This window comes from Rosa rugosa, chromosome 1 (genome assembly GCF_958449725.1).
Source record: "Rosa rugosa chromosome 1, drRosRugo1.1, whole genome shotgun sequence".
Classification (NCBI taxonomy): Eukaryota; Viridiplantae; Streptophyta; class Magnoliopsida; order Rosales; family Rosaceae; genus Rosa; species Rosa rugosa.
This window is the reverse complement of record NC_084820.1, coordinates 17,838,361-17,953,722: the sequence shown is the minus strand read 5'-3', so window position 1 is coordinate 17,953,722 and position 115,362 is coordinate 17,838,361. Positions and strand designations below refer to the sequence as shown.

The 115,362-nt window shown below is 39.5% G+C and overlaps 9 protein-coding genes and 3 pseudogenes across 18 annotated transcripts; 8 read left to right on the top strand and 4 right to left on the bottom strand.

The window, feature by feature from the left end:
* Window positions 1–19,522: 19,522 nt before the first annotated feature.
* Window positions 19,523–34,656, top strand: LOC133722096 (uncharacterized). 3 transcript variants are annotated; one of them, XM_062148924.1, is made up of 10 exons: window positions 19,523–19,640; window positions 31,063–31,276; window positions 31,724–31,881; window positions 31,968–32,113; window positions 32,281–32,343; window positions 32,425–32,517; window positions 33,380–33,541; window positions 33,632–33,864; window positions 33,970–34,148; window positions 34,239–34,656. In XM_062148924.1, exons 1-10 carry the CDS (start codon window positions 19,535–19,537, stop codon window positions 34,481–34,483), a joined length of 1,599 nt encoding a protein of 532 aa, XP_062004908.1. In that variant the 5' UTR covers window positions 19,523–19,534; the 3' UTR covers window positions 34,484–34,656. The 3 variants fall into 3 exon arrangements, with proteins under 3 accessions (XP_062004908.1, XP_062004912.1, XP_062004901.1); XM_062148928.1 differs by lacking the exon at window positions 19,523–19,640 and adding an exon at window positions 30,538–30,690 and having other exon boundaries at window positions 33,970–34,130; XM_062148917.1 differs by lacking the exon at window positions 19,523–19,640 and adding an exon at window positions 30,539–30,690.
* Window positions 34,657–35,674: 1,018 nt separating this feature from the next.
* On the top strand, window positions 35,675–36,938 carry LOC133722088 (cysteine-rich and transmembrane domain-containing protein WIH2). Its single transcript, XM_062148910.1, has 3 exons — window positions 35,675–36,049; window positions 36,137–36,317; window positions 36,601–36,938. Exons 1-3 carry the CDS (start codon window positions 35,998–36,000, stop codon window positions 36,644–36,646), a joined length of 279 nt encoding a protein of 92 aa, XP_062004894.1. The 5' UTR covers window positions 35,675–35,997; the 3' UTR covers window positions 36,647–36,938.
* A 4,562-nt stretch (window positions 36,939–41,500) lies between these two features.
* On the top strand, window positions 41,501–49,928 carry LOC133722063 (probable amino-acid acetyltransferase NAGS1, chloroplastic). 5 transcript variants are annotated; one of them, XM_062148874.1, is made up of 10 exons: window positions 41,501–42,083; window positions 45,648–45,735; window positions 45,904–46,112; window positions 46,224–46,375; window positions 46,476–46,920; window positions 47,262–47,359; window positions 47,995–48,106; window positions 48,250–48,409; window positions 49,060–49,132; window positions 49,555–49,928. In XM_062148874.1, the coding sequence occupies exons 1-10, from the start codon at window positions 41,712–41,714 to the stop codon at window positions 49,703–49,705; spliced, it is 1,860 nt and encodes a 619-aa protein (XP_062004858.1). In that variant the 5' UTR covers window positions 41,501–41,711; the 3' UTR covers window positions 49,706–49,928. The 5 variants fall into 5 exon arrangements, with proteins under 5 accessions (XP_062004858.1, XP_062004870.1, XP_062004884.1 ...); XM_062148886.1 differs by having other exon boundaries at window positions 41,507–42,083; window positions 46,527–46,920; XM_062148893.1 differs by lacking the exon at window positions 41,501–42,083 and adding an exon at window positions 44,996–45,518 and having other exon boundaries at window positions 46,527–46,920.
* A 152-nt stretch (window positions 49,929–50,080) lies between these two features.
* Window positions 50,081–55,158, top strand: LOC133717127 (telomere repeat-binding factor 4-like). The gene is made up of 2 exons (XM_062143814.1): window positions 50,081–51,260; window positions 53,941–55,158. Exons 1-2 carry the CDS (start codon window positions 50,863–50,865, stop codon window positions 55,085–55,087), a joined length of 1,545 nt encoding a protein of 514 aa, XP_061999798.1. The 5' UTR covers window positions 50,081–50,862; the 3' UTR covers window positions 55,088–55,158.
* Window positions 55,159–55,477: 319 nt separating this feature from the next.
* On the bottom strand, window positions 55,478–57,801 carry LOC133727450 (NADH dehydrogenase [ubiquinone] iron-sulfur protein 4, mitochondrial). Its single transcript, XM_062155030.1, has 5 exons — window positions 57,530–57,801; window positions 57,238–57,326; window positions 56,560–56,689; window positions 56,306–56,335; window positions 55,478–55,722 (listed from the first exon to the last, which is right to left on the bottom strand). The coding sequence occupies exons 1-5, from the start codon at window positions 57,686–57,688 to the stop codon at window positions 55,666–55,668; spliced, it is 465 nt and encodes a 154-aa protein (XP_062011014.1). The 5' UTR covers window positions 57,689–57,801; the 3' UTR covers window positions 55,478–55,665.
* Window positions 57,802–61,946: 4,145 nt separating this feature from the next.
* Window positions 61,947–66,284, top strand: LOC133722041 (telomere repeat-binding factor 2). Of its 3 annotated transcripts, none has more exons than XM_062148857.1 (8): window positions 61,947–62,134; window positions 62,291–62,340; window positions 62,772–62,960; window positions 63,175–63,389; window positions 64,531–64,615; window positions 65,028–65,111; window positions 65,455–65,797; window positions 66,010–66,284. In XM_062148857.1, exons 3-8 carry the CDS (start codon window positions 62,811–62,813, stop codon window positions 66,036–66,038), a joined length of 906 nt encoding a protein of 301 aa, XP_062004841.1. In that variant the 5' UTR covers window positions 61,947–62,134; window positions 62,291–62,340; window positions 62,772–62,810; the 3' UTR covers window positions 66,039–66,284. The 3 variants fall into 3 exon arrangements, with proteins under 3 accessions (XP_062004841.1, XP_062004830.1, XP_062004838.1); XM_062148846.1 differs by having other exon boundaries at window positions 62,291–62,353; window positions 62,779–62,960; XM_062148854.1 differs by having other exon boundaries at window positions 62,291–62,353.
* On the bottom strand, window positions 66,140–71,334 carry LOC133722028 (pentatricopeptide repeat-containing protein At5g67570, chloroplastic). Of its 2 annotated transcripts, none has more exons than XM_062148830.1 (9): window positions 70,652–71,334; window positions 70,369–70,560; window positions 69,712–69,793; window positions 69,431–69,619; window positions 69,221–69,334; window positions 68,930–69,023; window positions 68,696–68,853; window positions 67,810–68,247; window positions 66,140–67,416 (listed from the first exon to the last, which is right to left on the bottom strand). In XM_062148830.1, exons 1-9 carry the CDS (start codon window positions 71,221–71,223, stop codon window positions 66,688–66,690), a joined length of 2,568 nt encoding a protein of 855 aa, XP_062004814.1. In that variant the 5' UTR covers window positions 71,224–71,334; the 3' UTR covers window positions 66,140–66,687. The 2 variants fall into 2 exon arrangements, with proteins under 2 accessions (XP_062004814.1, XP_062004820.1); XM_062148836.1 differs by having other exon boundaries at window positions 68,930–69,011.
* Window positions 71,335–75,286: 3,952 nt separating this feature from the next.
* On the top strand, window positions 75,287–79,684 carry LOC133717059 (L-type lectin-domain containing receptor kinase IX.1-like; annotated as a pseudogene).
* A 4,269-nt stretch (window positions 79,685–83,953) lies between these two features.
* On the top strand, window positions 83,954–85,976 carry LOC133716982 (L-type lectin-domain containing receptor kinase IX.1-like; annotated as a pseudogene).
* Window positions 85,977–86,549: 573 nt separating this feature from the next.
* On the bottom strand, window positions 86,550–88,952 carry LOC133722057 (pentatricopeptide repeat-containing protein At5g67570, chloroplastic-like). Its single transcript, XM_062148867.1, has 3 exons — window positions 88,262–88,952; window positions 87,981–88,170; window positions 86,550–87,123 (listed from the first exon to the last, which is right to left on the bottom strand). The coding sequence occupies exons 1-2, from the start codon at window positions 88,831–88,833 to the stop codon at window positions 88,095–88,097; spliced, it is 648 nt and encodes a 215-aa protein (XP_062004851.1). The 5' UTR covers window positions 88,834–88,952; the 3' UTR covers window positions 86,550–87,123; window positions 87,981–88,094.
* LOC133716898 (ADP-ribosylation factor-like protein 8b) lies at window positions 86,697–88,071 on the bottom strand. Its single transcript, XM_062143560.1, has 3 exons — window positions 88,040–88,071; window positions 86,947–87,123; window positions 86,697–86,814 (listed from the first exon to the last, which is right to left on the bottom strand). The coding sequence occupies exons 1-3, from the start codon at window positions 88,069–88,071 to the stop codon at window positions 86,697–86,699; spliced, it is 327 nt and encodes a 108-aa protein (XP_061999544.1).
* Window positions 88,953–94,238: 5,286 nt separating the features above from the next.
* On the top strand, window positions 94,239–96,246 carry LOC133716821 (L-type lectin-domain containing receptor kinase IX.1-like; annotated as a pseudogene).
* The last annotated feature ends 19,116 nt before the right edge of the window (window positions 96,247–115,362 follow it).

The window sequence follows — 115,362 nt, the reverse complement described above, 5'->3', positions numbered from 1 at the left end:
CTACTGCCATGGGTGTCCACCATTCTGGGTTACTTGGCTTTTGGGCTGTATTGAGGCCAATTTCACTGATTTGGTGGGTCAGCTCTATCCATGGGTCTAGATTTGGGACCCAGGAGACCTTTTACAGAGTCTTTTGCTCAATTGTGCTATTTTCATTCCCCTGGATGTGTTGTTTTTACTCGCCGGTAGACTGCTCATTCCTAAATTCTAAAGAAGTCTCAGTGTGATTACATTGTGAGTACCACAATTACGTGCCTTGGCGAGCAATGTTCTTTATACTGGGATGAGTCTAGTTTTGATTGGTTTGCCGATCCTTTGCATAACCAGATTGCGGATTCTGATGGTTGGATCTACAAATCTCAAGGTCGTGACTTTATTTCTATTGTTGGTAATTATCTTGAGGAGGCTGGGGATTTACTTTAAGTTTCTGCTAGTTTCTCTAGAAAAGTTTCAGAGCATTGTTTTATTGTACAAGGACAATTAGTTGGTGTAGTACACTTTCTGATTTGTCTTTACCTTAGCTCTAGGTCAAAGCTATTTCTGGCCTTTGTATGCTCCCTATTGGGATGCCCTTATGAGCGATTTCAATTGCTAACTCAATGAACTTTTCTTTTCAAAAAAAAATTAGGGTCCTTTATATAGAGGGGTAAAAGTATAATCTTTATACTAATATTCCAAGAATCCGGCCTATTCCAAAAAGATGTAGGAAATTTATGTTTAAATCTACTCTCCCTATTACATAAGAAAACATAATCATGTTTGGACCAGTCACACCAAAACTAGATTAATTGCAATAGATTACAATTTTTTGTAACAAATATGCAACTATTAACTAGGAAGAATTCTTTTTGCTAAAAAAGAAGAAGAAAAAACTATATATATGAAGAATTCTATCTCAAACAGGCACTGTTGAACTCCATATGAGTAAATAGACCTTATTAAATGTCATTATTATTATTTATAGAGATCCACCACAAAGGCAAAGTTTTCCTTAATGCAAGTTCATATTAGGCGATCTATCATTTTCATTTTTGTACACCTAAAGAAGAATGTATAGGTGTGTTTTGTTGGGGAACCAAAACCTTCGTTTCACCTTGATTGGAAAATTAAAGTTTAATTAGCCAGTGGAATTGTCTTTTTTGATAATTCAAATAATTTCCATTTTCATTACAAATCCGTTACATATCCTGATGTTTCTAACCATGGACTATCATTTCTTTACGGAATATAAGTTGGAAACCAATTTAGTAATGGAGGAAAGGTCACTTACTACTACATTGTTGATCTGGCTTGTCATTATAGAGAGCCTCTAAAAATATTCAATGTTTCAGTTCTGAAGGACTTCAACTTTTCATATTCAGTAGAAAAGTATGTAATTGGGATAAGCAAACAATATGAAACATGAGAATTCAGTAGTCAAGGGACAACAGTTGGAAATGAGGCATTAATTAAGTGTGCCATTTCTATGTAAAATGCCAATCTGATTGCAGATAAATCTGCAGCTAGGAATAGCGATCTAATTGATTACAAGAACATCCACTATTATTCTGTTTCTTTCTTTTTGGAGGCTATAGACCCAGACATTCAGACCACAATTTATTCATGAATTTTCTTCTAACACAACCCTTCGCCTAAAACCAATCAATCTGTAAACGGATCTATCAAAAGACTCAGTGAACAATGTATGAAACAAATCATAAGGACCATCATCATGACCAGTAGCTGGAAAACCCAATCGATATAGAGGCAGAAATTGAAACAGAAAGACAATCTATTGATTAAGATTTAAGACCAAAGTTACATTAAAAAAAAAAAAGTTAGTACAACAATAACAACCGTAAACGACCACTCATTGTTGCGTCTTACTCGTCTTCTTCCTCCTCATCCAATGGAAAGAACTTAAGTGGCACAGGCTCTTTACAACGGAAAAGACAAAGTCTGCATAACCCAAATCGGTTGTGGAGAACTCATCTGCAGGATATTCCATCTGCAGGATATTCTTAACACGGTTAGTGTAAGTTTTTGGGAAGCTTTGATCTTCAACGTTATAAACACCAAAATCATATTCGTCACCACCGCCCACATAATCACAATGATGGTTGAAGTATATGCAATTTGACTGAAATCCGGAAACTTTTGAAGCCAACACGCATATTGAAGAGTTATCTCCGACAAAGAGAGTAACTCCACCCAAGGTGTTCTTCTCAGTCCATTCACCCGTTTGAAAATTCAACTCAAAAACTCTAAATTTCTTTGTCACTCGTTTGTCTTCGCTATACTCCATGTACCTTTGGACCATCAACAATTTATTGTCTTCTCCTTCAAAGATATATCTCTTGGTAGCATGAGAATCTGGAAAAGCGCCGCGTCCAACCAACTTTACATCTGAGTATGTCCGAGTAGTAACATCAAAAGATGAAACTTCTCTCCAAAGATTCACAGCATAAACTTTATTTCCAACGTTGACAACTTCTTCAATCATCTGGCAGCCTACAAGGGCATTATCAACACTTACATCCACATAAGTCCATGTCGTATCTTTAACCAATCTACTGAAAGCCAACGTTTTTTTTTTTTCAAATGTATGACTGTAACAATGCAGTCGTTTGCATTTGATATTGGGTCTGCTGAAATTGTGGCCTTGGAGACATAACGCTCACAATGTGCATACCATTCTTCCCAACCCGGAGGAGTTAGTGGAGGCAGGCGAATGAGCGAATTTTCTTTCTTTTTCCTCCCTTTAATCCTGAAGAAAGGATTTACTAAAGTTACACCAAAATTTTTATCCTCAGCATTCCTATGCACAAATACTAGCCATCCTTTTGAAGATCCAACAAGTGGCTTCCATGGCACTTTTGCTTGGAACTTAAGGACCTTCTTATTAATGACATCGTAGAAATTCCAATAGTGTTTTCTCCCTGAATAAAACAACAGCATTGGACCTGTCATCCTAGCATGTTTGCTTTTATTATCCTTTGCTACAGAATACCATGATTTACAAACCAAGCTGAAACCCAACTAGTCTAATGGTTTCAATAGTTTTTCTGCAACTGAATCCAAAAGATGCTTTGGCAAATTTTTGCCAATCTGATAAAGACGAAAGACTTTGATTAGAATGATAGACCAAAGAAGAACCTCGAGTTTTTTGACAACCGCTGGTAATGATCATTGGCCCACACCCACGAGCTTATCAAGGCTCAAGAGAAATGAAAAAGAGAGAGAGACTAAAACAAACTTAATTTTATGGAAGACGTTAATTGATATATTATATGCAGCACGTAACTACCTTCATCCGGAATCATTTAGTTAATTGGTATCTACCGCCAAAAATTCTGATAGCATGAAGAGAAAACATACCTTGCTCCATAAAGACTCTCCAGCCAAGTAGAATATAAGGTTGACGTTGCAACAAAACGCAGATCGAAGAAGAAGGTAGAAGGTGTCAAGGTGATCGAAGACTTCGAGCTGTATATTTATAGTTTCTGCCTTGGAGTCTTGGACCACAACTAGCTAGCTTAGCTCCTCTCAGCATGCACAGATCTGTGTTTCCTTGGTTTTCTGGTTTGTCTGGAGATCTGAGCTCAATTTCTTCAGTTAGATTCTAAAGTTGGCAAGCTGGATCTACCTTTGGCTCTTTATTTTTCTGGGTTTAATAGTTAGCTAGAAAAGGTTTCTGTAAGAAACTTGAAGGTAAAATTCTGATGAAGGTCCGATAGGTAGGTGTAAACTCTCTCTCTCTCTCTCTCTCTCTCTCTCTCTCTCTCTCTCTCTCTCTCTCTCTCTCTCTCTCTCTCTATAGCTCGTCTTAGGGTAACTACTAACTAGTTGGGGAGGTGTTTAGTGTTTAAATTCTGTTGGTGTCGAAAAATTCCGTAGAGGAGTTTGACTCACCAATGAATGCGGACTGGAGCAGGAGCTGACCGGGAACAATCTAGAAGCTTCCTTCGAGCGTTGACCTGGAGTTTGACCGTCAGCTGGAGGAGAAGGGAGGGTACCTGCAGAAAACCCTCCGATGCCTAAGTCAGTATTTTTATGAGTCAAGTATAGAAGTCTCAACTAGAGTTCGATGCCATACCTGGTGGTTCTGCTTTCCTTTTATAGGCGACTTACAACTTGGGCCTTGCCCGGCAAGCTACCAATAACTTGACTGGCAAGTCACCATTAAGGCTGCACTTACTCCTGCAATAACCGTCATTCATTGGCGGCCATGATTGCCACACTGAATGTCGCGTCGAAAAATTCCGTAGAGTAGTTTGACTCACCAATGAATGCAGACTGGAGCGGGAGCTGACCAGGATTGACCGAGAAGCTTCCCTCGAGCGTTGACTCGAAGTTTGACCGTCGGCTCGAGGAGGAGGGGGGGTACCTGCAGAAAACCCTCCGATGCCTAAGTCAGTACGTTTCTTAGTAGTGGAGTAGAGAGAATTGGAATTCGATGGATTACCTGGACGTCGAGCCTCCTTTATATAGGCGATGACTTACTTAGGGAGCAAGCCGTCATTATTCCGGCTTTTATGGCTGCATTTATTTACACACTTTATGATGACAATTATTGTTGCACTAATAACAGTTAATCATTGCGTACTTATGACCGTCATTCATGACTGAAATTTAACGCCATACTAACTACGGAATTAATCGTTTTAATTGCGGGCCCAGCAGAATTTGACCACTCCCACAATGCCCCCAAATTTTCTCTTTGGACACTCGTCCTAAGAGGAAATTTTCATTCTCTGGCTGTTTCGAATCTTGCCTCGATTATTTCATCGAGCCCTGGCAGTCCCGATTCTTTCCTCGAGCGGCCCCGATTCTTTCCTCGGGCCTTGGCCGTCCTGGCCGCCCCGAATCTTTCCTCAGGCCTTGGCCGCCATGAATCTTTCCTCGGGCCCTGGCCGCCTCGATTCTTTCCTAGGGCCCTAGCTGCCTCGATTCTTTCCTCAAGGCGAAGATTCATTTTCAGCATGAGATATGGAATTGCCCCCATTTCCCTTTGAATCTGATCAACAACATGTTATTCTCCTTGGCCACCGGCCTTACACATACATTTCAACAACACTAACCACAAATATATTTCAAATATAAAAGGAAAAAATCATAATATGATTACTAAATGAAAGAACGCTAGTTTACATTACCCAGACTTTTATCACTTCGGGGCTTGTATTCCATCATTCCCAGTCCTTAGTGACAGAAATGGGATCCCGTCAGGGCCAGCTCCCGCCACACTTTTTAGGGAAAAATGTTTCCCACAGACGGCGCCACTTGTTGGTGTCGAAAAATTCCGTAGAGGAGTTTGACTCACCAATGAATGCGGACTGGAGCGGGAGCTGACCGGGAACAATCTAGAAGCTTCCTTCGAGCGTTGACCTGGAGTTTGACCGTCAGCTGGAGGAGAAGGGGGGGTACCTGCAGAAAACCCTTCGATGCCTAAGTCAGTATTTTTCTGAGTCAAGTATAGAAGTCTCAACTAGAGTTCGATGCCATACCTGGTGGTCTGCTTTCCTTTTATAGGCGACTTACAACTTGGGCGGCAAGTAAACTTGCCCAGCAAGCTACCAATAACTTGACTGGCAAGTCACCATTAAGGCTGCACTTACTCCTACAATAACCGTCATTCATTGTCGGCCATGATTGCCACACTGAATGTCGCATTTACGCTGCGTTAACTGTCGCATTTATTACTGTCGTTAATTCTCTTTAATTGCCTTGATTGTAGGGTCAATTTGTTGACCACCCCCACAAATTCTTTGACCGACAAAGAGACTATTGTCCTCGATCAAGGAAAAAATTGTACTTTTCTTTTCGACTATAGTTTATTTGGTTCGGATTTATTTCCACTGCGCTTTGCTTTCGGATTCTTATGTCCAGAATTAGGTAACTTAACCTATTTGCGTAAGAAAAATCACTTAGGAATTCATACACAACTATTGTATCCAACAAGAACTAGGTAAACTGACCTGTTCAAGTTAGGAAACCGGAAGCTCCACCACTTTTTTTTTTTTTTTTTTTTTGAACTTGGGATATGTCATGTATCGATTCTGTTAAACAAAGACTTGATGCATTAAACGTTAGCTTTTATTTTTTTCATCTAATTATTATGATGGAATGATCTCCTTCTTCTATGATGTATTTTAAGGCTTAGGGTTAATTAATATAAAGGTTCCTTAGGTTAATTAGTTAATTAATGATTTGGCTATTAATTAGTATATACATTTGGTTATAAAGCCAGAGCAAGAAAGACCAGTAGTGACCTAGAGTAAAAGAGGATTAGGATTCCAAAGTAATAACAAAAGAGTTGCACATCATCTTTCTCGATCATGAACCCCAAAATCCCCAATGTACTTGGTCACAGTGTACCCATCGGTTTCTTTATTGCTCGAACCATGGTACGTACGCACCTGTGAAACTATAACCTACTGTTAATTACACGATAAATCACTTTGATTTTATGAAATGGTACGTTATCATTCTTAAAAAAAAAAAATACCACTTAAAATAGAGAAAAATTCAGGTACCGTTTCCAAACTATTCTGCTAAGGCCAATTTGATACCCGATCTCTCAAAAGTATCAATGTGATACCCAAAGACCTATATTGGCATCAACTTCCGTCAAAAATTTCTAACGGCTCCGTCGGTTAGAAGATTTCTACGAGAATATTGATTTGCATGTTTGTGTCTGGCAAGGATTTCAATCTGGACATGACGATCTTCTTCATCTTAATAGGTATCAACTTGATTTTTGCAAAAAATTTATTTAGGATCAATGTGTTGGAAAATTTGGTCGATGGATGCTACTTCCGTCACTAGATTTCACCTTCTACAAGATCTCAAAAATACAATAGATTAATAACAAATAATAATCATAATATTATTGTCATAATAGATTAAATAACAAGGATTATAGAACTTATCTCTTAGATTTATAGGCTTCCGAAGGACACATTACTCGAAAAGAGTTTAAGGTTGAGGCGTGTAAACATTGCCCTTAAGAGTAGATTTCGCCCCTCGGAGACAATGTCTCGGTGTAGCAGGTTTGTGGCGCCCTACCCTCCAGGGTACAACAACCTCGATCCTTGTAGGTGTACACTCACAATACTCGGATCGTATCGAATAGCTTGAAACTTTCTTTTGGTGGAATAGATAAATTAAAGGAAACACATGAATACTTTGAGCTCGGAAATGAAACAAAGGAGATTGAATTTCTTGTTGAATATTTTGATTTGGAAAGCTAGAGATTATATAGGGCAAGGATGATTAATGCAATAACAATTTGCCAATAGCAATTAAGCTTTGTAACTTATGTAACAGAAATGAATATAATGACATTGATTAGGAAAAATCAAAACTGAAGGTATCAAATAAGGAATGAACTAATATAATTGCAGAGTTAACCAAATGAATAATCCAAACTGATGAAATCTTTGTAATAATCACAATCAAAGAGAGTTAATGACACAAAAAGAATTAATGACTATTACTATATGCAAATAACGGTTCAAAGGAGGTTTCAAAAATAGTAGGTATTTTAAAATATTCTAATTAAATTCCAACACAGTGTCAATCTTCTTATGTGAATAATTTGGGGTTTGGGCTTTGCGATTGCTTTTATCGGTGATAAAGACCTTGCTGAGCAAATAAATATTTCCTACGTTATTGAGTTTGGCAAATAAATTGGGTATATGACAATGTGTCTTTTTTAATGTTTTGTTGGCAAGGTTTTCTGATTTCGTTTTTTTTTGTGTGGCTATTTTGGATTTGTAGGCTTGCACTTGGTAATGGCTGCTATTGTGGTGATTGAGCTCTGGGTAGGTGGAGATCTTCTCCTTGCAAGAATAAAAACAAAATGCTTTTACTTTCTCTGTGAGTAAGTTTCAGAATTTTGGAGTCCAATTCTGAGTTTTATTGAAGCTTTCTGTGTAAGTGAGAGATAAGTTTATAATTTTATATGGAAAACTTGCAAAGAGGGCTGTGGAGACTGATATGCTAGTCGTGGTTCAGGTATTGAGGCCAAAACTCCCACTGGATTTTTGTTAAAGTTTCTGAATTTAATATGTATTGAGGTTCAATTGCATGTGGTGTGAGTTTTAATAAGTTTGCCAAGCGTTCAATCATAGTGTTATGATTTAGAATATGCCATGCATAAATCAAATGATAATCCATGCTCAAGAATAAAATAAAATAAACGTTAAGTTATGTCATGCTTTGGGGATATGGCGTATGGGGGAACACAATGTGGGTGAGGTGTTTTCATTTTGACTCTCTCTTTGCAAAAACGGGTGTGCAGGAAATTCCACTGTGAATTTGCTGGAGCTAAAGATGTAAATCTGCAAACAATAATTTGTTACTGCAAGGCCCTCTTAGTCATTTTTTGTGCAAACTTTATCTTTACCGTTCTTGATAATAAATTAGTTAAAAGATAGTGTTTTACTGAGAGTTGTGCATTTTGATGTGCTTTGACCTGTCATCTCTTCTTTTTTGAAAGCTCCTTTTCAATGTCATATTTAATTATTTATGATTTGAAGATCTAACAATTTTGCTTCTGTATGGACATTCAAGATTTCAATTGAGACCTCTTATGATTATGATGCTTCTCTTGATGACTATGGCCTTTTGAATCAACCAAAATGGAGGCATCTAATTAAAAGAGCTTCATGTGGTTTTGAAATACATGGAAATATATCTTATCTATAACAACATTACCACCACAGAATTGGTAACCCTGTCTCGGTAAGTAAATAAACCATAATCACACAACTTATGATGAATTTATAAACCGACACAATTTAACTACTGTTGTTACCTTTAGTCTTCAAACCACTGTGCTTGCAACAAATGAGTCAAGTAGTTGCTTTCGAGGGAATGCAAATAACAGTGCAGATGCTGCAATCACTTGCCAAGGAAACACACAATTTCTGGTTAGTCTGTTTAGTATTACAAGCAGTAGTTAGAGCAAAACATGCAATACATTTAGGAACCGGCAACTGTGGAGAAATGCAGCGAGCTGTCAAAGAAATTGTTTTACACTCAACTTGCTAGGTTATACTTCTGAGATTTTTGTCTAAGTGTCAATTTTGTTTTAACTTATCCACCTGGTAGGAAGCCTAGAGTAGATACCACGAAAGAAGTTTCAAATTTCAACCAATTTTTTTTAAGGTCATAGCTGTGCTTTTGAGTTGCGCCATTCATTTACAATCAAAATGATTCAATATATGTCAGAACATGCATAGTAGGTTTTTAAACATTTGCTTACCTTCTTATCTCCTAGAGAACTTAAATAGATTAGTTAGTTAAGAAGCCACTGAGTACATAATACATTTTCCACAGTTTCTTTTCACTTTTGATCAATGACGATTGTGCATTTTGTCTCAAATTTCATTGTATTCCTATAGGATAAATAAACACCTTCATTTTTGTAAGTTCAAGGTTTCAGCCATGTGCAAAACATTTTTGTTGGATGGCCCTCTCATCACAGACTCACTCATTCTGTTTGGGGCAATTCTTGAGCCACTTCATTTAATGGTGAGCTCTAAATTTACTTAATCATACATATGACTAATGACATTTACATTAACTACTAATGTTTGAAAATTCTGGATCAACATTTGATTCCTTAATTCTTGCATCATTAATATGTTGACATTTACCAAGAAATGCAACATAAGGTAGAACTCAGCTGAGTAGTCTGCATGTGCATATTGTACATACATTTTCTAGCAGCTAAGTTAGACTTGGATAACTATCAATGAATTGGATTCAGACCAGTGAGTGATGAAATGTTTTGTCCTGCAGGATGCAGATACTCTGAAGCAGAAGCTCTTGAGGAGAAGTTAATGTCGTTGCTCAGTCAGCTCTGAGCTGAGTGTGCCATTCTTGAAAGAGTGGTCTGCAAGAACAAGAACCAGCATAGACGTTCCTCTTACTTCCAGTACCTATTGAAGGTCTACAACTTCTACACCCTGTTTATGATTGTGAATTATTTATGTAGAATTTTGCATAGAAAACTGAGAAGTGAAAAGGACAAACAAGTCTGAAACAACTAGATACAATCTCTTCTAAAAGACTAACAAAAGTAAATAAAACAGTGAATGACTAAAGAGTTAAACGCATCCAGTGCCAAACAAGCCGAAATTAAAAGGTGAGAGAGCAGTTAGGGGAACGCCTTTTGCGAAATTTGAGCATCTCCGAGCGAATGGCCATGATTTGCCAAATTGTATTAGAATGAGTTAGATTTCAAATTTAGCTGTCTTTGTAGTTCGCCTAACCATTTTCAGACATAAGATGAGGAGAATTTTAATTTTGATTTTTTTTTTCACACCTTGCCTATTAATTCTAACTTCTAAGGTTATTACTCTGTTGTTTGGTAGCTGAGAAAATTGATGGAACACAACGAAGGAAAAGATTTCAATATACATCAAGTAATCCAAATAGCAGCAATTGGATAATTTTAGGTTGCTAAGCTTATTACAATATTAGTTTTAAAAAAAAAAAAATTTATATGTATGCATTTAAATCAAGTAAGACGGGATTTGAGGCTTTTACAATCAACTAATCAGAATCGCATTGCTTGACTGGTTCTATTGCTATCCAAACAAAGAAATGTGTTACATGGATGGCAACTTTGGTCAATAATGTAGCGTCTCTAATGCATTTAAGAGGAAAAAAATAAAAAAATTTTGCTTCCATCTTCTTGATTTAATTTTCATGTTTGCTTATTCTGGCTTTGCAGACATCCATCTTATGGGGGGGGTTTTCAGATTGTGAGCACCTTCAGAAGAGGTAAGGCAAGAAATTTAAGCATATAGACTTCAAAAGAGTCCACCGATTCTAGAAGAATATTGGGCTCCGTTTCAAGACCCCTCAGGATGCCATTGAAGGTATTCCACTCTCAATTTGTTTGTGTTGTGAATTGAAGCATTGTCAGTGTGAACATAGTATTTTGTTTTATTTGTTTGTGCCCTTTGATCGATCTGTTTCGATGTGGGTGTCAATATTTGCATTGAAAGATCAGTTCTTGATCTAATTGTTGGTGATTTCTTACTAATATGGCTTATGTAATTATGTACACACTGTTTGATCTGTTTGTTTGTCTGCATGAAGTTTTGTTCTTTGTTATTGGGTGGGTTGAATTCTCATGAGCATAGAGCTTGATTGTTGTTCTTGCTATTTTGCGATTCATAGTGTATGTATATGCTCATCTCTTTGTCGAAATGTTTGTTTCATGCAAAAGCTATTTGTGACTTCTTCATGTAACTTTTGGAGGGGCCAAATTCTTTGATTCAAAATTTCCTTCAATTGTTGGGGAAGTTTGTGCTATGGCTGTTGTTAATTGAACCTTGTGTACTCATGCAGAGGTTCAAAAATTTGGTGAGATTGGGAAACCTATATCACGAGGTGATAATTCAATGAAGCATGTTGAGTTCTGAAAACATTGGATCGACAAACTTTTTCGAATTCCTTGGAAGCACAGATATTGAGTTTGAAACAGCATGTGAAACTTATGGAAGGAAAGCTGGATGAGACTAGGGCTAGGCTTGAGGTGAAGGAGTCCAGGGTTGCTGAAGTGGAAGATATTGGTAACGTTAGCAACTCTTCTAAAGAATAAGAATCAGGCTAAAGGCTTTGTAAACTCAAAACAATTTTGGAGGCAGGAAACTTTATCTCTTATATTCAGCATTATTGTTTGTTGCACTATTCCAATTAAATGTGTGATTATCATGTTTTATCACGTTGATAAAAAAATCAAGTATTATTCAGTTATATCATACATTATTGTAAATTGTTAGCAACAACAAATCCGGCGGCAAAGCGCTGGTACCATTGCTAGTTAGAACTAATTTTTCTCCTTAAGTTTAATGCATCCCTGCCTAATTAAGCTACCTCTTTGATTCTCTTTCATTTCCAACATATCTAACTCTGTCTAGCTCATATCACATCATACATCATCATCATCTTAATGCATGGGATGAGCAATTGATGTACATTGGTTCTCTTTCATTTCCAACATATCTAACTTTGTCTAGCTCACATCACGTCATACATCATCATCATCTCAATGAATGTGATGAGCAATTGATGTACATTGGCATGTGGTCACTATAGCTTGCAGATGAACATTAATTAATGTGCATATTGTACATCTTTGTACCTAAAGTATGAACCTTTTAGAAATAATCAATATTTTTTTTTTTTTTTTTGATCGGGTTAGTTGTTAGTAACTCACACACCCATGCAGTGGTATCCCAGCGCCAGGACACCTGCATCGACATTGCAGCGAAAGCCTGGCAAAGCCAGACTAATCCACTGCACCGCAGACGCACGAACCCAAAGGGTCCCTCAAATCTGCTGGCCACGGGATGGAGCTGGGATTCGAACGCTAGACCTGGGGGTTCCAGACTAGGCCATTCGACCAACACACCACACCACGTGGTTAAATAATCAATATTTTAGATTTCAATTTTGAAAGCCAAAATAAAAATAATGCATTTGGAATGAGCAATTAATATATGAATTATATATCGCTTCCATTTCCATGTTGTTATCTGTCATTTCCCAACTGTGAACGAACTAGTCTGTAGTTAGCTACCTTGAACTTAATGCATGCTGAGGAACTAATTTATAATTTGAATTTTGAATTTAAAGAAAGAGAAACTGATGTAGCTACAAGCCAAAACAATACCGGAGGTTTCCTCATTTAGTCTCTAGCTAGCATTATATCTTTCTCTGCACTTCCAACATTTCTAGCTATCTTTTGATACATAATGATGAATTGACATGCATGCCAAGTTAAGCGCCCTTTAAAACAAGTATGGTCCTTTAAAGTTTCTCTTGTTATGATCTAATAGTTGTGTTCGAAATAAATTACTGTATATGGACTACTTTTTAATCTTCATGGTGTTGTTGGTCAACAACATGCTGTCCTGATGACATGTGTCCATTTCAAGTTTTTTTTTTTTTTTTTTTTTATGTTTCTGCTCTAAGTACATATGGATGTAATAGGTGTCAAACAAGGAAAAGCTTAGCCAATGTCATGTCTTTACAGAACATAAGCTGGAAACCAGTTTACTAATAGAGTAAAGTTCATTTACTTCTGCATTGTTGATCTGGTTTGTCATTATAAGGTATTCAATGTTTCACTTCTGAATGACTTCATCTTTTCAAATTCTTACAACAAAGTATGTAATTGGGAATTTGGGATGAGCAAATAACAATCTGAAACTTGAGACTTCAGTAGTCAAGGGATGGCAGTTTGGAAATGAGGGCCTTAAGTGTCATTTCTTTGTAAAAAACCAATCTGATTACAGAGAAATTTGCAGCTAGGATTAACAATCAAATTAATTGATTACAGAAACATCCACTTATTTATGTTTCTTTGTTTTTGGAGGGCTATACCGTCCACATTAAATCCACTTGATTTATGAATTTTCTCCCAACACAACCCATCACATAAAACCAGTTAATCTATATATGGAACTATCAAAGGACTCGGTGAACAATGTACAAAATAAAATAACCTTAGTTGGAAAACCGAAATAGAGGCATAAATTGAAAGAGAAAGGCAATCTATTGATATGAAAGAGAAAGACAATCTATTGATTGAGACCAAGTTTAGATTAAAGAAAAACTAGTTACGTACTACAATAATTGTTTGACCCCAAAAGTAATAGAAGCATAAAATGCGACAAATATTATGTGCAATCCTTACATTTTTCTTAGCTATTTCCTTTAAAAAGTCAGTTTTAACTTTGTTATCTTTTAATGACAACTGAATATTCAACACAAAACTCTAAGAGGCCTCTGAGCAATACGGAGCGACCTCGAGAGGGCGAAACCTAGGGTTCCGTGTGGCGACGGCGATCGTGCGGTGTCCAGACCAGGGCGACGGCGAGAATACGAAGCAGATCCTTTCTTGGCGACGTCGGATTCTAGGGATTGTTTCGAAGGCCCATTTCGAGGCGGTGCGGCTCCGATTCGCGGCGGCTTTCGGCTGAAGCTTTCAAGGGTGAGGTGTGTTTCGATCCAGTGGTGACGGGCTCCGATCGCTGCAGCTTACGGTTGTGGCGGTGAGGGTGGTGGATTAAGGCTTCGGGTTCGATTTTCTTCTCAGATCCGTGGTGGTGCAGGGCTTTATTCTCGTAGGTTCACTGATTTCCGGTGGAGGCTCGACACCACATGTTGCTTTCAGATCGGAGGTCGAGGTCTCGGCTCTTGGGCGGAGCGGGTGCCTCTATTGATCGCTCTTTGCTTTTGGGTTAGACTTAAGGAGGACCCAGCGATGGTGGAGGAGCGCGATGGAGGCCGCCGGAATGGTGAAAGGCGGGGTTGCCTTCCGAGAAGGCTGGGCTGGCCTGTGCAGTGTGAGAAAGTTGGATTTTGGCAGTGGGCTTGGGCCTCTGCCTTGCTGGGTTGTGTTGTGCAGCCTAGTGAACTGGGTCTAGTTGTGGGCCCAGTTCTCCTCTTTTTTTTCACCTGGTTTGGGCTGGTCTAGGCTTTTGGGGAGGTAGTCTAACCCTATTTTGTCTCTTGGATGTTACCGTGTGACTGTGTTGATTTGTTGCGACGTACACCATATGGGTCTTAGGCGTCAAAATGCTCAAGACAGTGGTTCCATCTTCGGGATAGGGTGGGGTTAGGGATTTATTTTCTTGTTTTATTTTCTGCAGTTCCTTTAGGTTTCAGTTTTGTTGGCTAGTAATAATTTGGCTGCTTTGGGCAGTTTGTATTCTGCTTTGTGCAGACCTGATCATCGCTTTGTATTATGAGGGTTTTTTGATTCCCTCTAGATTGATGCAGTGACGTCGTTGAAATATATGGAGCCTGATTCCGTTTCCCTAAAAAAAAAAAAGTTTTGGTATCTTTTTAGGTACTTTGTGATGCAATTCAAGATAAATAGGAGCCTAAATGAAGCAAAGAAGCCGTGAACCATGAAATACTGATGTAGGACTCAAATTGATCATTCATATGGCCGGAAATAACAAGGGAAATCCATGGAAATCGTTTTGCAAAACAGTTGCTATAAAGCAAGAAACTGCAGTTTCAGAATCAGCTTCTCAAGAACAGTTTTGGGGAGCGTTTCTTGAATCCTTCCAACTGTACTTTTGCAGAAAGAGCCAAAAATACTGGAAGATATGATGTTGTACTACAACAAGAGCCAAAGAACTGGTCAGAATCATCAACGAGGCAGCAGGAAATCAAGCTCAAAATAGGCTTCTTGATAAGGTAGAAACTGTAAGCTTTTCACGAAGCATTTTGGGAGATCCTTTCCGGCGATTTACTTGGTGTTTTTCTAGAAGATTATTGATCATTCTAGAAGATATGATGTACCATCCAGAAACACGGCAATATCAAGTCAATCCTTGTCCAAGAAGAAAGGTTCAGAGATAGAAAACGAGTCCTAGTCAAAACAGGGCAGATTGGCCGAGATTCTTCTTTGGACGGATTTCATGTGTATTTTTGGTAGGTTATTAATGCTGCAATTATCAAGGAGAGTCCTAAAAGAATTCTACAAGATTATAGGAAGATTACAAAGGCTTGAAGACAATTAAATTGTGCACCAATCAAAGGAAACCTCAAGCAACTAAGGAAGGTTTGTAAAGCAAAATTGGAGAAGGAAACTAGGGTTGTGTATCTCCTATATAAAGAGCCTCTGCAATACATTCAAGATGACCACACCCTTCACCTTCTCTTCTATCTTTCTTTCTTATTCATCCGTCCACCATCTTTTTCTCTATTTTAGATGACAATGTATAACTAAACTTCTTAGTTAAGGGCAAGGTTTGAAGCCCCTAGACATGTCTTTGACATTGTTTTGATTCTTAGTTTCAAAACTACTTTGTTGTGAAATTGTTTATTTGATTTTGGTTTATGGATATCTCTTACTTGTTTATGTTCATGAACGCGTGCATAGAATATTATGAACTTGTGAGTGGGGCTAGAAATAGTGTTTTAATCTCCTAAATGGTTAATAATTCTTATTTCAATGGTAGTAAAACCTATAGGACAATAGGTGAAACCAAAGAAAAAGGATTGCTTTCTAGGTAGGCGTTCCACACTAGTTTTGCATGCTTGTTTCGATCAAACTTCCACATGTGCCTAATGCTTAGAATAAATTGTTGATAGGATAGCGTTCTATACCTTGATTGTTTGTTCTAAAGGTTTAGTAATGGAGCGTTCATCTTGCTTAAGTAATTTAGGGAAGTAAAAAGAACTTACGCATGCGTTCATGGTTTGTTCTTTGTTGAAACCTTTTTCATGACTTAGTAATTGAAACTAGGATAAATAAACTTGTCTTGAGCATGTTTTGGTGGTAAATTTCTGAGTCTCTAATATCTTCATTCATATAATTGTAAATCCCGCATTATTTATATGTTTTACTTTATTTTTCTGCGTTACAAAACCAAAAACCCCCATTTTTACGATTTCATGTTCATACATTCGTTCATTATTTTCGTACATACTTATATTCATACTTCGATTCTTTATCCGGAAGGTAAGAGAAGAACCTTGTGATGAGGTTGGTGCTCATCTCGTCCACAAGATTGTGAAGAAGTCAGGTCAGGGTCATCCCAGACAACTCACACCCCATAATGTTGGCACGCCGTGCACATAGCTAAAAGAGACTGTTTGCATAGCCTCCTTAGGCCAGCCAAACAATAACAACCGTAAACAGCCACGAGGCACTAATTCTTGAGTCCTACTCGTCTTCCTCCTCCTCTTAGGCAGAAAATGAAAGAGAAAGGCAATCTATTGATTGAGATCAAACTTAGTTTAAAGAAAAACTGTACAACCATAAACACCGAAAACAGCCACTAATTCATGCGTCTTACTCGTCTTCCTCCTCCTCCTCCCCCTCCTCATCCTCTTTCTCTTGCTGCTTGCTGCCACTTGAGTAAACGCAGATGTCCTTGCTTCCACTTTGGAAAATCCGAGCCAAACACTTCTTCTTGTTGCAGAAACTAAATCCTTTGTGCTTGCTGTTTTTGTACATTTTGAAATGAGCCTTCAAAGCATTTCCATATTTATCTCACGTGAAGCAGTCATTGCACACAATGCAAACTAGTTTCTTATGCTCATCCTTCTTATGCACATGATGCACTCGGATTGAGTTCTCAAAATTAACCCTGTTGACAATTGTTAGTATAAAACAAATATGGATCATTTAGTCCGGAGATTGAGAGTGCTCCTGTCATTTAAACGTCAAAAAAAGAAATATTAATTACAAATATACAATATATATAAAAAAATTACAAAGAAAAGGGGGGGGGGGGGGGGGGGGTTTAAGAATGTTTATATTCTAATATTAAACTAACTACATTGATCGATTCAAACCATGAATTAAGATAGATAAGAAGGAACGAAATATGCATGACGAAATTAACAATCATTAACACAAAAACATTTATTCTAATCATGAATCACGGATCAAAACATGTGAATGAAGAAATCAATCAAGAACAAAGATGAACGCATACAAAGTTCTTTTTACTTTCCTTAGTTAAATCAACTAGATGAACGCACCATAGTTAACCTTATTAAACATGCAATGCTAGTGAGAGATCAAGTCATCAACAAAACACATTTAACGCATTAAACACTTAGAAAGTTTAATTGATTTAAGCCAAGAACACAAATTGGAACGCCGTACAAGCATGCAAGACTCTTCATTGATTTACCTAAGTGTTTATAGGTTTTCCACTTAACAATTAAGGCATAGGAAGCTAGCAATCTTAATTTGAATTCAATTACTTGCTCAATATTCTAAGTTGGCCATCAAAGAACACAAAACACATAAAACATGGGTTATTCGCACAAAATCAATTAACTTAAATCATCACATATCAAAATCGCAATTCATGTCTTCTAGAAGCCTAAAACGTTTTCATGCTTCATGATTATTTGAAACTAAACATCTAAACATAAACTCAATCATATCAAAGCATCGAAATTTCCATTTAAACAAACAAAACATACGAATTGTTTTACAAGAACTAGAAACTGAAAACAAAGAGTTCATGGTCATGGTTACACTTTTAAAGAAGCTTCAAGGACGCAAGAAGATCTTCAAAGGTGGTGGATGATGATGAGGCTCACGGCAAGGATGGATGGAGAATGATGGAACTTGCTTCATGACTTCAAGTCTTGAGCAATGGAAGAAGGCTAAAACTTTGGGGGAGAGAGAGGGGAGGTTTATGATTTTAATTTTGGGTTTTGAATGATGATTTTCACGTCCTCTACTCCCCTCCTTATATACTACATGACTAGGGCTAGTATTTGGGACTTTCTCTGATTCTTCTGCATCATTCGACCAATCAAAATATTGCATGAGAAGTAAAAATCAAATCTTCCTCTTGATTGCCAAAATCACCAATGAACCTATACCCTATTTCGGCCAACTTGCATGTAAAACGTAATCAGGAAACCTAAATTGATAACTATTCTCTTTTATTTTCTTTTCCTGATTTCACACGAAGTACATTTTCTCCTAAACTCTCCCAAATTGACTCATTGTAGAAATCTTCTTGAATCTTCTTTACTTTGCATGGCAAAAGGAATTATTTTTGAAACCAAACTCCTTTGAGACGTCAAGAATAGTCTAGAAGGTCACATGGAAGTCACATGCTTCACTTTTTGGGTCAGGCTTCTTCAATTGGACAATTTCAAAGCTCATCTTCATGTATGAAACCATTTTTGATTCTCTAGAACATTCTTGAACAATCTTGAGTCATCTTGAAGCCACATCATCTCCTAGCCTTCCCAGATATCTTAATATCATCAGGACTCCTAATGTGATCAGGTTTCCTAGTCCAATTAAGACTCTTCATTTTCAAAATGTTCTGGAACCTTCCTGAGCTCTCCTTGTTCAATAGGGACTCCTGGTCGTGTTAGGTTTCCTTTTCTGGCAGGAATGGGTTTCCTTGTCTGACTGGGATTCTGTCATTTCTCATTTCTGCATTCATTTCCACGAGCTCTCTCCTAGTTGACCTATGATTCCTACTTCAATTGTGATTCCTTTTCCTAGTCGGATTGGGGAAACTTCATTTCTCCATTTCTTTATCATTTATGCACTTCATTTCTTCCTTGCCTTCATTTCTTTCATTTCTAGCTCTTGATAGCTCATTACCTGCGTTTGGAGCTCAAATATACCTAAATACATGCAATAAAGTAAGTTAAAAATGATAATGTTAAGAAAATAACTAAGTAAAATGTAGAGAGAATGACATTAAAAAAGTCACAAATATTGCTCCTATCAACACATAATTTTTCCATGATTATGCTAAGAAAATATTACCACGTTTAGATTTGTCATGCCTTTGGGCCAATAAGTGGATCAACCAAAATTACTAGTGTATTTTCTTAGCATAAACTCGGCCCAAATATCAAACATGTCTAAGCCGTGGATCGGGTCTCTTCGAGGCCTTATAAAATTTTGAAATCCATACCAAAATATCGAAACTACCCTGACCAATGTCGTGTATTTTCAATGCGCGCGTTTCTTCTACCTCACTCTTTCTCTCTGTGACTCCAAACCCAGAAAACTATGGCTTCTTCTAAGCCGGTTTGGGTTGTTGCGTGCATTCTATGGCTTCTGTTCCTCATGCTTCCCTCTTCTTCTTCCTCTGAATCGCCGGCTGAGTATTCTCTAGGTAACTTTCTCTTCCATTTACTCTCTCAATTTTGTCGCGCTAAGAAATTGTACCAAGTACAATACAAGTGTAATTTTGTAGTTAGTAGTTACATTTAGTTGTAGAGTACCTATCCCAAATGCAAGAACACATAGTAGAGCAAAAGGGCCACTAGTGATGCATAGCAAAAGAGAATCATCCCTAGAACTTTGAAGTAATGAACTAGTAACAAAAGAGATGCACATCATCTTTCTCAGGAACCCTTGAATCTCCAATGTACTTGATTGCAATATCGCCATTAAACATATAATTCCAACATTGTAAAGGTCATATGTTCGATTCTCACTAGCATATGTAAGGATGGGGTGGGCTAAATTTATATATATATATATATATATTAATTAATGTCACTATTAAACATATCACAATCAAACAATTGGAGAGCAATGTGCATATATAAATGCATCAATTGAAGTAGTTTAGTGATTATTATAGTAGTAGTTACTCAAAATAATAGATATAATTTTTTTGGCTTATTAGGGAGTTGAGCACAATCTTAAATCTTAGATATGATTACTTTTTCTAAAGTGCCAGTTTTTTTATTGCCCAAACCATTTTCAAAAAATTGTATTTAAAAATATGATGTTGCATCTTCAATCCTTAACGTAAGATGTACCAAACTATGACAATGATGTACCAAACCAGCTAACATGTATGTTGATTTTCAACATAAGTGAAAACTGTTACAGTGATGACTCTGTTAATTATGATCAGTTGCAACCTAGCTATCTATCTTACCCAACGTGATGACTCTGTTACTTATTTCAACTTTTAAGGGTATACTTGCAGAAAAAATTAATTCTTTTTCAAATAAGCATGTAGATTTTGTTAAACGTATTGTGCTTCAGGTAACGTTTGAAAATAGTATCTGCAAACTAATTAAGAAAAAAAGTGGTGCTATTCACACACTCATTTTCTCTATTCACACACCCTCTCTGTTTTTCTAATATTTTAATTCAATTCTTTTTTACAAATTACCCTAACTATATATCATTCCTTATAATTCTGTTTCTTTTTCTCTTTTCTTTTATCTGTTTGGCAAGTCAATCATGAATCAAACATCATTATGCAATAAATCAATTTTCGTTTACCTATAAATGAAGGAAAAATAATACGTTCATTAAGTGGAATGACCTGTATTATTAGACGAGGAATATGTTTCCTAGGTAATTACTTTCATCCAACTGAATCTAAATTGCAAAGTTTGTCCTCATACAAGTAGGAGGTGTAAGACGCATGCTTTACTCCCTTGTTGTCTCGGGTTCCAATATTGCACCTACACCTAGCTTACTAGAGTTTCTTATCTATTATAGATTGACAATAATCCATTTGAATTCAAACGCAGTTTGAAATTTGAGAAATTTGTAGGTACAAAAAAAAAAAGGAGTATAATTCAAAAGTAATTGTTTGAATAAGACTAACCTGAGGGACTAGACAAATGTAGACACACGCATAATCAATAGTATGAACTCTTAATATAATGTATTTTAGATAACTGTATTGAAAGAACACTCACCCATAAATAATAAGAATGTATTATGCAAGGCTGAGGACAAACTTTGCAATTTAGATTTAGTTGGATGAACGTAATTACCTGTGAAGCATATTCCTTGTCTAATAATATAGTGCACGTAAAAATGGCAAAAGAACAAACAATAGTTTTTGAACACTGATGTCTAGAAGAGTATCAGACATCATTTTTGAAATTGTAATCGATTTAAATGTTCACTTAGGTATTGTTGGACATATACTTTATTAAGCATAAAATGTGAAAATATGAAGAATTAAACTTAGTTAACATATAAAATTATGATGATTATAACAATTATACATCGATTTGTGTTTTAGAAGCGATGTTGGTTGTTATCCGGGACATCGGTTTTTGACCAATGTCTGATTTTCTCGATCTTTTATATCACCTACTAAGACATTGGTCGGATTTTAGTTTTACATCGGTTCTGAACTGATGTCTATTAACATAATTCTAGTAGTGAACATTTCTTCTTGTTACAAAAGTTGAAGCCACAATGCTTCACACTATTATAGTGATACTCCAGAGTTTCACCGTGCTCCTTATAGGGAAAACTTTCATTGCACACAGTACACAGAAGCTTCCGATGCTGAAACTGCAAGTGTTGAAAACTTGAAATGTGGTTTTCTCATCATCTGCACTGAAGATGAACTCACGAAACTTACACTTCCAGTCCATCACTGCAAAAAAAAATAAAGATAAATGTCAAATGTTGCATTGAACCAAACATGTCAACATGATCAATGTTTTTTTAGTCGCAGCTCTACGGCTTTAAATTGTTGTGTGTGTGTGTGTGTGAGAGAGAGAGAGAGAGAGAGAGAGAACCTTTACATAGATGAGAGATAGGACAGAGGAACTGTACAAGGACTTAGAAACTAAGAGTCTAAGACCCTGCTTTTATAATGAGAGTACTCAATCGGACACAGAGCAAGTACTGGTAGGTTAATTACCATTTTCAAAAAATTATTTAAAAATATGATGTTCCATCCTCGATCCTCAACGTAAGATGTACCAAACTTTGACAGTGATGTACCAAACAAGCTACCATGTATGTTGATTTTCAACATAAGTGAAAACTGTGACAGTGATGAACGTTAATTATGATCAGCTGCAACCTAGCAATCTATCTTACCCAAAGTGATGACTCTGTTACTTTTTTTTTTTTTTTTTTTTTTTGAGAAGGATGACTCTGTTACTTATTTCAACTTTTAAGGGTATACTTGCAGAAAAAATTAATTCTTTTTCAAATAAGCATGTAGATTTTGTTAAACGTATAGTGCTTCATGTAACGTTCGAAAACACTTAATCACTAATCTACAAACTAATTAAGAAAAAAATACATTATTTTTTGTTTTTGTCAAACGCTATTAAAAAATAGTTCGAATTGAAGTACTTGAAAATTCTTTCAACACTACCAAAGGCGAATGGCTTAAACTAATTTATAGCTTGCAAGTTGAACATATGGCAGAACGAATATGTTGTTGCTCTAGTAGTGAACTTGCCAATTCTCACCTTTCAAGTTACAAATTTAGGTTAAGTTTGATGAGGTTGCAGTACTATGTTTGCACTTCGTTTAGAAGAAAGGGTGTTAATTGAGCCAGTATTTAAAGCCTTACTTCATGGACTTTTACCAACATTTGCTATATATACTTATACTCATTGTGCTACAGCTAATTGATAGTAACTTCTTCTGATTATCTAATGTTGAAGCTGCTTCATTTAATAACTTTGTAATACATTATGGTAATTAAGGTCTTACTCCAATAAATTGCGATTATGCACAATTTACTTTGTGTGGAGTCATTTTCGTTTCATGCTATACATAATTTTTGGCGAAAGTATTGTTCACAAGTTTACTTTGTAGTTGCAGCATGGTGATGAAAGGATGGAATTGACAACTATTAGTGAACTTGCCAATTCTCAATGATGTTGTTGCTCTAGCTAGTATTGAACCTGCCAATTCTCACCTTTCAAGTTACCAATCTAGGTTAAGTTTGATGAGGTTGCAGTACTATGTTTGCACTTCGTTTAGAAGAAAGGGTGTTAATTGAGTCAGTTTTTAAAGCCTTGCTTCATAGACTTTTACTGACATTTGCTGTATATACTTATACTCATTGTGCTATAGCTAATTGATAGTGACTTCTTCTGATTATCTAATGTCAAAGCTGCTTCATTCAATAACTTTGTATACATTACGGTAATTAAGGTCTTAGTACTCTAATAAATTGCGATTATACACAGTTTACTTTGTGTGGAGTCATTTTCGTTTCGTGCTATACATAATTTTTGGTGAAAGTACTGTTCACAAGTTTACTCTATAGTTGCAGCATGGTGATGAAAGGATGCAGTTGACAACTACTAGTGAACCTGCCAATTCTCAATGATGTTATTGCTCTAGTAGTGAACCTGCCAATTCTCAACTTTCAAGTTGCCAATCTAGGTTAAGTTTGATGAGGTTGCAGTACTATGTTTGCACTTCATTTAGAAGAAAGGGTGTTAATTGAGCCAGTTTTTAAAGCCTTGCTTTAGGGACTTTTACGGACATTTGCTATATATACTTATACTTATTGGGCTACAGCTAATTGATAGTGACTTCTTCTAATTATCTAATGTTAAAGATGTTTCATTCAATAACTTTGTATACATTATGGTAATTAAGGTCTTACTCCAATAAATTGCGATTATGCACAGTTTACTTTGTGTGGATTCATTTTCGTTTCGTGCTATACATAATTTTTTGCGAAAGTACTGTTCACAAGTTTACTTTGTAGTTGCAGCATGGTGATGAAAGGATGGAATTGACTGCTACTAGTGAACCTGCCGATTCTCAATGATGTTGTTGCTCTAGTAGTGAACCTGCCAATTCTCACATTTTAAGTTACCAATCTAGGTTAAGTTTGATGAGGTTGCAGTACAATGTTTGCACTTTGTTTAGAAGAAAAGGTGTTATTTGAGCCAGCTTTTAAAGCCTTGCTTCGTGGACTTTTACTGACATTTTCTATATATACTTATACTCATTGTGCTAAGCTAATTGATAATGACTTCTTCTGATTATCTAATGTTAAAGATGCTTCATTCAATAACTTTGTATACATTATGGTAATTAAGGTCCTACTCCAATAAATTGCGATCATGCACAATTTACTTTGTGTGGAGTCATTTTCGTTTCATGCTATACATAATTTTTTGCAAATGTACAGTTCACAAGTTTACTCTGTTGTTGCAGCATGGTGATGAAAGGATGGAATTGACAACCAGCCCTCTTATACATCATGATACCTAGCTACCCATTGCCACATTGAACCACAAGAAAGAGGCTTATGAAGGATATACTAAAATTAAGAAAAATATTTTGGATACAATTTTTACCATGAGGTGCATGAAACAACTTGAGGATCATATATCAAACGAATCTGCTATATATCAAATCTTATAATGTTGTCTTCTTGCATTGAAGGTCTGCTCCCACATGAGAAATTCGTCAAACTTTATCAAATCGTATTAGCTTAGATAAATAAGTTTGAACGATTATGTTTCGGATGATAAAAATGATTACAAGTTCTAAAAAGATTAAAACTGATTTACAAGAAAAGAAGAATAGCTTAATTTCCTGTAATTGAATCATGTTCCTAAACAAGAACGTTTAGGTATGTCTGTTGGGACACCAGGATTTTGGATTTCACATTGATTGGAAAATAAAAGTTTCGTAAGTCAGTACAATAGAAGTTTAATTTTGTAGTCACATTTGGTAAGTAGAGTACCTATCTCAAAATCAAGTTCATATAGAGTAGAGCAAAGAGGGTCAATAGTGAGCCCGAGCAAGAGAGAATCATCCCTAGGATTCCAAAAATAATAACAAAAGAGCTTCATATCATCTTTCTCATGAAACCCAATTTACTTGATCACCAGTGGCAGAGAGGATTAGATTTTAAGTGGGGCACACAAAATATCAAAACTCCATATTAAGAAGAAAAAAAACACATTCACAAAATATCAAAACTTCATAAAAGAAAAAAAAATACTCAAAATGATATTTTGTAAATTGTCAAATGCAATTTGTCAATAACTATATTAAAGTTTTTGAAAAATAATTAAAGAGTATATTAAAAATAGTGCTAATGTCCAAAACATAATATATATTATATATAAACTTAAAATATTCAGACCAACAAAAAATAAAAACTTGGTTGTTAGTCTCGAACCCATGACCTTCATGTTGCTATCTCATCAACCATCCACTACACTAAACTAGCATACTGTGTAATAAACAAACCAAATTGTATATAATATAACTGGGGCACGAGACCCACTGGGCCCCAATGTGGCTCCGCCCCTGTTGATCACAATGTGCCCATCAACATCGCCATGAAATGTATCAAAATCAAATCACTAGAATGCAATGGCATAAAATGCATTAATTGAAGTAGTTTAGTAATTGTTATAGTATCAGTTACTGAAAATAATAAATACTGTTTTTAGCTTCTTCGGGATTGATAGGAGCATTTTATGCGACGGTTATAATGTTGATCCTTATATTAATCTTGATAGTTTATTGTATTTTCCCTTCATATATTAATGGGTAAATTCCTCCTATGGTACCTGAGGTATTGCTACTTAGACAGTTTGATACCCGATGTATTAAAGGGGACAGTTTGATACCTGAAGTTAGACTTTGTTTGACACTTTGGTACTTCTGTTAATTTTTCTGTTAAATGTAAGGATAAAATTGACATTTAGAATATATGTATAAAAACATAATAAAAAAACATGAGTTTGTGGGTTGATTGCCGTTCTTCATAATTTTATAGGTATGAATTAATGTTTATGAGTTATGTTGAAGGTGAAATATTCGAATTTTATGTTAAAGAAATATAATAATCAGATATTTTTTTGGTACTATTCTCTATGAATCCACTGATTTTTCCTCCTCTTCATAAACACAATGCGATGATATTATTTGATATTATTTTAGGTCTTCATCATTTTTTGGGTCATTTAGGAGAAAATGAAAATGAATTAATGCTTTTGGGTTATGTTAAAGTTGTTTGGCTCCAATTTTGCTGCAGCTGGTCAACAGTCTCTTTTCTTGCGCGGGCGTGCCAGCACCGTTCGGGTGCGGTCGTCGGGGGTGTCCCTTGACCTGACTTCTATCAAGCGATTGTAGACGAGGAGAGCACCAACCTCGTCGTGGGATTCTTTCTGCCTCGTGGTGAGGACTTTGCTGAAGTTTCTTCTTGTTAACACAATCGATACTCAATATTGTAGATCGAGCAGAGCGACATCACCGGGAAATGTTGAGATCTTGCTAAAGCGTGACTTTAGCTTGGCTGGGTTGCTAGGGCGTTACCCTTGCTTGGCTGGTTCTGTAACCGTTGTGGTCGCGGCACTATCGTCGGCTCCCGAGGAGACTAGGACCGAAGCACGTTGACAGAGGGTTTGGTGGCACTGAAAGTCGGCTTCTGAGAAGACTAGGACTAGGAGTGTGATCACCGCTAAGAGAAAGAGAATGAGAAGAGTTGCTCTTAGAGAGGTTTGCTCTAGAGAGAACTTAGATCATCTTAGAGATATTGTTGTTGTATGTGAATGTGTCTGTTAGAATGAGAGGAGAAGGTGTTTATATAGGGAAGAAAAAGAAGAGTGAAATGATGAGTGGAAGAAAAATAATGAAAGTAGATCTAAGTTCACTTGTAAAATATGGAAAAGATAGAGAAAAGATGAAATGAAAGCAAAGCATGAAGGTGCAGCAACATGGAAGTGGTGATGATCTATTAAAGAGATTGTAGAAGAAAAATATATCCAAGGAAAAAGAGAAAAGCATCTAGCTTTCTTCATGTGGGTAGGAAACATGAACATGTGAATATTGAGTTGGTTTTAGGTCAGTTTCTGCCCCTTTATTCCTTCAATTATTTCTCCAACAAGACTTCATTATATGCCTTCGACTTCTTCATATGAAATGTTCCACTATGAGTGTACATCATCTTGACAAATTTTCAGATTTTTATTCCATGTGGTTGGGCCGAAAATTCTGCTGGACCTCTTACAGGTCCAGTTTTCCAGTTTTGCTTCTGTAGAAAATTGGGCTGATTGTTTGAAGGCCTTCCACTCAAAAAAAGCTCTTGCACTCTTCATAAGAAATGATTCTTGGGATGTCTAGAATGGATCTGGAAAGTTTCAGCACATTTCGATTTCATTTGGTTAGTCTGCCACCCCTCCTTCCTTGTTTAGCTCGGTTTCTCCTAGCCGAAGTAGGAAAATATGCTAAAGTTGACTTGTCATACTTCCATAGTAGGCTTTATTTAGCCTCTAAATATATATTTCGAGCTTGTCGACAATATATAGCTTGAGCCACTGATATTGGCTCAATTTCTCCAAGACGTGCCTTGTCAGGCCAAAATGCTTATTTTGGGTCCAAACAAAAGTTGACATAATTGAATTTTATGTTTAAAAAAAATTAGTTGTACGAGACTAGTTTCAATGGAGTACTCTCATGGGTGTTCACTATATGATTACTATATTTCTTAAACATAAAATTCGAATATTTCACCTTCAACATAACCCATAAGCATTAATTCATACCTATAAAATTATGAAGAAAATCAACCCACAAACTCATGTTTTTTTATTATGTTTTTATACATATATTCTAAATGTCATTTTTATCCTTACATTTAACAGAAAAATTAACAGAAGTACCAAAGTGTCAAATGAAGTCTAACTTCAAGTACCAAACTGTCCCCTTTAATACATCAGGTATCAAACTGTCCAAGTAGCAATACCTCAGGTACCATAGGAGGAATTTACCCTATATTAACTTACTTTTGTGTTTATTAGGTTTTTAGGAGCAAATATACAAAAAGAGAGTGATATGGAGGAAATATGCGCAAATAAAGAAAAGCTTGAAGTCCTGGCCCAAGCAGGAGACCTTGATGGATCGAGAAGCCTTACTTATGGAGATGACGCAGCAAATATGGAGGCTATTCACATTTATCACATTGATGAAATGACCAGCTTTTATTGGAAAGATGATGTGGAGAATCCTAAATCAAATAGAAAATCAAGAAGATGGCTTTCTCTATAATTCAAGGAATCTCAAACCAAAAAGCAATGCAAAAGAACTCAAGGAGGAATATAAAAGGGTTGCCGTGACAGTTTGATGTGATAGTGAAAGTATGTAATGTTATTTGCATATAATAAAAATTCATTGAACAAAGTTCTGCAAGACCACTATGATAGGAGCGTAATTGTACATTATTTATATCAAATTCCTTTATATTTTCATTGTTAGTTCTTGATATTTTCTAGTTATTTATTTTGTTTATATGTTTTGTAGGTATTTTAGAGCAAAGAAGAAGAAAAGAAGCAAAAGAGGGATTGAAAGACAAAATCAGTAAATCTGTCTGTGCAAATCAGTCAACTTTGACAGAGTACTGAGAGCAGTTCAGGATGATCCAGATAATGATCTTTATATTGATAGAAAGCTAGCCTCGGATGTCTAGTTTCCAAACCTTTTTACGGTTTGTGAATATCATTTTTCTAGAAAAAATTATGACCGATTTAGTACAAGGAGGTCAGGCTGCACGCGAATCTGAGTTCAAAGAAGGAAATATTGTCTCCTAGAGCTATAAGGGAAGAAGAATTAAAAGTCCTCCTTTAATTAGAGATCAAATTCCTTAGTTCTTGGAGGAGAAGAAGTCATGACGCAATAACTATATAAAAAAGAGTCTAGGGCATCATTGTAGACATCTTTGGACGCATAACATCAGCCCATTGCCGCCATCCTCTCCTTCCTGTCTTTTCTTGTTTTATTTTATTTCTTTTATGTCTTGCTAATAGTTTTCCATAGTTAGGGGCTGCTTTCAGCCCTAGACATGATGTAATTTATGATATTGGTATTTATTAATATGTTTCTTGAATTTTGGTTGTTTGTTGGTTCATTGGTTTATCATTGATTAATCTTGTATGTTTGTTAGTGGTGGCCAACATTAGTAAGCATGCTAGGTTATATTGCTATGAATGTGTGTATGATCGTCCATGTCTATATGCATTCTAGAGTAGCGATTGAATGACTTGAGACCCATTCTTATGAACCAATATCTAGATAGATTAGGACAACATCAGTACCTAAATTGCCTAGCTTTATTCATAATCTTTTTGACCTTAATGACTTCTAGGTGAGAGCTATGCGAGAACATCACTCTAGGTTTGATTCTAGAAGCTAAGTTAAGTTGAAGACATCATTCTCTTAACATACCAAGTAAGAAAGATTGATAGGTTAAGATCAACACATCATTGGCTTAGCTTGGGTAAGGATATCCGAATGAATTGAAACAAGTTGGAACATATCACATGCGTAATCATGATCTAGTGGTGAGAAGTAGTTCCTAGCTAGCCTTTTATCATTTATTTCAAAACCCTAAAATAAAAACTCAAAAACAATTCTTTTATTTTCGTCACCTTTCTGTTCTTCGTTTGCTTTTATTTATTTGACATACCAAATAAACCCCAAAAATTCTGAAACCTTGTCAGCCTTTAGTTTAGTGTGTCTAGGTTGTCTCTGTAAATTTTCGTTGCATTTAGAGTAGTTTAGAGTCGTCTGCCAGTCAGTTCTTTTGGATTGGATAGATAAGGTTTTTAGTTTTAAATCGAGTCATAGATTAGTGATTTAAATACAATCCTCTGCGGGAGACCCCTTCTTTCCTATACTACGATTGACTAATATTTGTGATTGCAGGGTTAAATTATTACGCCTATTTTAGGTGTATCACACTATGAATTTTTTCTAGGCATGCAATGCTCCATATATATGTTGCCAGAAGTTATTCTAAAAAAATATATAAAAAAATATATGTTGCCAGAAGCATAAGGATTACCAGACCATGGATACATACATTGATAGAGAAATTAGACACTATAACATGGAGTCACGAACCACTGATTGTTGCAGCACACTATACCCGACCACTAATTGTTATTAATGAGTGGAGACATTTGTGCTTGCTTCCAATCTGAAAGATTCTATCTGTTCAAGCACTTCTTCTTGCTTCACACATGAGTTTCATAACACTCGTTGCAGACACAACACATAATTTTCCCATGATTATGCTAAGAAAATACACCAGTAATTTAGATTTGTCGTGCCTTTAAACCAATAAGTGGATCAATCGAAATTTCAATTTTGGTAACGACTCGTAAACTCGGCCCAAATATCAAACACGTCCAAGCCGCGGATCGGCCCAAATATAAAATTTCGAAATCCATACACCAAAATATCGAAACTAACCTCACCAACGTTGCGTATTTTCAACGCGCGCCTTTCTTCTACCTATATATCCTCTCACTCTTTCTCTCTGTGACTCCAAACCCAGAAAACTATGGCTTCTTCTAAGCCGGTTTGGGTCGCTGCGTGCATTATATGGCTTCTGTTCCTCACGCTGCCCTCTTCTTCTTATTCCTCTGAATCGCCGACTGGGTATTCTTTAGGTAACTTTCTCTTCCATTTACTCTTTCAATTTCGTCGCGCCGTGAAATTGTAAAATCTTAGGGTTTTTGATGCTGTGGTTCAGTAATTTGAATCACCTATTGTTTTTGGTTCTCTTCTTTGGTGAACATTGTGAGGAACAAAGAAAAAAGACTGAAACTTTGTGTCTTTTGGTACGAGATTTTGAAAAATTCTATAACTCAATTTAGGGTTGTACTTGTTAGGCATCAATAAAGATTGAAGAAATGAAACTTCTATTGTAATCAAGTGTTTGTTTTTGGATTTAATAGGCAGATGTAGGGGGCCTAATTCGTAGGGATGGTGAGAGGTTTGCATTTTAGGGTTCTCATGGCTCTGTGCTTTTGGTTTTGCAGTTATTGGTGAGAATGCTACTTTGCAATTATCGAATGGTGTGCTGGTGCAAAATTCTCCTGGTGCTAAGCCTGGAACTTCAGTGTTGTGTGGAAGAGTTCATGTATGTGGATTGTCAAGGCTTAAATATCTGGAGAAGTTTGCCGACACGGTGAAGGTGAAGATATCAACAAATTCGAGCTTTCGGATACGGCCTTTTGAGGTTTGCTTCCACAGGTGAGTGTTTGATAGTATGGTTCTAGGTATTGTTTGTATGCAACTGAATATGAATGAATTATGGTAATCCATTGTGTTTGATAGTTTATTTGCTGTTGCTTTGAAGAGTTCTTTGTGCATGGGAATGGTTATATTTGTTTTGTTTGAGTGGAATATTTCAAATGTTTTGTGAAGATTTTTGTGGGCTCTAGTAATGAAATTGGGTAAATCCTGTTGAAAGATTTGCACTTGTATTTGATTACCTGTGCATTTTTTACCTCTATTTTCAACTTTTGAGCAAAGTGCACTGTTGTGCTTATTAATGTGCTCATATGTCTTAGCTGTCAACCGAGTAATGCCCTCTACCATAATGTAATTCGAAGTGCTTGGAGTGAAGATTTAGTTTTGTGTGACGACAAAAGTGATGAAGCTTATGGAACCAACTTAAGAGTGTTACGTTTCTTGCAGAAATACTTCTCGTGGGATAGGAATGTGCCCTCACAGCCAGTGGGAGAAAGTTTCCAAGGGGTCCTGGTCTGGATCCATGTCACCTTATGAGCGCAAACTCTTAGATATACGGACAGTGGGTTCATCCTTAGAGAGTTTTGAGGTGTCCCTTGAAGAAGGTAACTTCTCAGTCTCACATGCAAATACTTTAACTCTGACCCTTATTTTAGTTCCTGGTTCACTAATCTGTGTTTTTGTTTTGCAGAATTTTTTATATCTCGCCTGGTATTTTTTGTGTCTGGTGTAATCTTGATGAGTTTGGCGCCTTCTCTGAGCAATTCATTGGTATTCTATTACGGCAGTGGAATGGCAATAGGGGTGGTCCTTGTACTATTGATCGTCCTTTTTCAGGTAATGTAATCTTCCTTTCCTGTACATATGTAATTTATGTATCCTTTTTAAGCTATGCATGTGATATAGATCCTTTTTAAAATATGTAAATCAATCAAAAGTCCTTATAGTTATCCAACAGATTAGAACTGATTATAATGGCATTCTGTTCTTCTGGTTGTTTACAGGGGATGAAGCTTCTCCCAACAGGTCGGAAGAGTTCGCTCGGAATTTTTTTGTTTTCATCTGTGGTATGTGTCCAGCTTAAGTTAATTCACCTTTTTACCTGTTCATTTTCATGACTGATCCATTTAAGTTTATTTTTATATCAGGTTGGTTTGGGATCTTTTCTCCTCAGCTACATCCCAGGGCTATTGCGTTCAGTACTAACAGAGCTTGGAATTAGCGAAGAGATGTATAATCCTGTATGTTATCATTATTTTGATAATTGCCCTAGTATCTCTTCCATAAAACCACAATTAGCAAAGAGATGTATAATTCTGTATGTTAGTTATGCTTAAAGAATTATCTTCATCCCAGATTATCCCATTGTGTGTCTTGGTCTTTGATTGTTGGAAATTACCTGCAAAATGACTAATATATTTCTATGCTGCTAGTTGTAGAAAGCTATCATATTCGTCATTTAATATTTTCATCTCTGGTTTGCTGAGCAAGCCAACTTAAGTCGAGCAAATTGAAGCCATCTTTAGATTTAGTTTTGTGATAAATTTGTAGGTGGTTTCTAACGATATGCATAGATCTGTTGATAACAGCCTTCTTTTAGGGGAAAGAGGTTCATTATATCTGCATCAATATTGCACATAGTTGTATGCTTTAATAAAATATGAACCAATTAGAGAATCTTCTTCCAATGAAATATGATTTGTTAATCTGTTCTCGTAAAATATAAACCCTTTCAAGTCTTTTCCTCTGGGTGTTGATTCTGAATATATTCTCTTTCAGGTGTGTAATGATTGATGCATGCAGATTCAAGTTTTGAATGTCATGATACCTTAGAAGCTTAGAAAATCACACTGCAAGCCTTACATGGGTCATTTGATATTTATGTTTTCTGTTTGTTTTTGAGATTTGCGTTTTTTAATTATTTTTTATTTTTAATAATTATCAATATTACATTCTTCTTTCATTAGACTCTGACCTATATGTTTTGCTTATCCTGATCACTTGACTCAATGGAAATGTATCTCTGTAGCTTTGTTGCCACCATATTCTGAAGATTATGGTAACTGCTTGTACTAACTGGAAAGTGCTCTCAATAATTTGCAGTTGGCTATATTTCTTCTGGCTTTTATTTTTCTGGCTGGAGCATGGTTGGGATTCTGGACAGTTCGTAAAATGGCCCTGAGAGAAGATGGATCAATTGATTCTAGCACATCTCTGTTTGTTTTGTGGACCATCCGGTTTGTAGCTCTTCTTCTGCTTTCACAGGTAAGTTATATTAGATCTATATTTAACCATGATTTGGTAAATGTCTAATTTTCTATTTGGTGATTTGAATATTCCTTGGTTTGGTTTCAGAGTTCTGGTGATCCGCTACTGGCAGCAGGAGCCATAACGGTCCCCTTGCTCCCTTTTATAGTGAGGAAAATTGCTATAATGTTTGGAGTTATACTCTCTTTTATGAGGAAAATAACCATAGCATTTGGAACAATAGTCTCTTTTATAGCGAGGACAATCGCTATAATATTTGGAGGTGTAATCTCTTCAGTGCAGGAAATCTTCAGATGGATTCATCACCGTCGCATGTACAGGTATCTGGTATCATGTCTCAAATGATCTGGAGAATTACATCCATGTTTCTTTTGACTTTTGTAATGGTTTTAAGCCATTCATGAAATTTCGGATTTTTTTTGCAGGAAATTGTTGAAATCACCCAAAAAGAAGAAGAGCAGAAGATCAGAGATTCCTGATTCTCCACCTTCTGAATATGCACCTGATGAGGTCATCAACGAGTTTCAAAGCGATGACGACTATAAGTTCCCAAGGCCCGGATCCAGAAACTCTACCCTGGCTTCATGTATTTCATCTGGCCTAGGTTTGCTTATTTCCTGTATATTTTATTTTCTATTTGCATATATTCTTTCTGCTACATGAGTGAACCATTATATACTAATTTTTGTTACAGGTTCTAGAAGTGCATCACCATCAGAAAGGTTATACCCTTCTTATATCCACACTACACCTGAGAGGAGAGCGGTGCCAAGACATGAGTGGGAAAGTATCACCAGACACACGACGGAGAAAGCCCTGGAAGAACTTGCTTCTTCACCTGATTTCGGCAAGTGGGTAGTTGCAAATGCTGATAGAATCAGTATCACCCCACTCAGCAGCAGAAAGACTGATGAGCAGCGCCGTAGCTGGTTCTTCTAGTGTCAAGTGTTGACACTTGTTGTAAATTCCGTAGATAGTTTTTGTTGTGTAACGTTAACCTGTACGAGCAATCTGAGCAAACCTGATGATTTTTTGTAACTCAACAGTGTAATTCAACAACAGGCCATCAGTTTAGGCATCTGTTTTGGTATATTATACACTGCATTTTGATAGTACTTGGACCACATTTAGTTCGAATCAAGCCCAATCTATTTGATGTGGACTACTAGATTTGTAACAATTGAAGTTCCTGAGTTTGAAGCTTTGTTCAGGTGTTTTGCTTGGGCCTTGGGGTCTCCAGGCGATGTAACCAAATCATCACATTAGTATTCAGCCATATGCTTAAGATGAATTAGTAAAGAAATAATACCAAGAAAATTCTAATTGGCGTAATTGGCTGCAAGCGGAACGTAGGCGCTTTAGGTGTGTGTTGACCATGCACTCTCGCGTCATGTTTTCTCTTCGTCAATAGTTGCGACTTCAAATCCAATTAGGTTTTCTGGACGAGATAGGGACACTCAACTATGAGGTAGCTTTTGTCCCAAGGCAGGCAAAGATTGGATGGAATGTGATTAGAATGACGGGGTGGATGTCTATTAGGTTTGGCTTTGCTGATATTGGTGGCAGAGCATACCTTTTTTTTTTTGATGGCGGCAGAGCATAATTTGAACCGTGTATTTTAGCATTTTAGTGTGTTCTTTGTTGGTAACTCTTTTATTTCGTGTCTTTAATATTTTTATTTTTATTTTTATTTTTCGTAAACTTCCTCGTACTTGAACCACATTAAAAGGGGTACAAAATATCTTCCATAGAAAATCAATTTCACTATTTTTATTTCTCATGTGAATAGTGAATGCTGTTCTATCATGTGAAGCTTATGTAACTGGCCTTTGCAAGCCCCCAAAGTCAAAATCTTAATCTTAAGCAAAAGAAAATTCCTCTAATCAGTAACTTCGTGTCGTGTTTCCAATATTATTAATTATATTTCTTTTGTAAATTTCCTCGTACCACATTCAGCCGATAGAAAAAAGGTACAAAAATAATCAATTTTACTAATGTTTTTCTCATGTGGACACCATTCTATGATTTGAACCTTGCAATTTCCCTATTGCAAAGTCAAACCTTAAGCAGAAGCACATTTCTCTAAATAATACCAGAAGACAAATATTACCTCCCTTGGCAAAAAATTGTCCATCCCCTACCTCTTCACATGTATGTACAGAATATTCGTTCTACTCCAGAGTAAGTAATCGACATGGGTAATAGAAATTCACGTCACGATGATCATCTCATGTGCGAGGCAGCTCGTTAGTCTCAACCTACTTTCTCTTTAAGAGTCTAGTGTGTAGATAAAGCTCCGTGTCAAAACCGTGTCTTCCCCACCCCAAAATATTCGGCTTCCGGTTTCTTCTTCAAAATCCTCGAGCTTTAGCCGACTCTCCAAACCCTATATAAAAAAAAAAAAACCCTTCACCCTTCACCCAAAACCCAAGTCTTCGTTTTGCTCTGAAGATATGAGTTACTACAATCAGCAGCAGGCTCCAGTTGGTGTTCCTCCTCCACAGGGTATGTGGGTTTTTGGTCTTTTGCATGTTGGGTTTGCTTTGTTATTTGTTGGATTTGGGTTTGATTTTGATTTTTTTGTTGAAATAGGTTATCCTCCAAAGGATGCTTACCCTCCACCTGGATACCCTCAACAAGGATACCCTCCTCAACAGGGGTACCCTCCACAAGGGTATCCTCAGCAGGGCTACCCACAACAAGGGTATCCACCACAACAGGGCTATGCTCAGCCTCCTCCTCACCAGAGCAGCTCTGGTTGCCTTGAAGGATGGTAAGCCCATTAGATCATGATTTTGAGATTGCAAGGTTTTGGTGGTTCAATTTTTATTTTTCTTTTCCTTGATTTGATTTCTGATTTCATGAGTAACAGTTGCTTAATTGGTTCACAGATTCAGTAGGTGGTGATTATTTGTGTGCAATTGTAATATGCTGATTATCTTTATTACGAGTGATTTATATATGAACTTTGAGATTGGCCCAATATCTTTGAGGATTGCGATGATTGAGAGAATATTTATTTATGTAATTTTTTTTTTTTCTTTCTGACTTTTCAGTCTAGCGGCGCTTTGCTGTTGTTGCATGTTGGATGCTTGCTTCTGAGAAGATTTGATGCTTCTTCAATGAACATTGCTTGATTGATCAACATTGCTTCATCGCGGGGTAACATGTCATTGAAGTTTACATTTAGGATCAAGTAATACTGTCTGATGTTTGGTGGTGCTGTTTAGTTATGGGATTATGTAATGCAGACTCACTAGGTGAACATTTTTTCTCTTTCAATTGAATAATAGTAGGTCATGTTTATTTTGGATATTGTGATTAATCAAATTTGTAGTCGACTATTGTTCTATCAGCTAAACGAATCTAATTACATTGTCCTTTAATTTTCTTACTTGGGAGAGAGTATATGCATGATGTCTCTGTATACTCTTGGGATGTTCTGATGGGATGCTCTTTGCGTATGGGGTTGATTATCTTTGAAAATCACATGGTGTTTTCCCTTGAATTTTTCTCGTGTTTGTTTTATTTTCTTGTTGGATTTTATGATTTGCTGTGCAAGATAGGGTGGCATTGTTCATCCCTTTAATTCCTTTCCACTCATAGAGGTTCAACTATCCATTAAATGACCCCAGCACTAGTGCTAGTGGCTTACAGCTCATAGTAGACAAGCATTTTGCTTTTGCTATTGCTAATGTTTCGTGGTGTTATTTACAATGGCATGTTAAAGTGTATCTTTAATGTGCTCCAAGTTGATTGAATCACTCTATTGATAATTTTATAGTGACTTGGTCAGCATTTTCTATGTGCTTTGTTAGTCTATTTCCAGATTTTTAGTCTAAAAAATTGTCGGTGACTTGAGTTCCCCTATGGAATTTTCGTGGGCTGTGGTAGTGGGGGCCTAAACAGAAATAGAAGTGAGGACTGGATCTAGGGTCTTGTTTTGCAAGGTGGTTTGTGGACTTTGGACAAGATATATTCGAGGCTTAGCCATAAGTCCAAGCCAACCTATATTCTTGCCAACACAGCTGCAGTAATCAGCTGGCTACAGAAGGAAGGATATTCACGCCTTATTCCTTCTCTTCCGTTGATTTACTGTGACAAGTTTTCCTCCATTTCTCTTGGATCAAAAGCTGTCTTCCTGAAAGAGTTCATAATGGCAGTTTGTATTTTCAGTTAATCAATGACACAGCTGAACGAAGGTCTTCATGGACCTCAGGTTGTTAACATGTTACCATCAGACTAGGAAAAGCCGCTGGGTGGGTGGAGGGAATCACAGTGATGGAGGACAAGGTGTCTGAATCCTAGTGGTTCTTATCAGAAGAGTTGCTTAGGAGGTGATTATGATTATAAATAAATAGGACTGTCTTGATAGGATAGCTTTGTTTGAACCAGAAATCGCTGTCAACTTTTCTCATCTTGTTTCATATCTTTTCAATTCAGTGTATGAATTATATGGGGAATATTGTTACCTATTGGGGCCGTAAGTCCTACCTACCAACCATATGTTTGGTTAATTGTCTATCTATATACTAAAGCTTGGTTGCCCGGTTTCCTGTTCATCACTGTGCAAAGTAAGTGGAGTGACGGTTTTGCCCTTGTAATAGCTGAAGTCTACATCAGTACATCCTCCTAGAAGCACTGATGCAGGACACAGTGGAAAACTTCTAATTTTAGCCACCGGAATTTTTTTATCTCTCTGTACCGCTATCTCTTTACTCTATTATTATTATGAAGAATGTCATACGTCATGGTAGTTTATTCATTCTTTGGGATGATTTAACCGCTACGCACTGCATTTTGGATTAATTGGTTCGATCCGTGTCCTTGGGTCCTTCTCTGAAGAAGACATCTAGGAGTGGCATTGTGAGGTGTTCGGTCCAGGAAATTGATTGGAAAAATTTCCCGTTGTTTCCCAAAAAAGAAAAAAGAATGAGCCGAATCCTTTCTATGTATATTCACGGCAATAATGGAAATGCTTGGCCAGAGAGATCAAAATTTAGGGGGTGTATTTAATTCAGATTTTAAAAGACTTTGTTTGAATTTTTATAATTCATGGATTTACTTAATCCACGGATTGTTTAAATTCTATATGGACTCTGATTAATTCTAATGGATGGATTTATTAGTATTTGTTTAGATTTTATAAATCCTTATGATGTTTTTGGTAGGTTAATTTTTTTTTTTGTTCTTCTTCTTCTTCTTTAATTAAGCAATGGATGTATGGATCCAACTATAATGCTATATCAATGACAAGAAAGTATGGCAATCTACCATTCTTTATGTTGTGTATAATGATATATGAACAATAAGAGAAAACTAACCAGCCAAAATGTTACACAAAAAATAAAGTAGTAAACTAATGACATAATTTATTTCATATTTAATTTACAAAAGAATCATGTTTATATGTATCATCTTAATAATACCATTGAAAGTGAGCTTAATTAGCTAGAAGGATTAAGGCTTCTAGAGCTATAGTGAGAGTAGAGGCAAAGGAAGATGGTGGGAAAATAGATCTAAGACAAAATTGATGAGTGTCACCTATTGAGACCTGCTTTTTATTTATTTATTTATTTATTTTGAAAGGGTTTTTTTTGAAGAATATCATGTCGATATATAATAATACTCAGGCCAGAAAGGACCATTACATATCCTCCCTCTACCATCTCTGGGTAGATAAAGAGTTTGTGGAAAACCACAGCGATACATAGATTAGGTCCGATCATTTGACGGTACTCATGCTCACTTATTCAAGCAAGCCTATAGACTATGAAGTAACATAGTAAATAAGCAAGCCTAAAGATAAAAACTTATAGCTACCCTAAAAACAAAGGAAATAGAGTTCCCTAAACAAAAGGAAAATTGAACAAAAGACAAACTAAAAGTAGCCAGCCCAAAATCGCAGCCCCACAGCCCCAAGAAAGATCCAACTCAAGCCCAACAAAGAAAGCTTGACCCAAGCCCAAAGTCTATCTTCATCACACTGGTCGTCGACCACCGCCCCCAGCGCCAGATCTTGCTGCCGAAACCCATCGCCGGATCTCGTCGCCAAAACTCATCACCGGATTTCGCGCCCCAAGTTAACGCCAGACCACACCGCCAATCCAAACGCCGACCTTGCCTTCACAAGCCCACGTCGGACCAGACCACCGCAATCCATCGTCAAGGCACGACTGAGCCACGCCGCGTCGAAACTAGCCTCCCAAGATGCAGCCGATCCAGCCCCCGCTATCACGTCGCCGATCTTAAAGGTGCCTCGACGAAGCGCGACTAGCGTTGAACCACCGTCCACTGTGCTAAAGACTTCGTTCGGAGCTCTTGTCAAACCATCCAGCCAAACCGTAAGCCAAAACCAAGAGACTGTCAGGCAACTAGTGTTCAAACACCCGTCCGGCAGCAATCCATTGACGACGAGGCAGACCCACGCCGAATAGGAGCGCCGCCGGACGAGGAGGAATTTGCAAACCCTAGACCCAAGCTGTCCGAGTTTTTTGGAGCTCTGTGACAAAAGCGCTGCATTTTGAAAGGGGTTTGAGTGAGAAAGAATCCATCAAAATCTTTTGGGAAGTGGTTGGATTGTTTTTGAGTTTTGATATGTATAAAAAACACTATAAAATCCTCCAAAATCTAGCATTTAATGAAATCCTTAAAAATCCGTATACTTTTGAATATCAGCAAATTTGAATGGATAATTTTAAATCTTAATTGAATACATCAAGATTTTAAAGGAATGTTTAAAATCTCAGTTGAATACCCATAGACTTCTAAAATACAAAAAAATCTTGTAGACTCTTAAATGAATACACCCCCCTTAGTACAATGACTACAATCCACTATCCCAATTTCTCCGTCTCTCTCTCCCTATCTCCCACTAGTGTATTGACACATGTACTACCACGTCACCACACTTACCAGTCACTTAAGCATTTGAGAAAATCTATTATTTTTTTATAATAATTAATTAAAATATAAACTAATATTACTTTTTGATATGCAGTGTACATACTTGATCCTACCTAGTCTCATACGAGGTATACATAATATTCTATGGATGCCAGTGGGCTGACATACCGACATATATGAATGTTTAAGCTTAGCATTCAAAAAAAAAAAAAAAGAACTTTCTAAACAATCTTGTTTTTTCTGCTGGAATCCAATGTAAGTTTATTAATTTTGATAGATATAGAACTGATAGAAATACAAAGCATGAGAGCCTAGAAAGTAGAACATCTGACTCAAAGCTAACTAATAGAGTAATAAGTGAAGAGATCAAAGCTTTAGATTTCACATAACATGCACCATAAGTAGTACATTAAAGTATTCAACTTGGAGTTAATTGGAATATGTAGATTTTTTTTTTTTAAGCCAAAGATGTTGAATGTTTCATAAGTTAAATTACACTTTAACTACTCATTGTCAAAGACACGATAAAAAGAACTACTGCCCTGAATTTTATTTCCTCTACCACATATTTTACCTACTCTACCACGTCCACATGTATGGAACCAGTCAAAGTTTTAGTCAAGAACTCATTTTCGTCTAATGTCACAAAAAAGCCACTGATGGAACCGGATGCGGCTGCATGTAGCTTCTTGGAACTCGTTTAGCTGCTTGCTCACTATGATAATCGCTTCAATGCTACATTTTCCCCAGTTTTTGCTCATGAATTTGTTTTATCAAAACTAAATAGTCAAATGATTTTTAAGGCAAAAGAAAAATTTGATCAATCTCATACGTACAAATATAATTTTTTAAGGGAAAACCTCATGAATACGTACACAGCAGATTCTAGATTATATGATACAGTTTCGTGTTATGAATATAAATATAGAGCGGTATTATTCTGACTATTCTGAGGACTGAGAATATATATAACCTATGAAAAATAAGGAGTCACATCGATATGGGGCAGAGAAGCAAAAGAAAAAGACGTATATGATGGAGAATTGAAGAATGAGTTCCTTCCTCAAAGCCATACTGTTCTTCACCACTCACCAGCAAGGCCTCTGCTAGCTCTATAAAAGGGACAAGTGTCCTGCACGTTTCCAAATCCCGACTCAACCCTTCTCTCAACTCTATCGTTTTGCCGCGTTTCTGCTGCTAGGCTATATATCTCTTAAACCCCCAACAAAAACAAATATTTTTCTTCAAAACTTTTGCAACAATGGCTACTCTAAGATCAAGGCCGTGGAGTGATTACAACACAAGCCATGGCCACGAAGCTTGGTCTTCTTCATGTCCCTGCAAACCCGGAATTCCCAATTACAGTTTGAACTTGAAGAATCTGAGATTTGGGACAACCGGGTTGGCTCATCTGTGGCAGAAAATGGGAAAGAAATCAAGAGAAAAGTACTTGGTAGCTCAAGGGTACGGTTCAGAAAGTCGTGAAGCTTATGTTATTTCCGACCAAGACAAGAGATTTGTGAACGCTCTCCGGGAAGTTCAGCCGTATATTTTCCTCAACAGAGGCCGGACATTTGTCGTGGTGGTCTCCGGCGAGATTGTTGCTAGTCCTTACTTCGATGCCATACTTCAGGTGAACATTTTTCTCCTAATTACACGTTTTGTTACACTAATTAATTAAATTAACACGAGTAGTTTTGGTGTAAACGGGAGTTAAGTAGGGCTCACCAATAGGGAACAAGCTACTTTATGAGAGCTGCCTTTTGATTAGTGCCTTCATGAAATGACCGTACACGGGAAAAGAATCCCAGCACAGTGAGACTACGTGAGCTAGCTGCCAACAGATATTTCGATCTATCAGTACTGTCCCACGGTCACATCTACATGATTTTTCCTTTACTGCGCCAATCTCTTTATCTTTTTAGGACCTTCTTGACTGTAGAAAGTCATTGACGAAAAACTAAGAAAAATAGGAGAAAATTTAAAGTGGGGTGTCCATCCGCTCGATCCACTAATTATATATATTTTTAATATACATTCAACTTTTTTTTCTAATTTTAGAAAGAAAACACAGAATTTATCTCCTTTTTTTTTGTGATTGGTCGATTGTACTATTCATGTGGGTCTACGATTCCATTAAAGACCTACTCACTTCCATGACATATTATATTATAGGGCGGATATAATATAAATATAAACACATCCTTAGTCAAACTAAATAGCGGTATGTAATGTCCTTACATACCATCCGTTGATTTACCATTTATAATTGACAAAATTATGCACTAACAACTTACTAGGTACCAAAAATGTAATCGTAAGAAATGATGGAGTTAGAATTTTATATCTAAAAAAACAAAAGGTGGCATATAACTTGTTCCATCCAGTGCTAACAAAGAGTCACTACTTGACCCTTGGTGATATTTGTAACCATCATCCCACTTGAAACTTCATCATTTTAATTAGATTACTTCAACCTGTAATAAAAATGAGAGTACACTATAGAAATTAGAAGTGTGAAAAAAATTAGGGTAAATGCTCGTTTACCCAATTTTAGGCTAAAAATTGCCCACTTGCTCCACCAACTGTTTTTTAACCCCATTTACCCAAAACACTCTAAGGGATTATTTCCCCTTTACCCAATTAATTCTTTTTTCTTTTTTTTTGAGACTTTTTTGCCCTCTCCTTCTTTCTCACTTAGAGAGAGAAGTCACCCTCCACCTTGCTGTGCTCCAGTGACCAGTGGCCGGCGCGGTCTCCGGCGACCGGTGACCGGACTCCGGCGACCGGTGACCGGACTCCGGCGAACGGTGACCGGATTCCAGAATCCGGCTATTATTGCCCCCCAGTAATCATATTACTACCCCCCAGTAATCATATTATTGCCTCCCAAAAATCATATTATTGACGTCCAGTGAATTGTATGAACTCCCAAAACCAAAATGAATACACTACAGGAACAATTGATCAATTTATAATCATATTACTGCCATCCAGTAATCATATTATTGCCCCCCAATACAAAGTCTAATGTTTCTACTGCCTCCCAATAGACCACCAAAAATGCACATTTTTGTAGGATTCACAGATAATTTGACTTTAATACACAGAAAACAACAGGTAACTTATCAAAACACCACACTATAGTGATCCCTGTCCATCGTATCAAAGTCTACTGGGGGCCAATAATGTGTCTACTGCCCCCCAGTAGACCATCAAACAAACCCCACAGTTACATTGCAATGTCAGATTACTCATATTGTTGAACATATAGTAGATCATTGGCCTCCAATCCAATAGACATTCAAAAAAAAAAAAAAAATTGCTATTCGTTGCCAAAAAAAAGAACTGAACAACAATTCTTAAAAAAAAAAAAAAAAAAACACGCAGCAACCGGATAAATCAGAAAAAAAAAAAAAACCGTCAAAATTTTTCTCCGGCCACCCATGCTTCCCCTTTAGACACCCATGCTCCTTCAGCTCGATTCCGGTACGATTCCGACCGGCTGCCTTCGTCTTCTCCAGTCGATCTAAAGAGGCTCCGGGGATTTAAGGGGCGAAACTGAGACCAACTCCAGAAGCAAAGCAACTCCAGATCAGTGAGCCTCCAGAAGCAAAGAGGCTCCGGGAGCAAAGAAGCAAAGAAACTTTTGTCACCGGTCCCTAAATCACATCAGAAAGTGCGAGCTTTTGATCATCAGAGTTACCAGGAGTCCAGATCGGTGTTCGGCGATTGACGGTGGGCTTGAGGTCGACGAAGATGGGGCTTGGGATGTGCTAGCCGGCGCCGGGCTCGAGGTCGACGATGAAGGTGTTGAAGGCGTGGTCGGCACTGCCGGCTAGAGAGAGAGAGAGAGACACTCTGGGAGGAGAGAAAGTTTGAGAGGAGAGAGAGATCGATGAGTTTTAGGTGAATTGATAGGGCAAAATTGTCAATAGATATTAAATTGGGTAAGTGGGGTTAAAAATCTCTTAGTGGAGTAAGTGGGCAATTTTGTTGTTGAAATTGGGTAAGTGGTCACGGTCCCAAAAAATTACTTAATTACAATTTTTTTTATTGAAAAACTAATTTTTTTTTTAATAAACAACAAATTTTTTTTGAAAATGCAGAAAATTACAATTTAATAAACCTTAAAATGAGGAATAGTTGAGGACTTTCTAATAAATTATTTGGCATACAAACTTTTTTATTACATTACGACAAATCAACCGTTAGATATTTACGTATGAATGAGTATATTACTTCCATTTTTTTTTCTAAATTGTTAATAGATCAAATCAATAGATGAACTAAATCTGTCAAATATAAGACGTTCATGAATGTATTAACGATTTTCAATTTGGTTGAAAAATTACATAAATGATCTACACATAAATATCCAAACTGATTTGCGAAAATATAATTGAAAAGTGAGTTTAACTGAAAAATTCTCAATTAGTCATCACTTTAGTTGATGATGAAGGACTCCTGTACCATAATATATATACCTTTTTTTTTTTTTGTCTGAAAATTTGGAAATATTTATTTAGGATCGGGGAATCTTTCAAACCCGGACGAACCAAATATTCTGAAGCGGGTGCGCGGGTAGGTTGACACTTGGTCCGGGGCCCACAGCCGCCGTGGCGGCTTCCATGCTTCACCTCAGCCGCTCCTCTATTCTCTTTCCAATCCAATTAGTGCCTTTCTCTCTCTTCCAATTCCCGCCATGGCCGCCACCTTCCTCTCCACCCACTGCCACGTCACTTCCACCGCCGCCGCCCACTCGCCCTCGCTCCGCCGCTTTTCCCTCACCGCAACCGCTAATCCCTCCCGGCTGGCGATGCTAAATAGTCGGCCGGCGAAGGGCAGAATTGGAATGTCGCACAAGGCCAATGCTGCTGCGTTCGGGCCGGTGATGGAGGACTGCGAGAGCGACGGCGAGAACTATAACTCGATGGAGGACGAGCTGTTCGTGCGGTGGTTCCGGGAGGCTTGGCCGTACCTCTGGGCCCACCGCGGCGCCACTTTCGTCGTGATCATCTCCGGCGAAATTGTGAACAGCTCTCATCACTTGGACCCTATTCTAAAGGCCAGTCCTTTATTTCTCTGAAGCTCAGAAAATGGAGAAAGAATTATTATTATTATTATTTTGTTTTTCTTTTCTGTGTTGGAGTTTGTGGTTACATTATTTGTTTCTGCATTGACTATGTTAATTCAGGATATTGCTTTTCTTCATCACCTGGGGATCAAGTTTGTTCTTGTTCCAGGGACCCATGTCGAAATCGATACCCTTTTGGCTCAGAGAAGTGAGTATTGTGTTGTATGTTTCATAGTTTTTTTTTTTTTTTTTTTTTTATGTAAAAGAATATTGAAGTTTATGGAAGATGGAATATTTAGTTTAGTTGGGGTGGTGATTTTTATGTATTCGAATTTTCTAGTTGGAATATTGATCCTTAGAGAGTTACTTGCTGCAGGCAAGAGTCCAAAGTTTGCTGGTCAGTATAGAGTGACTGACTCAGATTCTCTAACAGCAGCAAAGGAAGCTGCTGGGAAGATTTCTATGGATATAGAGGCAAAGCTTTCGCCCGGACCCTCCATATGCAATATTCGTCGGCATGGTGACAGTAGTCGTTGGCATGAAGTTGGCGTCAGTGTAGCTAGTGGTAACTTTCTTGCAGCCAAGGTAAGAATGTTGTACTTTCAACTGTAGTATTCAATGTTGAGCTGTTTGCTTAGTTTGTCAAGTTTCTGGTACTGTTACCTAGTTTTAAAAGAGTTCATATGATATTTGTAGAGGAGAGGAGTCGTTGCTGGTGTTGATTATGGGGCAACAGGTGAAGTTAAGAAAGTGGATGTGGTTCGCATGCGGGAGAGGCTTGATGCGGGTTGTATTGTGCTATTGAGCAACCTTGGTTATTCGAGCTCTGGAGAAGTTTTAAATTGCAAGTATGCTATATTGACATAGCTTCTGATAGTTTTGTTTCTATTAAAGAATATGTCACATGATGCTTAATGTTTATTTGGTTCATTATTTCTTGCTTCCAAGGTATGGTAGTGGTGCCCGGTCGATGATGTTTTATGCTTTTATAAATTTCAGCACGTATGAAGTTGCAACAGCTTGTTCCTTGGCTATTGGAGCAGATAAGCTTATCTGCATAATGGATGGCCCAATTCTTGATGAGAGTGGACGTCTGATTCGTTTCTTGACTCTTGAAGAAGCAGACAAGTTGATTCGTCAGCGGGCTAAGCAAAGTGAAATAGCCGCCAGCTATGTGAAAGCTGTTGATGAAGAAAATCTCCATTATCTTGGACATGATAGTGGGAATTTTCTTAACAAAAAGCTTATTCCAAGGTTTAACAATGGTGTTGGTTTTGAGAATGGCAATGGATTGTGGTATGGTGAACAAGGTTTTGCAATAGGGGGTCATGAGCGCCAAAGTCGATTAAGCGGTTACCTTTCAGAATTGGCTGCTGCAGCCTTTGTTTGCAGGGTAAGACCATAATACTCCCCGTTTCTTATATGTATGCAGAAACATGAGCTTATATGTATGCTTTTGCATAATAACTTCAATAAATGTGAACACTTTCATTTCACTTGATCACGGTGGATTTTGGAATTGTGCCCATTTTGTACTAAAAGGCTAAATACTTGAGTCTCACACCAGTTCTCAGCTTGAATAGTCGAATATCAGAATGCTAGCTTTTGTGTCTGGCATGGTATTCTGATTAAACTATGAGGTCTATGGGAATTGCATTGCATAATTTGTGCCTGCATATAGCTTCAAGTTTCACTTTAAGAACCCAGCCAATGGTAGTTTTTGATTTATGCCAGGGAGGTGTTCAAAGAGTTCATCTGTTAGATGGCACTAAAGGGGGAGTATTGTTGTTGGAATTATTTAAAAGAGACGGAATGGGGACTATGGTGGCAAGGTATGCTATATTTCAAGCAAATGTCTCCTAACTTTTTTTTTGAATTTTTTGTTTTTGTTTTTCTGTTATATACAGTGGGGACTGTGGTGGATTTTCAGTTTTTATTTTTCATACATACATAATTTTTTAATTTTTTAATTTTTTTTCATATGTGGAATCCTTGTTATATGTTTGTGTCTCTATAGCTTTTTCCTTAGTAGGCTGGTTAGATGTTATAAGAAATCAAAGCAGCATTGTTCAAACCATTTATAAAACTTCATTGTAGCCTGTACCTGTTTTGATATACTGGGATTGGTCCTGCTAGAATAAGTGCTAATTGTTCCTCAATATGTGCCAAATAATTCCCATTATCATGCATTAATCATGTTATACGATTTAATACTAGTTAGATTGGGTAGCTTATTGGCTTTAATGAGGAGTCTAGCTTCAAGAGTAACTTTACCTTTCAACAATTTTATGAAAGGAGTGAGCATTTAGTCCCACACCCACACCCACACCCAAGTCCAAAAGTTCAAATTCCTCCCCCATCTAACCTCTTTTACCGAAGAAAAGAAAAGAATGCTAATATGGCACCTATTGTATAACCAAGGCTTTCTCCAACCATCCACTGATGTGTGTCAATTGTCCATTCTTAGTGACGTTTATGAAGGAACCCGGATGGCTAGGGTGTCGGACCTCTCTGGAATAAGACAAATCATACAACCTTTAGAAGCAGCTGGCACATTGGTTACGAGAACTGATGAAGAGGTTTCTGCTTCTTGTCTGTTTGAATTTTTCATTTGTACTATATTTTAGCTTCACCTGTACTTTATAGTTAAAAACGGATGTCCCTTTCTTTTTTTGCTTGAACTGAATTCAGTTTTCTCAGTCTTGTTGGTTTGTTTTAATAGCTACTTGAAGCATTGGATTCTTATGTTGTTGTCGAAAGAGAAGGTCAAATTATTGCATGTGCTGCTCTTTTTCCTTTCCAAGAGGAGAAATGTGCAGAGGTGGCTGCTATTGCAGTTTCTCCGGATTGCCGTGGACAAGGACAGGGAGATAAATTACTTGGTAAGATATACGTTTGCAAATGTTGCTTTGCTTTTTTTTTTTTTTTTCCCCTGTAATTATAATGTTCATTACTGAGCATATTGCAAGCATGTGATTATAATAACATTAGCTGCAGCATTTGTGAATAAGAGGAAGTAAAGTTCAAAGGGACCGAGTATTCAAGTACACGTAATTTCACTCATCCAAAATCTGATTTGCTTCAACACATATCCTGTTGAATTCAACACGTAAAGAATTCATCTAGATACCAAAAGAACTATTGAAAACTTACAAGTCTCAAGTCTTGTAAGATCAAAAGAAATCATTCTCAATAACACTTGATGTAAACATTGGATTGAGTTCTACTACTACCCTGTTGCTTCTCTCTAAACCCCAAAGGTGTCAAACTTGAGCAATGTGTTTAGTCTTGGGCTTCCAGGGTAGATAATTACTTTTTAACTAAACCTATTTGGTATTGCATGGGGTTTGAATCTGCTCAAGCGTGACTTAATCAGCATCACAAGTGATTTTATGGGCAGAGGTAACTACGATAAGTAGAAGCTATGATTTTGTACTCTGAGATAGGACCAAATGGACGAGACAGGGTTGAGATAGATGAGCTCCAATCATTCTTGTAATTTGTCATAATTTTTTTGGATTTTAAATTGCAGATTACATGGAGAAGAAGGCATCTTCTCATGGATTGGAAAAGCTTTTCTTGCTAACAACCCGAACTGCAGATTGGTTAGTTTTTGCTACTTGAAATACTTGCATCTTATATATGCTGAAGATGGCTTACTACTACTAGTTAATGGAGGAATGTTTCTGTTTTTATCCTTCTGTTGGACTTCTCCACTATAGTGTAGTTCAGGTTTTTGGTTGGTGTACCAATCCAAAATTGTTGACATGACATGGATGGTTAAAAGTCACTGACATGATTGTTGATATTATATGGATTCTTAAACTTACTGATGATTGTAGCCAGAATGTCATTAGCATGTGGGAAGGGTTACATAATTATCTCTCTTCCCCCTTTACTGTCAGATTGTCAGGCAATAAACATAGCAATATCCTTATTGCAATTCATTGAATGATTTGTTCCCACCTTTTCTTTAAGAAGTTTAATGCTAACCCTTGAAGAGTCATGTGTGCTGTTTGCTGTACAGGTTTAAGAGACGTGGATTTTCTGAATGTTCAATTGAATCAATACCAGAGAAGCGGAGGGAAAGGATTAATCTGTCCCGTAGATCCAAGTATTATATGAAGCAGCTGTTACCTGATACTAGCGGAATTACTGTTGATAGGGTGTTCTCTTGAGGCTCTCATATCCCTGCGGCGTGTTTGTGGGTTATGAGTTTTTGAGTCCCAATCCACCATCTTCCTTTAGGTTCACTTTCATAGAAACTACGAGTCTACGAGTATAATCAATCAAGTTTCTGATGATAAGTAATTTGAGGAGGTTGCTTGAGTAGAAGTATAGAATAATGTAAGACATGAATTATTCCGAAGAAGTTATAAAAAGAGAGTTAGATGTGATGCATTCCAAAACTGTTATTCTATCTTCGCTGAACTCGGCTGCCTTGGTTTCGTACGTGGTTGAATTGAAGATTATCAGTATGGACCGTAAAACCCAAAGAAGTGAAGAACATTCGATTTGGGCCAAAGAGTGGAAACAATTTGGTTGCTGGAGTTTCAATATTGTAAAGGGAGGTTAATTTCAATTATTGCTTAAATTTTACGGTTTGAGATCTAAGTCCAGGTTTTAAATCCTTCTTTGAAACCGAAGCGCACGCTTGGCTACCAACCTATGTAATATGTATGTTCCCTGAAAGCACTTCTTTGCCTTGATCAAGGCAAAACGGGGGATCATGGAGGCGAGAGCTGGGTTCGTCTTCTCCAAAATCCAAACAACCCATGATCGGGTACGTACATGACATTAGGATCTCTCGCGCATGCAACTGATTTTGAAGGAGAGGATTCCCTACACGGCTACACCAACCATCATAGACCAACCGAAAGGGATGTCTTACTTTCTTTGGACTCATAAACTTGAATAAACTGAGAAATAAAAAGATCTGACGACCAAAGATGTGTTGGTAGTAAGCATAGGGACCAAAACAATCGTTGATGGAGTTTTAGAACTTAAAATTCCAAACTCCAAGGCCTAAATATTTGGTAGGCAGGTTAGGCCGTTGGGCCAGGGTCGTTTTCTAGGTAGGATAGGAATAGGCATTTTCTAGATAGGATAGGAATAGGCATATATTTTATATGTCCCAAATAGCCGGGATTAGGGTTTACATACATAGGTTTCTACGGGACGTAAACTCTCTCTTATACGTATTTGGATCATACCACAAGGGCCAAAATTGTCGGTTTAGAGTCGATACGAATTTAGATTCAATAGTCTAAACCCTAGTTGGATTAGGGTTTACTAGCCTCCAATCATAGAATTTGGCCAATCTGTTTGAGAACGAATGGAGGGAGAGTGCCAACAGCCGCAAAAATGGACGGCGGAGGAGGAAGAAGCCCTATTAGCTGGAGTAGCAAAGCACGGAGTGGGCAAGTGGAAGATCATTCTTGAAGATTCCGAGTTTGGCCCTATACTCACTCATCGCTCCAACCACAAACTCAAGTATAAGTGGAGGCGCTGGAGTGTTAGACCTTCTGGAAACTCACCGTTTATGGCTGATGAAGCAGCCAAGGAGGCCCAGATAGTTTCAGACACCGAGGAGGAACAGAGAGTTTCGGAGATGAAGGAGATACAGGAAGTTAATTCGGAGACAAAGGAGATGCAGAGAATTTCGAAGTCTGCAGAAGACACCGAGTCAATGCTACAGCTAGCCAATGAGATTTATGAACGATGTTCAAGAGGGTGAAGGGGACTATCACTTTGAAAAACCCTAGCCCCTTTTAGCTTTTCTTTATTTTTGGAAATTTCTATATATAATTTAACTGGTTACCCGGCCATAGGGAATGAATGTGATTACAATGGTGCCAATGTGAAAATGACTGTGAGCATTAGCTTCTTTGTTGGATTGAAACAAACAAGTTACAGTTGCAACTAACTACTAATTTGAAGAAGATCGATCTATTTGATGATACAATGCAATGCGAGAGGAAGAAACCGGGGATTCGACTGACGGATCCGTTGAGTGATTAGTGGGAATATTTGGAGAAGTTGATTTCATTCACCTAGATTTATAGTGTTTGCCAATTTGATCATTGGGGTTGTTCTTATAAGACCTGGAAATAATCACTTCGATAAAACACAATTTTTTTTTTTTTAAAAGACAACAGCAGTAGTGACTAGCTAGCTCTGATACGAAGAAAATTCTTAACACCACCTTCGTCGGTTTAGTTGCATAATGATCTCCAACTGCACAAGTTGTGTTAAGCCGTTAGGGATTAATAATCCAGTTTGTGTTCTGTTACAACGGACTGTGCTTGGAAGAGTGAAGGAAAAAAAAAAAAAAACCTATATTTTCAGGGAATCTTTGCAATTTCAATTTCTCTATTTAGTCAAAATTTAAATAAAAATAATAATACGGATAGGCCTTTCCTAACTCCTAAGAAATTATTTGTGGAAGGGCATGAAATTGTTCGTGAGGCAATGGTAGGGGGTTTGGGGATTTATTTGGTTGGCTTGTCAGCGGTATTAGTAGACCTATCAAAATACCGTGTCGTGTCGTGTTCATTTCATATATTTATTGTGAAACACAATAACAAACCATTCAGGTAATGTATGGAGGATGCTAAAACCAAAATCAAACCATTAAGTTTAGTGTTAACTGTTAAAACGCATTAAGATCTATTAAGAAAATAACTAAATCTTAACTTATAAAATCTTATAAACTTAGAGTAAAATAAAAAACACACGTAAACTTTGACATGCTTTAAAATCAACGTTCGTTCACCAACATGCTGGCTAGAGTTCTCAATTTACTCAACGAAATGGTTTCAATTTCTCAATTTACTCAAAACGCCTCTTGAGGTCCCATTATGGATTTGTTTTCCTGCAATTTGTCAATTTCTGAGATCCAATAGTCCTTTCATGCCCACTAATTCGTCGGCAAAAGGTATATATATATATATATATATATATATATATATATATATATATATTGGAATTCAACATCATGAAAACTTCAGTTGTGGTTGTACTTAGGGGTGGGCGTCTGGACCTGAAAGACCGAAGGACCGAACCGGACCGAGCAAAAAAGACTGAATCGGTTCGGTTTGAATATGGAAATTATCGGTTCGGTTCAAAGCCCGACCCGAATGTAGTGAATCAGTTCGGTCTCGGGTTTCAAATATTTGGAGACCGAAAGACCGACCCGACCCGAATTGTATATCATTTTCCACTTGTCAGTCTATGATTGGGCAATATATTAATATGTTAAATATTAATAAATAAAAATAAAAACACGCTGATCTAAGTCCCTAACTCACCTAGTCATCGAGTCGAGACCTAACTCGATACTAACCCAGTCTCTTCTCTGAACTCTGACCCTCTCTTCTCGAGTTCTCTCTCTCGGCTCTCCGTCCGCCACTCTCTCAGCTCTCCCAGCTCGATACCAGCTCCTCCGCCACTCTTCGTCTCCGAAATCCGCCTTTGCCAGCGAGCCCGACGATCTCAGAGAGGTTCGCCTTCGCCGAAGCCCGACGATCTCAGAGAGGGCTTTCGGATCTTCGATTCCACATGGTTTCGATCTAATAGTCGATTAGCTCCAGAAGTTCGCCACCAACCACGCGAAGCTCCAGAAGTTCGCCGTCGCCGAAGCCCGACGATCTCAGAGAGGGCTCTCGGATCTTCAATTCCACATGGTTTCGATCTAATAGTCGATTAGCTCGATTCTCCTCGAAGCTCAATTCGGTGAGTATTCAGTAATGAGTAATCTAGGGTTTTCAAATTTGGGTTTTTCGATATGAAGTTTCTGTATTTACTGAACTTGAATGTGGTGAATTAGGTTTAGGCGATCTTGTATTCGAGCGCTCCCCAAATTTCATGGCTTCTCCTCAGAATTCATCCCAAAGTTCCGAACTGTCTTTGGAAAACTGGGAAAAGAGCAAAGCAGATAAACTGGCTATTTTGGGCCCGAATGCCCGAAAGACCGAACCGGCCCGACTGGGTTCGGTTCTTGTCGGTTTTCAATTAGGAAAAAGCCCGAACCGGCCCGAACCGACAATTTCGATCTCGGTCTCGGTCTCACTAAAATTCGGGCCCGGCCCGACCCGAGCCCAGGCTTAGTTGTACTTGTTCAGCCGTGTGCTTGTACCAATATGGTAATTTGTCGCACAATTAATATCATAGTTCAATTAGGCTTTGTAACCGGCGGTCCAGACTCGGTCAGTACTAATCCAGGTGTAATTAGGATTGAGTAGGCCTTCACAGTTTCCTAAATTTGTGGCGGGCTTGCGGACCAAGTTTCCTAAATCCTAAAGGAGTTCGGATCCAAGAGGATAAACCGACCGATACCACCAAAATGATAACTAATCCAGATAAAACTCAGAGAGAGAGAGAGATCGAGATTAGGGTTGTGATAAATCATGAGGGAGTTGATTCGAAAGCAATACAAGAGCTGGACAGCGAAGGAGGAAGAAGCCCTAGCAGCCGGGGTGCGTAAGTACGGGAGCGGCAACTGGAAAACCATCCTCAAATATTCCAAATTTGCTCGTTACCTCGCTCGGAAGTCATGCGGTGACCTGTGGAAGAAATGGAGGAGAATGACATTTAGGGTTTCCGATGAGAAACTGAAGATCATGTCTCCCAAGGTAAAGAAGGTTGTGGCTGCCCGCCTGGAGGAGGCCATTAATGATGGGAAAAGCTCTGCTTTTGCTGAAAGAAGAGAGAGGGGTATAACGGGAAGCGGTTGGACGGTGGAGGAGGAAGAGGCTCTAGCCGCCGGGGTGGAAAAGTATGGGATGAGCAAGTGGAAGCACATTCTTGAAGATCCCGAATTCGGTCCTGTCCTCGCTATCCATCCGTGTACATCTATGGCGGATAAGTGGAGGAACTTGACTGACAGTGTTTCCGAGGAAAAGCTGAGGAGGATGTCTTATAAGGTAAGGAAAGTTGTGGATGCTTCCTTGCTCAGCAAGATTAATGATGATCAGGGGGAGGAGACCGAAAGGGTTTCAAAGATGGAAGAAGACACGGAAGAGAGCACTACGTCAACAAAGGTAAGGAAGGTTGTGGATGAGGTTCAGAACTCTGCTAATCCTAATGAGGCAGTGAAGGAGACGGAAAGGGTTCCGGAGATGGTAGAAGAAGATGAGACCCTAATGATGGATGTTGAAAGTTCTGCTGATCCTGCTGAAGCAGTTAAGGAGAATGAAAGGATTTTGAAAATGAAAGAAGATGCCAAGTCTATGCTACTGTTAGCGAAAGAGATTTGGGGACATTGCTCGACAGAAAACACCAATCGAGTTTCTGCTCCTGCTTTTCCAGAAGCAGTGAAGGAGAGCAAAATGATTTTGGAGATTGCAGAAGACATTGATCGATTTTCTGCTGCTCCTGCTCCACAAGCGGAGAAAAAGACCAAAATAATTTCAGAAATGGAAGAAGACACCAATCGAGTCCCTGCTCCTGCTCCTGCTCCTCCAAAAGCAGTTGAAGAGACCAAAAGGATTTCGGAGACAGCAGAAGATACCAAATCCATGCTACTGTTCATGAATCAGATTTATGAAAGATTCACGTAGTAAATTTGTCCTCGATTAATTGTAAGTTTGATTTCTTGTAAATTGTAGAATGTACAGATTTCTTATCTATAAGCCAGTGAAACTCGTATTTGAGGTACTCCTGTTCTTACTTTGTTTAATGATGGAAAGTGAAGGTGAGAATACTAAAATGATGGATTGATACCACGAAATCTAAATCAGATTCCGATTTATATTGCATTATAGTCAAATTAGTTACAAATTATATAACCAGTAACACAAAATTTGCAACTTCATCCTACCAAGATGAAGAAAAATAGAAAGTAATTCCATGTGTGTGGAGTCAAACCTGGAATCACAACTTCAATCTTTGCCAAGATTGTAAAGATACAATCTTAACATATAGGGAAACCAAATGTATACGAGAGAAAATGGGAATCAAGAGATTTTCATTGATCAAGAAGCTTAACAACATGAATTCCGTTTATTATATGATGATCAAGGAATTTTTTGTTTCGATCAAGTGACTTTTACAATGAAATACGACAAAAAAAACTGCAAGCTCTGTTGCACAATCACCCTCTTAAGACGGAACTGAAAAAGAAAAGCACTGAGACCAATCATGCCTCAGTTTTAGGGAGGCCCTTCCACTTGAAGTTGTCAGCATATAACTTCACCTGAAACCGTGGTCAAGGTTAGAGAAAGAAACCAAAAACCCATGGTTTGACAAAGAGATTATTTGAACCTTAGAGGAAAAAAAAAAAAAAAAAGTGAAAAATGCAAGGAGAATGAGCAAGATTGCCAACCTAAACTGGCAAACTTCATTTTAAAAAATACACCAACTCTTCCCTAAACTTGGGAAAAAGGGCAGGCAGCCAAATTGCCAACCTACTAAACATGAACTGACTATGCCATTCAGTTTGATGCCACCAGAAAACAACCTCTATTGTTCCACAGAAGAATTTTTTACTCATGCACCTTGGCATGATAATAACATCAAAGGAACACTTTGTTTGCAAAAGATGACTGCTTAGGGTGGCTAAAAATAAGTCCAAGCTTAATTAGCAGAACAGGCAGCAGAAAACCAAACCAGTTGCAATTCTTCAAGTTGATAAAATAATGTTATCCCCACATGAAATCACTGTCTTAATCTCATATTAAATGTATATTGTGTGTCCTACCCTAATCCCATATACATGTACAAAAAAAAGTTATCAGATGACAGTGAAAAAGTTTAACAATGAAGAAAGAACCTCTTACCTTCAACAATGGCGTGTGCCGCCTCTTAACCTGGCAGACAAGTTGAAGAACCGTAGTTAACACTTCATAGGTCAACAAGAAGCCAAAAGCATTTCAAAATAAAAGTTTTCCATCATAGAATATGTATTTTAAAGTAATGATCTTATTGTCTTCTATATGAAAATAGCAATTGCAATGGTACGACAAAGTATCTTGGAAGACAGTCGAAAGGAAATGTATTTGAAGCTGCATAGAGAAAGCAATAGAAAACATACCACGTAATCCCAACCATGGTTCTCTGCAAAGTACTTTGCAGCTTCTTCGCTGTCAAATCTGAGTGCGGAATCACCAACGTTGGCATAAGGGTCCCCAGTTGAAGTCCAGCCCATCAATGGATTTTCCCACCTAGACACATTATAAAGAGAAGTTTTTTGATTGACTATCTAATTACAGTAAAAAATATTCTATAATTTTAATGAGGACAAAATTAGCTAAACTCAAGACCTAATTGAGAGATGACTTGAAATATTTTGATCGAAATCCAAGAGAGGAACTATTAACTTAACAATATCACATTTTTCAGGTTATGTTGTCATTTAAAACTACTCAACTGCACAGGAAATGTTCATGAATTCAAAATACTGTATCAACAAATGGAGATTCACTGATAATCTGAGAACAGGTACCTAGCCGATTACTATTGTCATTTATCCGTTCTAAGAGCTAAGTAGTTTGGTATAATAGCGATTCTAAAAAGAGCAGCCAAACAATTCACACATAAATATCACTTTAAAGTTTAAATAGATCACTACATTGTTCAACAGAAGCACGAGCAAAAATTCCCAAATTCTCTACTCACTATAAGCCAGAACGGATAATCCACAACCCAAAAAACCATGAGAATCAAAAACCAAATTCAATTTCTACACTCGAATTCGAAACCGAAAACATACTTCTGTGTGGACACAAAGTTAATCTTCCACTTGCCAACTTTCCCTGATCCTTGTTGACTCGCAGTTCTTGCAGGTGAGTATATCACAACCTGCCCAAAACAGAATCAACAAAAAAAAAATTATTACTTCCATTAAAACCCAACAAGCTCAGCCCTAATATAACCAAACTGCAGACAATCCCAGTGCCCTAATTCCATCCCCAAACCCCAAAACTCGAAACGGGTATTCACCCAACTGAGAAATAACATCAAATTTGCAAATGGGTCCAGATTAAATTTGAAAAAGACGGTACCTTTCTGCGGAGATGTTCATCGGGGATGCCGGAGACTCTTCCGATCTCGCCGGGCCGGTACTCGACCAAAGCGTCGGCCGAGAATGGTCTGGACCCAGAAGCGATAGCGGTCCGGAGAAGACGAGCGTGGCTCGAGATGCGTTGCAGGGAGGTCGCCATCGCCGATTTGACGAACCAACGGAGGAACCCAAACTCGCGCGCTCTGTGAAAATGTGAAAAGAGAAGTACTATGTTTGATGTAGTTTTACTCGAATAAACAAATTTCTGTTTTTTTTTTATATAGTTATTTTGATGAAATTGCTCCTTCGACCCTTTAGTTTTGGTATATAGAAACTCGTCTTGGCTTTGTTGAGTATGTTCTTTTTAAACCCAACATTTGTGAACTTCACTAGTCACTACGTACATAAACACCACAGAAAAGAGAAAAGAAAGTAAATCTCGAACCAACTTTTTAAATAATCCTGGAATTAGTGCACACAAAAGAGAAACTCAGATAGATTTTGGGCCAGCTTCAAAGCTGGTGCGACGTATTATGATTATTCCATTAACTAAATTCTATTAGCATTAGGAGGATTAGTCATTCTGAAGTGAGTGAGAATCGAACTTGGGTGGCCACAATTACAGCTAAATCATGAAGAGAGCTGTTATAATTCTTTCTTTTTTATTTATCTTTTATGATAAAAACATAAAGTAAAAATACATTAATTATGAGATCTTTATTAATTAAGCAAACAGTGCTTAAGGTTAAATTTTTTAAAACCCTGAAATTGCCCCTCCTAATATATAACCCTACGGTAAATGGATTAAATAAAAGAAGGGCAAAATTGTATCCATGTGGTGGAAAAGAAGAGGATAAACAGTTACTCCCACGTTCAGTTGAATAGCAAAGAAACCCAAACTGATTGCAGTTATTATCCTACCGCCTCATCTTTATCCTACAACGCCTGCTTATTGTAAGTCGAAGACGTTCTCCCGATAATCTCATAACGTTCTCCCAATAATCTCATAATCTCCCAACAGAAAATCAACTACAATAAGGGTATCGTGGTTGCAGTGAAGAATATACAAGGTATTCCCTATAGTTATATTTCTTTTAACATTGGTTTTCAATCTCTCCTTTTCTGGCTCAATCTCAGGTGTTAGATCAAAGAAGAACAACGGAAGGGGAAAGAGAAATCAATGAAGAGCCTTAGAATTGCTCAATTTAGTAATTTATTTTCGTAGAATTTCTTTTTGAACGATTTTGGGTGTTTCAAGAAGAAGATTGTTCGTAATCCGGTGCAATGGAGAAGCAAAGCTAAGTAGGCGAAGGTATATCATACATTCATACATGGTATGTAGACCTTTACAGTTTGGTGAACATGTCAGTTGGGATTGTTACAAAGCCCAAAAAGAATAATATTAGCCAGAGAAAAAACAAAACAAACGCATGGCAACGTACAATTTCATTTTTATTTTTTTTTCGGAATTCCCTCTGCTTTGAAGTTGCACTAGCATGGAATCACAGGTGGCATGGTAATGTTGCAGTTCTTCTGCTTAAGCAATTTAAAAAGCCCGTTCATAAAAGTTATTTGGTATTGATATATTAATAAGTCTTTCATAGATTATTTGGCTTTTTGGTTGATTGGTTCTTTGTTTTGACAACCAAAGTTTTCCTTGAACCTATGCAGATTGCAGGGGATGAAGGAAGGAAGAAAGGAAGACCCAAAGAAATTAGAAGGGCTTAGAAGAATGGTGATAAAAAGGCTTCCTTTCTCTTTTTACTTGATTTTATAATAAATTTTCGTTTAAATAATTTGGAGTTTATAAATCAAGAGAAGCTGTAGTTTATAAGCTGCATGTGTTCATGAGTAAGCAGCATAATAAGCACCTAATTTGTGTTGATTTCTTGAAATTATGTTGTTTTTGCAAGCGTGGTCTTTTACACTTCACAGACTGATAAGGACGAAATATAAATTTGAACCTTGAATCTAGACTTATGTGAGCCTTAGCTCAAGTGGATTAAGAGATGTTGCTATCGAATATTTGCTGATTTCATATGTTAAGGTTAAATGATTTCGGCATACGTACTGGTACACATATTGTCATGTATCTCCATTTACTCTTTACAATAGGCAATTTGATTAGAAGTTAGGACCATTGTTCCAAGGTTTCCACATACGGTTCTAAAATTCCTTTTTTTTTTTTTTTTTTGGACAAGGGTTGTAATGTTTTCTAAGCTTCGTGTGTCTGTTTGTCATTTGAATGTCTTTGTATCTCATATTTTTGGATAATTTGGGTATCACGTTAAACAACAAGTCCGATGGATTTTTTTGAAGGTATGTTCTCCATTTTTTGGTATTCCTGTTTTGTTTTCCATTCCACTAGATTTGGCATTGCAATTTATTTTGTTCATGAAAATGGGAAGGTTTGCCTTTCACAATTTCAGTGCAAGGGGGAGGAGATAGATCAGAGAACAAACTCAAGACTTGAGCTCTCTGAACCTCTCAATTTGATTGAATGGTATTGTACGTACTTGCTGTTAGGCTGTTAGCTGTTGAGTTTTGTTTCTGTCAATAGTTCTGCAAATTTCAGTTTTTTTTTTGGTGTGTGTGTGTGTGGTTCATCTTTATTTATCTCTACTATTGGTTTTGAGGTGCTCAAAGTGTGATTCACTAACTACCAAACAGAATAGGCCTTGGAGATCAAGCATGTGCGTTTGAAGGTATCTTAATTTTTCTGGTGTTTCTGTATACAGTTCACATAAAAGTAGAGTGAGATAAAAAAAAAAAAATTTGTTCCAGTTCAAAGTTAATGGATGAGAATTGATTAATTCACTTATCTCTTTCCTTTATTGCCTTTAACTCTTTGTTGCAGTCAACAAGGTTTTGGATGACCAATTAAGTGGGATAAATTGGAGCTCAAAGAATCCAACCAAGCTTTCTCCAATAGTCAAATAGTGTGTTGACTGTTGACACTTGAGAAACCCAGACTCAGAAGCCAATAGTAATTTTTATTTGTTGCTGAATATGTCAGGCAAGAAGTCTCTTCAAAAGCTCTATTTACTACCAAGTGCTGAATATTCTTTTTTCTTCTTATAGAGTTACCATGTAAGATGCTTGAATACAGTAGTTGAGAGAGGTTGATTTGGTTAGCAGTTAAGACTGTGTTGTTCTCAAATATTTGTTACAAGTTTAATTACAAACTCTAATCGATTTTGTTTGGCAGAAATAATTATTGTGGTAAATGATCCTCTGCTGAATTTTGTGCTTTTCCAGTTTGATTTTCACATATTTTGAGAATTCAGTTTGTCCATCAAAATAGAAAAGAAGACCATCATTTACCGGAAAAAAAAAAAAAAGAACAAACAGACTAATGACAAAAAAAAGAGTAGAATTTGATTATGAAAAGTAAAATCTACATAGAGAAGAAATTATTATAAGGAAGAAATTATAAAAAGTAAAGTCTACATGAAGTAAGAAATGACAAACAAATAAGGCAGAAATAGAGACTAACTTGAACTCATCACATTTCAAGAAAGAAAAAAAAATTAAATGCTCACATATTTTGAGAATTCGGTTTGTGAATTAAAATAGAAAAGAAGACCAACATTTCGGAAAAAAAAAAAAGGAACAAAAAGACTTAACGACAAACAAAAGAGTAGAATTTGATGATGAAAAGTAAAATCTACAGAGAGAAGAAATTATGAAAAGTAAAGTCTACATGAAGTAAGAAATGACAAACAAAGGCAAAAATAGAGAGCAACTTGAACACATCACATTTGAAGAAAAAAAATTAAATGCTCAAATAAACAAAAACATTAAGCCAAAAATAAAACAATAGACAACCATAATTTTGTAATTCTCACCGGTGATTACACATATGCAAAATGGACTATAAGAAATGGTTTAGAATGCGGAGAGACAAAATTTAAAATAAAAAATGAAGGTCAGACGGACGAATTTAGTAGGTACAACTTAAAATAGGAAACAAAAATACGCACGCGCGAGCGCGGCCCTTCCGCACGCGCGTATGCGCGTGCACGAAGGCTAGTAATGAATGACAAGAGTACGTCTTAATTTCTTTACCAACCTTCCACATTCTAATAGATTTGAACATTTATTTGATTTTCAAGTTACACCTTTCGGGTTAACTTGATGTATGACACAAACAGTGGATCTTGTTCTCTCCAACCCACGTAACTTCTTTTCCTTTTCAGAACCTATCTATGCAGCTCTGTCGTATGTTGTGACTTTATTGATCGGAACCACCCCCATCAACAACAATACCACGTAAAAAGTTTGGGTCAAAACTCAAAACGAAATATAAAGAAAGTAAAGATCCTTTAACATTTACTGTGTGGTGGGTCCTTCCCCCACCCCGGAGGTCTGTTTGTCCATCTCTCAAAACAAAGTCCGGAAGACACAAAATAAATGGAATTTCCTCTCCATTTCAGAAACCAAAAAACCTGAGAGCCAACCCAAAAAAAAAAAAAAAAAAAAAAAAGAATTCCACTGATAACCACCAAAATCCGGTTAAGCTTTCAATTCTCCGACTTTCCGATATTCCAATCAATCTCACTGCCTACATTCTCCGACGGCTTCTCCCACTAATTTCTCCGATCCGGTACTCCTCCGCTTCCAATCTCCGCTCTGCTATCTTTCTTCCTTTATCGGCGAGACTTGCAAAATTCAATTTCAGAATTCGCGCACTCATGTTCACAATGATGGCAATTGCGTTCTGTATTCCGATGCGATTTCTTGGTTTTTTTTTTTGGTGCAGGAATTGAAGATATGCGTGGCCGTATTGTGCTGCTGCTGATGTGATTTGATGTGAGTTTCAAAGGTGAGGACTTTAAATTCTAATTTGGTTTTTGTACGAATTTCGGAGTGATAGAGAGAAAAATGAAAAGAAGTTGATGTGATTAAAGTGTTGAGCATTTAATTGAAATTGAATTGGAAAATGTTATAGACTTAATAGCAGTTTGTTAATGTGTGTGTGCATTGATAGGTTCTTTGAGCATATGTGTTGGGCATTGTTTGAGTTAAAATCGGCTTCCAAAGATTAAGCATTGTATTTTCTATTTTGATTTTTGATTTTTTTTTTTTCGTTTAGATTGAACTTTGAAGTTGAATACATGATGTTTTTAAGGTAATGGAATGTAATTCAGCCGGTGAATTTAAGTTTCTATATTGTAGTTGAGGGTATTTACTGTTTTAGAGTTTGATTGTTAATAAAGTGCTGATATGGTGAGGAATGCAAGTGTGCAGATTTTTTGCGGAAGAGTTTTGGACTTCTGTTGATGGGTGCTCCTAAGCAGAAGTGGACACCAGAAGAAGAAGCGGCCCTTAAAGCTGGAGTTCTTAAACATGGGGCAGGCAAATGGCGCACAATACTCTCGGACAAAGAGTTTGGTGCTATCTTGCATCTGCGTTCAAATGTTGATCTCAAGGTATCCATTTTTAGAAGTTTAGCATATTGGGTACTTTCAAGTTAGAGTAAAAGAGGGCTTTGTGATCTCTTCAGCTTTTAAGATCTATTGTTTGATTTGGATGGATAGTAGCTCTGTTTGTTGCACCCCACTTCAGAGTTCCATCCTTAGGTTGGTTGCCAATTTACACCTTGTGTTTTGGTATATTCATGTTTGTAGTTCTTACATTGGATAGGACAAATGGAGAAATATAAATGTGACAGCAATATGGGGATCTAGGCAGAAGGCTAAGCTTGCACTCAAAAGGACCACTCCAACCGCTAAAAATGACAACAGCCCTTTGGCAGTGTCAACTGCAGTTCAAAGTAATGAAGAAACTGCTGATGCTAAGCCTCTTGCCAGTTCGGGTGGAAAAGTGCAGACTACTGAGTCAAAGCCACCGATTGCGAGGTTAGATCACTTTTGATTAAATGGATATTGATAAACCTTTTGTCATTCTATGATTTACAAGTACAAGGGAATTTATGCTGGTTCTATGTATTATTAGTAGTTCTTGTTCTTGAATTAAAGTTTGACACTTGGACTATTGGATAACTCTTGAATTAGATAGGATGAAATAATCAGGCAGTAGTGTATTATTGTGTTTGGGAGAATATTTCAATATAATACTGTATCTGGTAGTAGCATTGCATGAAGTTCACTGGACTTTATCTCTAGGATTCCATACCACACTTGTTTTCTTCTTTTGGAAAAAAAATATATCCAAGGTTGGGTAAGGATCTTTCAGTGAGGGTCTGTCAGATATTGATCTTTCAGGGGGTTGTTTTTGGTTGCCAACATTGCAAATCTGCGATGAGATTTCAGTGAAATGAATCTTAAGAATTTTACTTAAGAAGATACCATAGAAGAAGAGACATAATAATCTGTTATTTTAATTGAAGGTACTTCCCTAGTTGTAGCTAAATGGTTCAGATACTGTTGTCCAGAGTTGTTTGGTGCTGGGGGTGATGCCTCATATTCAATTTGGAGCAGTTTTGTATGATACTTTTTGCATAATTCACAGATATCTGGGTAAAACCCTAATGTTAATAGGACCCTCATAGATGTAAGTTTGTATGACATGATATCCCATCTCTTAGTTCACTAAAATGCATTCCCTAGCTCACAAGTTGCAAGGCATGCTTAAAATCTCAACCAAATGTTATTGGGAGTGTATCTGGTGTCTAAACAAGATGACGTGGAAAGTGTTCTTGCAGTAATAAAATGATGAATATAATCATTGTACTGTTCGCTATAAGTAGTTCTATGTGATAGATGCTTACCTTTCTCTTTTCATTTCTTCCCATTTGATGTTTGACTCTTTTAAGCATGATCTTTGGTGAAAGTCACTTAAGTAAGGTCTTTTGATGTGGTTTGTATATGGTGCAATTTATGATCAAGTTTTTTCCTCCATCAACAAAAGTATTTTGCTAAAGTCTACATCTCATCATTCATTAAAAATGACCAAAAACATAGTATTGGGTGACGCTATCATCTTTTCTGGACATGGTTGTTGACTAGTTCAATTGGGAACTCCTCTTCTTGGTTGTAGGTTGGATCATCTCATATTTGAGGCTATTACAAATTTGAAGGAGCCAAGGGGCTCTGACAGAAACACAATCACTACGTACATAGAGGTATATGCCATGAATTTTGTTATTTACAATTACTGGTTATTACACAAAATTTTAGAAACAATTGATGCTTAAATAACAAATACTAAATTCACATAGAAGCACAAGTTTCTGTCGTTGGATGAAATTGAGGATAAAAGAAGATGGAAGGGTGATAAAGGAGAAATAGAATCATGCTAAGCTCATAACTTCTATACTTTTATCACGTTATTGTCAGTCTCAACACCTTTACAGTTAAAGTGCTATATGTGAATCCCTCATTAGACATTAAGTCACACTCGATATTATGTCAGTCTTTTCAAAACAGTGAGTGGCTACCGAATTATGTGAAGAACTGTGGTGATCCAATTTCTTATCTTGTACTTGTTATGTTGCATTATTGTTAATTTTGACGTTGCCAATTTCCATTTTGCAGGATCAATATTGGGCACCATCAAACCTTAGCAAGCTACTGTCCACAAAGTTAAAGCACATGACAGCCAATGGAAAACTAGTTAAGGTAATTAATCTCTTGAGGTTTAGCATTGTAAAGCATGTGTACTATAGTTGTAGTGTGCCGATTGAAATACTTGTAGATTTTGTGGTCATACTGAGATCTATCAAGTATGGGAGATATATTTAGCTGATAATACTTTCACAATCAGAATCAGGCTTGGTTAGGGGTTTGATCCCCTATAATACCAAATTGAATTAGGATTGAGAAAATTGCATGTGTGGAATGTGTAATTTAGTTATGTTCTAGTAGAGGAAAGTTTATGGATACATTTTTAATGAAAAGAGAATGATATGATGATGATGATGATTCAGGATTTGGTTATATATTTTGGTTCCTGTATTGACAGGTAAAGCATAGATACAGAATTCCACCAAATTCAGCTACTTCTGAAAAAAGAAGAAACTCTTCAACATTGCTCTCGGAGGGAAAGCAGAAGGATTCTACGAGAGCAGATAAAAGTGTGGTCAGCATTCTTACCAAATCACAAGTTGATGCAGAGCTAACCATGATCAGGAGCATGACTGCACAAGAGGCTGCTGCTGCTGCTGCACAAGCAGTTGCCGAGGCAGAAGCTGCCATTGCAGCTGCTGAAGAGGCAGCACGGGAGGCAGAGGCAGCAGAAGCTGAAGCCGAAGCAGCACAAGTTTTTGCAAAGGCAGCAGTGAAAGCATTGAAATGTAGAAGACTTGGTAAAGTTCTCTTGCACAACTCACATCACAGTGAATGTTGAAATGTTATTTTTTTTATGCTAAAATACTCCATTATGTATTGGACTTGAGGTGTTTTATGATCATGCAAGGATTTATGTCAGTGATCCATCTAATTGAAGTTTTCTCCAGTAGAACTTATCTAATGCTCCTATTCAAGCCGCTTATGGTTATGTCTTTGCAAATGTTCACAGATCTTGATATGAAACTCGCACATGGGTAACTCAGTTGTTCAGCGACAACCATGCATGGAATGGCTTATGCTGGTGCAGCTATGTCTGCTAATGTAAATAGAATGAGCTTCCATATCTGGAGAATGGAAACTTTGTGATTTTTTTTTTTTACTTTCTTTTCAGTTCCAGGTATCATTTTGTAAGGAGCTTAGAGATGTTCTGATTTTCGGATATAACAATGGAGTGTATCAGTAAAACTAGTGGAACTAAGAGATGGTTTTCTGTTTTTTGGTGAATATGTCTAGTAAATTAGGTTAAATTTTGAGTGCTAGTCATGTTTTTGCCTCCAAAAAATGGAAATAAAAACAAACATCACTGCAATGCAGAGAGTTATTTCAATGCAATAATTTTGGGTCAATTTTTTCCTTGCAGACTACTCCGTTGGTTATAAAATAAGCTCTCAGTTCGTTTGGGGGAAAATTTTCTCTGCTGACTTTTGTATGGTAATACTGCACAAGAAAAGTTCTCAGATGAAAGAATACGTGATTTCCTCATAATAATTTGCATTTTTTTTTTCATATATTGGGAGCTGATACATACTGTTAAATACTTTTCTTATATACATTGACAGAACCATGCTGAATAGATGGTGAACTAATCCCTCTCCTGAAGTGATCTGGCTCAAGAAGCAACTTTGACCTACTTTTGGCTGAGTTGAAAGGGCATGAGTATCCCATGCTTTTTCCTTCTTTCCTTCCAATCTTTCATTATTTCCTTTGGTGAGGGCGAATGAGATTCGTGAGAATCATCCTTACTTATCAGTGCTTCGATTTCCTCATCGATTTCTGTCGAGTCTAGTCCATCTTCATCAGAAATATAATCCAAAGGCCTGCAAGGTGTCTCTATATCAGCGGCAACACCTCTTTGGGTACTATTGCGATGAGGAAATTCACTGAAAGGAGCATCACTACTGTCATCAGGAGGATCAGTGCCAGGCTTGGGCTTACCATCAATATATTCTAAAGAATGATTTGGCATGATGAGCCCTTCATTATCATCAAATCCCTCATCGTTATCATCCCAAGATGATACTGACATAGAATTTGAGAATTCTCTTGATACGAGACTTTGCAAAGATTTTTTTAAGTTTAAGAGCGTGGCTTCCGATGTAACATCACAGTGTTGTAGGGCATCCAGCAGTTTCGTTAAACCATCCTGACTGATCCCGTCTTCATTTTTCTCAAAAACATCTGTCCACTGCCTTTCGCTGACTTGAAATGGGGCATAAGCCATTGTATTAACCAGAGTTGCCGCTCTCTTGTAATCATGTCGAGCTGTAGCTTGATATACCATTTCAATAAAGAACAATTGATGGGGAATTTCACCGGCTTCCAATGTGGTGTCAAATGCATGCTCTAGTAGATACCCCTACATCAACAAAATAAGCTCCATAAGTTCCCATGACTGAATCATCCAGCAAGTGAAAAAAAAAGAAGAAGTAATACTAAAGGGCTCAATAAATGACGGCACATGAAAGGGGGGAAAGAAAAACAGAACTAGACTTTCAGACATAATAGTACAAACACGCAGTAGATAGATTCAGACGCAGAACAGACGGAAGAGATAACAAATGAAATCATGTCCAGTGGAAAGATGGAATGATGAACTATCACTAGATATAAGCCAAAAGATTTAAAGGGGTATTTTTAATTTTTTTCTGAATTTAAAGAAAGAAAACAGTCCTAGTACACTAATATAGGGTCCAATCAACGCAAGAAAAGAAAAAAAGAAAAAATTGTTCTTTCATCTATTAACTTTTACCTTCCCAGCTCTGGATGCTTCCACGAGTATTGATGCATTTTTACTTTGATCTATTTTATATCCCGAGAGAGCCATCTCCTTGTACACATATTCAAAGTATTCCCATTGCAGAGCACTGGCAGATGCCTTGAGCATTGAGGTATATGTGTACTCATCGGGCACAAGAGAACTACCACCACCTTCCAGTGAAGGGTCAGAATCAGATTCAGCAGCCTTAGTTTCTTCAAACAATTCTTTAGCTTTGGAAAACATATCGGTGCGTCCAAATACTTTCAACATTGTATTTATTGTCCCTATGTTAGGGGTGCAATGGTTCTTCATGTGTTCAAATATGGATATACAGTCATCAATATGTCCACCCTCCATGGAAGACCTTATCATGCCTGTGAAGGTGACCTCCAAAGGTTTAGTATTAGATACATGTTTCATCTTCTCGACCTGCAGGTATAGTTTTAAGAAGAAAATTCAAATTTCAAGGTTTACTGTAAAAAGAACCTGGACACGTCATGACTTAACAGGAAAAAAAACCATTTGACCTGAATGGAAATGTCTAAGCCTAACTTGTTTACAATATCAGATGCTATATCCATCATTATCCAGGTCTATCATGAGAAACAAGTGTCTTACAAGAAAATACTGAATTTTCTTTTGGATAACCATAGATTCATACTTTTTAATTAACCTTCAGGTTACAAAAATGATCAAACTGCATCCTAAATGAAAATTGTTTAAGTGATGTATGGAAGTGCAACCAAACCCTTTGCATATTGAATCAGATGAGTAATCTTATCCATAAATACTATCTTGGTTTAAAACTTTAAATACACCATGTATAAACAACTAAAGCCAGTCACTGTGTCTCCGAACTCTACAGACAGAAAATTACCTGTAACAGAGCATCCTGCCACCTACCACTCTTGCAAAGGCAGCAAGCTAACTCGTAATATACACCACTTGTCCCAACCACTCCCCTTCGTTCCATGTCCCTGACTGCTTCCACAGCTTCATTCACTTTTCCTTCACACCATAAAGCTCTAACAATAACTGCGGTATAACAATACGTATTAGGGACAAAAACAATATATCCATCTCAATATCACATGCAACACAAACAAAATACCTTTATAGGTAAGAGCTTTCGGAGCTTCTCCGCTTTTTTTCATTTTTCTAAATAATTCATGCACGAGGTCATACTTTCCAGACTGCAGCATTACCTTACAATAACAAGCAGATCCTATAAGGGTCAAATACAATTGTAATTTCAGAACAAATAGCATTTCGCATGTTTAAAATGTAAATTTATGTTTCCAGCCTCTGAGTTGAATTACATTTCTATATTTACTTTGGTCGTATTAACAAAGATCTCTGCTTAAACTTTATTTGCTAAAATATCTCATAATCCAGTTACTACCTCCATAGCAAGCCCATATGTTGCTCCATTAGGTTTCAGACCACACTTTCTCAACTGGTTGAACACCCAATATACACTCTTCCACTGATGGGATTGGACACAAGCGTTCAGTATCTGACAAATAATGTGAAAACAGAGATGGGATTACATGAAGATGCAGAATAAAGTAGTAAGGAATGACAAGTGAAATGCACAGAAATGCTCTCTTACAGCATTATACACAACTACGTCGGGTTCAAGGACGGGGTCCCAGTTGCGAAACATATTTCTATCTATTTTGACAGGTTTCTGCCTCATGCATTCAATAACTTTCAGCAATTCCTTCAGACGACCCGTTTGACCGAGTGTAACAGCAATGCTATGATAGGCAGCAATATCCGGATACATATGACATTCTCCCTGCATGACTTAAATGTAAGAATCTAACCAAAAAGGCAGTCAAAATATCAAAGAAATAGGAAAAATAAAGTTACAAAAGAACAAGACATCACCCGCATCATGTTGAAAATGTCAAGAGCTTCCTGGGGCCTTCGTGCCTTCCCAAGAATTGCCAAAAGTTTCGTGTATACAAACCTAGAAGATGCATAAATTTTCCAACACGATTAAGAAGAGTAGTTTAATCACAGCTCACTGGAAACAGAAATATAACTGACTCCTCACATACCAATTAGCACATTAGGGGGCAAAAAAAAACTGCTTTCTATACCAGAAGAATCACAGAATGACATCTCATCGTTTTCAATACTTGATTTCACAGTTCTACCAAACCATGAATAGTTCACTAGAGTTTGTGTCTGAATCTAAAATTCACGGAAGGCTACTTTTCCCCTGAATAGGTTGATTGACAGGTTCAATCCCACTGCCAGACTTTATTCATTAGGACTTTATTACTAGGTACGGCTCCTGACCAAAAATATCCTTGCTTTTCCATCAAAGCAATGCCAGAAAGAATGAGTTGGGAAATTGGTCACAAAATCTATGCAATACTGCTGAAATGATTCATTCTTCAGTATGACAATCTAGCTTCTTCTTTCTTATTAGATTTTTAAACTGACAAGACCCATCAGCATTCCATTTCGACCGAATTTGCCTAGCTCATAGATGCACGTAATTGAAACATACTCGAGGGATTCACCAATCAAAGTTACCTGCTTTTGCAGTGTTTATTGCCCCTGTCCTTATAAACCCATTCCACAACAGACAATGCCTGTTTCCAACATTTCTTAGCACCAAGCCCATTCAAAACCTTAAGAACCTGACCCTCAGTGAACTCCAACCCTGACTGCTTCATCATCCTCGAAAGCTTCCAGTCCCTCATTGCAAACTCTGTACCACTAAGCCTGCACCACATAAACAAACATTAACCCCTAAAATCAACTAAACCCCATATACCACACCCTTCTAAAACCCTACCAAAACCCCAACACAAACCTCTCAACAAGAAACTGAATCACCTCCCCCTCGCCGCGCCGCCGCTTCGTCGGGTCCCACACCCTATTCTCACCATCAAACCACTCCTCTTTTATCTCCACATCATCATCCAACACCCATTTCAGCTCTTCCCTTTTTCGGGTTTCGAACATTTCCCTCAATGCATTCAACTCCTCCTTCTTCAGCTTCTCTCCACCATACTCACCGCTACTACTCGCCAGCTCCCGGAACCCAATTCTCTCCACTCTCTCCCAAGGCATCCCAACCGTCAATTCACCTCCCCCATTCTTTGATTTCACGGCTCTGGTGAAGCTTCTGTACTCGGCTTTCAGGGTTTGGAAATGGGTTTCTTCGGAAAGGGCTTGGCTTTGGGACTCGGAGAGAGGTGGGTCTTGTTCGTTGAGGCGGTTGAGTTTGCGGTTGTGTTTCTGGATTTGTTTCTTGCGGAGAGTGTGGACGATTTTGGGTGTTGGGTGCACGCCTTTGTTGGTGAGGTTGCGTTTGATTTTATCAGTGTTGGGTTCGAATTGGGGATTAGGGATTTGAGGGAGGGATCCTTGTAGAGCTTCCATGGATGAAAGTTGTGAGCTTTTAGAGTGTTAAAGTTTGAGGTAGGATTTTGTTGGGGTTTAAGTGCTGGAGAAAACTGGTTTTTTTTTCCCTCTTATCTGGCGCGGCAACGAAAATGAACGGTTGATGTGGGTTCAGGTGTGGTGTTTCAAAACCATAATAAGAGGCCCGTGACATATTGATGTTTTACTCTTGTTGGCTGGATTTGAATTTGGCACCGTTGGTGGTTTTACTCTTGTTTACGGTACATTAATGTATGGATATGTGTAGATTAATTTATATCTTATATAATTAAGCCAATTCTCCTTTGAATAGTTAAATTTTTGAACTTCCTGCTATGACCATAGTTAATTAATATGCAGAAGAACAGTATTTTATCAAGAGAGGGTAAAATTGATATTAGCCATAAAATTAAAAATAACTATCGACTATCAATTTCTTTTCTTTTTTGTCTATTTTTCACAAATGTCCAAAATCAAAATGTCAAGAGGCTAGTATTGATTATTGAGTTAGTTTAGTACTTAACTTGATCTTGAACTAATCTACAAGTACTATACGAAGTTAATCTTTTATTATAAAGATTTAGCCTACATTTGATGTATCGATTTAGCCTACATTTGATGTAAGTTTCACTCCCTCTAAAGATTTAGCCTACATTTGACAAAGTTAATCTTTTATTATAAAGAATTCTTCTTGGTCAATCATCGTTGAATAGTTGAATCTAACTGTTTAGAGGGAGTGAAACTTACAACAAACAAGGAATCTTGTTTGGCTGCCTAAGGTTATCATTGTTATGCTTCACTTCTATGCTTTTCATTTTTATTTCACCCCTAAACTTCATTTTGGATCTTATCAAATATAAGTTTTTGAAGTGGAATTTTTTTTTTTTTTTTTCCATTTTATTAAATAAATAACTCATATACAACAATTAGTATATTGTGAGTCGAACTTATGACCTGTTACTTATAAAGACCACTAGATGAACGATGTGATTGCATCAATCAGCTTCTATAATGTGAGCTTATTAGATGCGCCTGCTTGTTTTCCAATCAACAACGGAGTCAGTGTTTCACAAGATCGTGAAGCAACGAACTTGTCTATATATCAGTAGTTGGCTCGAGTCTCCTGCACATCACAATACCATTTTCAAGTCCAGAACATGTGTGTCTGATATTTAATTTTCAACAATCGAAGCTTGTTTACGTACGTACTCAGAGCTCCCAGCTTGTCAATCTTGTTGCCCAGGATCAGCAATGAGGTACTGCCACTATTGTGTACTATGTACCGATTTTACTCCGCACATCATGAAGTTTGAGGTGCTCAAGTGAGATCTTTAGTATCAGCATAATGGCATATCATCAACAACCGATAATTGTCTAAATATTATAGATGGTGGATCAATACGTGGCATGGGTTCATTTTTAATATCACCAAGGTATTTTGAAAGTTGTAGTGGTTCAGGTGACAACTATGTCTGTGCGCTGTGCCAATGAACAATGGATGCCTCTGGTGCATTGTTTAATGCATTAAGGTTTGAATTTTAATTTGATCTTCCTAAGAATGTGTTTCGAACGAACTGATGTTGATGGTTTATTGGTGTCACACTGTTAGTTATATAAGAACAGGGCCGGCCCTGAGGGCTGCCGCCTGAGGCCACCGGCTCCCGAGGGCCCCGGGAGTTTATGTATGTACGTTACAGATAGTATTTATATATATTGTTTCCTTCATAATGCCGAAAGGGCGCTTTGCTCCAGTGGAAATGTAGTTATTTTGTAGGCCTGGGCTCGGGTCGGGTCGGGCCCGAAATTTGGTGAAACCGAGACCGAGCCCGAAACAATCGGTCCGGGCCAGTTCGGGCTTTTTCAAAAGTGAAACCCGATAGAAACCGATCCCAAACGAGCCGGTTCGGTCTTCGGGCTTTTCGGGCCCAAATTCCCAGCTTTGTCTGCAAGTTCAATAATGTGCAAAATATACCCAAAATTCGGTAAGAGGCGAGGTTTGAACCGCCGACCTCTAACACGAGAGCCTTACTCCCAACCACTGGAGCATAAGAGCTCTTGACATTTTGCCTGCAAAGTTTATATTTATTTCCTCCTAGGCAGCTTTTCTTGGTTGCGGAGACAAAGAAAGTGGAGACAACTTTCTTTTCTTTTCTTCTCCTCCCTTCCACCCGTCCTTTCTTTTCTTCTTCTCCTTGGTAGCTGCAACAACTTTTCTTTTGTTTAATGCTTGAGAGGCAGCTTTTCTTGGTGGTGGGAGACAACTGACAACTTTTCTTTTCTTCTCCTCCACTTCCACCCGGTCCTTTCTTTTCTTAGCTGCAGCAATTCCCAATTTCCCATTTGCAGTTTCTATTTACCATATATTCATCAAATCAACACCATTAGATCATCCTCACTGAAAACCCATAATCCCAGATTCTTTCTTCAGTTCCTTCCTCTTCCTCGTCTTTCATCAACTGCAGAATACTCTCCTCTTTCTTCCAGTTCATTCTTCATCAATCTACTTCGATCTACTTCAATCTCAAGCTCAAGAGGCCATCAGGAAAAGCCGGGGCGGCTTGGGAGAGAAGAGGAGTGAGGATGAGGATGAGATTGATGATCCTAAGCTTAAAGAGTTTTTGCAGGTGATCCAACCTAGGATAGCAGAAGAGAGAGCAGAGGAAGAAGGGGAATGAAGAAAGAGCAGAGCAGAAGGATGATTGGGTCCGTATCGGTCTTTCGGTCCCAAAAAATATCAAGTTCGACACCGACCCGATAAATTGTAATTCGGGTCGGGCTTTGCACCGAACTGGTATTTTCCAATACAAAACCGAACCGAATCGGGCTTTTTTGATCGGTTCGGGCCGGGTTCTCGGGTTTTCGGGTCCAGACGCCCAGCCCTATTATTTTGTGTTTTCACGACCATGGCTCGAATCACAAGAATGGTTCATTTGCTTTTTTTTTTTTTTTTATAATTTTTTTCAATCACCTAAGTGACTTTAGAGGCCCAGATTTCGCACTTTCAGCTTGTGTTAATTTTTCTTGGACCCCGTGGCCCAGCCAACTCTTTTACACTTTCAGTTTTTTTTTCTTTTTTCATTTACTTATAATTTTTCTTGGACCCCGTAGCCGAGCCAATTTTTTTTTTTTTTTTTTGTCTATTGAAAAAAATATGGGTATGACAAGACGTACTATGTATTTTCGCAGCTAAAAATGTGAGACGAGCAAGGTTTCAGTGATGCTTACAGAAAAAAAAATATATATATTTAACTAGTTTTGTAATTCAGAAATTTATGTAGGGAGTAGATATCCATATACTTTTGTTTTGTTATTAATTTCATATTTACTTTTATTCAAAATACATAATTTTGTACTGTTATTTGGCGAAAAAAAAAAATTATATGTATATATAGGAGGCCACATTTTAATTCTTTACCTCAGGCCGTTAGAATCTCAGGACCGGCCCTGTATAAGAAAATGTAAGTTTGACCTGCAATTTTGTTCTTTATTTTGTTTTTGATACACATTTTCGTTTTTGTTTATCATATAGTCTCTTTCCCATTCTTTCTTCTGATATATTTCACCAGGTGTGCTCTTTTCTTTTATCACTTTTCCTTTTGGTAATTATACAACTGATATGAACATCCCTACTCCCTGATGAGTTACTTCCATCTCAAAGTCTTCGGGCATTTGCTTTTAATAGGAAGAAGCCGATAAAGAAAAAACTTCAAAGAAGTCTTTCAGGTTTAAGGATAATATTAATTTTCTAGTTCATTAAAAAGACAGTGGCCGTAAAATTAAAAGACTACTATGGAATTAAACCAGTGAAATCCATGACATGTGTTTCTTGCCTCAATTATTGCTAGTTTGTTATATGACAACAATAATATATGTGCGCCTTTCATTGTACTGCTAAATGCAACAGCCGAGCTACCATTGAAAAAATGAGAAAAAAACAATATAAATAAATAATAATAATAAGAAGAAGTTTGCACTGCAAGCGGTGTCTCTACCAGTAATGGCTACTCTTAGCTTTCACTTCATTTTCATCATTTTTCTCCTTCCCTTTTCCCACTAACTTTCCTTCAATATCAATAAGTTTAATCAAGGCGGAAGTAATATTCTCTACGAAGGTGATGCGGCGCCTTCTTATTTACAAGGTATGGAAGTGATTGAGCTCAACACAGACACGGTTTTCCGCGTTGGCCGGGCTTCCTATGCCGAGCCTTTCCACTTGTGGCAAGGTTCACTTGCTGCAGACTTCACTACTAACTTCTCTTTCATTGTGGACACTGTTAACAGAACCCTAGGCCAGTTTGCTGATGGATTTGTCTTCTTCCTTGCTCCGGTTCACTTTTCGATCCCACCTGACTCTGCTGGTACTGGTCTAGAATTATATAACTCCACCACTCGTTTTGCCTCCCAAAACTAACTTGTAATGGTTGAGTTCGACATTTTCTCTCTAATCTATGGGATCCATCAAGCCCGCACATTGGGATAAACAACCAGACCATCTTCTCATTATTTATGCCAGTTGGGATCCTATCCTCCACAGTGGGAAAGATGGCCGAGCACGTATTACTTATAATGCTACCACCAACAACATCAGTGTGTTTTGGAACTACGATGGAGGCCCGAACCCTAAAAATAGTTATGTGCCAAACTCTTCCCTTTCCATCCTTATAGACCTAAGAAATGCCCTCCCCTCCCCGAGTGGGTTACAATTGGATTTTCGTCTGCTAGAGGCCTTTTCTGAGAGCACCATGTTATAAGTTCATGGTAATTCAGTTCGGATTTGGATACTGAAGATATCGTAAGAAAGAAAAAGAAGAAGATGTAGCCTTGAAGATCGGGGTCGTTGTAGTAGTTTTTTTTTCTTCATTTTGAGGATCAGGACAAGTTTATATAGGAATCATACAAGATCTAGGCTAAGCAGTTGCTGTGAAGAGAATCTTTGCACAATCTGACATGCACTATGAGAAAATCTTCATCCACGAAGTCAAGATCATAAGCCGCATAATACATAAAAACTTGGTGCAATTTATTGGATAATGTCGTGAGTAAGGCAAATGCTTACTAGCTTGTTTATGCATACATGCCTAATAGTACCCTTGACACACATCTATTTGGCTCCAGGGAAACCTTGAATTGGGGCTTTCGGTATAACATAGCTTTAGGCTTGGCCTCGGCGCTTCATTATCTACATAAGAATGCAGAGCAGTGTGTCCCTTATACGGATGCCAAATCAGCTAACGTTCTGTTGGACAACGATTTTAACACTAAACTGGGTGACTTTGGGATTGCTAAGCTTGTACGTGGATCTGTGTTTAAGGTCTCAGACTACAGGGGTAGTCGGGACTTTTGGATCCATGGCTCCGAAATATGTTATTGAAGGGAGGGCAAGCAAAGAATCAGACATGGGTCTCAGACTACAGGGGTAGTCAGGACTTTAGGATACATGGCTCCAGAATATGTTAATGAAGGGAGGGCAAGCAAAGAATCAAAAATGTTTAGCTTCGGAGTTGTGGCCTTAGAAATATTTTGTGGAAGGAGGACTTAGCACGACGGAGAATTCCACTTACTACTTTATAGGCATTTGTACCTTGCAAGAAATTTACTTAGGTATGGATTTTGATCAAAATGAAATGGAATGCTTGTTAATTGTTGGATTATGGTGCACTCACCCCAACAATAAAGAAAGATCGAAAGCAGGAAAATAAGGTTCTCCAGCTTGAAGCACCATTGCCAAAACTTCCACTACCAATGCCTCGACCCCAACAACAAGCTCAATCTGGCTTCTCTCAGTCTCAGTTATTCTTAACTTCTAGTTTCAATACTATGGGTCTTTAAATTATGTTCAATTGGCATTAAGTTGCCTTTGCAGTACTACCTTAGATGGTCAAAAAAGTCTATAGTGCGTTTAGATGTATGTTGTTACGCACCTTTTTTTTTTTTTTTCTTAAAATGAAGGCAAATCCAATATATAGATGTTTACTGACAGCTTTTATGCGTATCTATGGTATTGTGTCACTACCGTGTTACATGTAAATGATTGATTTTTCTTGAAGTAAGGTATACTTGGGGCTTTGTGAAAGATGATTCATGATGAAAAGCATAGGCCCATAGTCTATTGATTCGTTAGAAAATATGAACTAGAACTTAAGGCTTCTAAGCACACTACTGCTGGATCAATTCTAATCACTATATGTTAATGTTAGAAACCGAAGGCTCTAATTAATGTTAAAGAAAGAGAGAGAGAGAGAGACACACACACACAAGAAGTATAGTGGTTTGTCTCCCGCCTTAGCGGGAGACTACGTCCACTTGAAAGCTTAACTAGTGTGTTTAGGCCTTGCGACCCAAAGGGATTACAAGAGATGTAATGGGATGATGTTTAAGTGGGAGGAGGGGTCCCTTTTATAGGTAAGGGAACCCCTCTCCTTTACATTTTCTTAGATGTGGGATGTAAAAATCACTGTTCTAGTCTAGAAAGCCATATTGTGGAGGCATGTTGGCAAGGCCGGGAAGGTGGCTTCCCGGCGAGGCATTGGCCGCTTCCGAATACCGTGGCGTAGCTTGGGCATCGGGCTACGGGATGCATGTCTCGGTTGGGCCCCACCATGGCTTGTGGGCCCTCTAAGAGGGTGTTACTTATGCTTGGTGATGTAGCAAATCCTCCATATTGTTGGAGGTATGTACACTATATGTTAAGTCAGCCTCCACAATCACTGCCGTATGATCCATCATTACCACTACATGCTAAATAATCCTTGGAAAGCACTACCAAGCTATAAAAGACCACTTTTCTGCTCATTCAAGAAATTGAGGTGGACATGGAAAGGAACCACCCACAAACTTCAAAAGGCCATGAGCACGAAGGTAATGCTGCATTAGGAACAACCATGTATGATAGTTTGTTTCATCAAGACGAACCAAAACTATGTTGCTATAGGTTGAAGACGCCATTGATTATGAGAAAAACGAAGATTTTCTTGACAGTGATTGGTAACAAAAGAGTAGTTATGATGAAAAATTGATGTAAGCTTGTAAATGTAGAGCGAACTGAAAAATTGATTCTTGATTTTGATGAAGATAATCTCGATGTTGGTAATTGAACAATAGCAATGATAGAGTTGAAGTAATCGTGGTATTTTGACTGGTAATTGTATAGAAATGATGAAGAAGATGCAATTTCTAGGGTTCTTGATCTGGAATTTTTGGAATTTTTGTTGGTAATCAAACAAGAAGGAAAGTTGCAGCGGGAAGAAGCGAGATGAGCACTGGTCAGGCCGCCATGAGCTCTGATACCATGTTAGAAATTCTGATCATGGTGAAACAGAAAATGAACAGAGAAAGAAGAAAAAGAACAGAGGAAGAAGACAATGTACTTTTACTGATTTTTCTCTAGGTAGTTTTTACAATAGGTAACCAACATAGAAAATGATAAATCTCCCTATTTATACTGACTTTGACCATCTATATATATTGACCAACTATATTCACTTGACCTATACTCTTAACAGTAGCCACCAATGGCTTCTCAAATGAAAGAAGGCTAGGCCAAGGAGGATCAGGACAAGTTTATAAATAAAGGGATCATACAAGATCTAGGCTGTGCAGTTGCTGTGAAGTGAATCTTTGCACAATCCGACAAGCACAATGAGAAAATCTTCATCAACGAAGTCAAGATCATAAGCCGCATAATACATAAAAACTTGGTGCAGTTTATTGGATGGTGTCATGAGCAAGGAGAATGCTTGCTTGTTTATGCATATATGCCTAACAGTAGCCTTGACACACATCTATTTGGCCCTAGAGCAACTTTGCAATGGGAGTTTAGGTATAGAATAGCTCTAGGCTTGGCCTCGGCGCTTCATTATCTACATGAAGATGCAGAGCAGTGTGTCCTTCATAGGGACATCAAATCAACTAACGTTCTGTTGGACAACGATTGTAGCACTAAACTTTTTGATTTTGGGATTGCTAAGCTTGTGGATCCGCGGTTAAGGTCTTAGACTACAGGGGTAGTCCGGACTTTTGGATACATTGTTCTAGAATATGTTATTGAAGGGCAAGCAAAGAATCAGACATATTTAGCTTCGGAGTTGTGGCCTTGGAAATTGCTTGTGGAAGGAGGACTTACCACGACGGAGAATTCCACTTACCACTTTATAGGTGGGTTTGGCATTTGTACCTTGCAAGAAACTTACTGGATGCTGCTGATGAGAGGTTGGGTATGGATTTTGATCAAAATGAAATCGAATGCTTGTTAATTGTTGGATTATGGTGCACTCACCCCAACAACAAAGAAAGGCTGAAAGTAGGATAAGTAATTAAGGTTCTCCAACTTGACGCACCATTGCCAAAACTTCCACATATCATGCCTGATTACCCAATGCCTCAAACCCAACAACAAGCTCAATCTGGCTACTCTCAGTCTCAGTTATTCTTCACTTCTACTTTCAATACTATGGATCGTTAAATCATATTCAATTGGCATTACGCTGCCTTTGTAGAATTGTAGTACTACCTTAGACAGTCAAAAAAGTCTACAGTGCATTTAGATGTATGTTGTTACCTTTCTTTCTTTTTTTTTTTTTTTGTCTATCTTTTTTGAAGAAAGCAGTTGGATTTTATTTCAATCAAATGCAATTACAATCGAAAGCTATGGCATCCTGAATGACATCAATCGGATTTTTTTTTTCCTCTCTTTTGCTTCTGTTTTGTATCTATTACTTTTTTTTTTTCGTCTGAATTGTTTTGTATCTATTACTGGTATATAAAACTTTTACTGGATGTTTAAAATCATTTTCAATCCCTATGTATCAAATAAACAACTCACATACAACAATTAGTCTATTGTGAGTCGCGCAAACTCACGACCTCCCAATGGGACTGGGCATTTTTGATCCCTATGTTGTGGTGAAATTTCAAGTTTGATATAATTGTTCCCAAATTAGTTTCTTTTTCTGTCAATGTGCTTCCAATGAATTCAATCTCGGTCATTTTGTATCAAATTTTGTTAAATTGCTGTAAAATATTAAAAGATGAGCACCAGACTGTGCCACTATGTTGTGTTTTAACAAAAATATAACAGAAATTAGCATCTATAACAAGTTAAAAATTGACACTATATATTCTGGCTAACACATTGATAGACATGATTCCAAACTAATCTCTAATGTGCAATCCAAACTCTAGAATATGTATTTACGTATGTAATTCCAACTTAACTTTTATACTTAATTCTAATACATTCATGTTTGCATCAACTTTTCCCATCATCTAAACTATTGAGACAGTCATATAGATAAGATACAGTTAAATATTCTATATATAGCACGCGATAAGTGTGTTAGCATAAACATACATATCGATCTTCAAATTTTTTTTTTTTTTTGAAAGGAGGGACATCAATCCATTATAGTAAATGAGAATTACATTACACGATAACTCACCTAAACACCGGGCTACGACAATATTGAGCCATAAAAGAAAACCCTAGAGAAAAGCCCGAGAGCTAACTAACATAATACAACCCTAGAGTGAAGCTCTAAGTGACCAAGTAACCTGACGCTATCAAGGAAGACCCGAACACAGACAAGATCCTTCCCGAATATTATTCATGTTCCCAAAGAACCACCCTACATAGAAGGGGTGTCTCCGGGCTCAATGAAAAGGTTAAAAATACAGAGAAGCCCAAAAGACCAAGTTGCTGCAGGTCGAATTATTATGGCCTGAAATAAACCAAGGGCCTTAGCCCATAAGCTCAAAAGTAGAATCAGGGGGTCCAAAGAAACCCTAGCAGCACTCCCATCAACATCAAGCCCGTGGGCCGAGGCCAGCCCCAGGCCCACCACAGCCTGATGGACGACCGCTCTGGCTCCTTCCAGCCGCCGCGTCGTAATAGAAACCCAGGCTGCACCGGCATCCCCATCAGGGCACCAACACAACGATGAACCGCCAGACCATGTCCATTGCTCCAAAACCGTTGATGCAGAGCCAAAGCTGCCGTCGACGGCCACACCATAATCAGTCTCCCTCAACTCATTTCCGACATGGAAACCAACCACGGTACCCGGATCCAAAGCTGCATCCCTTGAACCATTTGAACCACGCTAGAGCCACCTAGAAGCACCATCTGAACCATGCCTAGCCGCAGCCCCGAATTCACCACCATCAGCGCCACGAGAAGGCAGCCATACAGCACTACCCTTCGCCGGCAGAACCAGATCCTCTTTCTCTGGAACCAGGGGAAAGCCCCGACTGAACAAAAAAAAGTAGGTAAGAAGGAAAAGGCCGAAACCAATCCGAGACCTCAGACTGGGATGGTGCCGGAACCCGTAGCCCTTGAGGCCTACGATCCCCAAACCTAGCTCGGTCAGTTTGAAGCGAGGCAAAACCCTAGCAGAGCAAAAGTCCTCATATTTTTATATCTTTTTGTATCGATCTTTAAAGTTGAATCTAAACGAAAATTGTTCTCTTACTTATCCCACGTCTACTTATCAATTCAAAGGGAAATTCCAAGTTTCCAAACTTCCATGAATTCCAAATTCTAATACTATGAATCTAGGCAGAAATATGGGGAAGAAGGGAAATTAAGACCAAAATAACAACCTCAGAGTCTGCAATCAGAAATGATACCCTCTGCAATCAAGTTAGACCATGTTGTGAATCAATTCTGAACAACACCAACAAACCATACATGTGAATCATTTGTAATATTATAGCACACAAATCAAAACCAAAGAGACGAAAATTATCAGCTTTTTTATTTGGAATGCTTCACAAATCACAAGCCAGTTAGTCACCGAGTGCATGTTAGTTGAGGATCATATACTTCTCTATCTCTAATTGACTTGAGTCCCCTGCACAACAAAATACAATTTTCAGTCCTGTGTATACAAACCTACAAGACCTACCAATTTCCAACACAAGTAAATGATTTTACAGTTCTACCAAACCAAGAACAAGATCAACAAGTTAACCCACTACAGAGTAGAGATTAAGAGAGTAATAAAATCTTATCTCCAAAATCATGAATCTACTAGACAAATAAATAAATAAATAATAATAATATTAATAAATCGTGAATCTAAAATTGTGGAAGGCTATTGTACCCCTAAATGGGTTGATATACAGGTTGAATCCTACTGCCAGACCCTATTTCGTAGGACTTGGTTTCTAGGTATGGCCCCTGACAAAGAAAATCTTTGCCTTTCCATCAGAGCAATGCTAGAAAGAATGAGTTGGAAATTGGTCACAAAATCTAAGGAGTATTGCATGAAATGATTCATTCTTATGAACAATCTAGCTTCTTCGGCCAAATTTGCGTCTCTCATAGATGCACATAATTGAAGAAAGATACTTGAAGGTTTTCACCAATTAAAGTTACCTGCTTTTGCATTGTTTATTTGACTTCTCCTCATAAACCCATTCTAGCTATGACACACAATGCCTGTTAAAGTAGATTATTATTTAAACCAAGTTTAAATCAGAAAAGTATAATGTATGTTATATATCATCAACCAAAGCTAGCTTGTTTACTCAGAGCTCACCTGTTGTCAACTTCAGCAATGGGCCAATGGCGTACCACTTGGTGAGGGTTTGCTTAACTCAAAGCTTTCTTTTTGTGCTCGAGACCGTTTGGGTCTTCCTAATTTTCGTTTTAGCTAGTTTGTAGTTCATTAGTTGTTCTTGAAGAGGCATGTCTCTTCAATCTTTTGAGGGGTAAGGTTGTTGTCTTCCCCTTGCTCATCTTGATGTACTCGTTTTTCTTTTTCTTTCAATAAATTTCTCTCGTTCTGTCGAGGTTTGCCAAAAAAAAAAAAAAAAACCAGTAATCACACCGCCCCTATCCACCCGACTTACCCTACCCATCCCTAATGTCGTGAGATTTAAATTTTGAGATCTTCACAGAATTAGTTAAGTTAGCTAGCTAACCAACACACCACGACTCATCCTTTACTCATAATTATATACAATATACAAATGAATGCACGGCTCATTCTTAATCACATCAAAGATATTTCAAATTTTCAATTATATTTAGATGGAACAAAAAGACCTGCGTTGAGTGACTTGAGTCAATTAAGAACAGGGGGCTGACTCATTCCATTCACCATTCTCTAATGGTATGTGTCTTCCTCCAAAGTTGCATTAATACTTATTAACAACACAACATATATAAAAAAGACCTGCGTTGATTGACTTGAGTCAATTAAGAGCCGGGGGCTGACTCATTTATGAGACATGAGACAAGTTTATAATAAAAGAAGTGGTAAACTACCACCGATTCTTTTTTTGACTTTGTCAAGGGGAACCCAAAGGCTTCCCAGACCCAAGATAAACCCCTTCGGCGCATGTGAAATGCTCCAACTGTGCATTGCAGCACAGTGCCTGACCACTTTGACAGCTTCGGGGTTCGAACATAGGTTGGGGAGCACACCCAACTAGGCAAGAACCACTAGGCCACTTACAGTGGTTACCACCGATTCTTTATAATAGTTAAAACATTATTTTTTTTTCTTTAAAAAAAGAACAGAGAGACGGCTCAGTCCATATATAAGGTATGACTAATTAGGCTGGGTTTCGACCAATTCAATCGACAACGTGTGTTGCTCGGTCGCCTCATTAATTACTCCATCTTCTCCAAGCTTGTCTTCAAATTTCAGAATGCAGTTGCTGTTTATTTAGCAAGTAGACTTCTTAGATTCTTTGCACGGCAGATTTTATGAGCATGCATGCGATGATGTCTCTAAGAAGGGTGGCCACTTTTCGTCTTCACTACTACTTGAATAATTGCTGTATTATTCACTTGATAATTTTCATCAATTTCCTCCTTATTCCCGTTTGCCATCCGCTTTCCTTCAGTATCAATCGCTTTGATCAAACAGGAAGTAATATACTCTACGACGGTGATGCAGCGCCGTCTTCTAACGGTTCGGGAACCATTGAACTCAACACAGCAGGTTATTTCCGTGTTGGCCGGGCTACCTATGCAGAGCCGTTGCACTTGTGGGAGGGGTCGTCACTTGCTGCGGACTTCACTACTAACTTCTCCTTCGTTGTGGACACTCTTAACAAAAGCAGCTTTGCTGATGGGTTTGCCTTCTTCCTCGCTCCGGTCCACTATCCCATTCCACCTAACTCCGCCGGTTGTGATCTAGGCTTGTTCAACACCACCACTCGTTTTGCAGCCTCCCAAAACCAGCTTGTGGCGGTTGAGTTCGACACCTGGTCCAACCCCTGGGATCCACAGGGGCCGCACATTGGGATCAACGACAAGACCATCTCCTCAGATGTTCATGCCAGCTGGGATCCTGTCCTCCACAGTGGGAAAGAGTGTCATGCACGGATAACATACAATGCTACAACCAACAACCTCATTTTGTCTTGGACATACGAAAAAAGTTTAGCGTCGAATTATTCTTCCCTTTCCCTTACTATTGACCTCAGAAAGTCTCTCCCGGAGTGGGTTACAATTGGATTTTCATCTGCTACAGGCCTTGTTTTTGAGCAGCACGTTATAAGTTCATGGGAATTCAGTAGTTCAGAGTTGAACTCCGATGCGAGCCAAAGGAAGAATAAAAAGGAGAGGAGGATAGTCTTGAAGATTGGGATCGTTGCAGCAGCAGCAGTTCTTTTCTTGATTTTGATGCTTTATGTGGCCTACCGGTGGGTCGTACGGCAGCGGATAAAGAGGACTCATGGAGATAGAATTGAGTCGAATGAATCCTCCAGTGTTGCACTGTCCTCCATAAATCCAAGACAATTTACTTATCAAGAACTGGTTGCAGCCACCAATGGCTTCGCAAACGATAGAAGGCTAGGCCAGGGAGGATCAGGACAAGTTTATAAAGGGATCATTCAAGATCTAGGATGTGTAGTTGCTGTGAAGAGAATCTTTGCACAATCAGACAAGCACTATGAGAAGATCTTCATCAACGAAGTCAAAATCATAAGCCGCATTATACATAAAAACTTGGTGCACTTCATTGGATGGTGTCATGCGCAAGGCGAATGCATGCTTGTTTATGAATACATGCCTAACAGTAGCCTTGATACGCATCTATTTGGCTCTAGAGCAACCTTGCAATGGGAGTTTAGGTATAGAATAGCTTTAGGCTTGGCCTCGGCACTTCATTATCTACACGAGGATGCAGAGCAGTGTGTCCTTCATAGGGATATCAAATCAGCTAATGTTTTGCTGGACAACGATTTCAAAACTAAACTTGGTGATTTTGGGATTGCTAAGCTTGTGGATTCGCGGTTAAGGTCTCAGACTACAGGGGTAGTCGGGACTTTTGGGTACATAGCTCCAGAATACGCTAGTGAAGGGAGGGCAAGCAAAGAATCAGATATTTTTAGCTTCGGAGTTGTGGCCTTGGAAATTGCTTGTGGAAGGACGACTTACCACGACGGAGAATTCCACTTGTCGCTTTATAGGTGGGTTTGACATTTGTACCTTGCAGGAAACTTACTAGATGCAGCTGATGAGAGATTGGGTGTAGATTTTGATCAAAATGAAATGGAGTGCTTGTTAATTGTTGGATTATGGTGCACTCATCCCAACTGCAAAGAAAGGCCAAAAGCAGGACAAGTGATTAAGGTTCTCCAGCTTGAAGCACCATTGCCAAATCTTCCACATAGCATGCCTGATTACCCAATGCCTCAACCTCAGCAACAAGATCAATCCGGTTCCTCTCAGCCTCAGTTGTCACTAACTTCTAGCTTCAACACTGTAGGTCGTTAAATCATGTATAACGAGTTAACGACCACTAAGCTGCCATCGAAGTGTAGCTTTAGATCATGCTACATGGTCTTTTTTAGAAAATAAAACCCGATACTCGCAATGGAAATTTTATACTGCGTGACAGAGTCTTATATGTAATTAACTCTATATTTATTATTTAGTCACTTTACCATCAAACGACCAAAACTAAGTGATACACATCATTTCAAAGTTCAACCCAATCTCTGATCAACAACCACCGACACTTCAAGTGGCTATAAATGGGAAAAACAAAAAAAATGTTGATCCTACTCAAGACTCAATTCCAACACATTCACATTCGCATCTACTTTTTGCATGTATATAACCTATAAGATACAGTAAAATTCTGGCACATCGTATGTGTGTTGGCAGAACATATAATCAATATCTAAGTCGAAACCAAAATTGGAAATTTTCTCTTATTGATCCCTCGTCTGCTTATCATATGCAAAGGGAAAATGCTAGTTTCCAAACTTCCATGAATTCCGAATTCCAACACTATGAAATTATGAATTTAGGCAGGCATCTGGGGAAGAAGGGAGATTAAGATCAAAATAACAACCCCAGAGTCTGGAATCAGAAATGATACAGGGAAAATTACACACATAAACCAATCAACAATCAAGTTAGACCAGTGAATCCCACCAACAACAACCCATACATGAAAAATTTGTAATATTATAGCACACAGAAATCAAAACCAAAGAGAAGAAGACACTCAGCCTTTTGATTTGGAATGCTTTACAAGCCAATCAATAACTGAGTCTATGTTGGTTGAGTTCTTGCATGAGATCATGGAGCAACATAATTCTCTAACAGTATTTGACTTGAGTCCCCTGCATAACACAATACAAATTTCAGTTCCAGAACAAGATGCCTAGTTTTCTTTCTGGGTGGGCAGATATTTTTCTGAACTGACGGATGGCAGGGGATGAAATAATACAATAATGCAGAATAATTACTAAAACCATGATGTGTCTTGCATTTCATCAGTCAAAGCTTGTTTACTCAGAGCTCCCGGTTTATCAATCTTGTTACCCAGGATCAGCAATGGGATACCATTAAGTGAGGATTTGCTAAGCAAATCATGAAGTTCCCCTCTTGAGGTGCTCAAGTTATCAGGATCAGCAGCATCAACAACATAACTACAGGTAACAACAAGTTATACAACTACGTAAGTCTTTACAACACATAAATTGATTGAACACACTTGAAGTATGCACACAAGGTGGTAACATTTTTCTGGATTTATTGGTGGTCAAGTTTTGAAGAGAAACAACTTGTTAATATTTACCATATTACAACCAAATGAATCCTAGATAATTAACAACGCATACAACTAACACACTTGATTTGGCACCATCTCTTAAATTTGGCAACTTTGTTAAAAAATGAGATAGTGGAAAAGGATTATTTAAGAAGATGCATAAATTTTCCAACACGATTAAGAAGAGTAGTTTAAACATAGCTCACTGGAAACAGAAATAGAACCGACTCCTCACATACCAAATTATCAATTAGCACATTAGGAAAAAAAAAATGCTTTCTATACCAGAAGAATTACAGAATAACATTTCATTGTTTTCAATACATGATTTCACAGTTCTACCAAACCATGAATAGTCCACTACAGTTTGTGTCTGAATCTAGAATTCATGGAAGGCGACTGTTCCCCTGAATAGGTGGATTGACAGGTTCAATCCCACTGCCAGACTCTATTCATTAATTAGAACCTTGTTAGTAGGTATGGCTCCTGACCAAAAAAAATCCATGCTTTTCCATCAAAGCAATGCCAGAAAGAATGAGTTGGGAAATTGGTCACAAAATCTATGCAATACTCCGGAAATGATTCATTCTTCAGCATCACAATCTAGCTTCTTCTTTGTTATTAGATTTTTAAAATGACAAGACCCTTTAGCATTCCATTTCGACCGAATTTGCCTAGCTCATAGATGCACATAATTGAAACATACTCAAGGTTTTTCACCAGATAAAAAGTTACCTGCTTTTGCAGTGTTTATTGCCCCTGTCCTTATAAACCCATTCCACAACAGACAGTGCCTGTTTCCAACATTTCTTAGCACCAAGTCCATTCAGAACCTTAAGAACCTGCCCCTCAGTGAACTCCAAACCTGACTGCTTCATCATCCTCCAAAGCTTCCAGTCTCAATGAAAACTCCGTACCACTAAGCCTGCACCACAAAAACAAACATTAACCCCTAAAATCAACTAAACCCCACATACCACACCCTTCTAAATCCCTACCAAAACCCCAACACAAACCTCTCAACAAGAAACTGAATCACCTCCCCCTCGCCACGCCGCCGCTTCGCCGGGTCCGACACCCTATTCTCACCATCAAACCACTCCTCTTTTATCTCCACATCATCATCCAACACCCATTTCAGCTCCTCCCTTTTTCGGGTTTCGAACATTTCCCTCAATGCATTCAACTCCTCCTTCTTCAGCTTCTCTCCGCCGTACTCTCCGCTACTACTCGCCAGCTCCCGGAACCCAATTCTCTCCACTCTCTCCCAAGGCATCCCAACCGTCAATTCACCTCCACCATTCTTTGATTTCACGGCTCTGGTGAAGCTTCTGTGCTCGGCTTTGAGGGTTTGGAAATGGGTTTCTTCGGAAAGGGCTTGGCTTTGGGACTCGGAGAGAGGTGGGTCTTGTTCGTTGAGGCGGTTGAGTTTGCGGTTGTGTTTCTGGATTTGTTTCTTGCGGAGAGTGTGGACGATTTTGGGAGTTGGGTGGACGCCTTTGTTGGTGAGGTTGCGTTTGATTTTATCAGTGTTGGGTTCGAATTGGGGGTTTGAGATTTGAGGGAGGGCTCCTTGCAGAGCTTCCATGGATGAATGTTGTGAGCTTTTGAGTGTTGAAGTGGGATTTTGTTGGGGTTTAAGTGCTGGAGAAAACTGATATATTTAGTTTTTTTTCCCTCTTATCTAGCGCGGCAACGAAAATGAACGGTTGGTGTGGGTGTGGTGTTTCAAAACCAAATAGGCTAGTGACATATTGGTGTTTTAGCCAAGGAAATGTTGGCTGGATTTGAATTTGGCACCGATGGTGGTTTTACTCTTGTTTATGTCACGTATCGATACGTGTACATCAATTCAACTGGTGAGGTACAGTAGCTTCATACATTAGTAGATTAGGTAGCTTAATCTTGAAAGTCTACAAGTACTACAGAGAGTTGGTCTTTGATGATAAAAAAAATTAGTCTACATTTGACGTATCAATTGTTCGATACATTGATGTAATACACCATAAAATTTTTCTTAGTCAATTGTCGTTGAATCTGATTGTTTAGAGGGAGTGAAACTTAGAGCAAACTAGAAATCTTGTTTATGGTAAGGGCATCTCCAACCCTTTAGTCAAAAGCCAAAGTCATTTGGAAAATTTGACACCCCTAGTGTCATTACTATTCATTCATATTTTGCATCTCCAACCCCTTTTAGTCAAAAGTCATAGCCATTTCATAATTTTAATTATTTTAGATAATTATTTAACTACAATATGAATTTATATATCATACATAATAATCTTATATAATATATCGTCGTTTAAATTTTTTTTAGAAATTTTTATTTTATTTTTTCAAGTTTTTCTCGTTTAAAACTACATTACTCTATTATTAGCCGTTGAATTTAATTCATCGCATTTTTCTGACTGTCAGATTAGAAATTAAATAATTATATATTTATTTTTTAATTTTTGGTATTAATTAATCTTGGCCTTCCATTTTGAATCGAATTCATGAGGAGTGAATCAGAGCCGCTCATTTTGAATAGTGGAAGGTGGGGCCCAGCCTTCTTCCCCTAAGCCATTTTAGCTTTCTACCTTCATTCCTTAGTCATTTTGACTCAAGGTATGGCTCAAAAGTCATTTTGACACCTTTTTGATTTGGGTTGGAGATGGTGAAAAAAAAGCCCCTTAATCATTTTGGCTTTTGACTCCATTGTTATGCTTCACTTCGACCATTTTCAATTTTCTTCCACCCCTCAACTTCATTTTGGATCTTTTGAAGATTAACTACAAGGTTTTGAAGTGAAATTCATTTTATATCTAACGAATATATTAAAAAACATATATAAACTAATTTTGTCGACGAAATAGTAATGACATACTTGTAATAAGGTCCGCTTACTAGCTCATTAGTTGTAAGAGGAGTACGTACTCCACTCCTTATACTCAACACATTCACATGATTATAATCCATTGAATCCACTTAGTCATTGACTATGCATTCCAGTACTTTTTTTTTTTTTTGTAGAGAACGATAGAAGATTCATTCAAGCAATCGAAAAAGTATACATTGAGGGAGACATAAAACCGAAACCCCAAGAAATTGCGGTTACCTGTATCATCAGGCCAATAAGCCCAAAGTCTAACCACAATACACCCCTTTTCAAGACTACTTTGATCATATGATCCCGAATGTCCCAGTAATAGGTACCTCTTAGTCAACAGCAAAAAGACTGTTGCGTCCTCTTCAACACCGTGTCCAAGAAGTACCAGACCCCGTGTAAATGATCGCTCGTCAGCAAATCGACCACTACAGTAGACCAAAGTTGAACCAAATCGTCCTCGGAAATGACACCATTTACATAGCATAACATCTAAACCTAATCCTAGCTTGGAAAAGTGGGAACACAACCCTAACTCAAAAGAGTAGGGACTTATTAACCCTAACCAACAAACTAACTCAAAAAACAAAACCCTAACCTGCTCCCATTACATTCTCAACCATGAGAGATCTCTCCTCACGAGCCTCTTGTGCTCATGACCATTGTAACCTCCTTCCCTATAGTGGATGCATAAAAGTAGCCAATCTCCACATTGAATTAGATGCATGAACTATAAACTAGGGATGGGCATTTTAGCCCGAAAGCCCGAAAACCCGGACCGAATCGAACTGGACCTTCAGGTCCGGGCCGGGTTTTGAGAAAAAAAAAAACACAAAAAATGAAAGCTCGGACCAATTGCTTTTAAACGGGCCGGTCCCGGGCCCTGTTAGTCATAAGGCTGAAAGCCCGAAGAAAAGCCTGAAGTCATATAACCTAATAACCCTACATCTCTAGGTATACTATCTTGACTCTTACTCGCAGCCTTCTTCTGGAAATTGACCCCGACCCTTTCCCAACCCTTTCCCAAATGCAACCCCAACCCCGACCCCTTCCTAAACTGGCAATCTGCAGCCTTCTTCTTCGATTCCCTTCGCAATGCCAACAAGAACCCTTCGAAGCCCTCAACAAGAACCATTCCCAGTTTCCCTTAGCAGCTCGAAAACCCCGATTTCCCGATTTCCCGTTTTCGAATTCGAACTTCATGAGGTCCCGATTTCCAGAAAACCCTGATTTCCAGATTCGATTTCCAGAAAACCCCGATTTCGAATTTGAAAACCCCAACTGGAGGAAACCCAGCAATCCTTAGCCCTCAATCCCTTCTGGCCTTCTTCGATCAACTCGAACCCACTCGAAGCCCTCAAATTCCTAGCTTTCCCGATTTCGAATTCGAAAACCCCAATTGGAGGAAACCCAGCAATCACTAGCCCTCAATTCCTTCTGGCCTTCTTTGATACTAACTCGAAACCCCAAGCCTTCTTCGAAAACTAACCCCAATCCCTTCTGTGCATTGTGATCTGCAATTTTGCAGCTTTGCTTGTCCTAGACAATTTATGTTATGCTCTTCTTATTCTTGGATATTGCTGGAAAATGGAAACTTAGGTATATGTGATCTATGCTTGCTTGCTATGCTTGTGTGCCTGCAGGTTTGTGTGATTATGATTTATACTGCTTGCTGTATATACTTGTTTAAATTGTTCTTCCAAACTAGAAAATCAGAAACATGATGAAACTGTGGAGAAAATGAAGGCAAGAAAAATAAGACTTTTGGGCCCGAAAACCCGACAGGACCGGCCCGGGCCCGCATGGTCAGGTCCTTCACGGTCCCTATAATTGAAAAACATTATTTGAGCCCGGCTCGAAAAAAACGGGCTTAGTCCCGGGCCTAGCAAATTGACATGCGGTCCCGGTCCGTGCCTAGCCCTACTATAAACCCTCGTCTGTGATTGCGGCTTGCCAAAAATTTCCTCACCAACCCTCCAGAAACTGTAGAAACAAAATCTATAGTATCATTTTAAAACTCGTGGCTGTAACAATATGGAATTCTTAGGTTCATCATTGGACAAGGTGATTATTCTTCTTGTGACAGGAATTTTGAGTCAATCAAATGCAGATAGTGGGCCAGGTCATAGGTAGGGCAGCGTGACTGTTAGGATGGTAAAGACCGGCTAATAAAGATTTGACATGTAGGTTTTCCCTGTTTTGAACGTGAAAGTACCGAAACGTTCCTGTTTTATTAGGGTTGTCAAGCAGTGAAGACAAAAGATCTTCTCAACGATGGCCAATCAAATTGTTAGTTTCATTCTTAGGCAAGGTAATCCTTTTGGCTAGAAGAAGGGACTAATTATGGCTCATGGAATCCACTGAGAATGATTTATGTATGTAGAAACGTCTACCAAGCTACTTCCATGTACATGCAAGTCTGCAAAGTCTACAGCCTTAGATCGTACTACAGCCGACATGGTTGTACGGTGCAAAGTCTGCATTAGTAAACAACTTCTATAATGTGAGCTTATTAGATGCGTCTGTTTGTTTGCCAATCAATAACGGAGTCAGTGTTTCGCAAGATCGTGAAGCAACGAACTTGTCTATCAGCAGTTGACTCGAGTCCCCTGCACAGCACAATGCCATTTTCAAGTCCAGAACAAGTAATGTGTCTGATGTTTTTCAGCAACCGAAGCTTGTTTACGTACGTACTCAGAGCTCCCGGCTTGTCAATCTTGTTGCCCAGGATCAGCAATGAGGTATTGCTACTACTGCTGATGTAGGATGAGATTTTAGCCAATTTCAACCAAAAATCTCGAAAAGAAAGAAGCGTCTTCACATTAAGAAGAATAATTTGAATATTGGAAATTGGTATTCAAATAGGCTTCTTAATGATGAAATTAATCATAAATTACTCTTTTGGATATATTGGGATTCTCGAGCAAAATCTTGACTGAGATTCCAAACGTAATATTCTTTAGTATCTAGGATTTTATTTAATCAAGTTTAATTAGGTTTCCTAGTTTTAGTCTACAATAAATTGTTCTTTATATTTTCTAGTTGTATTAGGTTTATGCTATGTGCCCTATATAAGGCATCTCTTAGATTGTAATTTTCATTCAAGTTATCAATAAAAAAATAAATATTAGAGAAGTTTCTCTATTTTTCTTACGGCTGTGCCCGTAATTGCTAGTGGATTCTAGCTCATCTCATATGGCTTTCGACGCTTGACGGAGCCTCTTACTATCGTGTTCACGCTTCCCGCATCAACTGCGTACTATGTCCTGATTTTACTCCGCACATCATGAAGTTGGAGGTGCTCAAGTCAGATCTTAATATCAGCATATCATCAACAACTGATAATTATCTAAAATATAATAGATAGTGGATCAATACGTGGGTTCATTTTTAATATTATCTTTGAGTTGAAACTTCTTAAGGTTGTAGTGGTTAAGGTGACAGCTATGTCTGTGCGCTGTGCCAATGAACAATGGATGCCTCTGGTGCATTGTTTAATGCATTAAGGTTTGAATTTGTAATTTGATTTTCCTAAGAATGTGTTTCGAACGAACTGATGTCGATGGTTTATTGGTGTCACACTGTTAGTTAAATAAGAAAACATAAGTTTGACCCGCAATTTTGTTTTTGTTTATCATATAGTCTCTTTCCCATTCTTTCTCAGAAGGAATTTCACCAGGTGTGCTCTTTTCTTTTGTTACTTTTCCTTTTCGTAATTATACACCTGAAATGAACATCCCTACTTCCTGGTGAGTTACTCCCATCTCAAAGTCTTCGGAGATTTGCTTTTAATAAGAAAAAACCAATAAAGATCAAAAGAAGTTTTTCAGGTTTAAGGATAATATTAATTTTCTAGTTCATTAAAAAGACATTGACCATAAAATTAAAAGCTTACTATGGAATTAAACCAGTAAAATCCATGACCTGTTAATTATTGTTAATTTGTTATATGACATTCATTATTCTCCTGCTAAAAGCAACAGCCTAGCTACCGTCCTCGAAAAAATGAAAAAATGAAAAAATAAAAATAAATTACAGCTATATGGTTTGTTTGTCTATAAATTTCAGATCGAATACTAGCCGCTTAGTTAGTAAGTAGGCGACTTTGATTGTTTGCACTGCAAGCGATGTCTCTACCAGTGTTGGCAACTCTTAGCTTTCACTTCATTTTCATCAATTTTCTCCTTCCCTTTTCCCACCAACTTTCCTTCAATATCAATAAGTTTAATCAAGGTGGAAGTAATATTCTCTACGAAGGTGATGCTGCGCCTTCTTATTTACTAGGTATGGAAGTGATTGAGATTAACACAGACACGGTTTTCCGCGTCGGCAGGGCTACCTATGCCGAGCCTTTCTACTTCTGGCAAGGTTCACTTGCTGCAGACTTTACTACTAACTTCTCTTTCATTGTGGACACTGTTAACAGAACCCTAGGCCAGTTTGCTGATGGGTTTGTCTTCTTCCTTGCTCCGGTCCACTTTCCGATTCCACCCAACTCTGCTGGTTTTGATCTAGGATTGTATAACTCCACCACTCGTTTTGCCTCCCAAAACCAACTTGTAACGGTTGAGTTCGACACTTTCTCGAATCCATGGGATCCACCAGGCCCACACATTGGGATCAACAACTAGACCATCTCCTCAGTTGTTTATGCCAGTTGGGATCCTATCCTCCACAGTGGGAAAGAGGGCCGAGCACGAATTACTTATAATGCTACCACCAACAACCTCAGTGTGTTTTGGACCTACGACGGAGGCCCGAACCCTAAACTTAATAGTTATGTGCCAAACTCTTCCCTTTCCATCCTTATTGACCTAAGAAATGCTCTTCCTGAGTGGGTTACAATTGGATTTTCATCTGCTACAGGCCTTTTCCGGGAGCACCACTTTATAAGTTCATGGGAATTCAGTTCTGATTTGGATACTGAAGATATCGTAAGAAAGAAAAAGAAGAAGAGGATAGTCTTAAAGATTGGGGTCGTTGCAGTAGTTCTTTTCTTCATTTTGATGCTCGGTATGGCCATATATTGGTGGGTGGTAATAAGGAAGCGGATGAAGAGGACTCGTGGAGATGGAAATGAGTCGAATGACTCCTCCAGTGTTGCATTGTCTCCCATAAATTCAAGTCTTCAGATGCTAGCCTTGCCAAGACAATTTACTTACCAAGAACTAGTTGCAGCCACCAATGGCTTCGCAAATGACAGAAGGCTAGGCGAAGGAGGATCAGGACAAATTTACAAAGGAATCATACAAGATCTAGGATGTGTAGTTGCTGTGAAGAGAATCTTTGCACAATCCGACAAGCACTATGAGAAAATCTTCATCAACGAAGTCAAGATCATAAGCCGCATAATACATAAAAGCTTGGTGCAGTTTATTGGATGGTATCATGAGCAAGGCGAATGCTTACTTGTTTATGCATACATGCCTAACAGTAGCCTTGACACGCATCTATTTGGCCCCAAAGCAACTTTGCAATGGGAGTTTAGGTATAGAATATCTCTAGGCTTGGCCTCGGCGCTTCATTATCTACATGAGGATGCAGAGCAGTGTGTCCCTTCATAGGGACATCAAATCAGCTAACGTTCTGTTGGACAACGATTTTAGCACTAAACTTGGTGATTTTGGGATTGCTAAGCTTGTGGATACGCGGTTAAGGTCTCAGACTACCGGGGTGGTAGGGACTTTTGGATACATGGCTCCAGAATATGTTATTGAAGGGAAGGCAAACAAAGAATCAGACATGTTTAGCTTTGGAGTTGTGGCCTTGGAAATTGCTTGTGGAAGAAGGACTTACCACGACGGAGAATTCCACTTACCGCTTTATAGGTGGGTTTGGAATTTATACCTTGCAGGAAACTTACTAGATGCAGCCGATGAGAGATTGGGTGTGGATTTTGATCAAAATGAAATGGAATGCTTGTTAATTGTTGGATTATGGTGCACTCACCCCAAAAACAAAGAAAGGCTGAAAGCAGGACAAGTAATTAAAGTTCTCCAACTTGAAGCACCATTGCCAAAACTTCCACATATCATGCCTGATTACCCAATGTCTCAACCCCAACAACAAGCTCAATGTGGCTCCTCTCAGTCTCAGTTATTCTTAACTTCTACTTTCAATGCTATGGGTCATTAAATCATGTTCAAGCATTAACCTGCCTTTGTTTTACTACCTTAGATGGTCAAAAAAGTCTACAGTGCGTTTACATGTATGTTTTTCCCTTCTTTTTTTCCCCCTCTTTTGCTTCTTGTTTTGTATCTACTACTGTACGTGGTATATATATCAAACTTTTAAATCATTTTTTTATAGTTTAAAATCATTTTCCATCCCTATGTTGCAGTGAAATTTCAATTTTGATATAATTGTTACCAAAGTAGCTTCTTTTTGACCGGTTAATGTTCTTTCCATGTTTTCAATCTCTGTCATTTTGTATGAAATTTCGTGTGCGGTAAAATATCAAAGGGTGAGCATGAGAATGTGCCACTATATATATGTTGTGTTTTAACCGAAATATAATAGATTAGCCTCTATGACAGGTTAAAAATTGACTGTATTCTAGCCAACACATTGATAGACATGATTCCAAACCAATCTCTAATGTGCAATCCAAACTCTGATACTAAAACGGTTATAAATGAAAATTAAGTATGTAATTCCTATTTAACTTTTATACTTAATTCTAATACATTCATGTTTGCGTCAACTTTTCTCATCATCTAAACTATTAAGGCAGTCATACAAATAATTAAGATGCAGTTAAATATTCTATAGCACGTGGTAAGTGTGTTAACATAAACATACATATCAATCTTCTAATTGAATCTAAACGAAAACTTTTCTCTTATTTATCCCACGTCTGCTTATCAATGCAAAGGGGAAATGCAAGTTTCCAAACTTCCATGTATTCCAAATTCTAATACTATGAATCTAGGCAGAAATCTGGGGAAGAAGGGAGACTAAGACCAAAATAACAACCCCCAGAGTCTGCAATCAGAAATGATACCCTCAGCAATCAAGTTAGACCAGTGAAACACCACCAACAAACCATACATGTGAATTATTTGTAATATTATAGCACATAAATCAAAGCCAAAGAGGAGAATTCTCAGCTTTTTTATTTGGAATGCTTCAAAAACCACAAGCCAGCCAGTCACCGAGTGTATGTTGGTTGAGTTCCTGCATGAGATCATGAAAGCAACATACTTCTCTATTCTAATCGACTTGAGTCCCCTGCACAACACAATACAATTTTCAGTCCTGTGTATACAAACCTACAAGACATACCAATTTTCCAACACAAGTAAATGATTTTACAGTTCTACCAAACCAAGAACAATCCATTAGAGTAGAGACTAAGAGAGTACTAAAATCTTATCTCTAAAATCGTGAATCTACTTGACAAAAAAAAAAAAAAATCGTGAATCTAAAATTGTGAAAGGCTATTGTTCCCCTAAACGTTGATATACAGGTTGAATCCCACTGCCAGACCTTATTTCGTAGGACTTAATTTCTAGGTATTGTTTGGCTCCAAAACCAGTCTGGATAGCAAAATGTCTCTTTTGAGTGCGCGAGCGTGCCAACACCTTGCGGTGTAGTCGCTAGGGCATCCTTTGACCTAACTTCTTAATCAAACGCTGTGGATGAGGAGAGCACCAACCTCGTCACCAGGTTCTTTTCTATGCCTTTCGGAAAAGGACTTCTTGCCTTATGGATAAGGACTTGCGGTGTGATCTCTTGCGTCACCGAGTCGATACTTAACGTTGTAGGTTAAACAGAGCAATCACCGGGAAGTAGGAGAAAGCACGGGTTTACTAAAACGTGAGTTTAGCTTCGCTGGGTTGCGAGGGCGTTACCCTTGCTTCGCTGGGTTCAACTAGGTTGAAGGTAGGTTTGCTCAGGAGAGACTTTGGATAATCTGTGCGATTAGTTGATTGAAGAGTTATTGTCCCTTGAAACCTGGTATTTATAACTAGGGTTTCGACGGTTCCTTGCCATATAAGGATTATTGATTGAAAATTCCTAATCGGTCTCTGCTGCTCGAATCTTATAAGCGCTCGTTTTCCTTATGAACTCCAGAATAGGCGAAGCTATAACCCAAATCCAAGTAGACTTATTTTTAGGCCTGCATGTATCGGCCCGCTATGCTCAATCCTCTTAAAGGATATTGCCAAAAATACTTTTGGGCTCAAACAGGTATGACCCCTGACGAACAAAATCCTTGCTTTTCCATCAGAGCAATGCTAGAAAGAATGATCAAGTTGGAAATTGGTCACAAAATCTAAAGAGAATTGCATGAGATGATCAATTCTTATGAACAATCTAGCTTCTTCGGCCAAATTTGCCTAGCTCATAGATGCACATAATTTAAGAAGGATCCGGATCCTCTCCTTGGCTAAGGTTTGTCCTTGGCTGTCCTTAATTTTAATTATGGACCATTGATTACAAATCCAAAGGCCTTTAAAACAACACCTCAGCTAAAAGTCTCATGAAACAGAACAACACTTATAAACGCTGTTAACCTAAGTAAAGGAATCGTTATTTTTTTTTTTTTTGGGTTTTTATCCATTTACCCCATTTCTAGGGATATTTTTCCCACTTACCCCATTAAGTTTATTTAATTCACCCTTACCCAAAACACTCTAAGGAAGTCTTCCCTAATACCCCATTAAGTTTTTTTTTTTTTTTTTTTTTTTTTTTTTTTTTTTTTAAGACTATTTTACCCTCACTCCTTCGTTACTTAGAGAGATAAACCATAAGAGACTTCGCCGGATTCCGGCCAACTTCGCCAGAATTCGGTCACCGGTCGCCGAAGTCCGGTCACGGGCCGCCGCCCACCGGACTTTTCTGAAAACCTTGCCGGAGGTCCTCAAAGAGGTCGTCGGAGAACTCATAGGTCTCCGGAAAGGTTTATTGCTTCCAATAGACTTATATTGCCCCCTAATAGATGTCTATTGCCCCCCAATAAAAGGGCAATAAACCTCTATTTTCCCTCAATAGAAATCTATTGCCCCCCAATAGAACTTTCGGTCACGGGAATGGAATTAGTTCCCTTCAAGTAGACAAATAAAACTTTGATTAAAGAAAAAAAATGAAGAGATTATATAAATTCAAAACGTCTATTGCCCTCCAATAGATGTCTATTGCCCCCTTAATAGACCTTTAACAAACATCTATTGCCCCCAATAGATATTTATTTGAGATAATAAAATGTTTTTTTTTTCCTTTTTTTCTTTCCTTCTCGGACTTTTGCCCACAGTTACCAAAAAAAAAAATAAAAAGATTTTGGCACCCAGAAAATGCTCTGGGCATCCACAAATCTTCCGAGCGCATTCCCTTTGTCGACAATTGGCTATCGCCGACGGCAGCGTTCCTTCCAAGAGGTTGTGGTCAGCGCCGAAGCTCGCCGGAACCTGACCGAAAAACTGATTGTACGATAGGTTTGTAAACACGAAAATCCTGCAACGAATGAAAGAAGGACACGTGTACAAAATAATATAATTTTTTATTAATGAATTTGAGGGTTACAATCTCTGTAGATGTTTTTTCACAAGAATCTTCTCTGATTCGATCTCTGACGTTGATTTGATCCAAGGGTGGCAAGCACTTGATCTTGAATCGAACGGTTGTAGTGTGAACTTCTTGTTATGTTGACGATTTGAGGAAGACGATTGACCAAGGGCTATAAAGGCTTGATCTTGATCGGATTTAGGCCACGAGTGGTGTCACGTGGTGGGCGTTCTTCGGCTTTGGTAGGGGATGAATCAGCACGTGTGTTTGGTGCTTGTTGATTCTCCACGAGCTTGATGAAGAACTTGTAGAGGATTTACTTGTTGACGACTTGTAGAAGGCAACTCAAGGGATGCAGAGGCTTGCTCTTGATCGGATTTGAACCACGAGAAGTGTCATGTGGCGAGTATGGCTTTGATGGCGGATGAATCGGCACATTTGCCTGGTGCTTGTTGATTTTCCGCGAGTTTGACAACTTCTGAGCTTGCGGGTGATTTCCCTTGTTTGTCTGAAGTTGACGAGGTGAAGAGACCGGCTATTTGGCAGCTTGATGGTTCTTCACGAGCTTGGGAGACTTCTGAGCTTTGGAGAGGTTTCTTCCGTCTGCTTGCGTTCCTCTGTCTGTCGTCGTCCCCTCCATCTTGATTTGAGAGGGGGTATTTATAGTGTCGGCGTCTCTCTCGATTTGGAATGCCTTGATGACACGTAATTAATTGCATTTTCCTTAATAACATAATCAAATCAATCAGCCTTAATTAACTGATTTAATCATGACCATTAAGGAATTAGTCAATCAATTTGATGGCTGATTTTAATTGTTTTTCCTTAATAACATAATCAAATCAATCAGCCTTAATTAACTGATTTAATCACGACTATTAAGGAATTTGCCAATCAATTTGATGGCTGATTTTCATCCTGATTATCAATTTAAATAAATTGACATCTAATCAGCAGACGAAATTTAATACTTGATTTGACTCGGAATCAATTGATTTAATTTGATTGATCCGCTTTAATATCAATTGATTAAGTCGGAACAAATTCATTTATTACTGTCGGACCTTTCATGTGTCGCCAAGTGTCATTTTCTGAGTCTGCATGATTTTGCTTACTCACAAGCCACGTGCACATTTTGTAGGACCCACATGCCGACTAAATTTGTTCGGTCATAATTTCGAGTGTTGACCGAATTATTTAACGAATGTATTTTCATTAACTTTTTGGTGTCTACAAGGTTGATTAGCTGAAGCTGAGTCAGGTTGGCGATGCTCCTCGGAATCTCGCCAGAGAAAGCGTTTGAAGAGAGATTGAGGTGCACGCTGGTAACATTGAGAATCTGTAGACCTTGTGGTGGAGCTTGGCCGGAAGGTCCTTCCAGAGGCCGGGCATCACAAACGGAGTTGACTGAGACGATGACCTCGACTTCGCCAACGAATACTGCAATTGCGACGATCCTTTTCTTCTTGCTTCTCCTTCGCATGGTGGCGAAGCTCAGAATCTGAAAGAGAATTCCGGTAGCGATCTGGACCTTTGTGCTTTTGTCAGACTCGACGCAGTTGGAAAATTTGCCGGCCATGGTTGCCGTGAAACTTTATCCGGCCCATGTTCTGTATGCGAGAGAGAGAGAGAGAGAGAGAGAGAGAGAGAGAGAGCTAGGGTAAGTGACAATTTTGGCTCATTTTGATGCTTTGGGTCAAGGACCTTCCCCCCCCCCCTTCTTCCTTTGTCTACAAAACTACCTCACAGTTCGTTAAAGTTGTTCTCTGTACTTATATAGGCATTTGCAAGCAAAATTAGCTATAATGGGCCACGCTCATGCTACCGCCAGCGGTACCATCTCCCGCCAAAGGAGTGACCTACGGGAACACAGCCAGACAGGCTACCGCCTGAGCCCCGGCTCACCCCCAGGTCACCGTTGATGCGCCGCCACGCGCCGCGCCAAGACAGCATCAGAAGCTCCTGAAGCTGGGGACTGAAGCACATCAGTCCCACATCGAAAAGATGAAGAAGATCAGCCCCTTCTTCACCTATAAAAGGTTCTCTATTCTCTCCTCATTAATTACGCATTGAATACTTACCTACTGTTACTTTGTCAACATAAATACATTGACTAACTTAGGCATCGGAGAAGTGAAGACCGCCCAACGCGGTCTCCCTCTGACGCCCTCTGTATTTTACTTGACAGGTAGCGGAAGCTCTGAGAACATCACAAGTAGCGGTCCGCCAATCGGACTAGCGTTAACAAAGGTTTGGCTACCGTTGAACTTTAAACATTAACATTGGCGCCGTCTGTGGGAATCCTTGAACAAAAGGCCATCCCACCACAACACCCACCATGACTAACAGTAGTGGGGGAAACGCTGAGGAGCAAGCGGATCAATCCGCCAACCCCCATCCCACCAACCCCACGATCAACGTTAATCCAACGGTTAACGTTAACTATGCACTATTCAACACGCTGGTCAACCCCAGCGGGGAACCCCCGGCTACCGCCTAGGTTCCACCAACCCAAACTACAGCAGAGGCTCAACCGAGCGGCAGCCGCCCACCGGTGCAGGACCTCGCTGCTATGTATGAGCTGGCACTGGCGGACCTTCACAAAGCAAATAGAGAGCGCGAGGAGGAGCGCAGAGAAAAGGCTAAGGCCCAAAAGCAGGTGGCCACGCTGATGTCAAAATTTGACGAGCTGAAGAGGGCGCTGGAAGCAAACGCCAACCCAGCGCAAAGCGAACAATCGTGGAGCGCCAGACGTAGTCAACCCAACACCGGCGGATTGCTACCTGGACCAATCATACAGATGCAGGTACAGCTAAACCCACCAGAGCTACTAGGGATGGGCCCACCTCCTCCGCCCCGACTAATGTTGGAACAGGAAGCGGAGTCACAACCTCACACCAACCGCTCAATAACCAGAGCTAGAACCGAGGGTAATATACCTGCCCCCAGGCGGGAGCTGGCCCAGCGGAACCTCCAGGCAGGGCCCACCGCCTATGCAACTGCCCTAATCCGAGTGGAGGCAGGCGCCCCAGCGCCAACACTAAATCCACTCTTTGCGTCCAGACCAGGACCATTCACTGCCAGGATCCTGCATGCCATTCGCCCGGCGCACGCAAAGACGCCAAAGATGTCACATTACAGCGGCAAGACTGACCCCTTTGTCCACATGGACACCTTCAAAAAAGTCACCAATAACAAGGGGTTCGATGACGCCACCCTATGCCACTTGTTCAGCGAAACGCTTGATAGTGAGGCGATGAGTTGGTTTTTCGAGTGCCCGCCAGGATCCATTGACTCATTCCATGCCCTATCAAATGCTTTCCTATCTCGGTTCATCCTATTGGCGGCCGGTCACCACAGTACAACTTAGCTATTCAGCCTCAAGCAGGGGGCGGAGGAAACATTGAAGGCATTTGTCACCAGGTGGCGAGCGGCGACATCCCAGTGCTGCGATCTTGACAAGACAATGGCACTGGCGGCTTTCAAGTAAGGACTCCCCAAGGGGCCATTTCTCTATCACCTCAATTACAATCATCCAAATGCCGCTTACGACCATGTCATGAGCGAGGTTGTCATCCATGCACAAGCAGAATTCATCACATATGGAGAAATCCCCCCACCAGCACCAACACCTGTAAAGTCCACTCAACCCTCCGCCAGCCATCACGAAACCGCTAGCAAAACCTCGGCTGCGCCACCAACTGATAAGAAGAGAGAGTGGCAACAGGGCAACTACCAGAGCCAGCGGCAGAATGACCAACACTACAATAAGGGCAACTGCTCATCTCATGGGGATAACCGTAATAAACAAACGGAGTCATCCCAGCGGTACGCAGTGTTTACGGTCCTCACGGCCTCATACGAGGAAATATACGACCAATGCAAGGACCAGATCCCGCCACCACCTCCAAGAAAGTACCCAAGGGTGGGAAAACCCAGAAGCACCGGCAAGTGGTGCAAATACCACGAGGACAGCGGGCACAATACCAACAATTGCAACGCCCTCAAAACCGCCATTGAGATCTTATACCGAGACGGTAAGATGGAACAATTCAAGGTGCACCAACCACCACCCGTGATCGCCAACATTGAGCCCCTGGGCCGCATCAACACCATTGACGGTGGCGCTCCAATCACCAACATGTCTCACAGGGCAAAAAAGCGCTATGCACGTGCTAACCACCCTAAGGAAGTGTGCAATATCCGCTATGAGAGGTCCGCTAAACTCCCAAAGTCTGGTTGGGAGCCCATTACCTTCTCAGAGGAGGAGGAACGCGGAGTACATCTGCCCCACGATGATCCATTCTTGATCGACGCCATACTGGATAAATGGTCAGTGGGAAGGATCCTTGTCGACAGCGGGTCCGCTGTAAATGTCATCTTCAACGGGTGCTACGAAAAACTTCGGCGGAATAGAAAGCTACTGCAGGATCACGAGCCATTGCTTAGCTTCTCCGGTGACGTCACGCAACCATTGGGTTCCGAGTCTTCCGACTACATGTGACTAGCTGTCGGCGCCAGTCCACGTACGGAGGAAATCCATATAGAGTTCATCATTGTGGACTGCTTCAGTTCCTATAACGCCATCATTGGGCGACCGACACTTAACAAGCTCAAGTGCATCATCGCCGGATACATGCTCCTCATGAAGTTCCCTACTCAGAATGGAATAGGCTGTGTGAAGGGAAGCCAACAACTGGCACGAGAGTGCTATTCCACAACAGTGGCACGATCAGCACGCCGCCATGAAATCCTAACAGTAGGAGACCATGCAGCGGCACCAAATATCTTTGAAGACCCCAGGGATGACGAGAAGAAATATGTAAAAAAAGAGCCTGTCAACCCAAAAACATCTTTGAGGGTTATCAGCATCTCCAACGAGCACCCTGAGCGGACAGTCCGCATCGGCGCTCAGCTAGACCCAGGGGTAGCGGCTGAGCTCACCCAGTTTCTACGTGACAAAGCCACCGTCTTTGCATGGTCCTACGCTGACATGCCAGACATCTCCCCCGAGATCATCACACACAAATTAAGTATCAAGCCATCCGCTTACCATGTCAAGCAGCGGCGAAGGGCCTTTGATGAGGAGAGATACCGTGCAATAGTAAAGGTCGCCAAACTCCAGCACATTGGATTCATCCGCCAAGTCAATTACCCTCAATGGATTTCCAACCTAGTCATGGTAAAAAGGCCCAGCGGAAAGTGGCGGATGTGCGTCGACTTCAAAGGCCTCAACAAGGCATGCCCCAAGGACAGCTTCCCGCTACCTCGCATAGACCAACTGGTCAATGCAACCGCTGGACACGAGCTACTCAACATGATGGATGCTTTCTCCGGCTACAATCAGATCAAGATGCACCCCGGTGACCAGGAGTGCACCTCCTTCACCACCGACAAGGGCCTATACTGCTACAATGTCATGCCTTTCGGCTTAAAGAACGCCGGCGCAACTTACCAATGGTTGATGAATGCCATGTTCGCTGAGCATCTGGGAAAAATCATCGAGGTCTACGTGGATGATATGTTGGTAAAAATCATAAAGGCCAGCGGACACGTGGCAAACCTCAGAATCATATTCGCCATTCTCTTGGCCTACGGTATGCGCCTTAACCCAGAAAAATGCTTCTTCGGCGTCACCGCTAGCAAATTTCTAGGTTATATAGTCAGTGAACGGGGCATAGAGGCCAACCCTGACAAGGTGCAAGCATCCTCAACATGAAGGCCCTAGAGTGGAAGAAGCACGTTCAGAGCCTCTAGGGAAAACTAACTGCCCTTTCTCGGTTTATCTCCAGACTCACTGACAGATGTCTCCTATTTTTCAAAGTTCTGAAGACAACCCACAAGAAAGTCATCAACTGGAACCCAGATTGTGAGGCAGCGTTCTAGAGCCTCAAAGAGTACTTGGCAGCGGTCCCACTCCTCTCTATTCTTGTGCAGGGGGAGACATTGTACATTTACCTAGCGGTATCACAGTCAGCGGTAAGCTGCGCCATTGTCAGGCGAGACGGCCAGGATGAGCTCCCCGTATTCTACGCCGGCAGAGGCATGAACGGGGCTGAAACAAGATATCCACCCCTGGAACAGCTCGCTCTAGCACTCATCGTCGCCGCTAGACACCTCCGTCAATATTTTCAAGCCCACAAAATCAACCGCTGAGGCAGGTAATGCAGAGCCCTGAACACTCAGGGCGCCTCAGCAAGTGGGCCATCGAGCTCAGCGAGTTCAACATTGACTACAAACCAAGGACCGCCATGAAAGGTCAGGCGGTGGCAGACTTCATCGCCGAGCTCACCGAGCGACAGGTTGAACCCAGCACAGAAATAATAACCACTGAAGAGCCAGCCCCCCAGCAGTCAGACTGGAACCTACACGTGGACGGCTCCGCTTGCGCAAAGGCCAGCGGCGCCGGAGTCATCCTGACAGGGCCAGGGGGACTAAACGTGGAGTACGCGTTAAAATTCAACTTCAAAGCCTCAAACAACATGGCGGAGTATGAAACGCTCATCGCCAGTCTACTCCTTGCCATCGACTCAGGTGCTGACAGTGTCAACATATTCAGCGACTCCCAGTTAGTCGTCAACCAAGTCAACGACAGTTTCCAGGCCAAGGACCAACAATTGGCGACATACTTGGGTTACGTCAAGACGCTCCTAAAAAAATTCAAATTCCATACCATCACGCAGATCCCCAGGGAAAGGAACGCCAAGGCTGATTCACTGGCAAGACTAGCATCCGCTCAGCCACACCAAAGTCCAGCGGACACAAGGGTGGAATGTCTTGACAAGCCGAGCATCACAAAATCCTGGCGAAGATCTTTAACATTGAGGTCAGTCCCAGTTGGATGGACGAGATCATCGAATACAAGCGCAATGGGACATTGCCAGAGGACAAAGTCGAAGCATGACAGCTCAAGCGGAGAGCAACCCGCAACAACATCCAGAATGACAAGCTTTACCGCCAGGGGTTCACCCACCCCAACCTCCGGTGTCTAACCTTAGAGGAGGGAAAGGTTGTTCTGGCAATGATACACGGCGGGGAATGTGGAAACCACTCGGGTGCCAGATCCTTGGCCAATCGCACAATGCGACAAGACTACTTCTGGCCTATGCTCGGCGACGACACTAGGAGAGTATCAAGATCTTGCCACAAGTGTCAACAATATGCTGATCTCCCACATGCCCCAGCGGAACCACTGTCGATCATCATTGGTCCATGGATTCACCCCACGTGGGGCCTGGACTTGATGGGAAAATTCCAAACCGCCAAGGGCCAGTTTAAATACATCATCATCGCCATCGACTACAATAGCAAGTGGATAGAGGCGGAGCCACTGACGGCAATAACTACCGCCAAGGTAATTCACTTCCTCTGGAAGAACATCTATTGCCGCTATGGTGTCCCCCACACAATCATCACAGATAACGACACACAGTTCAACAATAAGAAACTCATATCTTTCACCGCTAATCTAGGCACCAAGATGAGTTTTGCATATGTCGCTCACCCCCAAACCAACGGCCAGGTCGAAGCAGCAAACAAGATAATCAAGAAGCTGCTAAAAAAGAAGCTCGGCGACGCCAATGGTTTATGGGCGGAGAAGCTACCAGAAGTTCTGTGGGCCAGCAGGACTACCCTAACTTCCGGCACTGGTGAAACGCCATTTTGTATGATGTTCGGAACTGAGGCCGTCCTACCTATTGAGGTAACTCAACCTATAGCTAGGGTCGAAGGCTACTGCCCCGAGACCAATGGTGAAGGCGTCAATCTCGACAGGGACCTCCTAGAGGAGAAACGACACAAGGCCCATCTGCACAATTTGCAAAACAAACAGCGGGTATCACGTTTCTACAATGCCAGAGTCAAGGCCCGGAACCTCCAACTGGGGGACTGGGTAATGAAGGAAGTCATTCCACTGCCAACGACACTCCGCCCAACTTGGGAAGGTCCATACAAGATTGTGGAGGTCGCTAGCCCCGGCACCATCTACTTAATGGACAAGGATGGCATCACAACGACCCACCCTTGGAACACCGAACACCTTCGGTACTACTACAAATAGTCATGCCGCTATCCAAGAGCATCTTGACTTAGCTAAATTTTTGTTCAATATTTAGCTAAGGAAAGCTACCCAACGGGTACAACCCCGCTTTTGTAACACGCTGATCTGTCAGCTATCAATGAAACGAGGAATTATTCAAACTATTGTCGCCCAATCCAAGCACAAGAATTAACTGGCAACGCCAACAACATTCGGCGGACCGCGTCCGCTACATCGTGCATTTGGGAACAATTTTAATTCCTTTAATGTTTCATTGATTAACATAAGCACAAGTCAAAACTCTGGCAGCATAACAACATGCAAACAACACAAAGCACCCAACACTCAGAAAATTCAAATGCAAAAAAAAAAAAAACAAACTGCATATATGAAGGGTCGAGACTTCCCGCCCAAAAATGTTGTCAAGTGTACAAAAGGCCTTAACGGCACAAACAAAAAGGGGAATGGTAAGCAAGGCCTCAACAACACTACAAAAAATAGCTAGCGGACTCAGCTCTCAGGAGCAACGGCAACATCATCCCCAACCGACGGCGGTGGTTGCCCAGCCAGACTGCTTGTCTGATCTGATCCATGGGCGGTAGGGCTTGGCGTCAATATGGTGCCATCAGCTCGAGTATGGGCCGCCATGAAACCAGCACGCGAGACTTCGGATTGAGTAGGAGGTGGAGTCCGCTGGGAATCGTCCGCCGGACGCTCGCCACTTTCTCCGCTACCCGAGCGGACACCTTCAACTCTAGCAGGAACAACTTTGTCTGCGGACTCTCGCTGACCCACGGCCCGTCGGATTGGGACGCCTTCGCCCAGTCAATGGCACCATTCTTCTTCAGAAGGTCCAGGTTGGCGACGGCCCCGGCCTTCGCAGCCTTCGTCATTGCCTTCTTATACTCCGCCGACTTCTTGAACGCCTCCACGGCGGCGGCCTCCACTCGGCTCCTCTCCATTGCCCGCTGAGCAACCTCGGCCTCCAGCCGCTTCACTTCCGTGGACTTGGCGACAGAATCCCGCTGAAGGATCTCGATCTTCTTGACCTTCGCCGCCAGATGATCCTGCAGCAGAGCCATGTCTTGCTCCAGCTAAGCCACGTGATTATTCTGCTTAACATCCCGCGTAACGGCGACATTCAGCTTGCCGCGAGCATCCGCCGAGTCACACTCGGCCTTGGTCAACCGCTGGTTGACCTCCGCCAGCTTATCCCTAGCCTCCCCCATCTCCTTTTGCAGATCATTCATCTCCCCCCTTAGCTGCCGCTCAGCGCGGGGCTGGCTAGACGCCGCCAGGAACATCTCGTACAACCCAATAAACAAGTGCCCGAAGGCCGAACTATATGGCGACTGGACAATGGCAGTCGAGCGCACAATCCCCTCTAGCCTGCCGAACCAGAGCCGCTCGCATAGATGATAGAGAAACTCCCGCTCAGAGTCGGTCAGGAACTCAGCATACGCGGAAAACGAGTCCAAATCGCTCGTCTGCACCTCCCCACCGGCGGCCACGGTCGTCTTGGGCGGAGCATGCTTCGTTTTATTCTGTTGACGAGCCCCGATTGTCTCCGCGTCGGCGGCATCGTCCTCATCAATATCATTTTGCCGCCGTTTCCTTTGCGGCACGACCCGGGTGGCACCGGCGGCAACAGGAACCGATCTTGTCTGCGGCTCCAGCCCCGCGATCGTTACCGCCTCTTGTGAGGGCACCGCCGCCCTCTGGGACCCATGTCTGTTGACGGGCACCCTCTCTCGGCTGCGCAGGCGCAGCAGGGACCTTGCTTCCGCCAGCTGCCCCCACAGCAGCGCCAGTGCCCGGCTGAAACACCGGCGAGCCATCGGCGCCAAGGTGAGAGTGGTGCAGCATCAGCAGCACCACTGGCACATCGGATGGGCTAACCGCTAGTGTACCAGGGTCAACGCTGGTTTGTTGGGCCTCCAGCCCAGCGGCGTACATAGTCTCAAGGAAATTGTTGATCTCTGCACGATCCATGACCTTCTCAAACGCTTCGCGACTGGCCTTGTTTCCGGGCGGTGATTCTGCGACCATCGCACAAGTCAAAAAAAAAAAAAAAACAAAAACAAAAACAAAAAAAAGAGGAGCCATCGACAGGAAACAGGTCGGCGGGAACTGCTTACCAACGGCGTGTGTCAGTTTCGAATCAACCAACAATTCCTGCCCGATGAGCAAGCGGAGGTCGAGCAGGTTACGATTCTGCCAACAACCTCTTATCCTTGCCAGACGACACTGCTCCTCACGCGTCAGATTGTAGCGAAGACCCGCTACACAAGAAATGAAGCAAGGGTTACAAAAAATACAACAAAGTATACAAGCACATCATACGGACAGTGTCCGCCAAACTTCAGCCACCAATGACTATCAACAACCTCGGATTGGCTGGAACTCAGACTTAATCCTACAAGTCGGCGCCCCTTCATTTGCACCGGCGTCATACTCCCACCCCGAGACCGCCACGCAATAGGTTGTCCGCCATTGAGACATCGAATCTTTCAGATTCTCTATTAACTTGGGTGCCCCCTGGCGGCGGGAGAGGCTCACCTGCCCGCTACAACCTTGCCGCTGCACATAGGTAAGCTCGTAGAAGTGAAGTACCTCCGCCACGGTCGGCCCTTCACACCCCGATAGACGCCACAACGAGTTTAACGCCAGTAGCAACCGCCACATGTTGGAGCAGACCTGCCCAAAGGCGAGACCAAATTCGCATACCAAGATTTGAAGATTGGGAAGCAAGGGGAAGGTCACACCCTGGCGGAAGATGGCCTCGTACACAGCGGCATGCCCCGCCGGCAGAATGGAGGCCCTGTCATCGGCGTTCAGTGACCGCAACTTCACCACGCCAGGGAGGCGAAAGACCCGCTTCACGCGGTTGACGGCAGCCGCCGACATCAGCCCTCCCGCCTCATCAACTGCAATGCCGTCGGGCAGAACCCAGGCTGATTCAACCTCCTCCCCGCCAGCCTCTTTCACACCGCCAGCTGAACCGCTAGCGGCGCTATTGCTCGCCAGCCGCTCCTCCCGCCTCTTGCGAGCAGCGACATTTTCTCTTGCCCTAGAACTCTCGGGACGACCAGCACGACCCATGGAAACTTCCCAGGGTATGGTCTGTAGCGGTACAATGTCTAGCAGTTCGGACGGTGAGGTTCCTACAGGGGCAGACGGACGCAACGAGTCAATAAACACCCTATCCGCCACGTTGAGAGACTCATCAGACCCGGAATCCTCACCGTTCGAGATATCTACGACGCTAGCCATCCCAAAACCCTAAAACCCAAACCAGTCAGTCCACACAAGATCTAGGCTATCCCTTCATCAGTTGCATCCAAGAACATCAAGAACAATTACCCAGAAAATGCCAAAACAAGAACAAGTAACACCCAGATACTCAACCCATATTCGACCATCTAACAAATCCCTAAACCCCAACCCTCTAGCAAACACCAAAACCCATCCCCAAAACTTGCTTTACACCCTCAGTACACACCAGGGAGGAACAGATAACACCCCAAATCGAAAACCCAGAAACTGACAGAAACAAAAACACAGAAATCCAATAGAACAGGGATGGGACTCAAGTTACCAACCTCAAAGACGAAAGCTCTGGTGCGATCGAAGGGGCTTATCTTCACCACAGGAGATATTCGTGCGTCGCAGATCGACAACTTCATAGAATCGTACCAATCTCCTTCTCGGAACGTAGGGCGAGGCTGGAAGACGACGATACTAGGTAAAAAGTACAAAGTGTCAAACTTTCAGGTTTCCCTCTCTTTTATGTCAATATCAAACTAATCAAGGCCGTCCGCTAAAAAACGATGTCGCACCAAAAATGTACACGTGCCCCACAAGTACACTTACTCTCCGAATTAATGGCGAAGAGACGGGCGTGCTGAAGAGACGTTATCGCACACGCTAACCCAATCCATGACGGCCACGTGTCAGGCATTGGCAAACGAAGCGTCTACCCGAAGTAACCACGGCGAAGGTAGAATACGAAACAACGGAGTCTCCGCTAAGCGCAACTCCGCTAGCGGAACCTCTCCCTTTCCACCTTGCAAGCGAGATAGTCTCCGCTAAGCGCAACTCCGCTAGCGGAACTCCTCCCTTCCCACCTTGCAAGCGAGCTAGTCTCCGCTAAGCAAAACTCCGCTAGCGAGACTTCTCCCTCATCACCACTGGCCGCACCACCATTCGCCAGGCTACCGCCAGGCAGGTCCCCGTAACATGGCCGACCACTTAGCGTCAGCGGAGAGACTTCCGCCAACGGCGATCCCTGAGGCAACGCCTCACCTGGACAACGACCGCAACGCGGCGTTGCAGTCAACACAAGGTCCTCCGGGACAGGTAGGGGGATGCGTCAACACAGTCTTCGACGACCCTGATCAGGCATGTTGACCCCTGCCACTTGGGTATCAAAGATTGGGTTCGCTACCCAACACCCTCTGCTCAGCGCAGCTCCCCTCAACAAACAATACACCGGCCAAACGAAGGTCTATCTTAGCCGGGGAGTGGGGGACTCCCTAGGGGGCCTAGCAGGGGCCCACCCGAAAGGGTATAAAGCGTTTGCTTAGTAAGTCCATGGTTGATAACGCACTGACGCTAATTATGCTTTTGGCAAGACTGGCGGAAGCAACGCTTCAAACCGCTAGGCAACTCCCCAACCAAGATTGCCCTCATTGACTGGGGACTTGGGGGACTTGTACTTACATAGGCATTTGCAAGCATAATTAGCTATAATGGGCCACGCTCATGCTACCGCCAGCGGTACCATCTCCCGCCAAAGGAGTGACCTATGGGAACACAGCCAGACAGGCTACCGCCTGAGCCCCGGCTCACCCCCAGGTCACAGCTGACGCGCCGCCACGCGCTGCGCCAAGACAGCATCAGAAGCTCCTGAAGCTGGGGACTGAAGCACATCAGTCCCACATCGAAAACATGAAGAAGATCAGCCCCTTCTTCACCTATAAAAGGTTCTCTCTTCTCTCCTCATTAATTACGCATTGAATACTTACCTACTGTTACTTTGTCAACATAAATACATTGACTAACTTAGGCATCGGAGAAGTGAAGACCGCCCAACGCGGTCTCCCTCTGACGCCCTCTGTATTTTACTTGACAGGTAGCGGAAGCTCTGAGAACATCACAAGTACCGGTCCGCCCATCGGACCAGCGTTAACAAAGGTTTGGCTACCGCTGAACTTTAAACATTAACATTCTCTATTACTTCTTTGGATCCGGATCCTCTCCTTGACTAAAGTTTGTCCTTGGCTGTCCTTGATTTTAATTATGAACCATTGATTACATATCCGAAGGCCTTTAAAACCACACCTCAGCAAAATGACTTTAAAACCTCATTAAATAGAATAGCACTTATAAACGCTGTTAACCTAAGTCAAGGAATTGTCAATTTTTTTTCTTCCAGTTTTTCCCCTTCTTCCTTCGTCTACAAAACTACCTCACACTTCTTTTCTTATTTGTTCCCTTCCCTCTATGTCAATAATATGTTGCTTTTCTTTATTTGGTGTACTAATCTGCAGTGATGTGTAAGACCCCAAAATTTCAGTATTTGCTGATTGGTTGTTCAAATTTTGTTGGTGTTACTTTTATTCAAACTAGCATTTCTCTACACATGCTCTACATGTGCAAATATTTTTTTTTCAAAAAAAATAAAACAGAGAACGGTTATTGCATAGAAAAGATAGTGGGATGAAAAAGTGGATAGTGAGTTCTTTTTTTTGTTTATTTTTTTAATAAAAATATGTTGTAAATGTCGCAATTGTCCTTGTCATTTAATTAATTATCAAAGTTTTTTAATCTTCTAGGGTCATTTCTGTCAAAAAAAATTATTTTGGCTAACAAACCCTCTTCTTTTAATAATAGTATAGATTTGTGTTTTAAAAAAAAAAAAAAATTAATGTGGGCTTATTTATTTAGGGTATTCTCTGAGTCTAAGTTGAGTTTGAGCCCAATTTTTATTGAGCCATTGTTCAATATATTTGCTTCACAGCCCAAAGTCAAGTATAAAACCCCTTTCAAGAGTTGTCCAACGCCATTTTTAAAATTACGGCAATCATCTTCCATTTCTTCTTTTCTTCAGTTCTACAAACACCAAGAGAAAACTCTATCAGCTCTCTTCTGCATCTCTTAATCCTTTGTTGAATTAGAGAGTTCACTTTCATCTCAACCTTATGAATTAAAGTATCTCCCCAACCCAAAATTAGTCATTAATAGTCAATTAGAAGCTGATTTCCTAGAGTCGAGTGTGCAAGCTCTTGGTGGAGTATAGATGATTCGTCCCTACTGTTGCATGTGGGATTTTGTGGAGATCAAAGTGATTTAATTTTTCAGTTTTAATTTGAACAATAAAAGGTATACATTTTTCCTTTCCTTCCTTCTATTCTTCTATTTGTGTCTTTGTCAAAATATGATTCACTGGGTAATTGATAGGCATGCAGTGGGTGAGATGGTTAGGCTGATGCTTTGAGCCCTCTTTCTATATCTAATTATTATTTGTTGGCATACTTGAAAGATGTTGGTCTGCTTAGAAGTGAAAGTATCACCATGCATGATGCGGGAAACGTGAACACGATAGCAAGAGGCTCCATCAAGCGTCGAAAGCCATATGAGATGAACTAGAATCCACTAGCAATTACGGGCACAACTGTAAGAAACATAGAGAAACTTCTCTAATATTTGTTGTACATACCTCCACTATTATGGAGGATTTACTATGTCACCAAGCATATGTAACACCTTCTTTGGGGGACCCACAAGTCATGGTGGGACCCAACCGCGACATGCATCCCGTAGCTCGATGTTCAAGCTGCGCCATGGTAGTCGGAAGTAGCCAATACCTCGCCGGGAAGCCACCTTCCCGGCCTTGCTAAGTTGCCTCCATAATGAGCCTTTATGCCCTACAATAGGACTTTAAAATCCCACATTGGAAAACTTGTAAAGGAGAGTGGCTCTGTGGCTCTGTGGTGGCGCCCCGAGGTGGAGGTTGAGGTACTGTTTAAAGATAAAAACATTGATACGCTCAAAACAAGCGCGCAATTTAACCCTGCAAAATGTAGTTGTCAGTATAAAATAAGTTGGGATCGTTCTAGCCGGGGATTGAGGGTACACTTTCACAAATTACGTTAATGGAATAAGACTATCAAAAACTAAAGAAAGAAAAGAGAAAATAAAATTGACGCAAAAACTTAAATTAAAGGAGGGGGGTTTGGATTTTAAGAACGCAGATAATAATAAAAGAAAGAAAACGTTGCAATTTTTAGGAATTCTAAATCAGATGTATGGACGTTGAGAACTTCGTAATCCACCTCTAGTTATGATCAGAGAAAGACAATTTAACCTAATCTTCAATTACTAAGGCATGTGAATGAAACCAATCAAGAACTTTAGGATCGCCGCTAAAGCCTTGTTTTTCCCAAAATTACTTAGAACCGTGAACGCGCTGCATCCTAAGCTTGCTTATATGCAATCAAGGTGTAGAACGCTACCCTATCAAATTAACTCATTAAGCAGACATAAACACATTAAGCTCTTTGGAAAGATTGATTTTAGAGTACAAAACTAGTGAGGAGTACGCCATCCTAGCATGTATTCTATTTGTTTGATTTCACCTAACATGTAGGCTTTACTACTTTGGTATTTTAAGACCGTGAACGCACTGCACCTTAAAACTAGCT

Coding starts and splice junctions, on each gene's coding strand:
- LOC133722096 (XM_062148917.1), top strand. CDS start 30,582: ATGGCTTCTTCTAAGCCGGTTTGGGTCGCTGCGTGCATTATATGGCTT. Junction 31,882..31,967: donor TGAGGTGTCCCTTGAAGAAG/GTAACTTCTCAG, acceptor TTTGTTTTGCAG/AATTTTTTATATCTCGCCTG. Junction 32,344..32,424: donor TTTTTTTGTTTTCATCTGTG/GTATGTGTCCAG, acceptor TTTTTATATCAG/GTTGGTTTGGGATCTTTTCT.
- LOC133716898 (XM_062143560.1), bottom strand. CDS start 88,071: ATGGACTTGGTGCTAAGAAATGTTGGAAACAG. Junction 87,124..88,039: donor CTAAGAAATGTTGGAAACAG/GCACTGTCTGTT, acceptor TGTTACCTGTAG/TTATGTTGTTGATGCTGCTG. Junction 86,815..86,946: donor GAAATGCAAGACACATCATG/GTTTTAGTAATT, acceptor TGTGTTATGCAG/GGGACTCAAGTCAAATACTG.
- LOC133722041 (XM_062148857.1), top strand. CDS start 62,811: ATGGGTGCTCCTAAGCAGAAGTGGACACCAGAAGAAGAAGCGGCCCTT. Junction 64,616..65,027: donor CAATCACTACGTACATAGAG/GTATATGCCATG, acceptor TCCATTTTGCAG/GATCAATATTGGGCACCATC. Junction 65,798..66,009: donor ATTGAAATGTAGAAGACTTG/GTAAAGTTCTCT, acceptor AAATGTTCACAG/ATCTTGATATGAAACTCGCA.
- LOC133727450 (XM_062155030.1), bottom strand. CDS start 57,688: ATGGCGACCTCCCTGCAACGCATCTCGAGCCACGCTCGTCTTCTCCGG. Junction 56,690..57,237: donor AACTTTGTGTCCACACAGAA/GTATGTTTTCGG, acceptor TAATGTGTCTAG/GTGGGAAAATCCATTGATGG. Junction 55,723..56,305: donor GGCACACGCCATTGTTGAAG/GTAAGAGGTTCT, acceptor CCACGGTTTCAG/GTGAAGTTATATGCTGACAA.
- LOC133722088 (XM_062148910.1), top strand. CDS start 35,998: ATGAGTTACTACAATCAGCAGCAGGCTCCAGTTGGTGTTCCTCCTCCA. Junction 36,050..36,136: donor TGGTGTTCCTCCTCCACAGG/GTATGTGGGTTT, acceptor TTGTTGAAATAG/GTTATCCTCCAAAGGATGCT. Junction 36,318..36,600: donor TCTGGTTGCCTTGAAGGATG/GTAAGCCCATTA, acceptor CTGACTTTTCAG/TCTAGCGGCGCTTTGCTGTT.
- LOC133722063 (XM_062148874.1), top strand. CDS start 41,712: ATGGCTACTCTAAGATCAAGGCCGTGGAGTGATTACAACACAAGCCAT. Junction 45,736..45,903: donor TACCCTTTTGGCTCAGAGAA/GTGAGTATTGTG, acceptor TACTTGCTGCAG/GCAAGAGTCCAAAGTTTGCT. Junction 46,376..46,475: donor GGAGAAGTTTTAAATTGCAA/GTATGCTATATT, acceptor CTTGCTTCCAAG/GTATGGTAGTGGTGCCCGGT.
- LOC133722028 (XM_062148830.1), bottom strand. CDS start 71,223: ATGGAAGCTCTACAAGGATCCCTCCCTCAAATCCCTAATCCCCAATTC. Junction 70,561..70,651: donor ATTCAGTTTCTTGTTGAGAG/GTTTGTGTTGGG, acceptor TATGTGGTGCAG/GCTTAGTGGTACAGAGTTTG. Junction 68,854..68,929: donor GAAAGCTCTTACCTATAAAG/GTATTTTGTTTG, acceptor GTTATACCGCAG/TTATTGTTAGAGCTTTATGG.
- LOC133717127 (XM_062143814.1), top strand. CDS start 50,863: ATGGAGGGAGAGTGCCAACAGCCGCAAAAATGGACGGCGGAGGAGGAA. Junction 51,261..53,940: donor TATGAACGATGTTCAAGAGG/GTGAAGGGGACT, acceptor ATAAATCATGAG/GGAGTTGATTCGAAAGCAAT.
- LOC133722057 (XM_062148867.1), bottom strand. CDS start 88,833: ATGGAAGCTCTGCAAGGAGCCCTCCCTCAAATCTCAAACCCCCAATTC. Junction 88,171..88,261: donor ATTCAGTTTCTTGTTGAGAG/GTTTGTGTTGGG, acceptor TTTGTGGTGCAG/GCTTAGTGGTACGGAGTTTT.